We start from the raw sequence: 144,179 nt of genomic DNA on the forward strand, positions 1-144,179 counted from the left end.
TGAGGCAAGTGAGTGGTAGAATTTTCTATTGTAATTACTACATGTTGTTTTTAAGATTTTAGTGTTCTTTCACTCAGACAATGAAAAATTAGCTTCGTATTATTAATGCTCCCTGAACTATTCTGCTTATGCTCCTGAAGAGATATACTTTTCTATTTTTTGCTTCAAACAAGCTGGGAAAGTACTTTTCTCTGGATGTTAAAAAGAAATGCATGCTGCTTTTATGGGTAATCAAAATCCATATTTGAAGGTATAAATACTGTTTTACAAAAAGACAGTGTAGATTTGTACCTAGTCAGGCTGAGAGATGATCCAGCGAAATCGATGTGACATATCAGTTCATGATTTCAATGATTCTCTAAGCATGGCTAAATATAGATCCAATCTTATATTGTTCTCTATATCCTGGCAGTCTTCCAAATAGAAGGGAATAGATGCAGTTTAGGGTAGAACTGTTGCGTCCTTGGTGCGTTTTGCGCTTGGTTGTTTTCTTGCAAACGTTTCATTACCAAATTAGGTAACATCATCAGTGTGAGTGAATGTGGGATTTATTTCCTGTTTTATATACAGAGCTTACTCTGCCAGTGTTAATGGGTATATATGTGTGTTCTCTTTAGTAGTTCCTGATTAGGATATTGTTTTCTGTTTCATTATTTGTTTGATGATAATCCCTGCTTATCTGGATATTGGTTGCTGGAGAAGTGTTTGGTCTTTGCGTTTTTTTTCATAACTTTTTTATTATCTCTTTTGAATGCTGTGTAAATATGATTTATCTCTATGTGACTGATGGTGATCATTGACCCATAAATAATAATGATTTAGTTTAATAACTCAACTAAATATATTGAAATATAATTCAAAAGGTTAAATATGCAGTAAAAGAGAACAATAGGTCGTTCTCTAATAATGGTAATGTCATTCTATAGTGTCACTCTAATGCCAATATCCAATGTTTTCTATTCCTTTTTACCCAATAATCAATGGCAGACAGTCCACCAATTGCAAGAAGACAAAGTTGGATTAACAATGTAATGTTCCCTTTTTTTAAAAAAGTGAAAAAATATTCAAATATTCTGAATTTCCAGAAAATGTGCACATAGTAGACAGTGGAACTAAAACAACTCGTTAAGTTGGGATTAGTCTTTAATACTGATGGCCTATCCCTTCCACTTGAGCAGAACCAAGATGATGCCACCAATTAATTCAACATTAATTAATGGAGTACACTGGCAGATGCTACACCTTGATATGATAATATACAGTTCTCATCCATTAGCAAAATTCCTAACAGAAATGGGAATTTATTGCATAAAGGACAGTAAATGGCTGCCATTTATGAATGAAGCTTAGCAATGATCATACGTATGGCCAAAAGCACATTGGTTGCTGGCAGAAAATTTATTAATGGCTTTCTGAATCATGATAACTTAAATAATGAATCCTGATTGGGTTTCAAGAAATACAGTTGCATCAATATCAGGAAATTATTACAACTTATAAAAATGTCCCCCTTTTTGCCTATTCTGTCCAATTCCTCGACACTTTCAAAAGAAAATGATAATGTTCAGCATGTGCTTGCAAAATCTGTGGTTACAAGATTACAACCTAACCTAACACAACTGGAAAAAAAAGTTCAACTGTGGCGCATGTTGTACACATTACATTGCTATCAGGTTGTATCAGCTTCACCTTCATCCAAGCTGTAGTTGAGTTTTATGATTGTGCTGATAAACTCGCCGAGTTCTACAAAGTCTGCGGTGACAATGTTGATGCCACTTTCACCTGGTGTCTGAGCCTGGACCCACTGCATCATGGCAGGGAGAGCTCTGAAAAGAAAACGCGTAATCATTATTATCAAGCAAAGCAAAGTCCTGGACTCTATAATAAACAAAACCAAAAACATCAGCTGCTATACATTTCCACCTCTTCTATTCACATCTTTTAATTCTCATAAATTGGGTATGTCCAGTCTAGTGAAAAGAAGGACTGACTAGGGGCAGTGGTGGGATTCAGAATTTTTTACTATACCGGTTCTGTGGGCGTGGCACGGCTTGGTGGCCGTGGTAGGGGAAGGATACTGTAAAATCTCCATTTCCTCCCGATCAGCTGGGACTCAGGAGGCAGTGAATAGATAGGGTGGGGCCAGTCAGAGGTGGTATTTACCAGTTCTCCGAACTACTCAACATTTCTGCTACCAGTTCTCCAGAATGGATGGAATCTAATCAATGAGAGAAACAACCCAGAACTAAGGAGAAATGTCCTAACAGTAAGAACAGCTAACCAGTGGAATGGCTTGTGGGTGCTCCATCACAAGAGGCTTTAAGAAGAGACTAGACAGTCACTTGTCTGAAATGGCGTAGGGCAGGGGTGGGTTCCTGCCAGTTCTAACCTCTTCTATAGAAGAGGTTCCACAAATCTACAGTGCCGTTTAGAACCAGTTCCAGCTCCCTCCCCTTGCCTGTCCACACATCATCAAGATGATGAGCGAGAGGAGGAATTCTGGGAGTTGAAGTCCACAAGTCTTAAAGCTGTCAAGTTTGAACACCCCTGGGTGGTTTTTTCTAAAGAGTAAGGGGTCCAAGGGTCTTGTAACTTGACAGCTTTAAGACTTGCACGCTTCAAATGCCAGAGTTCCTGAGCCAACATTTTGGTTGCTAAGCAAGAGCTTTGTTAAGTGAGTTTCACCACATTTTACGAGTTGGTCATGCCCACCCAGTCACATGGCTGGCAAGCCACTCCCACCCAGTCACATGGCCGGCAAGCCACTCCCTGCTTGAGCAAGGGGTTAGACTAGAAGACCTCCAATTTTCCAACTCTGTTATTCTGCTATGAAGCTAACATCAACCTTCATTAATATTTAAGTGGAATGAAATTAATTTTCAGCACAAATACAGTTACTTTCAAACATATCTATACTGGATAAAATTGATTACAAAACACATTCACAAAAATGTACTAAGAACCCAGCATTTTTATAGAGTGACATTTAAAAATAACTGCAATTTGATGTTGACCTAAGTTAAGATAAGAAATATGCGGAAATGAGTTTTGTTTAATTTTAAAAGCAAATAAAACAAGAATGAATGAAGTATGTCTTGGCTTGTTGTCCACTTGTCATGAATTAAATGAATCATCCTTTGGGCTGGATTACTAAGCAAGCTGCAGGAAATCTAAATCAGAGCCAAAAAAATTGCAATCTTTAGTTGTGCTGGAGGATGATGGAGACAAAACCACACCAGAATTTCCAAGTATACTTTTCAGACAATTCAAGAGCATTGCACAAATATGCAAACCACTATAGCCTTTTGTTTACTACTTTATATACAAAATTCTCATAATTGGCCCCAAATGATAATAGTAATTGAGTCACGAGATATAGTAGAAAAGTTAAAGCAGAAAATCCATCTTTCACTGCATAAAAGTCAATTACATTGCATGCCTAATATATTCTTCATTTAACAAGAGAAAGTTCACAGCAAAGAATATAACATAATAAAACATCAGGCTAAAACCCAGGGTCCATGAATTCTGGTCTCACCTTAGCCACCTGATGACCTTGGGCCAATCACTCTTTCTCAGTCCAACCCACCTCACAGGGTTGTTGTGGGGAAGATAGAAGGAGGAAAATGTTCTGAAGGGTGATGGAGGGAAACAGGACTGAGGCAACATGGATCTAATGCAACTTGGTTTATTAACGTAACGAGTAACAACAACAGCAGCTCTGAACCGGCAACAAAGTGCCGCCCGTTTGACAGCTCTTTTATACCCCAGCTGTCAAACGGGCAGCCAATGAACTGTCTTTATTTTCCCGCTCCGGCTGACACGCCTCTAGCCAATCACCACGGCTTGCTGCGTCACATCTTCAGAGCCTAGATACAACACCCTTTTCTCCCCGGATGGTGCATGTGTAGTCCTGGAGATATGCTGGTCTCCTGTGCACTCTGCCAGATGTTTGCAGAGCAGGCAGATCAGGACTCGGAGAGGAATGTTGCAGCCGTGCCAGAGGAACTCCCCATGACCAGGCCCACTGGAACGCCGTCATCTGGATGTTGGCCCATGTTCCCAGGTGAGTTCGGCCATGGGCAAGAGCAACAGGGTGCTAGGCTGGTGCAATCAGGAGTGCCTGCGGTGGGAATGGTGCAATACATTGGCCACAATGGGGGCTGCATGGCTTGAGGTGCTAACAGTGGTGTGGTGTGGCATCGTCGGAGCTGATTAACGTGCGGCGCCACACTCAGCCATCATCTAGCTGCACCCTGTAAAAGCAGGGGCCAGTTACTTGCAATATGAGTCCTGATAGCCACCGCAGATCACCCCCATAGCTCCTGGCGTATACTGAGTCCCCTACTGCAAACTCTTGCAGGCCTTCGGTAGAAGGTGGGGGCCAGTCAGCCTCGTAGCTGGGGTGCAGTCTATCTAAATCTGTCCACAGGCGGTGGTCCATCAATAATTCGGCCGGGCTTTGGTTAGTGACAGGACAAGGCATAGTATGTTGTGAGAGAAGGTATTTGGCTACCCGTTCTGTCCAATTGAGGGGACCTACACTGGCTAGAGCTTCTTTTACAGACCTAACCGTCCGTTCAGCCATGCCATTACTGGCAGGGTGGAATGGAGCAATTTGTTCATGGCAAATGCCATGGCTCGCTAAGAACACCTGAAACCGGGCTGAAGTAAATTATGGGCCATTATCAGAGACAATAGTAGTAGGAAGTCCATGGATGGCAAAAAGGCTTTGCAAAACCCGGACCACCACCTCAAACATGGTTGATGCCATGACAGTCACTTCCACCCATTTAGAGTAGGACTAACAACGTGCATTCCAGGAACAGGCCAGCAAAATCCACTCGGATTTGCGACCATGGGCCCTGGGGATCTCCCACTCCCTCACGGGGGCTAAAGGGGAAGGGGGCCGTGAGAGTTGGCATTGCTGACAGGCAGCAACCCAGTCAATAATTTCCTGGTCAAGTCGTGGCCACCACACATAACTCCTGCCTAAAGCCTTCATCCTGACAATGCCAGGATGGCCATCATGAAGGCAAGTCAGGACATGGTGCCATAACTGTGGGGGAACAATCACCCAGGTTCCCCATAACAGGCAGCCTCTTTACACTGAAAGTTCCAGTTGCCTTGTAGCAAAAGGACAGAATTCCCCTGGCAAAGGCCCTTGCAGCCATCTCCTTTTCACCCAATCTAAAACTTGGGACAGGGTACTATCTTTAGCAGAATAGGCTGCAATGTCAGTGGCAGAGAGAAGGACTGGGAGGTCCTCCACAAGCATGGCAGAAGCTGAAGGGGTGGGGTCAGTGATTGGCAAAGGAAGGGAACAGCAACTAACAGCATCAGCATGCCCCAAATCTTTGCCAGGCCGGTAGACAAGGCAGTAATTGTAGGCAGCTAGAAATTCTGCCCAGCGGGACATTCTAGGAGAGAGAATCAATGAAGTTTGCTTATCCCCAGCCAACAATCCCAACAAAGGTTTGTGGTCAGAGACAAGCTCAAAATAGCGACCATATAAATAATCGTGGAAGCGCTTTACACCAACCACTGGAGCCATGGCCTCCTTATCAATGTGGACGTAATTATGTTCTGTAGAGGACAACATGCAAGAGTAATAGGCAAGAGGTGCTTCAGACCCATTGGGCAGCCTATGGCTAAGCACAGCTCCAATGCCATATGGAGAAGCATCGCACGCAAGGACAAGAGGCAGGGAGTCGCTATACTGAACCAATACAGAACCCGACGTTAACAAGGACTTGACAGCTGCAAAAGCATGGGCTTCTGCCTTGCCCCATTTCCATCCTGCTTTCTTGTCAAGGAGATGGTGGAGAGCGTCAGCAACCGAAGCTTTATGTTGCAAGAAAGCAGCGTAGAAATTTAGAAGACCCAAAAAAAGATTGGAGCACCACTTTATTTTTAGGAGTAGGGGCATGATGGATGGCCTCTAACTTAGAAGGAGTGGGGTGGATGCCAGACCTATCTACAAGGTACCCCAGAAATTCTACTTGTAGGACCCCAATTTTGCATTTAGATTTTTTTAAGCGCAACCCAACATTGCGGAATCTGGTGAGTACAGTGCGTAAGGTGGCAATGAGAGTGTGCTGGTCACTAGCTCTGACCAGCATGTCATCAAAATAGGGAACAACCCCAGGCATACATTGGAGCAGGCGCTCCATCAGACTTTGAAAGATCCTTGGGGCTGTACTAACCCCAAACTGCAGGCGGTGACAGCGGAAGACTCCCCTGTGGATCACGATTGTCTGAGCATCAGCAGTGACAGGGAGCTACTGAAACGCCTGTGCTAGGTCGAGCTTTGCAAAAATTGACCCCTGTCCCAGGGAATGAAGCAGATGTTGTACCACTGGGACAGTGTAAGAGTTACCCTGCAATGCTCTATTCAACATTACTTTGTAATCAGTGCACACCCTTATAGACCCATCTGGCTTAATTGGATAACGATTGGTGTTTCCCAATGTGCATGATCCACAGGTTCTAACACCCCCTGGCTAATCAATTTATCCAATTCAGCATCTAGCTTAGGGTGGAGCACTAATGGAATCCTTCTAGCCTTAAGGTGAATTGTAGCTACCTGGGGATCTAAGTTAAATGATATTGGGGTGCCTGTATATTTACCTAAACCATCTTTGAACACATCTGCAAACTCGGTGGTTAAGGACTGAAAATCTTCAGATGCCGTGGCATGGATGCTGATGACATCAAGCCCCAATGCCTGGAACCTGTCGAGACCCAGCAATGTAGGAAGGGGGTCTTGGACCACAATGAGCGGAAGGCAGCCAGTAAAACGCTTGGTGGCTACTTAAAGAGGCCGCTGCCTAAGACTAGGATTAACTATCCTTGATAGTCGCGCAGACAGACGGCACAGGCATAAAGATAATTCTTCACTATGGAGGGCACTAAACGCTTCAAGGTGCTCCAAGAAATGAGGGAGATGAATACCCAGTGTCCACCTCCATTTGACAGGGTGCTCCTTCAATGTGGACACTGAGAAAGATTTTTTCGTGTTTTTTTCTTTAGCATGATTGATAGACAGCTCTACATCGTCACTATCATTAGCGATAGCATAACAGTCCTCCCTCAGCCTGGTTGGACATCTGGGCAGCTTCGCACTAGCTGGCTTACTTGGGTGGCGCTCTCGCACAGGGGATGGAGCCCGACAGACCTTAGCTAGGTTGCCTTTTCGGCCGCAACGGCGGCACACAAAAGTTTTAAACCTGCACGTTTCTCTGGCATGATTGCCTCCGCAGCCAGCACAAGAGGTGGAGAGGACATCCCTATGCCCAGTGTGCCTCTTGACAGGGGTTGTTTGCAGATGACTGACATTATCTTCCTCCTTGGAGATGTCATTCCCCTCTTCTTCTTCATCGTGATGGACAGCAGCTGCTCGCGAGGTGGAGGGAGGAGCATTTTGATATCTTTGGATTTCTGCAGAGGATTTCTCGGCCATCTCAGAAGCCCTTGCTTCATCCAAGGCGGTTTTGAGAGTCAGCTCTAAGCGCGCTATCAGGAGACGCTGTAGTTTCAGATCACTGATCCCACAAACCAATTGATCTAGCAAGTTCTCTTCTAGGTCAGTGAAGTCACAATAGAGGCCAGCTGACCGGAGAGCTGCTATATACTGGTTAATTGACTCTCCCTCTAGTTGAAATCTTTGCCTGAAAGTGCATCTTCAGGAGATTTTGGACGGTGCGGGGGCGTAGTATGCCCTCAGTTTCTCAATTAAGACATCCCATGGGATGGAATGTACAGGCTGAGGGATGCAAAGTGCCCTGGCTGTTCCGAACACCTCTGGTCTGCAGGCATTTAGAAAACACGATCTTTTTCAGCTGCCAGAAAACCTGGTAAGGTCGTGAGCTTCTAGGAAGCATTCAAATCGCTCTATAAAAGCTTCCCAAGACTCTGTTGCCGGACAGAAAGCTGCGAATGAGGCTAAGGTGGCCATCCTGAAAAGGACGACGACTCAGGTTACCTCAGGAAAGAGAGGGGGGAAAACACCTTTTCGTTCCTTCTTTATGACGTTCCGTTCAAACGCCTCAGCTCTTTCTGACTCAGTGACTCAGCCGATCCGTTGCTCAATCCTGAGATCCCATCCTCGTCGCCAGTGTTCTGAAGGGTGACGGAGAGAAACAGGACTGAGGTAACACGGATCTGATGCAACTTGGTTTATTAACGTAACGAGTAACAACAACAGCAGCTCTGAACCGGCAACAACGTGCTGCCCATTTGACAGCTCTTTTATATCCCAGCTGTCAAACGGGCAGCCAATGAACTGTCTTTATTTTCCCGCTCCAGTTGACACGCCTCCAGCCAATCACCATGGCTTGCGGCGACACATCTTCGGAGCCTGGACACAACAGAAGCTATATGTTGGATATGTTCCCAGTCTTCAGTTACAGTATTCGTAAAAATAATAATAAAAAAAAATATTTTGAAAATAAAAAATAAAAAAATTATTAAAATAATAATAATAAAGGCAGGATACAAACAAACAATAACTATTTTTCTTGAATAACAGATCATAAGGAAATTATCCAGTGGTGGCATTCAAAAAAAAATTACTACTGGTTCTGTAGGCGTGGCGTGGCTTGGTGGGTGTGGCAGGCGAAGGATAGTGTAAAATCTCCATTCCCACCCCACTCCAGGGTAAGGTTACTGCAAAATCCCCATTCCCTCCCAAACAGCTGAGACTCAGAAGGCAGAGACTAGATGGGGGCGGGGCCAGCCAGAGGTAGTATTTACCAGTTCGTTGAACTACTCAAAATTTCCACTACCGGTTCTCCAGAACTGGTCAGAACCTGCTGAATACCACCTCTGAAATACTCCCTTTAATGATGTCAGTGATGGAAGAAGCCAGATATGGCATTTTCCCTCTGGAGGAAAGTGCCTTTTTGGTGGCCAAAGAACAGTTGTTTATCCTTCCTTATAATTTCCAATCTCTGCATGCCTCAGTCCTTGTAATGGCCCTCATTAAGTATTTCAGTCAGGAAAACAGAGGCCACGCTGTGTAGCAGCTACCCACGTGGTTGAATGCTCTCGGAAAGTTAGAACAGCTGTATTCTGAATCCTAACATTCACAAATATCTTCTGGTTTCCAAATATAAATTAAGTAAAGTGGGTGTGAGATGTAGTTGATAAGCTTGGCTAATCGTGTTTTTCTGAACAAAGAGACCAGACCAAAAAGTTTAGATACTTAGTATTTACAGGTAGTCCTCGACTTACAATAGTTCATTTAGTGACCTTTCAAAGTTACAACAGCACTGGAAAAAAAAGATTCATGACCTGTTTTTCACATTTACGACCGTTGCAACATTCCCATGGTGACATGATCAAAATTTCAGACGCTTGGCAACTGACCCATATTTATGACAGTTACAGGGTCCTAGAGTCATGTGATCACCTTTTGGGACTTTCTGATGAGCAAATTCACTTAACAACCATGATACCAACCTAATAACTGCAGTGATTCACTTAACAACTGTGGCAAGAAACGTCATAACACGGGGTAAAATTCACTTAACAGCTGTTTTCACTTAGCAACAGAAATGTTGGGCTCAATTGGTAAGGTTCTACATTTAGGCAACAAAAACGAAATGCACAGGTACAGTATAGGTGGTACCTTGCTCAATAGTAGTAACTTGGAGTACTAGTGGACAACCATTTAAATATGAGCCAACCGTGTGCAGCAGCTGCCAAAAAAGCCAACACAGTTCTAGGCTACATGAACTGAGGGATAGAATCAAGATCACCTGAAGTGTTAATACCACTTTATAATGCCTTGGTAAGGCCACACTTGGAATACGGCATCCAGTTTTGGTCACCACGATGTAGAAAAGATGTGGAGACTCTAGAAAGAGTGCAGAGAAGAGCAACAAAGAGGATTAGGGGACTGGAGACTAAAACATATGAAGAATGGTTACAGGAACTGGGTATGTCTAGTTTAATAGAAAGAAGGACTAGGGGAGACATGATAGCAGTGTTCCAATATCTCAGGGGTTGCCACAAAGAAGAGAGAGTCAAACTATTCTCCAAGGCACCTGAGGGTAGAACAAGAAGCAATGGTGGAGACTAATCAAGGAGAGAAGCAACTTAGAACTGAGGAGAAACTTCCTGACAGTTAGAACAATTAATCAGTGGAACAGCTTGCCTCCAGAAGTTGTGAGTGGCCCAACACTGGAAGTCTTTAAGAAGATGTTGGATAGCCATTTGTCTGAAACGGTATAGGGTTTCCTGCCTAGGCAGGGGGTTGGACTAGAAGACCTCCAAGGTCCCTTCCAACTCTGCTATTGTATTGTATAATTGTGGTTGTAAGTTGAGAACTACCTGTAGTCTCCCAAAAGTAGAAAGAGTTGTGATGAAGAAAGAGTGGGGATCAAATCCAAGAGGTTGAACTTGATTTCAAGTCACTCTTAAGAGTCTGACTGATTTACCTCACAAAGAGGTAAGAGAGGTGTAAACATTGGACAAGAGTTGAGAGCTAAAAGAGTTTCTGTTAGATCAGTTGAATGGATGAGACAGACTCGGGCTTAGTGACAAACAACAGCTCTTTATTAGAACCACTATGTACAATCCAGCGCCGTTCCGTTTGACAACTAGCCCTTTTATAGAGAGCTGCCAAACGGATCGACCAATCGGCTTCAAGTATTTTCCCGCCAGATTGGAGGACCTTGGTGGAACCTACCATACTGGCTGTCAGTATGTAACAGCTTCTATATCAAATCAGATACAATTCCTAACTCCTAATTAGCTACTCTGTGCTCAATCCTATAGTGAGCTTCCGGTTTTAGTTATAATTAAAACATTTGTTTCCTCTCAAAAAATTAAACTGCACCATCTGATTGAACGTGCTTCCAAATTTTATCCAGCAATTGTAAAGTGTTGAATTATAGATAAGCCCTTCTGGACCATCAATCTCCTCGTTGCTAATCTGGGGAAAGCTTCATGCTGCCAATGCGAAAACAGGATTTTGTGACCAAGAAGCTACAGCTCCCTTACCACAACTGATAGGTCGGGCTACCAGTAGGGCCTAGTAGAAGGAAACACAATCTGCAATATGGCAAGTACGGCATTGTGAGTTTTTATGCAGACCGCACACACATGCATAAAAGAGGGGGGCTTGTTATTATGACCGAGCACTTGATGTGTTGCAGGATTTTTTTTACCTCTTCCCCCTCTGCAGACACTTCTGCAGGCTACAGAAAATTGAAAAGAGAAGGAAAACCATTCTAAAGGCTCTAATATAAGGACAGCTCCTCAGGTTTCTTGCTTCCTTTAGCAGTTTCCATTCCAGTTGAACCTGGTGAGAACTCCATCCCGTCCCGTCCCATCCCGTCCTATTCCCATCCCATCCCATTCACTGCCAAAAGGTCCCAAAGCCTAGGGTAAATGATTATCAACTTGAAGAACTAATGCCTAAAACAGCCGTCCCTTCCCTCTTCATCCATTTTCTTCATGCCTTAAATTGGAAGCTAGCAGGCAGGAACTGCCTATATTTTAATGATTATCTTCCGGAACATCTCTAAATTGAGTGGAGTGGAGTGAGGCCCATTCCCTCAATATAATCTAATACCCAGAAGGCTCATGGACATTAGCCTTTCTGGCAACAGAAATGATTCATCACAGCTTTCTTCTGGGATGTCTTTTTGACTTCCCTGTTGAGTACATAAAGCTACATTTTCTTCACTCGGTGCTGTCTCATCCTAAAAACACCTTAGCTTGCTTCAATTTTTGAGATTTGCTGGATCATTTAAGTGTTGCTATGTAGTTAAACAAAAGACTGGAATAAAAATGGCTTTTCTAAGGAAGTATTTATTGGATTTATATCATGTCTTCTCATCCCAAGCTTAAGACAGTTTGTAGGAAAGCTTAGTTTGGTTTGGTTTATCCCAGGGGTCGGCAACCCACGACTCTGGAGCTGCTTGTGGCTCTTTCATCCCTCTGCTGCTGCCCTAGTTGGCTCTAGAATTGATAGGCTAGGACAGGTAAAGGAAAAAGGACACCATGCTAGGGGAAGACTCTATGGTGGAAGAAAAGAGTTCTGGTCGACTCCAGAATTGAACGGAAGGCTTCCAGTTAGGATCTTTGTGGCTCCCTGTGTTTGCTTTTCTGTGGGAAATGGGTCCAAATTACTCTTTGAGTGTTTAAGGTTGCCTACCCCCAGTTTATCCCCATAATAATAGTACAGGGAGTAGACTGGGCAAGGCACTCTTTCTTTGACCAAAGTCATCACATAACTTTCCTAGGTCCTTTGATGGGGCCTAGAAAACATGTGTTTTCTGTTGTAGCATCTGACCTCTGAGCACCATGGCCCCTGAGATCTACCTGACCCTGAATTGCCCTCCGCAATACCATCACCCTGAGATCCATCCAGCAGCTGATTTTGCTTTCTCAGAAAGCCTTAAAAACACACTTGTTTTCCTGCGGTGGGGAGGTTAATAGGCCCCCTGAGATGGAGATTATGTGTAATAATTGTTTTCCTTGACTGAACGTGTGTGTACCGAGTTTTAATTTTCTGTTAGCTGCCCAGAGTTGCCTTTGTGAGATGAGTAGTCATATAAACCAGCGTTTCCGAACTGCAGCAACTGGAAAACCTGTGAACTTCAATTCCCAGAATTTTATAGAACAGAATAACAGAGTTGGGAGAAACCTCAGCATTCAGAAATGCTGAGAGAAATTGCTAGAAATAAATAAATTATTATACCTCGCTGCCTCTCTGAATTTGATATTACCTTTCTGTGTACAGCTAAGTAAACATCTAGCAAAATTAAGAAACGTATCTTCCTCCTTCCTCAAAAGATAGGGAAATATTTGCATTGCATGGCTTTCAATAACACAAGACAAGATTTATAAAAAGTAGGCATTCTAAATTACCTTTTCTACTTATAAGTCCCTGAGTCTTTATTACACCATCTCCTCTTCCGCAATTCAAGCCCCTAAGATGGAATTTAATCAAAAGTTTACTGTTGTCTTCCATACAGTGTTATAGCTGCCCTATTTTTATACTATGTCATCAGTACAGAAATATATGGAACGTGGATTTTGGTCCCTTCTTACGTCTGTTTACATTCGTCTTGCCACGATCTCTCTCTCCGTGTCAATTTTTTTAAAAAAATGGAACACTTTTTCCTTTTAAAGCAACTTGCTTTGTAGAAATTAATTTTTCTTCCTTTACTTCTGAAGCAAACCTCCCCACCTGCTTTTATTTCTGTCCTCCAGAGAGAGATGTGGCAATTATATTCACTGTCAGATCATTTCTGACTTTTCTTTTAAAAAGCTTGTAGGAAGCTGCCTTGTACTACTGCTCAGACAACTGCTACATCTCCCTCAATACAAGCCACGAGGACGTCCAGGAGACCTGTAGACATTTCAAAGCATTTATTTAAAGCAGAAATTAATCCAAGGAACTTCTGCAAAGGAACTTCTACCACTGCACCACTGTAATTGATCGATCGATTTATTCCAGCTTTATAGCATTTACACACCTTTATTCATTTATTCACAGGTCTGCCAGCAGAGATTGCTTGCTGGGTGTCCCTCCTCCAGGTGAAGTGCTATGAAAAGAGATTCAAAGGCAAGCATTTTCTATAGGAGCTCCCATCCTGCGCAATGCCTTTCAACCCAAGCTAAGTTCTACACCCTCGGTCCAAGTACAGGTAGTTCTCAATTAACATGGCAACTAGGACTGGAATTAGCACTGCTAAGCAACACAATCATAAAGCACGACATCGCATCACTCTGCAGCTTAGGAAAGGCACTTCCAGCAGTGCTGGTTGCCTTCATCATGCAAGGACCTGACATGACCCCCAGCTTCTGACTTCCTGCCAGCTTCCCCACTGACTTTGCTTTCACATTGGAAATTGGTATCAGGTGATCCCACGGAGACAGGGCAACAACTGGCATTCTAAAGACTGTTGGTAGCTACTATTTGTTCAGCACCATCATAAGTCTAAAAGTGATTGCTGAACAAGTGATTATTAACCTGTATTCAGGAACCTTTTAGAAACACAGCCTGGGAGTAAGAATGGGAGATGTGCTCGAATTCATATGAATGACTGCTGAATTTCTCTCACAGCATGACTGAAGGCTCTTTAATAGCTGGGTGGGAGAATCTGTCTTTAAGGACAACTGTTGTTTCCCAGACACATTGATGGTGTCTTCTTTTACAATGTGCAGATGTATAGCAGCGGTGAAATTCAATTTTTTTTTACTTCTGGTTCTATGGGCATAGCTTGGTGTGTGTGTGGAAGGATACTGCAAAATCCCCCATTCCTTCCCCACTCTGGGGCCAGCCAGAGGTGGTATTTGCCAGTTCTCTGAACTACTCAAAATTTCCGCTACCAGTTCTCCAGAACCTGTCAGAACCTGCTGAATTTCACCCCTGATGTATAGTGTTATATTCCCTTTCCTCCCCGACTTACGACTGGGGATTCCCCTGTTGACAGCTATCAACAACCAAGCCGCCTCTTAGCCAATCAGGCACGGCTTGGCTGAAGGCGGGCTGTTCTGCCGTTCTGATTGGTTTCTCTGCTTGACAGCTCTTGTATAAATAGCTGTCAAGCAGAGGAACGGGTTTGATTCTCTCCTGTATATGTTACTGCTGTTTGTTGAATAAAATAGAGTTGGACATTCCTCAGCGTGTCAAGCCTCGTCTTTTCCCACTATTATTCATATAGTATCTACAGGAATTAATAGCAAACAACCCAAACTATTTAGCGGTGTTTCCAAACTTTCCAATTTTGAACTTTTTCTACTTTTCTCCTCAGACTATTTACTAGCCACTTCTTATTCCATTGCTTAGTCACCAAGTTCCACCCCTTCCCCTTCCGTGTTTCAGTAGGAGAGAAGGCTAAGAAGGGAAATGGCTGAGCTACTGTGAAATCTGCTTAAAGCTGTTCATCCTAGTATTTTGGACTTTCTCAGTAATGCCTTTATATTGACATTTCAGGAATCTGGGACGTCTTTCTGGTCTTCCAGTCTGGGGGCTCCTCTAAGAACTTCAGGCATTGCTCTGCAGGCAGCTACGTCTCTCTGTCCCCATCTATCTTTGCTTTTGGGTGAAGCACATCCTGTGGCTGAGTCTTCACTTCTCTTCTTATGGAGAAGTCTCCAATAAACATCTTCGTACTCTTCTCTCTCTGGGGCCAGGAAATGGTAACTATCCAGTGGTCAGATGTCTTCTCTCCAGACACCAACTTCCCATACAGTCTCTTCAAAAGCTCTCCTTCTCTTTTGATAACTCAAGCAACATAGATGTAGGAGATGACCAGGCTGAGCCTGAGGGAAGGGTCAAATGCATCATCAGTCTCCCTTCATGCCCACCAGAGATCTACCATATTTTTCAGAGTATAAGACGCACCAAGATTTTGAAGAGGCAAATTAAAAAAAAAGGTTTTTGCACTCAAAAATGGGCAATTTTTCATGAAAATGGGCCCATTTTTTAATCAAAAAAGGGCATAAATAGCCTTTAGGGGGCTGGGGGGCAAAAATGGGCAAACAAATGGCCCGTTTTTCACTCATTTCTGCCTTCCCCAGCCCCCAGGAGCATCTGGAATCCTCCTAAAGGCTATGCATGGCCATTTTGGTGAAGGGGTTGGGGTTTCAGGAGGCCAAAAATGCTGTAATCAGTGTATAATATGCACACAGATTTTCACCCTCTTTTTTGACGGGAAAAAGGTGCATCTTATACTCCGAAAAATACAGTAAGTCCAGTCCACTTTGTATTCCATTGACTCTTATCTTCTGCCAATTTGCTTTGACCATTAGTAATTCAGATTCTTGTGGAAGAGCATTAGCATACAATAAACCTATATTCATTTGAACTGCCTGGACTTCTGCTTTCCCGCACTTGGTTCAAACATGGTAATGGTAGTGTTATTCCCCCAATATACTGTTAGACCTGCCAGCATTTAAACCTCTAAATAGAAATTATCCTTGGTTCCATCTGTTAAGAAAGGTATAGTTTTATTAGAAATTGAGTGTATTGCAGTAATGCATAGCCAGAACTGACAACTGTGTGCCAAAATCCCTAAGTTCAACTTTTCCCTCCCTTAACTGTCTCCCATCATCGACTTCCCCTCCTCCATGATGAATCAGGTTCAAGCAAGATGTTTTTGGAATGAACACTTCAAACTTAGGTTGGTATGCAGCTATCTTTTTGTCCCAACTGGGTGACCTTGAAGCAGCATCTTGGGGAGATACAGAAATTACTTTCACTTTCCTCCAAGCATTCATCCTCCCATTTACCTCCTCAGACTGTCACCATATGGCAGCAAAGAACACAAACAAACATAAGGTGGTGGCAGCTCTCCCTTCCTCCCTCCCTCCCTCTCTCTCTCTCTCTCCACACACACACACACACACACACACACACACACAGTATTGCCTCCAGAAGCTCACCTCCTCAGGCTCAAAATCTCCAAACCTATATAGTAGGCTGGCCAATGAGAATATTGCTTCCATCTGCTCCACAAGAATCATGGCTAGCGGCCAGGGCAGCTCATCTCCCAAGACAGTAGAGGTTCAAGACCATATCTGAGCTTCCCCTCCCCATTTTTTCCTCACCTTCTGTTGACACACACCAGTACACCAGCCAGTCTGGCAATAAAACACATACACCATAAGATATCAGAAGATGTTATGAGTTCTAACATTATGATTATGTTAAATTTAAGTTGATTGTATTGATAATTAATACTGTCTTTGCAATCTTTTTATTCATTTTGCTCATTTGAATTATTTTAAGTAAAATCCATCTATGTGATTGCTAGCAGTCGACAATGACTTGATGGTACACAATCTTTAATCAATGGGGGTTTTTTGGCACACTTCCTCAAATTGCACCACCGAATTGACACAGAAACATTTGTAATAAAATAAAAACTATTCAGAAGTTCAGAAAGTTTATGTCTTCTTTGAAGAAAAAGTCTGTGTAGGGGGAAAAATCATTGAATTGCATCCTTTTTTAAAATTACATTTTCTCAGAGAAATGTATTTTGTCTTTTGTGTTCTTGGTTTGCTGGGTTACATTCTCATTTAATGGGACCGATAATTTTCCCTCAGCATCCTCCACAACTGAGCTTCAGCCTTCAAATGAGCTAGAATACAAATCAGTAAAATACCCCAAATTCAAGCCAACAGCTCTGCTGCTTGGTGATGATGGGAACTGGAGCTTAGCGCCCTATTGAGGAGAGCTGTTCTGCATTTTTGCTATTGGCTTTCTGCCTCTCCTGGAAAGTGTGATGATGAATAGCTGAAGGTGCTTGCTTTTGACATTGCCATGATTAATATTCTGTCACTCCGTCAGACCAGGATGACTCAAACACAAAACCTGCTGTTTACTTCAACGATATTCAATATCCCTTCAATGAAAGCAATGTTCCACATTTGCTTTGCTTTGGGTTCTTTTTTAAAAAAAAATGTTAATGAGGTTAGTATTCCCATTACTCTAATCCCAAGAACTGAATGGCACTAGATTCTCTTGAACTTGACATTGCTCACCGTTATTGTTTCAAAAAGGTTCCCCAGGGATGCTAAGGCATAGCGTATGTCAGCATTTTGAAAGGTTGCAGCATAGCACTTGGCCTTTAACAGTGCTAACACAGTTTTGATCCTTGACATTTTCTTATCTAACTCAACACAAACTCCTGCCTGATTTAAATAACCCATCTTACCATTTAGTTTGTCAATTGCTGTGGATCCAACTTTCTACAAAAGCAAGAAAGCTTTCCAATTGTGGCATCTCTTAAGAGCTGAGCCAGTAGTTCCATAACAGTCTGTTGGGCTTCATTGCACCTTATCTAGCTTTCTTCTCCCAGCAGAACTTAAACATGCAGGGATTTTCACTCTTATATGGGCGTTACTGAGCTGCAGTGGCACAGTGGTTAGAATGCAATATTACAGGCTACTTCTGCTGACTGCTGGCTGCCTGCAATTTGGCAGTTCGAATCTCACCAGGCTCAAGGTTGACTCACTCAGCCTTCCATCCTTCCGAGGTGGGTAAAATGAGGACCCAGATTGCTGGGGGCAATATGCTGACTCTGTAAACCGCTTAGAGCGGGCTGTAAAGCACTGTGAAGCGGAATATAAGTATAAATGCCATTGCACATTCACATCTGGACTTGGCTCTCGCCTAATTCCCCATAGGTCACCTTAGATGATTTTGAATTGGTAATGTGCAATGATGCATGGAGGTGGTATTAAAAAAAAACCTAACTTCCTGATATCTGAGGAAGAGAAATATTCCATAACTTCTCCAATGGTCAGTCAGACTGACCATTCCTATGTCAACAATTTGGAAAATAATTCTTTAATTACTTTTTTTATGGATGACAGTGGAAATCATAGTAACAGAAAACAAAGGGAAACTTATAAAGGTAAAGGTAACATTTCACTGTCAAAGGTGCTTTTTCAAGGGGCAACTGGACTTTCTGGTTTTTCTGTTTTCTGATAGACAGAGCTGAAGAAGCTTCATGGATAAGAAGCGAAATGTCTTCACAGGAAAACCAGAAAGTCCAGTTACCTCTTGAAAAAGCACATTTGGGACAACTATGACCTGGATAACTGGGAATCTCCAAAGACATTTCACTTTCAAATTTAATGTTAAACTGTATGAGAATTTAATTCTAGTCAATCCAAATGTAATACAAGAGTGAGTGTTCTCCTGTTTATTTCTTTTTTCAAATCATTAAAAAAAACCACTCTGATTACCTTGGAATTCACTGTCCACAGAACTGGGAAACAGTGAATGTATTTCTTCCAAATAAACAGGTTGCCAGTCACCTGCATTATTTCTCTGTTAAGTAAAAAAAAGGTAGATGGATACTAGGAAAGATGAAAGATAAATATTCTGAAAAGAAAACTGTTTGAGGGAGTCTACGTTGTAGATCTTCCCCTTCGGGTTACAGATCTTGCAATACTCTGTGTTACACAATCGCACAGAAGAAGAAAAAACATTAGTTTCTGCATAAGCCCAATATGTATCAATGGTTGAATGAGATTTGAAAGCTGCCTAGTCACCAAGAGCTGTTGTAATTCCTGGACATTTGGCAACAAAGGCTTTCTTTATGTGCTGTCAGGCAGCCTCAAAGGACATCAAGTAAGGGTGAGCATGTTGTTGGTTGCAAAGGCATGTCCAACTCATTGCGTCCCCCTGGACAATGTTCCTCCAGGCATTCCTGTCCTCTATCATCCTCTGGAGTCCATTTAAGCTTATGCCTACTGCTTCGGTAACTCCATCTAGCCACCTCATTCTCTGTCATCCCACTCTTCTTTGCCTACAATCATTCCCAGCATTACGCTCTTCTCCAGTGAGTCCTTCCTTCTCATTAGATGGCCAAAATATTTGAGTTTCATCTTCAGGATCTGGCCTTCTAAAGAGCAGTCAGGGTTGATCTCCCTCTAGGACTGATCAGTTTGATTGCCTTGCAGTCCAAGGGACTTGCAGGAGTCTTCTCCAGCACCATAGTTCAAAGGCCTCAATTCTTTGGCGCTCAGCCTTCCTTATGGTCCAACTTTCACAGCCATACATTGCAACTGGGAAAACCTGTGTGTTTCCTGTGTGAAAAGCTGTGTGAGCTTACTGAAATCTTTTCCTCTCTTTGAGATTCATAACCTTCTTAACTGACAAGAAAAATCCTCTGTTCCACCTTTCAAGGTCAGGGAAGTGAAGCACAAAAGCACTTGAAGGAAGATTCTGAATTTGCATGCCAAGTGTGAAAAAATCTACAGCTCCTATCAGTGCCAGGACCAGCAAGCAATCACACTTATCAGTGAGAAGTTCACGGTATGGTATCTTAGCGCTTGCTCTACTTGGTGTCAAGCCAGCCTCCCTCAGCAACCAAGAAAGAAATCACTTAACTCCATTTTGCAGAAATGAGAGTACTTTTACTGGTTATGAAAAGATAGCAGCTAAGCAAAGCAAGATCTGAGGCAAAAGCGCGCAAAATCATACATATCAATATGTGACCAAACCCCCTCCCCCTGGTAACCCTCATCCCAGTGTTCAATCTGCAAATCCCTTAGGTGTCATGTGAGTTCCATCTTCAAGGAGCATCATCAGGTTGGTATGCAGGACGGTTGGCCTTGACCGACACCAAGCACTAATCTCCAGCATGCACAGTAGACGGTGAGACCAAAACTCCCTTTTTACAATCTCTCCTGTACTTAAACTTCCCCTCCCAAATATCAGCCGCCCTCCCCGTTTTAACGGCAACCGAAAGCAAATAGTGAAATTTGGCTTGTTTGAATGAATCAGTCTTTGCTCCAGTAAAAATGCAATATAAGCCTCTTTGCTGGCTGTTTGTATTTAACATCATAAGAGGTGAAGATAAGGGCTAACTGGGATCATTTGCTGCTAGAGCTCATCAGGATTGGAAGAAGATTTGGAGATGCCTTTTGGATCTTACCCAAGAGGCAACATGACAGCCATTTTTGAAAACAGGTGCACTTGCTTTAAGGAGCCATGTTGTTATTGCAACTGTTAAAGTTGCTGCTCTTTTTTCTTTCAGACTTGAGCAGAAGCTTGAAAAAAGATGGGCTGCTTTAATAAACAGCAGAATAAAGTTGCACTTAATTTAGACATGAGACTTGTTTTATTTTTCAAATTATTTTTGAACTCTGCATAGCCTTACTGTTTCTCTGCATGCGACACAGTAATGAGAGGCAAGGATTCTCTTTCTTGTACTTATTTTGCCCAAAATAAGTATCATAGATGGAAATCGTCTTATTGGGATGGTAATAATGATCATTATTCTATTGCTTTGCATGTACCGATTCCTTGTGTGTCTAATCATACTTGACCAAATAAAGTATTTAATTCAATCAGGCTGTGTTTGCAATGGCATATTGGCTTGGTATCATCTGATCTGTGTTGGGTTCTCAGCAGTTGCCTAGGGAGACAACTATGGTTATATTAGCAATATTACAAACTTGATTTGCAATCTTAAGAAATTATAGTTGTAAAACATATATGAGAATTTTTTATTATCTCAGGGTATTCCTTAAGCTCCAGGTGAAATGTGGCCACCCATTCCATTTCTATCACTTCCTTTAGTCTTTGTTCTCTTTTTAACATTTTCTTCCATCTTTCCAAACCTGTTCTGGGAGGGAGGGAGGGAGGGAGGGAGGAACAAACAAACAAACAAACAAACAAACAAACAAACAAACTATTGCTGAACTTGAATAGGTGACTTGGAAAAGACTTTTAAATTGGATGGTGATTGCAAATTTCTCAGTTTCAGGATGGACAAAATAGATTAATGCAAAATATCAATCTATGAATCAGTGCTGTCCAGGAAATTTTCTTGCATTTTTTCCTATTGGTTCATTTCTTTTTTTAATGTTTTGAATTAAATTATTTCAAAGATGAAGAGAATTTTGGACTCGGATGTTGTAGATTGTTGTTGTGCTAGTTCAGTGGCAAGCTGACCAAGAAACACGTGTGTCTGATTTATACTTCATGAGTCTCCACATCTTTTCTACATCATGGCAACCAGAACTGAATGCAGTATTCCAAGTGTGGCCTTACCAAGGCATTATAAAGTGGTATTAACACTTCATGTGATCTTGGTTCTATCCCTCTGTTGATGCAGCCTAGAACTGTGTTGGCTTTTTTGGCAGCTGCTGCACACTGCTGGCTCATATTTAAATGTTCCCTCTAATTTTTTTTCAATGTGAGCAGAAAAGTATAGTGTTTGAGCGGCACATTTTCATGCCTGAGCACCTGCATTTTTTCACAGATGTCACCTAAGACAACAACGAAATCAGTATTATTTGAAACTCAAAGTTATGTTTCTTCAAGGTACCTGCTTAATTAAGTGTTATATAATATCAGTATCACTTAACAACGCTCCTGCTTAGCAACCAAAATGTTGGCTCAGAAACTCTGGCATTTGAAGCACGCAAGTCTTAAAGCTGTCAAGTTATAAGGCCCTTGCACCCCTAACCCTTTAGAAAAAAAACCCAGGGGTCTTCAAACCTGACAGCTTTAAGACTTGTGGACTTCAACTCCCAGAATTCCTCCTCCAGTCATGTTGCAGCGACGTCATCTGCGTGGATCTGCTCCATCTTTGCTTTCTTCATCGTGGGCAGGGCTGCTGCTGAAGATGCCAATGAGCTGCCACCAGAATAATTGCTGCTACCTCCTCCTCCTCCTCCAACAGCACCACCAAATTTGCACCTGAGCTCAGCGCCGCGTTACCCCTGCCCCCTCCTCCTCTGCCGTGCTTTTGAGGAGCCATGAGGCTTTTTCCCCCCTGCTCCCCCCCGCCTTCCTACTGGCTCCCCCAGCCTCATGGCTCCTCAAAAGCACAGAGGAGGAGGAGGAGGGGGCAGGGGTAATGCAGCGCTGAGCTCAGGTGCTCCGAGCGGAGGGGAGGAGGAGGTGGCAGCAGTTATCCCGGTGGCTGCGGGGGCTTTGGGGCTTCACAACTACCCTCAGTCGCCCCGTGCTCATCAAAGCAAGTCCGGGGAAGTCCTTTGCGGGCGGCCCGTTCTAGCTGCCTGCAAAGGACCTCCCCAGCTTCTGGAGCCTGTGGCAATAGAAATCACTGCGCGGCAGTTGAAAATTGTTGCGCGATGTTTTCTTGCCACGTGCACAGCCACGCAGCCGCGCACCTTAGAGGGAACATTGTTGTCCACTAGGACTGCAAGATCCCTCTCACAGTTACTACTATTGAGCAACCTTTCTGTATATAGCATTTGTTTCACATATGCCTTACTCACACAAAGCCATAATACAAGCAGAACACTTTCTATACTCTGAGAACTAGTAACACACTGAATTATCCCTGGGTGGTTGGATTCATTCCATTTGACAGGATATTTAATGAATAACTGAACTTAGGGGATAAAGTAATAGGGTTAACCACGCGGCAGTGAAATGGAATGCTGCTGTGGAAATTCAGGAAACTGAAATTTGATAGCTCAGAAACCAATGCAACATGTGTCACTGAGCGATGGAAAGATTCATAAAGGAGCAATAGAGGAAAAATGAGGAACCACATTTTGCGCAATTAAATTAGCCTCAGATGGAGATTTTATTCCATCACCACTGTAATAAACAATTCTTAACTATACTAGAACCTGTTGCTTCTCTCTTTCCCTCTCCCTCCCTCCCTCTCCCTCCCTCTCCCTCCCTCCCTGTTCCTCCCTCCCTCTCCCTCTCCCTCTCCCTCCCTCTCCCGTCTATATGGGGATTAGGGGTTACTGATGTCCAGTGTATATTTATGAAGAAAAATTCATCCACTTATTCTTGTTATATAGCTACACATGGACAGTTCAGTGTTTCAACCATATCAATAGGGCAAGCACAAAATAATTCAACCAAATTCTTATAAACAATATACTGTAAGATCATGCATGCCTTTAATTTCACTGGCCTGGCTGAATTTCATGAAGACCTACAGTACTGTCTTGCAGTATATTTTTAAAATCTATGTCGCAATTCAGATTTTACGGTGAATCATGATTTCTCTTGATTATGTTCGGTGTCCCTTGTCACTCCACTTTCATTGTCTTTAGAGAAACCCAACATTTATTTTATTTTATTTTATTTTTCAGGATTTATAGACCGCCCCCTCTCCCCGAAGGGACTCAGGGCGGTGTACAGGCGTCTCATTAAAACAAATACAAAAGATAAATATCCTATACCCTTAAAAACGAATTAAACCTAATACAGCTGTACAAAAAAGTAAAAATTAAAAACAACTAAAAAGCATACCCCTAAAAAACTTAAAAATGCAGGCTTGAGGGACTAAAATTGGGAATTAGGCCAGGCCAGCTAAATTGAACAGGTGGGTTTTTAGCTTCTTACGGAAGGAGCGGAGGTCGGTAGTCCTGATATCCGGGGGGAGGTCATTCCAGAGGGTCGGGCCCATCACAGAGAAGGCCCTACTCCTGGGCGTCGCCCGCTGGCATTGCCTAGTGGACGGCACCCAGAGGAGTCCCTCTCTGTGAGAGCGAATCGGCCGAAGGGATGTATGGGGCAGGATACGATCCCGCAGATAACTAGGTCCTGTGCCATAGACCGCTTTAAAGATGATAACCAACACCTTGAAACGCACCCGGAAAGCCACAGGTAGCCAGTGCAGCCCGCGCAGCAAAGGTGTTACGTGGGAGTATCTAGTGGCTCCCACAATTGTCCGCGCGGCCGCATTCTGAACCAGCTGCAGCCTTCGGGCGCATCTCAAGGGGAGCCCCATGTAGAGAGCATTACAGTAGTCCAGTCGAGACGTCACAAGCGCATGAGTGACTGTGCAGAGGGCGTTCCGGTCCAATAGGGGACGCAATTGGCGCACCAGGCGAACCTGGTGAAACGCCCCCCTTGCCACGGCTGTCACATGGTCCATTGACAGCCGGGCATCCAGGAGGACACCCAAATTGCGTGCCCGATCCACGGAGGCCAGCTGTTCGCCCCCAATGGCCAGTGATGGACGTAACTGGTTGAACCAGGGTGCCGGTAGCCACAGCCACTCCATCTTGGACGGGTTGAGTTTGAGTCTGTTACCTCCCATCCAGATCCGAACGGCTTCCAGACATCAGGACATCACTTCAACAGCATCGTTGGGGTGGTCCGGGGTAGAGATGTACAGCTGCATGTCATCAGCGTACAGATGGTAATCTACCCCGAACCCACGAATGATCTCGCCCAGTGGCTTCATGTATGTGTTGAACAGGAGAGGCGAGAAGACCGACCCTTGCGGCACCCCACAAGTGAGCGGCCTCAGGCTCGACCTCTGCCCCCCTGTCAACACACATTGTGTTCGACCAGAGAGGTAGGAGGAGAACAGTGCCCCTCACCCCCAGCCCCTCCAGGCGACGCAATAGGATACCATGGTCGATGGTATAGAAAGCCGCCGAGAGATCTAACAGGACCAAGATGGAGGAGCAACCCCCATCTCTGGCCCTCCAAAGATCATCTACCAACGCGACCAAAGCCGTCTCCGTGCTGTGACCGGGCCGGAAGCTGGACTGGCGCGGATACAGATAATCAATTTCCTCCAGGTGCCATGGGAACTGTTGCGCCACCACACTCTCTACAACCTTCGCCAAAAAGGAAAGGTTGGAGACGGGACGGTAATTAACTAAATTAGTTGGGTCCAGGGAAGGCTTCTTGAGTAGGGGCCTCACCACCGCCTCTTTCAAGATGGCCAGCAAGGACCCCTCTCTCAATGAAGCGTTCACTAGTTCCTGGAGCCAGCCTCGTGTGACCTCCCAGGATGCCAGTATAAGCCAGGAGGGACACGGGTCCAGTAAACATGTGGTGGCTCGCAGTCGTCCACGTAACCTGTCCATATCGTCGGAAGTAACAGAGTCAAACTCCTCCCAGGATGGCACATCAAGACCCACCTCCGACGTCTCTTCTAGACCGCTAACGGAGACCCATTCGCTGCGAATCTGAGCGATTTTGTCCTGCAGATATTCCCCAAATTCCTCTGCTCTACCCTGCAAGGGGGCTTCCCGCGGCCTCTGGGAAAGGAGGGAGCGGGTCACCCTAAACAGGGCGGCAGGGCGGTTATCTGCGGACGCAATAAGAGTGGCACAATATTGTCATTTGGCCACTCTTAATGCCACAAGGTAAGTCCGTAAATAGGCTCTTACCTGTGCTCGGTCAGACTCGGAGCGTGACGTTCTCCATCTGCTCTCTAGGCGTCTCTTGCGACGCTTCATCACCCCCAGCTCCTTGGTAAACCAAGGGGCCTGGGTGATTTGATGCCGCAAGAGAGGCCGCAAAGGTGCAACCCGGTCCAAGGCGCCGGCGGCCTCACTGTTCCATGCGGCCACTAGGTCCTCCGTCCGGGTGCGGGTCAGGGCTACAGGGAATGGCCCAAGCTCCGTCTGGAACCTAAAAGGTTCCATCAAGCGCCTGGGGCGGAACCATCTAGAGCATTCCGGTTCCGCCTCCCCACGATGGGGAACAGCGGTTGGAAAGTCGAGCCGGAGAAGTGAGTGATCTGACCATGACAGGGGCGTGACAACTAAATCCCCTACTCCCAGATCACTCCTCCACTGGCCAGATACAAAAATAAGGTCCAGTGTGTGACCTCCCTCGTGTGTGGGGCCCTGAATTACCTGGGTCAGGTCCATGGCTGTCATGGAAGCCATGAACTCCTGAGCCACCTCGGATGTTTCCCCTACCAATGGCAGGTTAAAGTCCCCCATGACTAACAGCCTAGGGGTCTCAACCGCCATCTCGGCGATCACCTCGAGGAGCTCGGGCAGGGCCGTAACTGAAAAATGACTACAATGACTACACACTTTTTCCAGTGCTGTTTTAACTTTGAATGGTCACTAAATGGACTCTTGTAAATCGAGGATGATCCATATCAAAAGTCCACTGTGAACTCATGGTGGTGGTTTCCAGCTTATGTTGTTTTGGATAGTGAAAGCTTTGCACTATACATTACTGTAATTGTGTTACAGGGGTGGAAGGCAAGGCCTCTGTCTTGGATTAAGCTCTAAGGCTTGGTAAACAAAAGAATTGGCCTGGCAGATCTCCAAGGCTCTAAATTGTTCTTCCCAATCAGTTTTGCTTCACTCCTTAAAGCCACTTTATCAAGCAGCAATATATTCTACATGACAGTTGCTTAGCTACCAGAACTCTTGTTTCGACAACTCTACAATGTTTAAATCTCACCAAGGGTCAAAGTCTATTGAATGATCCTTCGATCATTTTAAACCCATCCGTTGGTATACATCTTCATTATTCTACCAGGTCAATCAAGAAGATTGGAGAAGAGCATGTTACAATAATATTTCAGTCCAAGCATCAAGATGTCTGTCTGTCTGTCTGTCTGTATTGGCAAGATTATCACTGTCATTGTCTTGTCCAATACAATAAAGACAATAGAATACAGATAGCCCTCAACTTACAACAGTTTGCTTAGTGACTGTTCAAAGTTATAACGACAAAGAAAAAAGTGACTTACGACAATTGTTCACTCTTATGACCATTGCAGCAGCCCCATAGTTGCTTAATCAAAATTCAGACAATTAGCAAGTGACTTATATTTTTGGCGGTTGCCGTGATCCAGAGTCTTGTGGCTTACCCTTTGCATCTTTCTGACAATTCAAAGGGGAACACAGGTTCACTTGACAAATGTGTTACTAACTTAACATGTGCAATGATTCACTTAACAACTGTGGCAAGAAAGGTCATAAAATGGGGTAAAACTCACTTAACAACTTCCTCACTTTGCAACAGAATCTTTGGGCTCAATTGTAGGATATAAGTCGAGAACTACCCGTAACAAAACTAACAGCTTCTTAAAGAAATAACAAAAACCAATCAGAACAATAAGGAAGTTATTGGATTTCATGCTGCTGCTTGAAATAAAACAGTTTACAGTTTCTTTCCATGGAAGAAAAAATTAAACGGTGCTTTGGTTTCATTTGAATGGGTTTAGCCTTTCAAAACTTCAACGAGCCCTTATGTTATTTGTTTTTCATTGGAAGAAAAAAATGAAACCAGAACAACCAGGTCTGGAGATATCATGTCAGCAACTCTGTATAAGAGACACAAATGCAATGAAGCAAAGTTGGAAGATTATTTTAATAATATGCCTGCTGACATTAGGGCTGACATGACAATGGGAGGGATTATGATGGCCTGCGTATATTTATGGTTGATATTCTACCTGTAGTAGCATTGAATTTTGTGTGTGTTTAATGGAAGTCTACATGGATAAGACACTTACAGATCAATGCCCACTATGCTAGCTTTCTGGCTTTATACGAATTGGCATTAATTGCCTTGCCCATCCTTTGCTATTATTAAAGCTGTGTGCAAAGCTAAGATGCCCTAAATGTATGCGACTAGTTTCTTGAATATGATATAATTTTAGCCAAGTAACTTATGAAATTATCTTTAAATTAGCCAATTTCTGGCCTTGACAAGAAGCCTTGTTCAAACTTGAAGTCTACAGATTCTTAAGTGGGGAATGAGTTACAGCAGCACCTGGCTACCTATCACAGTATTCTTTTGAATTCCATTCTTCTGCTTTCCAGTCTCATGGAAATATGGATTTTTCAAGGCTTCCTTATACAGTGCCACCGATTCTCCATTTCTGTGATAAGCACTGTATATAATCCTGTATATAACTGTATATAACAGGTATAAAACTGTATATAACAAGACAATGATGAGATTCCCATACTATGCTAAGCCAAAATATTTTTGGGGGACATAGTTGTATGCTCTTAAACCATTCATTACAGTTTGTAGAATCATATGGTAGGTAGAGATCTTGGAGATCTTGTCCTACCCTCTGCCTAAGGCAAGAGTCCTTATACCAGCCTGGACAAGTGGATATCCAATATTTTCTTGGAAACCTCCAGCAATGGAACATCCACAACTCCGGAAGGCAAGCTGTTCCACTGAATAATGTTCTTACTGTCAGGGTTCCAAATAGCATCCAAAAGCAAGTCAGAGTTTGAAGGCAAAGTATTGCTCAAAGTTCCAATTTATTATGAGAGCCATGTTGGCACATGTGGGAAAACGCGAATCTGAAAGCTTCCCGGTTTTCCCCATGCAGTTGAAATTTCAAGATCTTGCCCACGCACCCACAAATCCATCGCATGGTCCAATCTCCCACTGCCATGCTGGCAGTTTCACCCATCCAGTTCCGGTCAGGTGTAGAGGTGCAGAGACAAAAGATGACCTTGGTTTTCTAGAAAGGATTTTGTTATGGCTACATAGTATACAACTCCTTACAATCCCCCCTCTCATTTTCCCACAATAGAAAATGCATAGCAGAATAATGGAAAGTGTGGCAGGCCAAAGATCCAAAAGAAAAGATGGCTGCAGGCCTGACACTTACTATCAGGAAATTCCTCCTTATTTCCAGTTTGAATCTCCCTCTGATCAGCTTCCACCCATTGGTTCTTGTCCTGCCTTCAGGTTCTTTGTAGAATAAATCAATGCTCTTTCCCCTGTGAGAGCCCTTCAAGTATTAAAAGACTGCTATGAATTCAGCCAACTGCATTTTATGCAACAAGTTATGGAATCTGTTAATTAAGCAATAGCACTTAGCCAAGGAAGATCATCAAAACCATTAAAAGGAGTAAGTTAGAATACTCTAGACATGTGATGCGACACCCGGGAAAATACACCATACTTTACTTAATCCTCCAGGGAAAGTTTGAAGGCAAAAGAGGTCCAGGCAGAAGAAGAACATCATGGCTTCAAAATCTAAGGGACTGGTTTAGACAAAACTCAGCATAAACTTTTTCATGCAGCTATCGATAAAAATGGGACCTCCAACATGATCGCCAACATCCAATGACAGATGTGGCACAAGAAGAAGAATAGCACTTAGACCTATATATCACTTCATAGTGCTTTACAGCCCTATCTAAGTGGTTTATAGAGTCAGCATATTGCCCTCAACAATCTGGGTCCTCATTTTACCAATCTTGGAAGGATGGAAGGCTGAGTCAACGTTGCATCGGTCAGGCAAGCCATGGTTTACTGCATTGTTTCAATCCAGTTTTTTCTAATGCTTAAGATTAAGATTTTTATATAGGCAATTCTCAAGTATTCCATCTTTAGGTAAGCTCATCAACCATGCCCTTGTCTTAGGACTCCAGTTTCACTTGAATGAAGTTGACTAACCAGTTTAAAGCATAGGGATCATAGGAGGCCTTGGAAACATTTGTACTGGCTAATTACTTACCAGACCCAACTCAAAATGTTAGTGTTGTTTTGACCTGACTATGTAAGATAATGTGTCTCCTATTGTGGACTTCTTTGGTGATGCAGTAAAGGTAAAGGTTCCCCTCACACATATGTGCTAGTCGTTCCCGCCTCTAGGGGGAGTGCTCATCTCCGTTTCAAAGCCGAAGAGCCAGCGCTGTCTAAAGATGTCTCCGTGGTTATGTGGCCGGCATGACTAGACATCAAAGGCACACGGAATGCTGTTACCTTCCCGCCAAAGACGGTCCCTATTTTTCTACTTTTTACATGTTTTCAAATTGCTAGGTTGGCAGAAGCTGGGACAAGTAACGGGAGCTCACTTCATTACACAGCACTAGGGATTCAAACCACCAAACTGCCAACCTTTCTGATTGAGAAGCTCAGCATCTTGCTATTTGGTATATGGGAAAGTGTCTTCTCCCGAGAGGCTTTCAAGCCATGAAATGCTTTGCCCAGAAAATCATGCTTGGTTACCATCCTCCAATAATTACACAAATGGCAAAAGGGGAAAAAAAAGAACCTTCATTCCTTTCCCATTTGCCAAACTTTTAACTGTTGAATGATTTGAAGAATACTTTAGTTGAATTCTGATTTATCTTGCATTGATTTTACTGTTATGTTTTAAGTTGTGCATTAATTGTAGCCTTGATGGCTTCATAAGCTGAAAGGCAGAGTACACATTAATGGCATTTAATTCATTTCAAGCAGTTAGCAGAAGCCTTTTTCTTAGGCCTTCATTTATTTCGAATAATTAGTAGGTGCCTTTCTTAATATTTTTTTGCCCTACTCCATAAATAATATATTATTTCTTGAATTAATACTGAGCTTTTATATTACACTGTACAACTCATAATTAGCTCAAGAATTGAAAATCTACATGTATCAGACCCTCCTGACCAATCATTTTTAAAATGAGCTTTTTTGTCTGAAATTTAAATGTTTTTGCTAATATTTCATAAAATATTGGACAAGAACACCAAGGTATTATGAAATTCTATATGTTTGTGAGATTTGGCCTGTTTTTAAAAAATGATGCTGTTATTTTTGAGTCCTGGGCTCATGTTTGTAGAGATGGGTTTCAAGGGTGGCAAACAGTGGTGGGATTCAGTGGTGGGTTCCGGGCGGTACGGGCGTACCGGTGGCAGCTGGGAACAGTGTCCACTGTACTGGAATGGTGTTTTCTGGGCCCACCTGCCCGCCCTCCTTACCTCTTTTTAAACCTACTGGGCCATTTGCGCATGCACACACATCATACGGCGCCTGTGCAACCTCCGCCGAGCAGCTGCAGCATTGCAGGGCACTGGGTGCGCATGCGTGCACAGCGCGCGTGCCCAAGGTGGATGTCCGGCCCCGTCGCAGTGTACCGGTTGCGACAGGATCTGGAACCCACCATGGGTGGGATTCCAAATCTTTTCCTACCAGTTCTATGAGAGGGTGCTTTGTGCTTGTGTGCAACACTCAAAGAGCGCCCTTGGTGTCAGCGCTGGTGAGCCAAGCTGTGTTTTAGCTCAGCTGAGGCCAGTGGTGGGTTCCAGATCCCGTTGCAACTGGTACGCTGCAACGGGGCCGGGTGTCCACCATGTGTACCTGCGCAGCACCCTGCAGTGCACGCATGCATACTTACCGCCCGTGACAGTCCAGCTGCTCGGTGGAGCATCGCACAGGCCCCGTATGCTCCGTGCACGTGGGTGAAAGCCCCAATCAGCTCAAATACAGGAGGGTGGGCAGCATGTGGGCCCTCCGGAGCACTGTACAGGAACAGTACCTGGTGCTCCCAACAGGCACCGGTACACCCATACTGGGGTGTACTAGTCGTATGCCACCACTGGCTGAGGCACAGCAATCTGCTCTGCCATGCGAATCAGCTGAGCGAAAAAGAAAAAGGGAATATAGGACAGGGAATGACAGTGAGAGGATGGAGTCAACCAGAGGTGGTATTTGCCAGTTCTCCAAATTACTCAAAATTTCCACTACTGATGGTCCAAATGACTGAATACCACTTCTGGTGGCAAAGCACCTTAAAGTACTGCATTATCAAATCTGTTAAGACTCATTTATCCATATTTGTTGTGGAAATTAAGAAAGGGAAGGGAAAATGCGGGTGCCTGTCTCAAACCCGCCAGTCATTTTTTGTCACTATTGAGATATACAATACAGGTAGTCCTCAACTTATAACCATTCATTTAGTATCCGTTTAAAGTTGCATAAGTGGTTTATAATTGGTTTGCACATTGACGACTGTTGCAACATCCCCCTGTCCTGTGATCAAAATTCAGACACTGGCATGCATTTATGACGGTTGCCCTGACCCAGGGGTCATGCAATCACCTTTTGGGGCCTTCCCAGTTGCTTTCTGACAAGTAAAGTCAATGGGGGGGAGGCCAAATTCGCTTAACAACCATATGATCCACTTAGCAACTGCAGTGATTCACTTAACAGCCATGACAAAAAATATGATAAATAGGGTGCAACTCACATAACAACAAGATTGGCCTCAGTTATGGCCATAAGTCAAGGATTGCCTGCATTAAGCTAGGATACCTTTAGAGATTTGGGATTTTGTGCATGACAACTGATATATTGATATCGCTTTTCCATCTTGAGATTGGAACCAATAACAGAACCCCGAAGTGGACATTACTGGTCCAGAGGAGATACAGTGTATTGGCCATTGAGCTGTATTATAGAAGAGTACGCTGAAAATTCACTTCCTTTTATCTGGATTACAGTGAGGTTCCTGCCTTGTACTTTTGCCGTGATACTCAAAGGGGTGAGGTGGGGGAAGAGCACATCCATTTTTCCTTCCAGCGAGAAAAGATGAACTGTGCCCTCCTATTTCCATCTGCATTAGAGAAACAGAGTTCTGGCAGGTGGGACCGTGCTTGTGCGTCAACACACAGCATCATCACACGAGGCTTTGTTATGAGCTTACGCTGCCTGACTAGGGAGAAAGCTGTCTGTAAAGATCTTAAGGCTGGCTGCCTGTATTTCTGCTCTCCAGAAGGACTGCCAGTTATCTAATTCAAATTAATGCAATATTAATGCATTTATGGACAATGAAAACTACTCAAGACAAATACAGTCCCTATTAGAACAATTGCCACTTAAAGAAATGGGTGCATTTTTATCATATCTAAGGTAATTAATGATTTCCTGCATTAAGGCCGCCCTTCTGTGCTCATTTACCTGCAAGTATCTCCAGTTATTTTATTTATTTATTTATTTATTTATTTATTTATTTATTTATTTATTTATTAACTATATGGGTATTCCTAGTAATTGCGTGTGTCTATCAATACATAAAAACATATCAACAATGCGAAAATAAAAACAGTAACTTGTCTCTATCCAAAAAAGCACAACAATTGAATGCAGGTAAGCAATGGAGTATGAGAGATACGATGCAATACGATGCAATCTTAATGCAATTGTTAAATCTGCGTAGATTTGCACCGGGGGTGGGTTCCGGCAGGCACTACTGTCGGTACGCTCGTTGGCATGCTGTGCACATTTGATGTGGGCAGTGCAGGCATGCACAATGCAATAAAAAATTGTTCTGCGCATGCGCAGAAGCGAAAAACAAGATGCCTCTGCCTTTCAGCAATTTGTCTCCTTGCAGCAAAACCAAGATTCAGTTCCCATTTCAGCACAAGCAACTGATTGTTGGTTGGATCGGCCTCCCCCTGATCAGCTGTTTCAGGCTGCAGGGATTGCCATAGCCTATTGCCACCTCCATGTGCCCTATCTTCCGCCTGTTCAGGGCAGCTGGAATTGGAAGGGGTGGAAAATGGGGCATGTGGAGACCAAAAACGGGATGCGCAGAGGCCAAAAATGGGATGCAGAGGCCAAAAATAGGGCACAGAGGCCGCAATAGGCTATGGCAATCCCTGCAGCCTGAAACAGCTGATGGTCTGGAGGCCGATCCAACCAACTATCAGCTGCTTGTGCTAAATAGGCTGTGCTGAAGCTAAAACTAAAATGGGCTATTTGCTGTTTGCTGCAAGGAGGCAAATTGCTGGGAGGCTAAAGGGTAGGGGCCGGCGGGTAGGCGGGACTACATTCAGTGTATAAGATGCACCCAAATTTTCACCCTCTTTTAGGGGGGGAAGTGTGTCTTATACTCCGAAAAATACGGTACTTATAAATAATAAAAGTGGAATAAAAATCTAATAAATAAATAGTATGCATAAAAAGAATGCTCTAAAATAGTGACTTTCTTCCTCCATCCTAATATTTTTTGTATCTGAAGGCTTAATAGGAAGAAGCTAGAAAGTAGCGACCAGAATAAGGTCCAAACCAGTCTACAATTGCACTTAACCTTGCAGAAGTTTCCTGCAGAAACATCCAATTCTACATTTCATTCAAAAGAAGGTTTCTAGGGAAGTCCTGTATTAATCAGATGGAGATTTCATATTTCAAGATTGCCTGGGGGGTGGGGGAGCAGACTTTTTTTTCCTAGTTCATATGTTTTAGAAACAATTTTAATTCATGAGATGTAGACATACAGGCAAGAGCCTGTTAGGTGTAGTGTTTAAGGCATTTGGTGGGAAACCAGGAGGCCTAGTCCTGTCTTAGGCACAAAGCCAGCTACATGACCTTCAGCTAGTCATCTTTCCGCAGTTAGGAATTGCAAATCACTTCTGAAAAACTTGTCAAGAAAACTGCAGGGACTTGTCCAGGCAATCTCTGAGAATTGAGGACACAGTTGAATAGAAGGAATTTAAAAAAAAAGATACACAAGCAATCTGCCTTCCTTCACTTGCATAATGGTAACTTTAGATTATTATTTAATAAAAGAAAACAGTTCACTATTGGACAATTGATCAGTTTGTTTCATTACTAAAATTTCTAGCGAATTCTAGGTTCCCAGTTAATTTTCTGTCCGTGAGGAATATAAGGCAAGACTTCCACATCCTTCCAAAGAACAGACCCACTGAGGTCTGTGTGACTTTAAGCACAGTGCCTGTGCTTTGAGAATGAGAATGTGTTAGTTCACCTATGAATACAATGCTAACTATAATTTACCATATTTTTGGAGTATAAGACGTACTTCCCCCCCTCCCACAGGTGGAAATGTCTGTGCGTCTTATACTCCAAATATTGCGGTGGTGAGAAGAGAGGTTATTGTGCCGCCAATCAGCTGTTCTAGAATGGGCAGTGGCGGCAAACAGGCTGCACCAAACGGACAGTGATAAATAGGAGGCGGTATATGGTCTGTGCTGAATGGGCGGTGGGGGTGAACAGGCAGTGGTGAATGGGCCATGGCAAATGGTCGGTGGCGCCAGCGGCGAATAGGCTGCTGTGAACGGGCCACAACAAATAGGCCAGCTGAATGTTGGGAGGCAGAGGCAGATTTTTTCCCCTTGTTTTCCTCCCCAACAGCTACGTGGGTCTTATAGTCCAGAACATCTTATAGTCTGAAAAATATGGTACATATAATTCTAAACCATATATAATTAATGATTGTGAACTCTTATATTAAGATGTAGTATTATGTAAGAATCTGACAATTATGGCTCATTTGACAAAGCATGAATAAACAAATCCTGGTTTAGTATTATGATAAGTCAGCAATAGTTATGAAGTTCACAGTTCCCCATACAGTCTTGCTGTCACACACCATTTCTCTTAATGAACTGGTCCAAATTCTACAGAAACCTAGTGTCATTTCAAAAAATAAATGTGAAAAAATAGAGTATATATGGTAATAAGGGCTGAGCAATATTATTAATTGTATTTGGTGAACACACATGCACTAAGAAGGCAGACACTTGATATAACAATTATAACTGAGCAGATCAAAGGTTTTCTGATGATTCATGTACAACCATTGTTCATATCTTCCATATGCAGAATGACTGTGGAAAGGCATCTTATCTCGCATCACAAAATGCCTGAGCCATTCCTGTCTATATTAAAACAGGGGTCCCCAATCCCCAGGCCATGAACCACTACCAGCCCATGGCCTCTTTACAACTGGGACATGCAAGTAGTGGGCCGGTGCCAGGCACGCACAGCTCAAGTTGTGTAAGTTGAGATGCATGTGCATACACATGTGTGCTGGCCTGCCACTCATGCAAGTTGAGCTGATCATGCATGTCAACCCACCACTCTGCCATGCGTGCAGCCTGATTCCCCTCCTCCCCTCCTGCCGGCCTGCCAAGCTGCATTAAAATGAGTATAAGTACCATTGTTCTCCTCAAGGAATTTTGAACGCTATATTTCTCTCTTATGGACCAGCATACTAACAGAAATCTTAATATCTTTGCTATTCGAAAGTTTGCAAGACTCTGTTTTTCCTCATGTACAAAGAATCCATGGCTGAGACACTATGACCTCTGCTTCTATTGCAATTAGTCCTCCTAATACTCCTCCATCAAGTGGAATCATCTTAAGCGTCTGAGAAACAATTTTTTTACCCAGTTTCTTCCAATCCAACACTAATCACAACTTTGGGGGCCCTCTTCATATTTACAGTTTACTCAGTTTACAAAAACTTGATATTGTCTTTCCATACAGGTGACAGAAAAATTAAATGCAAAGGGTCATACTGGCAGGTTGCAATGGAAACATAATATTTATACATATGCATAACTAGCAATATCCATGTTTGCATATTCCCAGACTACACATTCAGTAGAATGCAATACATTCAGAACAGAATAACAGTTGGAAGGGGATCTTGGAGGTCTTCTAGTCCAACCCCCTGCTCAGGCAGGAAACTCTACACCACTTCAGACAATGGTTGTCCAATCTCTTACTTTCTCTTATTTACACTGAAGGATTATGGAACTTGGCTAAAGATACCTTTCCTTTCTAAAATTTATTTTTCTGGCAAGGAAAAAGAAGGGAGAGCCAACTATTCAGTGGATCCGTTAAAGGCATCCTTAGAACAAATTGAGAGGATAGGAAAGAAGGAAGAAATTAAGGGAGGCAGGTGAAAACTCCCACCAATGGAAACCAATTCTCTATACATTTCCAGATGAAACCAAGTTGAGCCATTAATTAGCTGGTTCAACTTCCCAAGCCTCATAGTCATGTGAGGCCAATTTTGGTTGGTGGCAGCTTTCATAGGACATGGTCATAATACTTCCTTTGAGATGTAACATGAAAATGAAGGGAACTTGGCAAGGTGTTCCTCCTTCTATCCATTGTTAAAGGATTCAGAGTTGGAAGGCACTTAAGTATTGTTCTTTTGTTAAGATGAGGGCAGGGTTTCTGCGTGAATATTTTTAACATTTTTGCAATTATTAATAATAGTTGTTATACCTTTCCGAATAGGAGCTTACAGAAGTAAAAAGACAAATTGCCATCAGTCTGAGAATATATCAGTATTTGGGCGGGTACTTACCTTTCTGTGATTGTTTCTCTAAGACCACTGGTGACCCCCTTGACCACTGTGCTAGCCTTTGGAGTCAAGACCACCTGAGATATAAAAAAAGAGCCCTTCTTCCTTCGCTCAGTGATTGATGCCTGGAGAAACTGGATCAATTTTTCTGGATCGGTTGTGTTGGCCCACGGAGCTGGCATCATCTGTCCTGGCCATAGAAATGGGACCTCTAAAGCCACTGGACTGTGATAAAACACCAAAACTTGATAATCCTTCTCCCACAGGTATTGGAGAGAGACTTCATGGGCAAAGATGGCTGGGCACATTTTACTCCCAAATGTGTCTTTGAGCATTTGAACCAGTTTTTCATGGTGGCATTTCTGCATCCCGTAGAAGTGGTTGAAGTCCAACAAGACCACTTCTTTATGATGGTCAGTGAGAAAGGCACTGATCTCCTCCAGGCCCTCGTTGACTTTGGCACTGAATAAACCATGGGCAAAGTAGAGTTCATTGTCAGGGTCTCTGGGCTTTGTGGAGATCCGAAGGTCGAAATACCGTATCCCTGCTCCAAGCTGGCTTGTAAAATTCATTGTCTGTGTTGCAAGCCATTTTCTCATCAGCTTTTTAGCCACAGTTCCAAACACAGAGACGAAATTCTGGACAGTTTCTGGCTGCTCAGGTCCCACTGGAGAGGCCTCATCAATATAGAAGCTAAATGAATCATGGGACCCTAAAGATAATACAAAAGAATAATTTGAAACAAAATCAGCAAGATTTGAACACCCATAAGCGATATCATGTACTCATCAAGATCGCATAACTATTCCATGAAAATGTGCTGAAATTCAAATAACAGTTCAATTTACTTAACTGTTTCAAATTCAGGTAAATTGATGGGATAGTCTGTAATTCATACAGTTAATAAAAGAAATAAAAACAGCATTTGTGGTTAAAAGAAGATATGAATATTTTAAAAGACAGTTGTAATATATGTAACAATATTTTCTTGGAGTATATCAAACACAAATGGATGTGTAATGTACATATAAGACACTAGTAGTCTCTTTCCTTCCCACCCTCTCTCTCTCCCCCTTCCTCCATCTCTCCCTCCCTCCCCCTCCCTCCCTCCTCCCTGTCTCCCTCTCTCATTCTCTCTCTCTCTGTCTCCCTCTTCCTCCGTCCATCACTCCCTCACTCTCTTTCCCTCACTCCCTCTCTGTCTCCCTCTCTGTCTCTCCCCTTCCTCCCTCTCTCTCTCTGTCCCCTTCTCTATCTCCTTCTCTCTCTTTTTCTCTCTCTCTCTGTCTCCCTCCCTCTCTTTCGTTCTCCAGGGTTGTTATGAAAATAAGATTGAAAACGGTAATACTTCTATAACATCTTGAACTTTTAGACATGCATGCAATGAAGTAAGGAATAAACAAACCAATGAGGTAAATTACTTGGCACCGTATGAAAAATTTGCAGAACAAAGAGTGATATTAATAGAGAAGATTGACTAGATGAAAAAAGTGTCTGAATTGATTTCTTAGCTTGTTCTCAAATCATATCTGTGCAGAAACTCTCCTGGGTTCTGGCACAGACGATGACTCAGCAATGACAATTGTTTGGTTTTCATCCATAAATCCTAGGCAAGAATGTCTAGCTCTTGTCTGATCCATTAGTTATACAGGAAGTATATGGGACTGATACCCCGCAGTGTGAACAAGGAAAACAAATGATACACCAAAGTGCATAGGCCCAGCACTTGTTTAAAAGGAACTAATTATAAATGTCCAAGGCAACAGGTAGTTGTTCATTACAACATCTGAGCAATAGATGGCTTTGCTGAGATCCTAGATTAGTGCTGCAGGTGAACAGAAGGAATATACCACTGCTACCTCAGCCTCACAGAACGAGATCTATGAATAGTGTATAACATTGGTCCTATCCTGCAAATTATTATCTATCCTTTTACCCTGTTGTTCAGGATGAAGTAAGTGCTTGATAAATCTATCAAATCTGGACCATGCACAACATCTTAAGAACATACCATGATTATAAAGCTGTAGAGGGGCCTTAACCACCAAGTATGCTGGCTGGAAATGTTTAGAATTAGAGCTCAACACATTTAAATGTTAGCAGCTTGGTGAAGGCAACCTTACACCTATCATATAGGAAAACATACGCCCACAGCTCATTTAGCAGTAGATATACTAGCACACCATCTGAATATGAAAAAAATGAAATATCTCAATAGCGTGGCCAAATTAGGTCCTCTCCTGTTTTTGAAGGAGAGTATGCCAAAGAATGAGGGAGAGGTAGAATTATAAACCTACACTGAATATGGTAAAAAGCATTATTGAAGGTTCAACCACACTTATCTTTCCTGAGAACATCATGAGGATCTCCTCCTGTTCATTTTTCTTCTTTTCCTCCTCTTTGTGTTACCTCTTTGGTAATACAAAAGAGCATCTGTTTGCTAGTGCATCACAAACCAAAGGAAATAGAACAGGGATGTCAAACACAAGGTCCTTGGGCCGGATCCAGCCTGCAGGGTACTTAGATCTGGCCCGTGGGACCACCCTGGAAATAGGACTGGGGCCTCTGCCTGCAAAAATGGAGCTTGGGGGGTGCACCCCAGTGAAAACATAGCTCAGGGGCCATGCACACACACCCCGCCCCCAAGCTCTATTTTTGCTGGCAGAGGGCTAGCAAAACAAACTAAAAACAAAACAAAAGGAGAAATGCTTCCCATTTTGCATTTGAGCATGCAAGAAGGGACAGGAAAGGAGAAAGAGAAAGAGGAAATAAAAACAAGGAAAGAGAGCAAGGAAGGAAAAATAAGGAAATAGGGGAAGGAAGAAGAAAGGAGAATGAAGTGGGAAGGAAAAGGAAGGAAGGAAGGAAGGAAGGAAGGAAGGAAGGAAGGAAGGAAGGAAGGAAGGAAGGAAGGAAGGAAGGAAGTTTATAATGAAAGTGAGAGAGGATCTGAGGGAAGTCCTGCCTTAGCACTTGGCCACTATAGATGCCCCTGACATGAGTGACTTCCAGCTGGCCATGCTCATCCCGGCCCCTTAAGGTCAAACACAACTCTGATGCAGCCCTCAATGAAATTGAGTTTGACACCCCTGAAATTGAAAAAGGAGCAGTTTGGGGGTACTTAAATAACAGGGAGGGCATACTCTCGTAATATCTCTCATTGCTCTGCTCATAGCTCTATGCTTCATTTACTTCTATGCCGGGGAAGCTTCCATCCTTACTACCGATGTAAGTGCCTCAAGAGCTGAAGATAAGATCAAGAATAGTATTTCTACCAATAAAAAAGATTATGTCTTCTCCTTCTAAGGATTTCATTAGGAGTAGAGATGTGAACTCATTCTAGGTCGGGGGAACATTATCTAAATTAGGTAACCACTGAGCAGATAAGAAGAAGCATTCCTGAGCAGTGGGGGGCAGGGTCGGTGGGACCCCCATATCTGGGTTTAGCTTCCTATAGTCCCTTGGGGAAAGGCATTTCCCTTCCTCCTGCTTAGATGTTCAGGCGGGGAGAGTCAGCATTCCAGCATGTCCTCGACCCACAATTGTGGAGTGCATTATTAGATGCTTTTGTGAAGCCCTAGGTTGCCATTCCTTTCTCATTCTGTGTACATTTCTTGCCACACCCCACTGAAGGCCAAGCATGGAGGGAATCATTCTCTACAGACTGTCCGAGTGGATGTGAAAGATGCTAGATGGCTACTCTCATGTTTAAATCTTGGAGAACAAACAACAACTGGTTAGCAAAGACTAGACCCGTGATGGTGAACCTATGGCACGTGTGCCACAGGTGGCATGCGGAGCCATATTTGCTGGCACTGCAGCCCTCGGCAGCCCTCAGCTCCAGTTCAGATACGCATCCTGGCCAGCTGATTTTCGGCCTTCCGGAAGGCCGGGGGAGGCCATTTTTGCCCTCCCCAGACTTAAGGAAAGCCTCCGGAGCCTGAGGAAGGCAAAAATTCCCCCCCACATGCACACAAGGGAGTCACTTGCACATACTTGCTGTGGGGTCACTTGTGCATGCACAGGTGTGTGGGCACGCATGTGCGATACTGCACAGGCACACAGTTATGGCATACCTTTAGAAAATCACTGGACTAGACCAAACCAGACAAGCATCCATGCTATGTCACCAAACTTGAACTCCCAGCCCTCTTCATCACTGGGCTTACTGACCTAGGATGCTAGGAGTTTCTTCTTTCTCCATGAAAGCAACTTTCCTTAGTAGAAAGGTCTAAAAGCCTTTCTTTTGGTGAGGGCATCTAGCAGCAAATGCGGCTCTTGGACTGAAGAAAAGGTTGAATGACATTCTCTTAGAACTGAGCAAGGCCTGATCTGGGATTCTGAACACGTGCACAGACACTCATGCATACAAACATTGCTTTCCAGATCAAAAGTATATTTTCTGATCCACACTTGTCTGAAAACCACTTGAAATAATTTATGTTACGCAAGACTTTCAACAACAAAAGAAAATGGAACAGAGAATGGGCTATCTCTTTCCAACCATTATTCCACTTCGTTTTATGAAGTTATATGCAACCCATTCGACCTGATTATATTATTTCTATTTTACTCCACAAGAGCAAGCATTCCAAATATTGGGTACTGACAATATTTATAGGCTATCTCAATTCTAAGGACCTTTGGGCTGGAACAGCAAAGCAAACTGTAAATGTGAAAGACAGATGAAAGGAATTAAAACCCTATTATCATAGATGACCAAATCAAGCAGAGGCTGAAAGTATAATGGAATAATTGTGCTTTAACCTTGTGAAGGACAATCCATGGAATGGAAGCCACCATTGAGAAGTCTACTTGCCTCGTCTACTTCCCATGAACTATATAAGAGGGGCTACCAAGCCGGCTTTCTTAGCTGATTGGACAAGCAAATTCAATTCTGGCAATTCCTAATTCCTCAACAACTTGGATTTAGGTAGGATTTCTCTAAATCAGTGTCTTTCAAACTTTTTTCTCCAATTTTTTTATTTTTTTATTCTTTTACATACCATTGTAAGTATACATTCACATAATTTTTCTTTTTCTTTACATTTGTCATTCTTATACATTTGTTATTCCATTTAATATACAGTTAAAATATACAGTTTGGGTTGGTTTGTTTACCATTCCTTCCGCCTGTTGTAACACCGCCTTATTTTCCCTTTCTTTTCTCTCTTCCTCCCTTCTGTACTTTCTTCCATCATCGTCTCCTTCCCCTTCCTTCTTCCTTTACCTCTTCCCTACTCCTACTCTTCCTCTTCCCCTTCCTACCCTCTCTCCTTCTCTTTCCCTCCCTTCCACCCTCCTCTCCTTCCCTCTTTCTTCCTCCCCTCCTCTTGCTCTCATTCTCTCCTCCTCTCTCCCTTTCTTTTTCTGTTATAATAGGTATCTCTTTCAAATCTCAGTTTATGTTTTCTTGGGATGGTATTTCCACAAACACAAATATAATTTGATATCATTTCTTATTCCCAGTGTCTTTCAAACTTGACAACTTCAAGATGTATGGACTTCAATTCCCAGAATTCCCCAGCTTAAAAAACACTGCTCTAAATTAATGCTCTGTTGATTTTTCCTAGCATAAACTAAGGGGAAAAGATAAAAGGAAGACGACACAACCATGATCGGTAATCGTGTTTCTATGAACAGTAGTGATCTTATTCTACAATCCAAGTATTCCAGTTTCTCTTGAAGAAAAGTGATAAGTATGGAATCCTGTCATGTAGAACTCCTTGATCACATTGATCCGGAAGATTTCACGTTCGTGTCTGACATGAAGGACTAAATGTACCTTTACAATAAATCCAGTAACAAAACAGAGGGGGCTGTTTTAAATGGGGACCAATCCCATTTACGGCAACTTATTTTTATTTCTTTCAGTTGCTTTGTCCTCTTTTAAGTGATTCATGAGGATATATTCAAGACAAGACTTTTTATGGTGCAAATGGCATTTAAATTGAATCAGCTATCAGTCAAATGGAAGCATTTATTTAGATGGGTCTATTTGCTCAGCATAAAATGTTTTGCACTGCATCATCAAAACAAAAATAAATCCATGGTTAAAAGCTCATTATTTCTCCCAAATCACATATAAGAAAGAGCAGTGATCTACAGCTAAGCAGTTAATCTGTTTGGAGCTGCCAGTGTTGAGCTGTGGGGGGTTTAAAAAGTCATTTTTCAGGTAAAGAATGGAAGATCTTGAAAAAAATACCCTTTGATGGAAGTCATCCTTCCAGGACACATTAATTTGAAACTTCCAGGTAGCGATAAATTTATAATCCAAAATTTAGCACAAAAGTAGACTAGTTCCCAAACTCCTTAAACATAATTTCAAGTTTTGTGAGCTGGGGGAAAAAAATCAAGTACTGTACTGTCTCTTTAACCCCTTTAACCTATTCTCCTATGTGTTGAAAAGAAAATTAAACCAGAATTTCATTTCACTTTGGCAAAATGTGTTGACCCATCGCTCTCACTGGAATCCTGGATGTCTCCAATAGTTATTATAGCTCCAACCTATTCTCCAAGCAATCATATTATGTATATCTTGTATCTAAAATTGTCCAGTGCGTTCTGTGATATTGGGTCTTCAGCTGGTGCAGAATGTCACAGTAATCATGCTGGCTAGGCTCAATTATGCTAAATCAAGATAAGCAAAATGTATAAACCTTTGCGATCATATTATAAGCAACTGTGTCCTCTTCGCTGATGATGTAAAACTATTCAACACCACTGACAATGCAACTGCCCTACAAAGCAACTTTGACTATGTGTCTAAATGGTCAAACAATTGGCAACTCCAAATCTCAACTAACAAATGCTCCGTCTTACACTTTGGCGTCAAAAATCAGAACACCAAATTACAAGCTGGGCGGTTACAACCTCATAGACAACACTTACTCAGTCAAAGACCTAGGAGTACTCATCTCAAACTATCTAAGCCCCAGAGCTTACTGTAACAGCATTGTCAAAAAGGCATTAAGAGTTGTTAACCTAATTTTGCAAAGCTTCTTCTCCGGTAATATTGTATTGCTAACTAGGGCATATAAAACCTTTGCCAGACCAATTCTCGAATACAACTCATCTGCCTGGAATCCATACTGTATATCGGACATTAATACAATTGAATAAGTTCAGAGATATTTCATGAGAAGAGTACGTCACTCTTCTGCTCACAACAGAATACCTTATGCCACCAGGCTTGAAGTTTTTGGCTTGAACAACCTAGAACTACACCACCTATGGTTTGACCTAAGTGTAGTACACAAAATTGTCTGCTACAACGTCCTACCTGTCAATGACTTCTTCAGCTTCAATCTCAATAATACACAGGCAAACAATACCATGTTTTCCCGAAAATAAGGCAGGGTCTTATTTTCTTTTGTCACCCAAAATAAGCACTTGGCCTTATTTTGGGGGAGCTCTTATTATTTTTGAGCTGCAGGAGGCAGTCACCTCATGGCTGCTGCTATGTTGCAATATTTCTGGGGGAGGGCTTATTTTAGTGCATGCGCTCAAAACCCACTTGGGCTTATTATCCAGGAAGGTCTTATTTTGGGGGAAACAGGATAGATACAAACTCAAGGTAAACCGCTCCAAACTCGATTGCAGAAAATACAACTTCAGCAGCAGAATGGTCAACGCCTGGAATTTTCTACCTGACTCCATTGTTACATCCTCTAACCCCCACAGCTTCAACCTTAAACTGTCTACCATGGACTTCACTCCATTCCTAAGATGTCTGTAAAAGGGGGCATAAGCGCATCATCATGTCTATTGTCCCTGTCCTTACTGTTTCTATTTACTTGTACTCATTCCTTGTTCATGTCCATGTTTATACTTATACTTGTTGTCTAGTACATGTTCGACAAATTGAATAAATAAATAAATAAAATATTGTTATTTCCCTTTGAATAAGACCATGGCTAGATTCTCACAGCTTGCTGAAACACTACAAGAAGTATTAAGCAATGTAATGTTGGAACTATTCAATGACTTATTAAGAGAGGCAAAAATGTCAGAAACATGGACGGAGGCATATATAATGCTTATACTAAAAGAAGAGTCAGATCCACAACAACTAAAGAACTACAGACCTATTTCACTATTAAATGTGGATTATAAAAATTTTGCATCAATAATGGCAGAAAGAATGAAGAGACTTTTAAATGAATTTATACACATAGACCAAAATGGATTTCCTCCCAAGGGACAGATAAGAGACAATATGCAGATTGTATTGAGTATGCTAGAGTACTATGAAGCCCACCTAGAAAAACAAATGGCGTTGTTGTTTCTAGATGCTCAAAAGGCCTTTGATAATGTTTAACTGGCAATTCATGATAATGCAACTTCAAATGATGGGATTTGGTGAGGGATTTATAAATATGGTTAAAACTATATACAATAACCAATCGGCAAAGGTAATGGTAAATGGTGATATGGCAGGAAAGAGAACGATTATGAAGGGAACTAGACAGGATGCCCACTATCACCATAATTATTTATACTGACACTAGAGATTTTGAATAGAGAAATACGACAAAATAATGAGGTAAAAGGTATGAGGGTCAAGAAAGAAGAGTATAAATTACAAGCGTTTGTGGATGATTTGGTGTTTATTATGGAGGATCCAATAGAAACAGGGCCAAAACTAGTTAAAATAATAGAAGAATATGGAGAAGTAGCAGAAGATTGAAGATTAATAAAGATAAAACAAAAATTCCGATAAAAATATGACAGAAAAACAGAAAAAAGAGTTGATGGGGAAACTGGACATATAAGTGGTGAAAAAAGTGAAATTTTTGGGTATTCACTTGACATCAAGATGTGGAACTCTAAACCTATTATAAGGTGAGAAAACAAATAGAAATAGACTTGGAAAGATGGAAAAATCTACAATTATCAATGATGGGAAGAATAGCAGTAGTAAAGATGAATATATTACCAAGATTGTTATAACTATTCCAAACAATACCGATAAAACTAGAGAAAATTTTTTTTGAACATATGAACAAAATAGTGGGGAAGTATATATGGCAAGGGAAAAAAGCAAGAATTAACATAAAAGTGTTACAAAATGCAGGGATTCGAGGTGAATTTGGATTACCAAACTGGAAATTGTACTATCAAGCAGCGGATGAAAGAATGGATTTTACTGAGCTTGGATGAAAGAATGGATTTTACTGAGAAATACAAGATTATTGACACTGGAGGGGCATGATTTACAACTGGGTTGGCCTGCTTTTTTTGTGGTATGATAAAAGTAGGGCGCATGGCTATTTTCAAAGACATTATGTAAGGAATGGATTATTAACAATATGGGAAAGAGTGAAAGGGAAACATTATTTAGAAATACCAATGTGGATTTCAACAATGGAAGCATTGACACATCCAAACATTAGTAGCATGAAAAATATTATTAGATACAAAGATATCTTAACAGAAAGGGGGAACTAAAAAAAACAAGAATTAGAAAAACAAGGGAGTGACTTAGGTTGGTTTTTACAACTGCAAATACAATCAAGATATGAAAAAAATAAAAGGGAGTATGGTTTTAACCTAGGAAGTTCAGAGTTGGATAAGATACTTATGGGAACGGAGAAAGAATAATCAAGGAATTATACAGCTACCTATTAAGAACTATACTAGAAGAAGATGTGGTAAAAGATACAATGTTATCTTGGGCAAAGAATTTTGGCCATACAATTGAACTAGAAAAGTGGCAACAACTTTACCTTTATTTCGAACTATGGGAAAGGAGTTATAAATCAAGCATGTCAACAGATTACAAAGAAAACTTACACAAAATGTTTTACAGATGGCACATGGCACCGGGAAAACTAGCTAAGATGTTTAAAGACAAGTCAGCAAAATGTTGGAAATGTCAACAAGCAATAGGTTTATACTACCACATGTGGTGGACGTATGCAGAAGCAAGGAAATATTGGACTAAAATAAGAGTATGGTTAAAGAAAATGTTACAAGAAGAAATAGAATTTAAACCAGAGATATTTTTACTAGGTATTATCCCAGAGAAATTCAAGAAAGAGGATACTTATTTGATTATACATGCAACTACAGCAGCAAGAAATCTATTTGCCCAAAATTGGAAATTAAATAAGCTACCAACGTACAAAGAGATAATAAAAAACATATTAGATTGTGCAGAGATGAATAGGTTGACAATGAAAATAAAGGATAAAGAGGAATCAGAGTACTTCAAGACATGGGGAAGGTTCTATGATTGGCTAGAGAAAGCAAACTAGAAAAGAAAGTAGGGAGAAGATAAAGTACCCAGATGACGCACTATTAAATGGAAAACGGGGGGGAGAAGGGGAAAGCAGAAAAGAAAATATTAAACATATAAGTATATATTCAAGAACAAGATATAAAAAGAAGGAAACATATCTAGGGTAGACTAGTGAAGGTAAGGGAATAAGAAATGATACTAAATTACATCTGGGCTGACAGAAATACCATCACAAGGAAACATAAACTGAGTTTTGAAATATGCACCAACAATAATAGAAAAAGAAAAGGTGAGAGGAAGAGAGAAAGAAAGGAAGACAAGGGGAAGAAGAAAGAGATAAGGAGAGGAGGATGGGAGGAGGAGAAAGAGAAGGAGAGAGGGTAGGAAGGGGAAGAGGAAGAGCAGGAGTAGGACAAAGGGAAGAGAAGAAGGGAGGAGAAGGAGAGGAGGGAGGGAGAAAAGAAAGGGAAAACAAGGCGGTATTACAAAAGGAGGAAGGGATGGTAAATAAAGCAACCCAAATTGTACATTATAATTTATTAAATGAAATAATAAATGTATAAGAATAATAAATGTAAAGAAGAATACCAATTATGTGAATGTATACTTAAAATGGTCTGGTCTGTAAGAGAATAAAAAAAAATTCTTTGGAAAAAAACATGCTGAAACCATAGCAGTCAGCCCTGTTTTAGCCAAGATTGACGTTTGGTACAGAAACATGTTTCTCATGTACTCCTTTTCATTAAAGTTGGCACATAGGTATAAACTATACTTAAGGTTAGAAAAGAATAGCCAAATCCAGACCTCCCAAGAGTTTTATAGTCTTTCCCTGGAACTTGTTTCATTAGAGTTTGAAAATGTTGTAGGTATTCCACTAGAAGAAATTATATGTGGTTCAAGTTTGAACTGTAGGGTTCTTGGTAGTCTCTGAATTTGGTTGTTTTCTTATAGATGTTTCAATAATATGTTACCTGGCTTGGTGATGAAATGTTTACAGGAAACAACCAAGCTCAGACAGCATCAAGAACCCAGCTGTAAATGTTCTAAAGGAATGGATTTAGGAATGGATTTCTAAAGCATTAGGAGTCTGGTCCTTCAAAACAACTTTTCCATGGCCATTAATTAACTTTATAATACTGAAGCTTCACACACTTTTATTATCAGCTCAGTTCAGTGCTTTGCCTTCTGGTACTGTTGTCATATAGACATCAAAATGTTCCTGACTCATATATTTGTTCAACCATGTCCTTCTCCATTGTCCGCTTTATAGGAATGGTTATGCTTTACCTGTAGTACCCATTCTACAAGTTAATTCAAGGAGAAAGACTGAAATGTATGCATTGTATTTTCTAGGGCATCAGGATTTGAGTACTTCCAGAACTGTAGCTAACTTCTACTTTGTATTTTGACTGCTGATGGAGGATTATATGAAACATTGCTAAATATATTGGTTCTTAGAAAAATGTAACTGTGTATGCATATACATATATCGGTACATATACACATACAAAAAAACTTACATATGCATATGCATACATATATATTATGCTGGTCAGAAATGACTGTCATGCATTTTTATTTACTGTACATTAAAAGTAATTGCAGAGTAAAGAATTTCACTAATTATTTTTAAGTTTCTCCAATAAAACATTCTTCCTTTTTTCTAATGTAGAATGATATACAACAAAAACTTACTTATGTTCATGTCTATTAAGAGACTGAGCTATATCAGCATAGACAGATTTGGATGTTAATGGGTATGTGAAGTTTTTTTTTCTTTTTTAAAACTGAAAATCCATATTTTCCTACAAAATGGAGTGACCAGAGACTCAAAATAAGCAGAACAAAGGAGTGTAGCTTTAACTTCTAAGTGATGTGCCGGAGGCTACACTTCAAACGGTGTAGCCAACAGTGGCAAGTTAAAGAAGTGCCCAAGGGAAAATAAAAACTTTGCCTTCAAATTTAATTAATTAATCTGATTACCTCCCCATTTATTTAGTATTCCTTTTATTTTACCATATTAAAATATAAAGTTTGAAGACACCCAAGTGTCTATAGATATTTTCAATCATCTGAGTCATGGTTGATTCAATGGTGCTTTTTCGAAAGGCAACTGGACTATGTTTTCTTCCTTGAAAAAGATGTTTTGCTTCTCATCCAAGAATATTCTTCAGTTCTGATAGTTCCATCCACCCCCACCATCCAGTCAGAACCCAAGAAGCTTCCTGGATGAGAAGCGAAACATCTTCCTCAAGGAAAAAACATAGTCCAGTTGCCTTTCGAAAAAAGCACCTTTGAGACTACACTAGTGGTGGGATTCAAATTTTTTTACTTCTGGTTCTGTGTGAGTGGCTTGGTGAGCGTGGCATAGCTTGGTGGGTGCAGCAGGGGAAGGATACTGCAAAATCCCCATTTCCTCCCAATCAGCTGGGACTTGGGAGGCAGAGAATAGATGGGGGTGGGGCAGAGTTGGTATTTGCTGGTTCTCCGAACTACTCAAAATTTCCGCTACCGGTTCTCCAGAACTGGTCAGAACCTGCTGAATACCACTTCTGCACTATACCTAAGATTTGGGGATGGACAAGTTGTGCACAAAGCTAAACAAATATACTACTTTATAGTAGTATATTTATATATTACTAATAATCCATAAGTCAGGGGTGAAATTCAGCAGGTTCTGACAGCTTCTGGAGAAACGGTAGCGGACATTTTGAGTAGTTTGGAAAACTGGCAAATACCACCTCTGGCTGGCCCCAGAGTGGGGAGGGAATGGAGATTTTGCAATATCCTTCCCCCAGGAATGGGGAGGGAATAGGAATTTTGCAGTATGTTTCCCCTGCCATGCCCCCCAAGCCACACCCATAGAACTGGTAGTAAAAAAATTGAATTCCACCACTGCCATAAATCATATACTATCAAGCTCAAGCCAGAGATGACACTGCAAAATCCAATCAAGTCCAATCCTTCACTTACTTACACCTAATGTACAGAATCTTGTCCATTTTTGTTCTTCCTACTAGATATTCCATGACAGACTCTAAGACATGGCTACTCTGAACTTCTACTCCCCATCACCATTCTGCTTGGGGACTGTGCAGTCTCTTAACCCGGACTTCTCTTTGGGAAAGCCCCATGTTGCCAAAAACCTCCCCCTCTGTTCCCTCAGGTGCACATTCCCTCATATTAACATAACCTTTGAAACCAGGGGTGAAATTCAGCAGGTTCTGACAGGTTCTGGACAACCGGTAGTGGAAATTTTGAGTACTTTGGAGAACTGGTAGCGGACATTTTGAGTAGTTAGGAGAACCGGCAAATGCCACTTCTGACTGGCCCCAGAATGGGGAGGGAGTGGGTATTTTGCAATATCCTTCCCCTGGAGTGGAGTGGGAATGGAGATTTTGCAGTATCTTTCTCCTGCCATGCTCACCAAGCCTACAGAAAAATAAATAAATTTCATCACTGCTTGAAACATGAACCTTAGTCTTCAAAGAACCAATTACTTTAGCAATGGTTTGACCCATTAATTTAAAAGACCAACCCAATGTGTTTTTAAAACTACTGCTGAAAGTTTGAACTTTGGTTTGAGGATATTTGCTGGAGGAAATCATGCCTGAGCAAAATTACAGGCTGTTGGCTCACATTCTACCCTGCCAAAGATTGACCACACCTTTTAAAACTTTTTAATACCCACCCCAAAAACACTACTGGGCTTAGAGACATTAACAGAACTTGAGTGACCTGCAACTTGCTGTTCACAACTGGGTTTCCCCCCCCCCCCTTTTTTTTTTTTGCAATCATATTGAGCCGTTTATTGACAAAGCAACCTCTTTGACCATAAAAAGAGAAAAAAAATTCTATATCTATATATTCTACCAGTCTTGATAGCATTTCATTAAGTTAGCAAATGTGACCTTTTTCTAATTAAAAAGCAATGCATGTATGAGGTATCACTTACTTTTCTGTAAATATAATTAAATTTAATAGATTTTGGCAGCGGTGGTAGAAGAAGAAAAATCTTTGCAGAACAGTGCTCATGGTTACACAACTAATTTTAAAAAATGGTCTTCATAATAATTACTGGAGCTCATCCCCAAAGGAGGCCTTCTGGTTCTCTGGCTTCTTTCTTTTCCCTTTTCCTATTTTCTTCAGTACAATCTGTACTGTTCTTCCAAGGCAGATTTGGATGTATATTTTTAGACTGTCTGCAGAATTTAGACTGTCTGCAGAGTTTGTATGTCACTTTCCTCTGGTTTTTATGTGATAGCTTGGGTTAAAATTGGAAAGCATTCCATAGCCAGGACGGATGTTCTAAATTGAGAAGAACTTGAACCCCTTTTCTGAGGTCTTTTGTCAAAAGCATACCAACAGATCCACAAGTATGAAAAGAGGTTGGCATTTGTTTTGTTATAACAGTCTCTCAAGATGTTATTGCCAGATTTGGTCTTTCTTCTGGCATTCCTGGTCCAGAAAGCAAAAATGCCTTGCAAATATGGAGGAAGGGGAGACTTTATGGAGATTAAAGAAGATGGACTTGATGGAAATATGTAGGAACCATTACCTAGATCAGAGGAATCAAACTCAAGGCCTGCAGGCCGGTTCTGGCCTGTGGTGTGCTTAAATCTGGCGCACGGGACCAATCTGAAAATATCAAAGGACTGGCCTGTGGTGCCTCTGCCAGCCAAAATGGACCATTGGGGGGGGGGGATGTACAGCCCCTGCACAGCCTGTTTTCAGCCTCCAGGAGCACACTGCCTACCAAAAAATGGACCACACAGAAGCTCCACGAAGCCACCACCTGGCCCATTTTCACTGCCCCCCCATTCAGGCCGAAAACAGGGCAGAGGGCCTTCACCTGCCTCCTGTGCCCCGTTTTGGCTGGCAGGGTGCTGGAGGACTTTTGTAGGAGGCATCCATCCCATCCTCCCCGTCTCCCTGCCCCCTTGCCAGCCTGCAGAGAACTACAATGCTGATCTGGCCCTCGAAGACATCCAGTTTGACCCTCCTGACCTAGGTGAAGGTAGATAGCAATGAGCTGTAAGGAGGAGGAAGAAGAGAAAGAGGAGGAGGAGGAGGAAGAGAAGGAGTTACAGCACGAAAGATTTATTTCAATCCCACTCAGTAGACCAGACCAGACCAGGAAACCAATTCCTCAGGAAGACTAAAACTACATTTTTTTGGAGAATGGCTGTAATAACAGAATTTGATTGTGTTGTACCTTCTCCCTTTTAGAGTTCAGTGAGTTAGGGAAGTATCTGCTTAAGCTGCTTTCAAACATAATCTTGTTTTGTTTCAGTTCTTTTGCCTAGGCAGCAATTTCTCTAAGACTCTGTCAAGGGTATAGGAATTCATATTTCAGAAATGGGTTATATGAGGTGCTCAGTCTTCTGCAAATTTTCTTGGCTTCATCTCAACCTTCCCCAAGAAAATAGGCATCACATGTTTTGCTTATTTGTAATGTTTTATTCCAATATGAACCTGGGACAATAAGGGAAAGTAAGCATCCTATCAGGATCTAAGGACACTTCTTACTTTTTTAAAATTCTAAGCAGTTTTTTTTTCATTGTGGAAATAAATCAGGACTTGAAACAAACAATAAGAAATAAAGACTGTCCAGCATGATCATTTGTAGAGCACCAGGTTAGCCAAAGCTGCCAGATATCTTCCATAACCTCACTCTTCCTATTATAAATGACAAAGCAAAGGTATCACATGGCTGAGAATGGGTTTGAGCCAGTGGTGGGATTCAAATTTTTTTACTACCGGTTCTGTGGGTGTGGCTTTGTGGGCGTGGCAGGGGAAGGATACTGCAAAATCCTCATTCCCTCCACACCCCACTAACCTGCTTTCCAGCTCTGTTCTCCTGTTAGGGCAACAAAAGAAGATCAGCTGGGAGGCTAGGAAGCAGCAGGAGCGGGACCAGCCTATTTGCCGGTTCTCTGAACTACTCAAAATTTCCGCTACCGGTTCTCCAGCACCTACCAGAATTGGCTGAATAGCACCTCTGGTTTGAGAGATTACTAATCCTAATCATTTACATTCCAGAGTTTACTTTCCTGAAATTTAGCCTATTCTTACTTGGATAAATGGACAATGAAAACCTTGCTTCAATAAATTGGAAAGTCATCCATGATGCCCACACCCCATACAATATATTGAAGCAATTAAAACAGTGTTAACAAAGATCAGTAGCTTCACCACCACCCCATTCCCAATTGCCAAAGACTCCACCAAATGCTACACTAATCTAAGCCCCACCACCTAATGTAAAAACAAACTTCTTCAACTTCTTCTCTTCCTCCTCAAGTTTCTTTTTCTTCCTCCTCCTCTTCTTCTTCCTCTCCTCTTCCTCCTCTTCCTCCTCCTCCTCCACTTCTTCCTCCTCCTCCTCCTCCTCTTCTTCTTCTTCTTCTTCTTCTTCTTCTTCTTCCCCTTCCTCCTCCTCTTCTTCCTCCTCCTCCTTTTCTTCCTCCTCCTCTCCTTCTTCTTCTTCCTCCTCTTCCTCCTCCTCTTCTTCCTCCTCTTCTTCCTTCTCTCCTTTTCCTTCTTTTTCCTCTTCCTCTTCTTCTTCCTTCTCCTCCACTTCCTCCACTTCCTCCTCTTCCTCCTCCTCCTCTCCTTCTCCTTCTTCTTCCTCCTCCTTTTCTTCTGACATCCTTGAAAAATATAAATGCCTAATAGGCTCCATCTATAGCTGCAATAGATCAACTATTCAATGGTGTCCTGTAGGAAGCCTTTACATTCATGCATAGGCATTTATAATATGCACCTATAATACGTTACTAGAGAGACAAGACACATTAATGTCCTGCTCTGAGATTTATACTCCAACCGAAAGCCTACCAGGCAAGATAAATGCTGAAGAAGAATGACAATTGCCCAGGGTATCTCACACCAAAATGTATCCATCCAAAATCATGAAGACAAGGACCTACTAGGGATACAAGGACACTAATAAATGTTGATAATAGCTTCAGCATTTAGAGCTAGAATGGAGAATTTTCATTCAAACACTATATTCTCTGAAATATTAGAGACAGTTTGCTGTAGGAGGAAGAATATTCTTTTTTTCCCCTACTATTCAATCTCTAATCAAACTCTATCATATTCCTTAAACATTTCCCCTTCCTTTCCCTCTTCTTAGTATCCTTTCTGAGAGTTGGTGAGGGTGTGAACTTTCAGCAGTTCCAAAAAGGTTCCACACCCATTTGCACTATTCAAGTGATGCTGAGGACACAGGTTTAACCTCCAAGTGAACTCAATGATTCTCAGAAAGGGTGCTAATGATCAGATGACTGCAAGGAATATAAATCCTTCCATTCCCCATGATTCAGTCAGAACTGAAGAAGCTTCTTGGATGAGAAGTGAAAGGCCTTCAAAGAACAAATAAAGAAAGTCCAATTTCCTCTTGAAAAAGCACCTTTGGATCAACCATGACAGGGTTGACTGAGACTCTCCAATAAAGATAAAGGTTCCCCTCCCACATATGGGATAGTCATTCCTGGCCTAGGGAGCAGTGTTGATCGCCGTTTCAAAGCCAAAGAGCCAGCGCTGTCCAAAGACGTCTCCATGGTCATGTGGCCGGCATGACTAAATGCCGAAAGCACATGGAACGCTGTTACCTTCCCACCAAAGGTGGTTCCTATTTTTCTACTTGCATTTTTACACGCTTTCGAACTGCTAGGTTGGCAGAATCTGGGACAAGTAATGGGAGTTCACTCCGTTACGCGGCGCTAGGGATTCGAACCACTGAACTGCCGACCTTTCTGATCGACAAGCTTAGTGTCTTAGCCACTGAGCCATCGCATCCCTATTTCCATAGATTATACTAAACTTGTTCAAGTACACATAAAATACCATCATACTACCAGTGAAGTCTTGCTTCACCACTAGGAAAAACTAGTCCCTTCTTCATCTGTTCGTCTCTCCATGGTGCCTGGCAAGACTGTATCTGTTCAGGAATTACATACTAAAAGTTAAATTGATGGTTTTGATTGTTTGCCTTGGTATGTTCAAACTATCCACTCTGGTACATTAGCAGCTTCTCCACTCTTCCATGTACATATGATGATGAAAATCATACTTTCCTGTCACAACAAGTGTATCAGAGTTTTGCTCAGCAGTTATTCTAAAGTAGTGTGAATTAGGGGTAATTAAAGCATGCCAGCAACACAATGTACAAAATGTCTCCTTGCCAAGAGAGAAGGAAGACGAAAAAGACTTTGTACAGATTTTAATTTCTTATCACTGCACTGGGATTCTTCCCACCCCACCCTCTCTTATCAAATCTCATTTTACAGTTGAAAGATAATGAGAAAAACAAGAACTGCTTTCGTTTTTTGTTGTTGTTTATATCCTTTTATGTTCATTTGGAATGAAAGCTTTTGAAGCTTCAAAGAAGGAAAGTTGAATATTTATTTTTCAATATTTCCAATTAAATACACATGCTCTGTCCTGAGATGGAATAGAATATTGCACACCAGTTATATCTGTTGGAGTACACCAATTTAATAGAACTGTGTTTAGATCTGAGGAGTGGTGCAGTGGCCTAGAAGTGAAGCTCTCACCTCACAATCAGGAGGCTGTGAGTTCGATCCTAGGTAGCAGCAGATATTTGTCTCTCTGGACACAATGAGTAAAAAGGGCGTCTGGCCAATAAACATTCAGCTCCATTCAGTTGCCCCAACTCCATCCCAATTCAAGGGATTACAGATTACCCCACGGTGACGACGTGAGTTTGACACCCTGCTCTAAACACACAACATTCAGGAACTTTGGAAATATTTGATTGCACTGATTCTATAAAGGCAAAAAGTGAGAGGTTTTATTCCATTGTATTCAATGTAATCATCAGCAAAGACCTGCAGAAGTCAAATGGATCATCATGCTCCCACATAAAAAGAATTCAGAGGTAAGTATGACAATAATAATTACTATTTTCTCTGAAAGTATATTCATTGTCTGGAGTAGCTTCATTCACTTGGCATGCAGAATTTGATTTGCTAACAAATAGTCATAATTTTGTTATGCTGTGACTGGCTTCCATAGTCACTAAGATTACTGTGCTATAATTATCTAACTGCAGTGTTCTATCCAACTCAGCTTGCATATGCTCTTTACATTTATTAGGAAAGATGGATGAATATTTGCATAATGCAGTCTGCTTTTGCGCTATGTGAAATATGTTTATATGCCATAAATCCTTATGCCATATCTCCAGGTTCCCAGTAATGAATCCTATGTCCAGGATGCTCTCCCAGCCATTTTTCAGTATTTGAAGACAATGTTAATCATTAAAACTGGCTCACAAATTATCAAACAAAAGAAGGAAACAAACAGTAAGTAAAGGAACCAAAAAGTTAGACATTCTAAAGATTTCTAAACATTAAAGCATCTTCTATTTGCATCACTAGATCACTGCTTGATCACTGTAGCTTTCTGTTATTCTAAAACAGGGGTGTCAAACTCGATTTCATTGAGGGCTGCATCAGGGTTGTTTGTTTCACCTCAAAGGGGCAAGGTGGCTGAGGCCAGGTTGGCCATGGCCAGCTCAACGTTACTCGTGTCAGGGGCGTCTGTGGTGGCCAGAGCACTCTGCCAGCTAAAATGGGCTCCTGAGCTCCGTTTTCGGTTGTGACTGTCACTGCGTTAAATTGTTTGCTAGCCTGAACTGACGAATTGAAACTAAATAGTTAAACTGAAAGAGTTACTGCGCAGGTCATAAGGTCTTATCTGACAATGATGTACTGCGCATGCTTATCTTTTTTATTACTTCACACATTCCAGAGACTTCTCCTTCCCTTTTAATCTTTGTCCGTCTACCAGGAAGCTGGTAGACAGAATTGTTTTTTTCCAAAATGTAACGATTAGTTAGTTTTGTTTTATTTCCGTTTATTATTTTTGTATTAAAGTTTTGTTTTTCATTAGAATGTTTTCCGGGATTTTATTTCTTTTCTTCGCACCTTAAAGATAATGCTGTTTGGAAATGCCACGGTCTAAGCCTCATCTAGTTCAGGGTGAAATAATTCTTCCCCTTACAGTGACGGCCTCCTGCAATGCTCTGCCAGTGAAAGGGGAGCTTGTAAGGGCTGCATGTAGCCTTCCCGAGCTCCATTTTCACTGGCAGAGGCACCATGGGCAAGTCGTCTGCTGTTTCCAGGACAGATCTAAGCACCCCGCAGGCCAGATCCAGCCTGTGGATCTTGAGCTTGACACCCTTGTTCTAAAAGATGTCTTCCCAACTCAGACAAATGTATTAACAGTTTGGAAGAACCCTACAGCTTGCAAAAGCAAAACATGAAAGAACAAACAAACAGGTAGTAATATCTCCAGTTAGGGTAGTAAGAATATAAGTTCAGAAGCCATGGAATGCCGATGTACCATTGAGGGAGAATGGTGGGAAAGAGAAATGGATTGTGAACAGCTTCAGTCCATATTGTAACATTTGTAGGTTCTACGTGTCATAGTATGAGCACGTCTATCCTCTGCCATGTCTCTAAGCTCTTTTTCTAGGTGGAAAAAAGGGGAAAGGCCAAGATTCTGCACTATGACAAAATGTTGACTCTTCCTTTATTGCACAGTACAGCTTTCACTTCTATCCATCTCAGAACTGTGGCTGTACTCGACACAATATTTAAATTGTTTTGCTGTTCACCATAAAAATGACCATCAGAAAATTGGCTGTATACGCTGCTAGACTGAATGCTGCAGCACTAAGAACATGACACATGAATTGATGTGTTGGCTAGAAGATGTTAGCAATCTCTGTCTACTGAATTAAAGTACAAGCAGATTTGGCTGGATAACATGGTGTCTGTCCTTCTGTTTGAAAGTGGAGCAAAAGATACAAGGGTTCTTGCAGGATGTGGCCTGTTAGTATAAAATAGAACATATGTTAAATTCACTGTTTAGAAGCAAAGAGAATTGTTGTTACAGAATCAAAAAGCCAGAAAAATGCATGGTTTTCATGATCTACCCAAGCCTGGATATTTCATGTACAAGGATGTACAACTGGCTAAAAATGTACACTACAATTGTTATTCACAGTAGGCTTTACTGCACATGAGAATGGGACTAATGTGCTAACAGTGCGTGCATGTGCCCACACACATAATGCAATGTGTGTGCGATACCCCACCCCCATGTGGCCTGCCTCCTCTGTGCATGTGCATGTGACCCCCCCTGCACCCTCTTTGGGGCCTAGTAGGCCTCCCTGCAGCATTCTGGGACCCAAAATGGGCCATGGGGGCACCCCCACACTCCCTCCCCACTCCCACGCATGCGTGTGTGCACAAACCCCCATGCACGTGTGCAGAAACCCCTACCTGCACATGCGCACATGCCTTCCGCATGCAGGCTGAAAATCAGCTGGCTGATGGGAGACACGCGACCATGCGTGGCGGAGCTGAGATGGGTCAAAAGCTTACATGCCCACAGATAGGGCTCTGCCTGCCACCTGTGGCACGCCTGCCATACGTTCGCCATCACAGATCTATCTAATCTGGATTTCTAGGAAATCATTATCCCCTCTTTCCAAAATGAAGCAGAATTTAACCTTTCATAGAAGTCCAATACGTATGTGGAAATTTCACAGGTCTTCCAAAATGAGGTTCCAATTGAAAGTCAACACAGGAACTCATGGCCAAAACAGGCAGCAACCACTCCACCAGAACATAATGAAATGTAGGGAAAGTGGGTGTCATGCACCCTTCCCCTCGAAAGTAGAATCACCCAGACTCCCTTCTTGTGAGGGACCTGAATCTTTGAACTGTGAGTATGCAGCCAGGGTGAGTTAGGATGAATGGGGGAGAAAAATAATCCTATCTGCCTTGCAGATGAAGAACGGAAGCAAGCACCACTTGTAAATTACTTGATAGCTGAGCTTGGCCAGGCAGAATAGAGGAAAACAATGCTCTAATCAAATCACTCGCCTCGCCATGTAAAATGCTGAGATGTCCCAGGCAAGGGAACAGTCACTTTCCCCACTAACTGTTTGAAAACAGATAAAGCAGCATCCCAAGGACGGCATTTTTTAATCATCTTTCCTCCATCCCCTTTGCCCAGCAAGAGCTTTCAACCTGCCATGATTTGCAGCCTATTCCTCCTGTGGTGGTCTCCAAAGTGCCAGAGCATAAATTTGGCCTTTATGATCCTACTGATTGCCTGGTGGCAGTTGCCATTTCCCTCCTGTTGTTTTTTCATGATTGCAGGACAAATCCTTAGGAGGTCCTTTTGCTTTGCCAGTCTCCGTACAGTTAGCACTTTGTTCTTAATTCTTTCCACAATTTCAACGGAGTTCACACTTAGCCCTAAACCATGGTCTGCTGACCCAACAGCTAAAGAAAAAGACCAGAAGAATCAGCCTCAATTTTACTGACCAACCAACCCGACAAACTCTGAAGATCTACTATAAAAGAATAACTGAAAGCATGAATCATACCCTCTCAAAGTTTAGCCCAGATAAACCTGCATCTCTTAAGGCAGGGGTCAGCAAACTCTGGAGCTGCATGTGGCTCTTTCCTCCCTCTGCTGCGGCTCCGTCACCAGTCGGCGCCACAATTTTGAGAAGAGCTTCCGGTGGCGGGGGGAGAGAAGCACAGTGCGCCAGGAGAAGACTCTATATCAAGAGGAGGGTTTTCCAATTGTCTCCACAATTGATAGGGCTTTCAGTTATGACAGGTAGAGGAAAAAGTATACCACGCTAGGAGGAGACTCTATGGTGGGGGAACTGAACTTCCAGTCAGCTCCAGAATTGAACAGGGGGCTTCCGGTTAAGACCTTTGTGGTTCCCGGTGTTTTCTTTTCTGTGGGAAACGGGGCTAAATGGCTCTTTGAGTGTTTAAGTTTGCCGACCCTTGTCTTAAGGAAAGGCAAAGAGACCTATATATTCTAGGTGTGGAAGCTGGCTGATATGGCGCATTTCAGGGTAGCTTCCACTACTGAAGAAAAAAATCTTCTCCAATAGGCTGTTCTTGCCCCTCCGCAGCAAAAGAGTTCACAAGGAAAAAAACAGGAAGGGTTTTGTAATCCTATTGCAGCCTCTGACATTGGAAGAATTGCCTAACCATATTTCATGATGGGGCTGCTGGCCCCAAAGATTTTGCAAAAGGCCAGGGATGCCTGTCACACTTTGAGACTAAGGTCTTAAACCAGTGATGGCGAACATTTTTCTGCTCAGGTGCCAAAAGGGCACACGCACGTGAAATAACGTCCGTGTGCCCACACCCATAATGTAATGACCTCCCCTGCGCATGCATGCACAACCCCCCCTTCTCATGCTCCCCCAGCACATGCATGCAGGCCTCAGTGAAGCCTCTGGATTTCTGGTTTGCCCATTGGGCCATTTTTTGCCCTCCCCAGGCTTCAGGAAAGCCTCTGGAGCCTATGCATGGCGAAAAACAGGCCCAATGGGCCTACTGTTTGCCCATTGGGCCGTTTTTCACCCTCCCCGCACTTCAGAAAGCTTTCCTGAAGCCTTTCCTGAAGCAAAAACAGCCTTCCCCACCCACTGGAAGGCCGAAAATCATCTGGCCAGCCTGCACATGCACACTGGAGCTGACATAGGGCAACACCTTGCATGCCCTCAGATATGGCTCCACATGTCACCTGTGGCGCATGTGCCTATAGGCTCGCCATCACGGTCTTAAACCAGTCTGGTTTTATCTTGCAAAAATTCTCCCCATAACTATTTTTGTAACTGGCATATAGAGAAGAGGACTGAGTAACATTTTGAAATCCCAGGGGATGATACAATTTTAAATGATAAAATCATGGATCTCCATGCAGGCTTAAGATAAGAAGAGAATGAAGCAAATTTGTGAATAGTACAGTTGCTTGCATTGCAGGTCAGAAGTTTCCTTTTCAATTGCATTCAAAACGATACCCAAGATTTCGCCAACATGATTCTCTCCCCTGCTCCCTTCTGTACCATACCCAAATTCTGAAATATGCAATTTAATGAAAACTCTATAGAGGGACGCAGTTCCTCAGTAGCTAAGACACTGAGCTTTTCAATCAGAAGGTCGGTAGTTGGGCAGTTCGAATCCCTAGTGCTGGGTAACAGAGTGAGCTCCCGTTAATTGTCCCAGCTTCTGCCAACCTAGCAGTTCGAAAGCATGTAAAAATGCAAGTAGAAAACTAGAACCCCCTTTGGTGGGAAGGTAACAGCGTTCCGTGCACCTTCAGTATTTAGTCATGCTGGCCACATGACCACATCTTTGGACAGCACCGGCTCTTCGGCTTTGAGATGAGTACCACCCCTAGAGTTGGGAACAACTAGCACATATGTGCGAGGGGAACCTTTACCTTTACTTTATGGCAGCTACTTCTACCCACTTCTCTCCCAGACCTGTAATTCTTCCTTAGAATAACTATTAAAGCAATTTATATCCACAGTAGAGATGCACCTGAAATCCTACCTACCCTTCCATGAGAGTAAATCCTTCAGAATTCCAGAGGGTGAACTTCTGCCTGGACACACACAGGGATGCATTATAAATCCATGGTTTTGTGCATCCCTTCTGAATACAGCTCACCTCTCTGCTTCGGCTGCTAAAAATGTCTTCCTATCGCGAAGTTCAAAGAAAGCCCATTAAAGCTCATCCCTTTTGCAGGCTGGAGGGAGAAGGGTGTTGCATAACACAGCCTATATTGTGTGTGTGTGTGTGTGTGTGTGTGTGTGTGTGTGTGTGTGACAGAAACTATTTTCAAACACATCAATGTATTTATATCCATTCCCAAAAGTTTGCCTCATTAAAGTGTCTTAGCAATTGTACTAAAATTTATGCTTCTTGGCCTCAAGCCCCAAATTAGAATAAGCAGCTCATTTTAAAAAGACTGCTTGCATGAAACCAACTACCTTGGACAGAATGAGCACCAGAGTGGCTGCCCTTCTCTTTTCCAGGAGAAACTGTAGGTTCGGTTCATGCAGCTGGCTGTTTTGCCCTCCTCACTCTAATCAGGTTTGAACTGCTCTGTGATGCCAGCATGAGAAGCACACCTCCTGGAACTGACCCGGGCTCCTTCCAGGTAGCCATTACTGCAAGATAAACAAAACTGGAGGCAACTTCAGTTTGTCCCACTCTACCTTGCCATCAGGAAAAAAGGCAGCCAGGGAAGGAGGGAAGGCAATGTAGTAAGCCAAGCTCCCATCATACCTGGACAACTGGAGGAAAAGAGAATTACAGAATTGGGGTGACATCGATGGAAAGTTCCTTTTGCATCAACAAAACAAAGACTGCAATATGGTCTCCCTTTCTTCTGGAGGAGAAGACAAGCTGATTGAAAATGTATCAAAGTTTATCTTGTACTGTGCTAGGAAGAGTTGGAAGTCAATGCCCTCTTTTCTTTCTTTTTTTCTCTTTCCCCTTGTAGCTCACACCCTCTTTCCCCCACTCCCTTTCCCTCTCTTAATTTCCTATTTTTATTTTCTTCTTTGTATTTTATATAATACAAATTTTAAAAAATGATAAATGATGAAAAATTGTGGCAACTAGAATTTATTGACCGTCATGCCTATGCAATGGTCTCAAACTTTGCAGTATCACAACCTGCTAAAATAAGAAATCTCCTCTTGTGAATAAGGCTCATGGTTGTGCAGGTAGTCCTTGACTTACAACGGTTTATTTAGCGACCACTTGAAGTTACAAAGGCCTAGAAAAAGTGACTTGGGTCCATTTTTCACGCTGACAACCGTTGTGGCATGCCCATGATCATGTGATCAAAAGCCATACACTTGGCAACTGGACCTTGTTTATGAGAGTTGCCTTGTCCCAGGGTCATATGATCCCCTTTTGTGACCTTGTGACAAGTCAACGGGGAATCTAGATTCGCTTTACAACCATGTTACTAACTTTAACAACTTCCATGATTCACTTAACAACCGCATTTGAAAAGGTGTAAAATGGGGCAAAACTCATTTAACAACTGCTTCGCAACAGGAATTTGGAGCTCAATTCCGGTCGTATGTTGAGGGCCACCTGCATTGGGTAATTCTTCGAGAAATACATAAACTACAAATGAAGGCAAATGTTACAGGATCCAATCTCGATCCATCACCAGGACCAGAGATTTAGTCTTCCAAGCTTTTGGACTCATGCTGGAGTCCATGCTCGGGGAACTTCTCTCTACCAGATGTGTACTTTGGGCTCTCCTATGCATAATTGGTTGAATCTGGCTATTAAGTCATTAGCTGTTTTTTTCCTTGTGCTGCCAAGTCCTCAATTCCTAAGGACCACTCATTTTAACTGACAAGGAGGCAGTTTCCCAGGCTTCAATCATTTCCCTGGCTATCCTTGTACCTGCTCAGCCAACAATCTTAGTAGCTGCAAAATTGAATATAGGTCCTTGTTCATTGCAATTGTAGATAAATTTCTGGTCCTGGTGACCGATCCAGTTTGGATGTTGCAATACATATACCATTTATTGTTTATCAGCCCAATTTGAATAAAATGAACCTAATTTAAATTTTGCCAGGCATTTAAAAAATAATAGGCATGAGAAATCAATGATCCTCGTTCGTTATTTGCATTAATCTTTTCTCTAGTTCACACCAGGGGTGGATTCCTGCCAGTTCCACAAATCTACAGTGCCGTTTAGAACCGGTTCCAGCTCCCCCCCCCTTCCACACATTATTAAGATGAAGAGCGAGAGGAGGAATTCTGGGAGTTGAAGTCCACAGGTCTTAAAGCTGTCAAGTTTGAACACCCCTGAAGGTTTTTTTTCTAAAGGGTTAGGGGTGCAAGGGTCTGTACCTTGACAGCTTTAAGACTTGCACACTTTAATGCCAGACTTCCTGAGCCAACATGGCTGGAGGAGGAATTCTGGGAATTGAAGTCCACAAGTCTTAAAACTGTCAAGTTTGAACACTCCTGTGGGTTTTTTTTCTAAAGGGTTAGGGGTTCAAGGGTCTTGTAACTTGACAGCTTTAAGACTTGTGTGCTTCAAATGCCAGAGTTTTTGAGCCAACATTTTGGTTGCTAAGCAAGAGCGTTTTTAAGTGAGTTTCATCACATTTTACAAGTTGGCCATGCCCACCCAGTCACATGACTGCTAAGCCACTCCCATTCGGTCACATGGCTGAAAAGCCATTCCCACCCAGTCACATGATTGGCAAGCCACTCCCACAAAGCAGGCCACACCTACAGAAGAGGTTCTAAAAAATTTTGAAACCCACCACTGGTTCCCACCCACCTGAACACATCACTATTTTCATGCTACCTCAAGTAATCAGTAAAATAAATGCTTGCCTATCTAAGCTCCTGATCCACAAAATCATCCTCAATGAATGAACAAATCTGTTCTCCTTTAAATATACCCTGCTACTTTTCCCCACACTAAATCCATTGTAATTCTGCTAAGACAAGGGTAACAATTTCCCTGGGCTTGAGGAAATTCCTATTTTAAGAGGTAGAGTATTGACATAAGCCATCTCTAAACTCAGTCTTTAAAGCCTTCACATTACCCTAAGTCACACAATTTATTCCTTATTCCAAGGAAAATGGTGTGGACACATTGTGTGTTACCATGGGCTCTTCTTCTTTCTGTACTAAGAACTTTAGAATTACTTTCATAATTTTTAACTATGTTTGCTCTTCAAATCTACTGATTCATTAATTCTCAGACACGCCATTTGATGACATCTATTCCATATTCCAAGATTACCCAAGAGCATCAGCATTCTAATGCAAAGTCAATGAAGTTTGACTTACGAGCAGACTGTGAAATAAACAAATTAGTTTGCAGTTTATGAATTACTAAGCGTCTTTTATCTTTGAATCATCGCACAGTATGAAGACTTTTCCTTTGCCTAGAACTTCACTGAATCAGCACAAAATACAGGGAAAGGATGTGTGAAGAGAACCGTCTTGCTAAAGTGTCACATAATACAAGGCTTAGGATGTGGCACCTCTCTCTACGGAAAAACAAAAATAATCAAGTTTGCAGAAATGCATAGCGGAATCAAAATGACTCTAATTGCTCCACTTATTGGCTTCCCATTTTAAACAAACAAACAAATTAGCATTCAGGTTATAAGCAAATACAGATTTTTTAGCAGTCAGTGTGTTCCATTTCTGTCTTCCCTAAGATTGATAAATAAAAAAGGACAGATAACTAAAACTTTGGGGGTGGATGAGGGTCAGGAAAGAGACACTTCACTAATTAAAATAGGAAAACAAAACTCATTTTCCCCGCCTGCTGTGCTCTGAATAAATTAAAAGGCAAAACTGCTACTGGATGTGCAATCCAAGGAGAGGTAAACTACTTTTACTTTGGAATAAACGTCTTCTGTTTGCATAACCAGCATAGGAATAAGAACTACTTGTTTTGACCATTCTATGCAAGAAGATTTTAAAGCTTTTTACCCCTGTAGACCAGAACTTCACCACTAGTTAATAATGATGTCTTATTGAAGAATCCACCCAAATGTTCTTATAATGAGAACTTCTCATATATTTTTCTTTGATGTAAATCCCTCTGTGCATTATATGCATAAAATATGAAAGACGGTATCTGCAGTAAGCCAGAGTTCCCAATTAAATTCCTATTAAATCAATTTTAGTTTTGATGGTGCAATTTATTCTTCAGTGCAATGTCTCTACGTGGTACGATGAAAATGCAACAATTAGCACCTTCTTGTCTTCACTGGTGCATGATCACCGTCAAAATGGGACTAGATCCCAGGATCCATGAACAAAGTAGTTTTCATGAAACAACACTTTCATTTCCTATGAGTGCATGGGAAGATTGGATTTCCAGGGATTCTTTACCTATGGCCTCTCTCTGGATTCCAAAACTGATAAAGAAGAAATAGAAAACTGGCAGAAAATCACAGAATTCTGGGACTTTGTAAACCTTCACAAAAATTCTTCAAAGAAGGGAGCTTATCTTCCATGATAAAAGGGCTTTTCACATGACTATTATATTACTTTTTAATCTGTTCAAGAGCAGATTTCTGCTGAGATTATAGAAAAGGAACAAATGCAATAAAAGCTAATGGTTTTCTTTTTCAATGCAATAAACTTCAGTAATTAGCACAGGAAACATAATGTAAAAATAGCTGCTCCACGAAGATGTTAAAAGTTCTCTCTGTTCAGAGAAGAGGGACAACTTCCTTTGGCATTCGAAAAATAACACTTAGGAGCATTTAAAATATTGTGGTTTGGAAATGCCAGTACATTGGCCATCCGGCATTTTTTAATTTCTTCCAGTGTCTTTCGACCTGCTCCCAATGCCCATAGGACAAACCTTTAAGTTAAGTTAAGGTTGGAATGGAAACTGAAAACAGCACAGGACAATTTAGTCTTTAATTGCCAAATAAAACCCACTAATGGGTATATGAAGATGCATTGGTTGGAAGAAATTTGCAGGATTACTAGGAGCCAAGAACTACAAGGGAGGCTAAAGATATTCCTGGAAGAAGAACTTTAACCCTATAGAATATTATTGTACAATCCCATCAAGTATTTTACAACCATCATCATTATCAAGAATAATGTATATATGTGTATATCCTCTCATTTATGAAAAGAAAGAAAATGAATAGTATTAAAATAATGGTTTCAAATTCAGACAGATGCTAAAAATAAGTATAAAGGTTTCTATTGCTAGACATTTTAAGCAAGTTAGCTTACTCCCTATGGGACCCTTAGCTGCTCTCTACGGGTTTTTGGAAGTCATGTGAAAAGGACTTCTATGGATTATCAATCGCTTCTCATCCTTTGGATTGTAAAAGTTCAACTGAAGTATTTCTCCCTTTCTCCCTCCCTTTCTTTCTTTGCAAGCAAGGGACAATTTATTATAAGTTCTGGATATCATTATAGTGAAAGGAGGATAAAGAAATGTCCCTAAATGGTGGAGATTTTCAGAGAACTTTCCTGTTTGAGTTAATTCACAGACTCAAGTGACCTGCCTACATTCACTTGAAAACTGGTACCATCAAAGGTAAGATGTGAGGGTTTCACTCCATAGAGTCCCACACCAACACAGGGCATGTTCACCACAGGATGGATTTATTTATTTATTTTTATTGGATTTGTCAAACATGTACAAGATAACAGGTGTAAGTATAAACATAGCTATAAACAAAGGAAATGACTACAAATAAATGGAGATAGTAGGACAGGGATGGTAGGCATGCTGGTGCGCTTATGCACGCCCCCTTACAGACCTCTTAGGAATGGGGTGAGGTCCACAATAGACAGTTTGAGGTTGAAGCTGTGGGGGCTTGAGGATGTAACAATGGAGTCAGGTAGAGCATTCCAGGCGTTGACTACGCTGTTGCTAAAGTCGTATTTTCTGCAATCGAGTTTGAAGCGGTTTACCTTGATTGTGTATCTATTGTTTGCCCACATATTATTGAGGTTGAAGCTGAAGCTATGAAGGTATAAAGCAAGGATGGACAACACTCAAAACTTCAAAGGCATACAAAACTCTCCCAGTCTTGTAATCAAAACTGTAAATTTTAATCTGAAAAGAAGATGGGGGGGGGGTCATTAAATGCACGACTGGAGATCAATGTTATTGGTGAAATTTAATTTCAAATAAATATAAATTAAATTAAAATTATTGTTGTTCCACCCATAGTTTTTAAGAGCATGGCCCCTTGCTCGCCCCACAAAGACCTTGGAGGTGGAATGCTGAAAGCTGCAATCTAAAAATTAAGCAGGTTTATAACAAAATGCTAAATTTAATGGCAATGAAGTCTCTGTTGGCTTGTATTTGGGGATGGGGGGGCAAACGTTGCATCACTTAAAAAAGAAAAAAGATTGAGTGTAGAATCCCAGGCTCTGCATCTGCATAATTGTAGTTGTATGCATATGTACAAAAGTGCAATTCTTTGGATTCAATTTGGAGAAGAGCTTGGAACATAAGGGAGGGTGAGAGCAGTCCTTGTAGGCAGCTCAATAGGGAGAAGGAAGAAAGAGAACAGACAATAAAAATGTCATAAAAATAGGGAAGAAGAGTACTTTAGTAGCAATGCAGAAAACTCTTGTCATTTCAAAGAGTTTAGTGACGTGTTTTGATTTGTCCTTCATATTAAGAAAAGCCGATATGTTTATGGCTCATTCCAAGTTAGCCTGTTTGGATTTTTTTATTCCTGTATAAAGAAGAGGAGGGGAGTATCTTCACATAGCTTCAAACCTTTTCTCAGACTTTCAATTTCCATTTCAAAGTCATGTGTCTGCTAGCCAGTGAAAGTCAGGTTTTGCAGCCTCCTGATCATATCAGGGTTATGAAGCCATAATGCCAGGTTTTGATAATTTTAAAAAAAGCCTTGTGGTTGTTGTCATTTGTTGGGAGCTTCTGCATGGCCTTGAGTACTGTAGAAACTGTCTACCCTTGAAGCATCTCTGCTGTTATTATTAAGGAGCTCTTGAAAGCTTATAAGAGATCTGGGTACCATCTTGCTTTTTGTTTTATGCTTTAATCTCTTTGCTTGATCTAACAATAAAGCTTAAAATCCTCTTCTTTAATGGACATTCCATTGCCTCTGGATCTAATAGATCCAGTTATCTGGGCAACTCATCACTGTCCTGACAAGTACCCCCAGGACCAGTCAGTGCCATTCTATCCTTAACCAAAATAGTTGATCTGCCCATCTGCTACATCTGGGGTGTCAAACTGGCAGCCCGCCAGACAGATGCATCATGCACAGGCGACGCCCACTCCAGCTCCGTGAATGGGAAAAGTGTCGTGAAATGTCACATGATGGCAACATGATGCAGCAAGTTTGACACCCATGAGCTACATTATCTGGCCCATCTAATATTAACCTATTTATTGAAAAATCAATGACTGCTAAGAAAAGGATCAAGAGACAAATCTTTAGAAACCACATGTAGTCCCTGGGCCACAGGATGGGCACCCTGGCAGATAGTGTCCACAAGAAACAAGTGCTGTCTAGAAATCCTCCCTTTTGCTATGAGTAACCTGAAAGTTGGCAAGTTTATTGCCAACTTTATTCACATCATCTGAAGTCACCGGGCATGCATCTCTTTCTAAGGGAAAAAGAAGAAACCCAGACCAAGAAACATGGCCAGCTAAATCCTAATGAAGGTCATTGTTTGGAAACTGCCAGACAACTTAACTTAATGGATGCCTATAGGACAATTCAGGAATGCTTGTTCCTTTTCTGAGTGTGTCTTGCATGAATAGCAAATGAGATTTAAAAATCTATCCCTGCACATTAGTTTCAGCTTGATTAGCACCAAAAGGTGATTTTTTAAAATAGTTTTTCTCCATTAGTTCCATTTATATATACAAAGAGAGGGAGAGTGTGAAAGGGGTTTCTGGAAAGAAAATATACTCCTGAATTGGTTCTCCTCCTTGCCTGAGATTACACAAAGAGAAAACATACATGCCAAATTGTCACTGTCCCATTCTGTGGCTAATTCACTTGTGTAAAGTTTCCTTCTGTAAAATATGCAATGGCTGTCAATGTTATTGATATGATTTCCCCCAGGACTATGGAGATCAGGAGTGGGAGGCCCAGAGCTCCAGTAGTTTTCCTTTCTTCCCTGTGGTTGGATTTAGGGCAACTCTTGGAAACTTCACACAGTTTTGGTGTGGTGGGAACAAAATTGAGGCAGAAATCCCTGACATGAGGTTGTTTAAGGACTTGACATTCTTGTCCTTCATGTTTAACATTTACATGCAATCATTGGGTGAGGTAACCAGAGATTACCAGGGATTCAAAAATTGCAGCAATGGGTTTGCTGCCTGTTGCTGGGTGAGCGTGACCATGGTGGGTGTGGCCTAGTCAGCCTTCTGCACTATGGGGGGGAGGTGTTTTTCACCCTCCCCAAACCCCGGAGGCTTTCCTCGAGCCTCTGGGAGGGCAAAAACTGTTTCCTCTTGGCTCCGGTGAGTTCTGAAACCTCCTGTAGGCCCATTTCCCCCCCTCCTTGAGCCTCCACGGGGGTCCTACACTTACCTGGCATGATGAACAGGCTGTGTGGAGACTCCTGGGAGGGAGGGCAAGGTGGGCATGGCCAGCCAGGGGTGGAATTTTGGGGTTCACCAAACCGGGCATAATCCTAGCTAGAGGATAACCCGAATCCATGTGAACCCCCAGCAGCCAACCCCTGGAGATAAACCAGGGGTGGGTTCATTGGTTTATGGCCAGATATCATCAATTATACACCTTGGTCCAAGACCAACAAAATCAAATTCTTATCCCAGTACCTAGAAGCTTTTGGGATCTAGATGGGGAACAATTGGCTTAAATTCATCCCGGACATAACCAAGTGGTTATGTATCTTTCCAACTAGATCTGGAAAGATTCTATCCCTGGTCCTGAATAAAGATCCACTCCCCTCTTCAGAACTGGTGTTGTTTGTGAATCTTCTTGGACTCACAGCTCTTGTTTAAGAAGTAGGTAGCAGCTGTGGCCAGCAGGATTTTCACCCAAATTCATTGGTTGTGCCAAATGTGCCTACATCTAGTCCAGGAGACATGTAAGACAGTTGGTTATGCTCAGAGGTGAGATTCAAAAAAAATTACTACTAGTTTTTTGGGTGTGGCATGGCATGGTGGGCATGGCTTGGTGGGCATGGCAGGGGAAGGATAGTGTAAAATCTCCATTTTCACCCCACTCCAGGGGAAGATTATTGCAAAATCCCCATTCCCTCCCAATCAGCTGGGACTCAGGAAGCAGAGAATAGATGGGGGCAGGGACCAATCAGAGGTGGTATTTACCAGTTCTCTGAACTACTCAAAATTTCCTCTAACCAGAAATGGTTAAAACCTGCTGAATGCCACCTCTGGTTATGCTTTTCTCTCCTTGTGTCTGGAAAACTGCAAGGCCCTCTATATAAATCTGTTCTGTCCCCCCTTCCTCCTTTGCCCACACAGAACACGCTCCGGAACAGTACAAGGTAACAAGGTTTATTGCACAAACAAGCAAAAGGTTCTGTGGCAGTAAACCACCAAGACAAAACTCACAAAAACAAAACACGAAAGCAGCTATCCAGCTTGCTAGAATTCCAGACTAGAACTTCTGGCATAAGTCCTCTGTTGACTGCTGCAAAGGGCGTATGCACAGTCAACCCTTTTATAACCTGGAGAGGAGCCTCCTGATCAGCAGCTGAGAGCTCTTACCGCCGATAATTATGCCCACGCTCCTTGGGTCTATGGGCGAGGCAATAACGAGCGTCCAGGAACTCCCTGTTCAGCTCTGACTCACTGTCTCGTGACTCCTCCCCACTGCTCCAAGGCATGGCATTGCGAGCCCCCCCTCCTCTGGCTCTCACCGCTGCTCCATGTCTCAGGTGCCTCCTGGTGGCCGACCAGACTCTCCGATCCCTGCTCAGCGTCGGAACCCTGTCCAGGGTCCTCCACCTCCTCTTGAGCCAACTCATAGGGACCCTCACTCTCGGAGTCTGGTGGCAACGGCACCTGCTGGGCCACAATATAAATCTATCTTTGAAAGCCACTCAGAAGCTGCAGCTGATCTACAATGCAGTAGCATGAGCTGTTGTGAGCCTGCCATGGCATGTCTATGTAAAACCCTTGTCGTATTGATCCACACTGTTTGCGTGTCTGGTTCCCAATAGGCTTCCAGGTATAATTCAAAGGCCTAACAATCATCAGCAAAGTCCTTCATGGCACAGAGCCTGGTGCTGAGAGATCATCCTGCCCATCCTATATCATCCAGCAGAGTTAGCACACTCCAAATCACATCAATTAAGTAGGGTCACCTGACTAACCCAGGAAGCAGGCCATGTCTGTTGTAATGCCTGCCAAAGATTTGTATAGCCTCCAACCTCCCCACCTTATTTAAGCAAGCCCTTAGAAATTGGTTCTTCCCCAGGCTGCCTAAAGCAGAACCCCTATGGGAATGACTGGCTTTCTGCAAAGAGTGCTAGGTTTTCCAGATGTCTGCTTTTCTTTCACCTTAAAACAGTTTTATATTGTTTGTGTTATACTGTCATGAAGTTATAGTGTGCACTGCCTAGGATCCTAATGGAGTAGGCTGGCTTATAAAACCAACTAATAAATACCCAGCATGAGGGTTTAATTTAAAGCTACTTTATATGTGGATTCTTGGTCTATCACTATCTTACTTTTCAGTTGGCTCTTCTATATCCTTCTGAACTAAAATCCTTGTGGTAAGACTTTGCCTAGGCTTTGTATCAACCAAAGATAATCCAAAACCTTTATAACCTTGAGGAACTCTACACACCCCTGTCACGTTTTATCGAAATATGTTCTCAGCACATCACTATGTTTCAGTTTCCTGAAAGCACTCTAGAACTAGGAAGGTATAGGTAAATTAAAATAATTCACATGCCTTTTAGAAAAGCAGACCACAAAATGCCCAGCTCGATTAACTCGCCTCAATACATGACTCCACCAATAAACCGATGCTGGTACAATCTCTGTGTGTTTGTTACCATTTCACTCTACTTTATGGATCTTTTAGCAAGCTGTGAAGATTATTCAGAGTGCCAGATAACAGAAACGAGAAATCCTTGCACACATAAAATGTGAGGTTCCCACTGAAATGCATAATGTGTTTTAAATTAGCAAAGAATTGAGGAGAATAGTAGGGATGATACATCAAGGTAAGCTACCTGATGAAAAAAAATCAGGTATGGCATTCGTGGTTGAGATGGGTCTTCGTCATTCCCCACAAAAGCTGAAATTACCGTATGGAACTGCCAAAAGCAGAGGGATGAAGTAAAATAACCCGATAAAATAATGGCTCCCTACTACACGATAGTAGGTAGTATAGTATTAATACAAGAACCTCCGAAACCAGGTTTAAAAACGGAAAGAAAGCCTTCAGCAATGGAGAAATTATCTCATTAATTGCTGTTTAAGTGAGAGCAGCACCCCATCCAACCTCTGTTTTCTACATTAAAGCACAATGCATTTGTGTTGTCACTCTCAGTTAAACAATGGTCTCTAACTAAAAAGAAAATTACACATGAAGAACTCTTGCTTTGGAAGGATTTTGAAGAAGAAGGAGAAAAAAAACCCAGTCCCTGAAGAACAGTTTCTTTAAATATTGTCTCCCTGCCCCCACTTCCTCCTTCCCCCAGAATTTCATTCGGCACTAACAAAATTGTCAGCTGCAACACAGGGCCTGGATTTTTCAGAACTGCCTTGCCTCAGATCAGACAATGGAAAGAACTGAAACTCAATAATCAGTACATGCTTTGCATGCATAAGAGGCTGGACTCAGTCTGATATCCTCTCTTGAAATTGTCAGTCACAGGGGACTCAAGGACATCACTAGATGTGGCTAGGGAAATGGAATGGGGGGAAATAGTTATGGTTCTCTCAGCCTCCCCAATATCTATCTATCTATCTATCTATCTATCTATCTATCTATCTATCTATCTATCTAATCTCTCTCTCTATCTATCTATCTATCTATCTATCTATCTATCTATCTATCTATCTCTCCCTCTCTCCCTCCCTCTTTCTGTAATATTTGTTTTTTTCTGTCCCTGATTGCTGACCTTGTGTCCATAATAAAGCTTTGATTTAATAGCAAAGACAGAAAATGTGAGTTTTTTAGTAGCTCAGGCAAAAAGTGTATCAATTCTGCTCCAGATTATCCCACATGAACACGAGGCTGGACTGTCTCCTTTCCTATACAGTCCACCAACACATTTTTGCCACATTGTTTTGAACATTTTTGTTCAAAACAATACTTCCAATAAGGACAAAACAACTTCATGGATGCTATTCCTTACAATGCTTCTCCCACAGAAGGGAAAAAATGAGTATCTAAATGAACTGAATACACTTTACAACTTTTCATTAAAGGGGCTTTAAGAATTCCAGATGTCATCTTGATGTTAAAAACATAGTGCATACAATACACAGCTCCCATATTATTTCTTTCTAGCTTCATCCATTTCGTAGTCTGAATGATTATTATGGTTTGTTGCACAGTCAGCCAGATGTTTAGACTGGTTTTTAGCATTTTTAATTATTATTATTACTTCAAATCAAAGTTATGGGTGCTTTTTAACAAAATGGGCAAATCTGTTCTTACGTTGATGTTACTCTTTTGTCTGTTAGTTGTTTGATAGTTGCAGCTGCTTGAAATGCTAGCATTGGCTTATGTAGGATAAACAATGTTTCATATAAATATATTGATGTTAGAGACCCAATTGTGATCACTCTTTTTAGCTTTCTTCCAGCAACAGCTACTTGAATGTGTAACTAATTCAAGAGCTGTTTCTGCTGCAGTTCTTAAGAAGTGGACATCCTTCATTCTTGCCAATTTGCAAAACAATTTTAGTTTTGTTATTTATTGATTTTGTTTTGTTTTTTTGTCAGCCAACCCCCTGCTGAAGCAGAATCCCTATACCACTAGAGAAAAATGGTTGTCCAATCTCTTCTTTAAAACCTCCATTGTTGGAGCATCCACAACTTCTGGAGGCAAATTGTTCCATTGATAGCAATAGCAATAGCACTTAGACTTATATACTGCTTCACAGTGCTTTTTACAGCCCCTCTCTAAGCGGATTACAGAGTCAGCCTATGGCCCCAACAATCTGGCTCCTCATTTTACCCACCTCTGAAGGATGGAAGGCTGAGTCAACCTTGAGCCAGTGAGATTTGAACTGCCGAACTGCAGGTAGCAGTGAGCGTATGTAGCCTGCAGTGCTGCACACTCTAACCACTGTATCACCTCGGCTCTAATGTGATTAATTGTTCTCACTATCAGGAAATTTCTCCTTAGTTCTAGGTTGGTTCTCTCCTTAATTAATTTCATCCATTGCTTCTTGTACTTCCTTCAGGTGCCTTGGGGAACGGATTGACCTCTTCTTCTTTGTGGCAGTCCTTAAATATTGGAACACTGCTATTAAGTTACCCATAGTTCTTCTTTTCATTAAAATAGACGTACCCAGATCCTGCAACCTTTCTTCATATGTTTTAGCTTCCAGCCTCCTAATCATCTTTGTTGCTCTTCTATGCATTCTTTCTAGGATAGTCACAGGTGGACAAAATCTCCCATAGGTGAATTTCATTCTTTTTATTTAGCTTCATGAAGAAATATTTAATTGATTGTCTTAAACATGGAATGAAAATACAGTAACATTTTTTTTCCGCAGAGAATATATTTTTGTGCTAACTTTCCCCCCGATATTCATTATTTGGTAGGTAAGCAATCTGTTATACTTTGTTTTCTAATTTATGCAATTTGGTATAATGTGTACTTCTTATTCATTAGCAGATCTGTCACAAGTTGGAATAAGAACAAAACCCAAAAGAACTCTGAGATTTGGCTTCTATATGGATGTCAGTTTGGAGCATTTTTATTTTTAAAACAGAATGTTTTTATTTCTCACAAGAGAAATCACTTGAGAGAATGAGGTGTTCAAATCTTCAAAATAAATTCCTTCTCCACTTTTGATATATCTTTGAGGGAGAGTCAAAGCCCCTTGATACAATTGAACAACTCCACAATGGATAGCCATGCACCAGAGAATAACATTTGCTGCTTAATAATGGACTAATAGGATGTACACTAATTTACCAATTCTATTATTGCAGTGGTCTATACTAAAGGGTACTGAAGTAGAATCTCTATCATTATGATGATAGTAAATAATTATAATCATTAAGCTTGAGTCTCATAATTTGTGATTATAATGGTAGGCTCATTCTCATATATGTGTTTCGCTTTTAACTACTTTGTGCATTATGGGATAATATGTGGATCACATCAAAGCTTGTTTACCTATTTTGATTATTAGACATGAGAATGCTTTGTGAAAAACTAACACGTTTAAAGAAAGATTTAATTTAAAAGCATGTCCACCCTTCAGCTTGTTGCAAACAATCCCTTATTTTCTTCCCATAGCTGACTTTTCTTCCTGTCTGTTTCAGCAATAATATTGATTGAGAAATGTCAAAAGCCTAACAGTGTATAACAAGTTGATTTTTAATGTCATTTTATTTATGCATTAAATTGGTGGGCAATTTACTAATTGTCTTAACTTTTGGCAGAATAATATTACAGGTAGTCATCAACTTACCATTTGAAGTTACAACAGCAATGAAAAAAGTGGCATGAGTGTTTTTCAGACTTATGACTGATGCAGCATTCCCCAGGGTCATGTGATAAAAATTCAGATGCTTGACAACTGACTCATATTTATGACAGTTGCAGTGTCCCGGGGTCCTGAGATCACCGTTTGTGACCTTCTGACAAACGAAGTCAATGGAAAAGCCCAGTTCACTTAACAACTGTGGTAAGAAAGGTTGTAAAATGGGGCAAAACTCACTTAACAACTGTTTTGCTTTGCAACATAAATTTTGGGTTCAATTGTGGCCATAAATCGAAGACTACCTGTCGTTCAGGCAATAAAGTAACTCTTTGCCTGCTAGCTTATGTCTTCCATCAAGCCATCTTCCAGCAAGTACCACTCATTAATTTGTTTTATTGCACTTGCCCTTAAAGGATACGTTGCTGCATTCCCATTTTAAAGTGTAGCATCATTAAAGGCTTCAAATCTCTTGTTCATTTTTTAAGAAAAGAGCACTGGATTTATAAATTGCCCAAGGCACACACACAAAAATCAGCCCATGATTTTCATCAAGATGCCAAGAGCAGTTAATGGCAACCCAGTAATTCTCAATCAAGATGTCCCGTTTCTCATTCTAGCTCTAGGTTGTTTCAGAAAATCATATTACATGAATTATTCCATTGGCAGGATAGTTCCACTTCCTCTCTATCTCATTTTTTAAGAGCAGATTTTGTAATCCAATCAACCTCTTCAAAGCCTCTGCCTCCTTGGCAACAGCAGTCTGTGTCATACATCTTGGCTAATCTACAGAGGAACTGGCTCAAAACTGTCAGATATTTGGGACATCTTAGGCTGAAATAAACATAGTGGAAAACATTTTATGTTTTCCTAAGTGCCCAGCATTAGCCGAGGGGGGGGGGAAGGGTTAGGTGAGATAAAACAGCTTATAAAAACCAAATGGACAATTTGGAAAAATGCATAGCAGGGTAGCGATATTGAAAATATTTAAAGGATGAGTTTCCTGAAGTTAAGTCAATGTGATTCCTGATCTTGCATGGATGGGAAGCAGTAATTATCTGCAAACTCATGTGCCAACCTTTGATTTCAGCAAACTGCATGAAACTAAATCAGTGTGTACATTTTATCACTTAACAACATGTGAAAATTTAGGACACTTCTGGATTTCTCGGCAGCTAAAGGAAAGACACTGACTGGATGTACTTTTAAAAAACTTGATCTCCAGCACGTTATGAAAGCCTTAAAAAATCCATATTTGCTTCTATGAGAAGGTTAGGATTCTAAAAGAATTATGCAGTATATAAGGAATTGAAAGACCAATTAATCTTTAAATTTTAGCTCCTTTTTGGCAGAGAACAATGCCATCTTCTGATTGTTCATTCTTAGGTTCCAGGATTTGTGTAGTTAGAAAAATTTGCAAAAAATAGATCATCTGTCAGAAATATATATTAAATTGGGGGGGGGGGAATGAAATAGAAACAAATGACCATTTCAGAAGGGGAAAATCTTCTACTTTACAGCAAACCTTTCAGTAATGGTGACATTTTATTATTTTACCCTGGGGAGAAAAAAAGCAAGGAAGGAAAAACATATTTCTTTTTGGAAGTGTTTTTGTTTTCCCTCCCAGCTCAACCCCCTGCCCCTAAAAAATAAAATCCTAATTTCTAATTCTTCTAGCACTCCAAGATTAAATGTATTTCCTGTATCCCTGCGTTTTAAGGTTCTCTGAATTGGGGACAGTGTTGCAACATTTGAAGGAGTATGAGATCAGATGGATAATTATCTAGCCTTGAATTCCTCAAGCATCTCTATGGTAAAGTTAGGCATGCATACATATAAAATGAATTTATCTAATGAATTTTTTTAATGGCAGAGCAGAACAGGATGGCTATACCACTGACATCTTGTTCATAGAAAATAATATGGATTTACAGCACCATCAAAGAATTCCAATAAAGTTTCCAGCTATCAACTGGGAGGAAAAACTATAAATAAAGTTTGTACAGCCGACCAGCAGAGGTGTTGGCAGGCTGCATTGTTAATGTGAGAAGAATCATTATCACTCCAAGGTTAAGTTGCCAAGGTTAAAATGACTATAATCAAGCTGCCTTTGCAGTTGATATCTGCCTGCTTGAAAACAGAAAGATATTGTGAGCAAGACAACAGCTTTTAAGAGAGTGTGATGCTTTCTTTGACACTAGTGTGTCAGGGACAACATAACCCAAGATCTAAGCAGGAGCATCTTGAGGCCAAAAATTCAGTTGACCTTTGAATGGGATGCTGAGCACTGCCTTGTAGAATGGTGACAAAGCTGTATTTTCTTTAGTTTAATTTTCATTTGCATTTATTTAGAATCAAACCGAGTTAACTAAATGCCGCAAACAATAATATTGCCTTTGCTCAGTGAATCACCCAACATCCAATTTTGGAACCTGCAAAGTCCAGAGACAATAGATTGAAGACAATTCAGGGTACCAAATACCCATACAGTAGCAATCCATTTTATGAGATAACAGCAGAGCTGAAGTAACTATTGACTGCCTCCATTAAATATAGGAACAGCAACTCCTGATGGAAGATCCACTTGGAATTGCGCTGTAAGAATAATATCGGAGGATTTATTTCCTAATAGTTGTACACTGCCCCAATCCTACTCACTGATTACAAGTTACCAAAAAGATTTATTGCATTGTTGATAGCCTATGATTCTATCATTTGTCAGAGTGTTTCGATGATTTGTTCCCTGTTGATGCTTTCTTATGAGGCAATTTGTTGTGGAAAGCAAAAGGGTTGAAGAAAAAAGATGCTGGAAAAATGTCTTGACAAATCTATTTTTTTCTGAATGGTCAGAAAAAGAATATTAGCATAGAAATTATAACTAAAACTCATCCAACACTGATAGCCAAATTTGCTGAGATTAAGTATTAAGTAGCCTTGACTAGGGACGCAATGGCTCACTGGCTAAGATGCTGAACTTGTCGATCAGAAAGGTCAGCAGTTCGGCGGTTTGAATCCTTAGCACCACATAATAGAGTGAGCTCCCATTACTTGTCCCAGCTTCTGCCAACCTAGTAGTTCGAAAGCATGTAAAAATGCAAGTAGAAAAATAGGGGCCACCTTTGGTGGGAAGGTAAGAGTGTTCCGTGTGCCTTCGGTGTTTAGTCATGCCAGTCACATGACCACAGAGACATCTTCGGACAGCGCTGGCTCTTTGGCTTTGAAACGGTGATGAGCACCGCCCCCTAGAGTCAGGAACGACTAGCACATATGTGCGAGGGGAAACTTTACCTTTACCTCTTAGCCTTGACTATCCCTTCTTATCAGATCCCAGCATTCCATATGCCTTTTTAAATGGAGAAACAATCTCATATTACTTGGTAGAATAAGGACCAGTGAAGCGGTAGTCTTTAAGGTTCCAAATTGATTCCAAAGGCTTCCTTCCATTCACTGGAAACTCTCAGAAAGCTTCTGAATCCAACGGAAGCAATTGCTAGCCAAGAAAAATGCTACCAGTATGCTTCCAAGGCTCTGGACAATCCTAGCCTCAAGTCTAGCCAACTCTCATTTATTGTGCCCAATTTTCTCACTTCCTGCACCTGCTTTGATTAATATAATTATAGTGAATTGTTGCTACACCTTCAAGCTACAAAGGACCACAACAACTCACTTTTCTGGAATATCAGGGCTTATTTTGGGAAAAGGAGAAAAATGTATACAGAAGTTCTACCTAAGGGTATTTTTTCACCTAGATTTTCACCTCGCTGTTCTTCTTTTATAGCTGAATATAAGAAGAGACAAATCAGTTCAGGCCAAGCTCTATTTAATTTGACATTTTGTTCATCAAAGGGAGACCAAATGTTTTAGAAAGGCCGCAAAAAAAAGGATCTAGCAAATACTTTCATATATTTCGAATTCTGGATATTATTTTTATTTTTAATAATGACTTTTTATGGAGTCCTCTCTGAGCTTAATTGCTCTTCTGCAAACATTTCATTAACCAACTTCAGGACTTATTCAACCAAGTTGGTTAGTGAAATGTTTGCAAGAAGACAACCGAGCTTAGAGAGCATCAAGGATTCTATCTTTCAACCTTGTTCTACAGATAGTCTCTTCTATTAATGCCTTTTTAATAATGATTGTATATGTGTTTGTTGTTTTATGTGGTTTTTGCACACTGCCCGATTAAACTAATAAAATATGTGGCTCCTAGCAACTGACATTTAGAGTAGGAGAGTGGGGATAATATACAAAGAACAAGGAAGCAGAGATCAAGAAATACATTTTTCTTCTATGGATTTGCACAAAACCTTTTAAAGTTGTCATTGTTTTGTGATGAAATGAAATGGAGGGGTACATTCCAGAGAAGCATGAAGCAATGTATCTCAGATATGAGTGAGAAAAAGAGGGTGACAACAACCCCTCTCTAATAGTTCACAGAGTACCAGTATGTTGCAGGTGTGTATAGTAGAGTCTTTAGCCTGGCAAGATTCTGTCTATAGGTGTGAAACACTAAAGAATTCGGCTTGGAGGAACTGCCACATGCCATTCTTCGTTTTGGGATTGACAGCTGTATTGTCAAATCTGTGCATTTTCTAGTCAATGAAAATGCACATATTTTATTCATCCCAGATCTCTTACAGCATGACTGTGAGCTCTGATATTATGAGCAAAAAATAAAATGTTTGCCTCAATCGTTGTATTGACTCCAGTTATTTCCTGAGCATATTTTTAAAAAGATTTCTAGTATTAGCTAAGAAAAAAAAATAGCATGACCTTACATAAAAAGTTCACAACTTGTTTCTTTTAACCCTGGGAAGTATATTTCTCTGAGGAAATCAGATATCATGAATATACTGTAAGATGCATAGTATTTCCTTGAGGCAAGTTTTCTAGAAAAGGAAGACCACTTTCTTTATTTGTTGAGTTTCACAGCTGCCCAACTCTAAAACAATTCTGGGCATTTAAAATAATACTCATTCTCTGAGGGAAAACAGAACTTTCAAGTGTAATTTCAACTCAAAGGAGGTCTATGCAGCCATTGAATCCAATCTTCAGAAGTACACATTTTTAAAGTTTGATTAAAGGCAAACAAGCAACTCATGCATCTTTCTGGGGCTTGCTATTGTATAAGCCAGTGCTGTGACAGAAAAGAATCATGTGGCCGGCATGACTAAACATCGAAGGTGCCCAGAACGCTGTTACATTCCCACCAAAGGTGGTTCCTATTTTTCTACTTGCATTTTTTACGTTCTTTTGAACTGCTAGGTTGGAAGAAGCTAGGACAAGTAACAGGAGCTCACTCCATTACGCGAACCACCAAACTGCCGACCTTTCTGATCGACTAGCTCAGCGTCTTAGCCACTGACCCACCACGCCCCCATACTAAGGTATGAGACCTGCCAAACATGATAGATGGAGGTTGGAAGGTACCAGAAAAAAATGTTGATGCCTATAAACCAAGATTAGACCAACTAGGATATTACAAGCATGATTGTACACTTCTTCAAAGCAGCCTGTACAGTTACATAGTCTTTTTGTCATTAAGACAAAGTGACCAGGACCGATGCCATGCCCGATGTTGTAAAAGTATTCTTGCTTAACTTAACAGAAAATGCAGTTTTTGATTTTATTTTTTTCCATAAGGGATAATAGTTTGCCTGAAATGTCCTTTGGCTTTCTCATTGCTCTGAGGTTGGACAGTGCCTTGCCTTTCATTATGTCATTGTCTCGCCAGTTATTTGTAGCCTTCATGGCTTCTGTAGACATCATGAAAATATTCTTCCCTCGGGGCAGCCAGGAGAACTGTAGACTGATGAAAAGATGTGGAGGGGGGAGGGGGGAACCAGGAGTCGTACAACAAAAATTTAGAACTATCACTGAAAGAAATGTGAAAGAAATACATCCCTTTCCAGACTTTCTGGAAATTGAAAAAACAGATTTAAGTATGTTGTTTATCAGAGTCAGAAAAAGAGTACTGTCCAATCAGATTAGATTCACCTGAGCCATACAGTATGTATGCTGTTCTAAGATGAATTCTCCATTACCCAAAATATTCCTTGGAAGATCATCTGGAAAGGAGGGAAAATTCAGAGGTGATATTCAGCCAGTTCAGACAGATTCACCTGAATCAGTAGCGGAAATCGCGGGTGGACCCGCCCACTTGCTCCAGCTCTATGCCATCCTACTTAGGCACGTTTTTGAAGGTGGATGCATGAGCGAAAGGCGCACACGTGTGAGCAAAGTGCATGTGTGTTAGGCCGGGTGCATGGGGGAATGAGCAGGTGCGCATGCATGGTAAACCAGTGGTAACAAAATGTGAAACCCACCGCTGGGAAAATTGGCCCATAGTGTATATTTCTATATTTTTACTAGATTCATACCACGGGTACCATTTTATTTTCTGATAGGTTATCCTAGCTTGACAGAGATATTAAAAAATTGTGCATTCACATTATACACAAAACCCACAGAAATTCATGCATCCCATTTCTTTTTCGCTGTGCCAAGGAGGCTGAAAGTTTGGAAGGGTTTTTTTTTTTCAGTTTTCAGCTAACCCCAGTTTAGACAAACTGTGTTGATACCATTAGCTATAGTTTACCCAGCCAAAGCATGTTTGTGGAATTGACTTTGTTTCAAAAAGCCACTGTTAAGAATACTGTAATCAGAATAAAGTTATTTTCAAATATTCCTAACCATCGTTAAGAATAATCTGTTGCAAAATCCCTAGAGGTGCCCCTAGGTAACATGGGTAGCAAGCAAACAAACAAATTAAATCAAAATGTTTGTTGGATAACTGCACTAAAGAACTCTGGGAGAATACCTAAACCTCAGCGTCATTAAAGTAACAGTGAAACATTTCTTACAATCATTTCTAAAGCACACCATATTTGCTTAGGAATTTCAGTGCAGATGTTCTTAATCCAACATTGGTTCATTTTAACCATAGCAACTCCAGAAAAGACAATGGAAGAATCTGTTTAGGATGAGCTTAAAAAAAGGAAAAAGAATCCTAGATAAAAATCTTGGTGCAAATCAGTTTTGAAATTTTCAGTTATTGAAAATGAATATTTTTTCCTCCATGAGCATATTATAATAGGAAGCAATATTAAGCAGTGAAAAGATATAATTTCTACATGCTTCACTGGCCCCTGAATAGCTAAGCAGCTGTTCTTGAAACTTCCCCAGAAAAAAAATTATCTTGGCCAAATATAAGCTTATAAAATAATCAGCCTAAGAAGTAATATACAGCAGAAGAAGTAATATACAACAGAAATTTGAAGGTGTCAAAAGGAGAGTTAGAATTAAAATGTAATTAAAAAAGAAAGATAGAAAACAAGCAAGAACACTCCCAGTGTGATTTATAAGAAGAAAAGAACCCTTCGTAAAATTAATTCCATAGAAGGATGAAACAATAAATAAAAGAATTCAAATATAGAACATGTACAGCCGGGGTGTCAAACTTGATTTCATTGAGGGCCACATCAGGGTTGTTTCAGACCTCAGAGAGCTGGGGTGGGCATGGCCAGGGTGGGCATGGGCAGCTTGACAACACTCATGTCTAAAGCGCAGGCGGTGGTCTGAGTGTTTTGCCAAACAAAATAAGCTCCCAAGCTCCATTTTCTCTGGCAGAGGCATCACAGACCAGTCCTTTCCCTGTTTTCAGGGCGGCCCCGAGTGCCAGATCTAAGCACCCAGTGGGCCTAATCTGGGCATCGGGCCTTGAGTTTGACGCCTCTGAATGTTTTTACAGGACATCCTACTGAACAGTATTTACAGTATTTACAGGACATCCTACTGAATGCTGGGCCTACTCCTGGATAAGCCGATGATCTCTTTATGGATGGATTCAAACAAAGTAGAATGAATGTAAAGAAGACTATTCAGGGCTCAGCACATCAAATCGTTTCAAGAGGTTTTGAGAAAGGGATGTAATTGACTTTGAGTTAACAAACAACTGGGCACATTTTTTTCAACTACTGTGTCTGAAGAAGAATCGCACAGAAGAATGTTGACTTGTTCTCCATTATTCCAGAAAGTAGGATATTAAATTATATGAAGGCAGATATCAAGGGAATTTTTTTTTAAAAAAAACATAACAGTAAGAACAATTCAGTATCCAGATAGGCATTCCAAGTGCAGGCAGTCCTCGATTTATGACCACAATTGGAAGCAGAATTTCTGTTGTTAAGCAAGATGGTTGTTAATGGAATCACGTCCAACTTTTGGCCACATAAAATCCTCACTGGCTCAAGGTTGACTCAGCCTTCCATCTTTCCAAGGTGGGTAAAATGTGGACCCAGATTGTTGCGGGCAATAGGCTGTCTCTGTAAACCGCTTAGAAAGGGCTATAAAGCACTGTGAAGTGGTATATAAGTCTAAGTGCTATTGTTACTGCCAAGTATCTGAATTTTGGTGATGTGATCATGCTGCAAAGATTGTAAGTGCGAAGGGCAGGTCATAAGTCACTTTTTTAGTACTGTTGTAACTTCAAATGACCACTGAACAGTTGTAAATTGAGAGCTACCTGTATTCAAATGTAGGCTGGAAAGCCCTTTCTTCAGAATGTTTCAGACCGACTAAATAGAATGGATTATAAGAGCCGCGTGGCACAGTGGTTAGTGTTAGATATTAACATATATCGGGATAAGTCTTCCCTCTGGTCCGCTCCTACAGCGGGAAACAGGTATCCCTCTGATTGGTCGAGGGGCGTGCCAAATCCCTATAAAAGGGGGACCCTCCGACTACCAAACAAGCTGGATCACTATTACTACTAATAAAGAGCTGTTAAGTCACTTCGTGTCCGCAGTCTGTCTCTCGTTGCCCAGATTTAACATTGGCGACGAAGGTGGGATTGAGAGACAGATAGGACGAAGAACGCTACCTCCAGAATCTCCGGATTTGATCCAGCCCAGGAATTCGGCAGCAATTCCGACAGCCATCTCAGATCACCGCAGCGCGGCAAATTCAAACAGAGAAGATGGCGATGCATGCTCCCCCCGCTCCTTTCGACCCAGAAAACGACGAATGGGAAGCCTTCATGATTCGTTTCGAGTGTTTCCTCGAAGCGAACGAATACACGGGGATCACCGATGCGAGGAAGAAAAGCATCTTCCTCGGCTACTGCGGAAAAGAAGTCTTCAATACGGCCAGAGACCTCACCGCGCCTACTCCAATACAAGCAGTATCGTGGACAACGTTCCAACAGACTCTGCAAACCCATTACGCGCCAAAACCTTCCCGCCATGTCTGCCGCAAGGAATTCAACATGAGGACTCAGAAGGCGGGAGAATCCGTTAATCAATATGTTGCAGCCCTACGAAAAGCAGCAGCTCACTGCGAATACAGGGATCTGGAAGAACACATCTTAGAGCGGCTCATCTGTGGGATAAGAGACATTTCGTTGCAAAAGAAGCTGTTGGCAAACCCGAGTTTAACCCTACAGACAGCGTTAAACGAAGCAAGAGCGTCAGAATCAGCGGAGAAATCATCGGTGACCATACAACGAGGGGCCAGAGTAAACCAGCCAGCACCGAGGCAAACCAGAGTTCACTACGAGGACACAAGCCCCGACTACGAGAATCCCGAGTTCGAGGACAGTCACCTAATGCAGAGCAGTCACGTGAGGCCTGGGGGGAGACCCGGATCCCGTTTGCCGCCCTGCGCAAGCTGCGGAGGGAATCACCCCAGGTCTACTTGTAGGTTCAGGAACGTTGTTTGTTCGCATTGCAACAAACTTGGGCACATCGCACGAGTGTGCCGGAGCGGAGTCCCTGCCTCACGGCAGCCACCCATGTACCGCCAACAGAAGCCCAACCCAGGGGCTTGGCGAAATCAAAAAGGGCGCCCAGAGAGAAATCCACAAGTGTTTACCCAGAGAGAAAATTTCCAAAGAGCTGAACGAGCGTATTCCCAGAGAGACTACTCACAAGGAAGTGAGCGAGCGTATCCCCAGAGAGAATACACACAGAGAGCTGAAAGAGCGTTCTATCAAGACGCTCAACAAGAGTATTTTCAGGATGTTGACGATGAGATAGAGTTGACCCAGAGAGAGGAGTTGCGAACGTATCTCACCACGATACATCAGGTCCGCCCTAAGCGGCCCAAAAGGCTGAAAGTCACAGTCCTCTTGGAGGGCTCACCCTGCGAGCTAGAAGTTGACACAGGATCAACCCTGACGATCATTTCATGGGCATCCATGAAACAGGCTATCCCTAGCCTCAGAAAGAGCCAACTGCGTGCTCCAGACGTCCTGCTACGAGACTACCAGGGGAACCAAGTCCCCATCGTGGGCCAAGGCACATTCCGCATCCGTTTCAAGGACATCGTAGCCCAGCTGCCCGTGACCATCGCCAGCGCGCCATTGCAGAACCTTCTGGGGCTTGATTGGTTTGAAGCCCTGGGATTAGAAGTCACCGGAATCAACGCCGTGAGAAACAGCAGCGCTGAAAAGATTTTTAAGGAGTTCGAGGATGTGTTCAGCCCCGGTCTTGGTAAGTATGTGGGCAAACCAATATCATTTAATTTAGACCCAAATGTGGCGCCAATCCGACTTAAACCGAGACGAGTGCCTTTTGCACTCCGCCCAAAAATAGATAAGGAGATAGATAAGTTAGTGGAACAAGGGATCCTTGAGCCGGTAGATCACGCGCGCTGGGAAACACCTATCGTGACCCCAGTCAAACCAGACGGATCAGTCCGCGTCTGCGCGGACTATAAATGCACAATTAATGTCGCGCTACAACAGAGCGCATATCCTGTGCCCGTAGTACAGCACTTATTGCACTCGTTGGGGCCGGGAAAAGTTTTCGCTAAGTTAGACATGGCACAAGCTTACCAGCAACTGCCAGTTGATAGCGCCACAGCGGAGGCCCAGACTATAGTGACGCATAGGGGAGCTTTTAAATGCAACCGGCTACAATTCGGCGTGAGTATTGCCCCAGGATTGTTCCAGAGCGTCATGGAACGACTGTTGCAAGGGATACCGGGAGTCGTCCCATATTTTGACGACATCTTGGTGTCCGCTGCAAACGAGGAGCAACTAAACAAAAGAGTCAGATCTGTTTTGGCCAGAATCAGAGAAAAGGGTCTCCGCCTTAAAAAGGAAAAATGCCAAATTAACGTGCCTAGCGTAGAATTCCTGGGTTATAGAATTGATGGTCAGGGAATACACCCCACTTCAAAGAAAATTAAGGCGATCCAGGACGCCCCCACACCACGGAATCAGACCGAGTTGCAGGCTTTCCTCGGATTACTTAACTTCTACAGCGTTTTTCTGAGACAGAAGGCGACCGTTGCTGAGCCACTACACCGTCTACTCCAGAGGAACGCACCATGGAAATGGGGACGATCCGAAGCTGCAGCTTTCACCGGGGTAAAGCGCCTGCTCACCACTGACTCACTGCTTGTTCAATACAGTCAGACCCTACCGCTGGTTTTGACCTGCGACGCATCGCCTTTCGGAGTTGGAGCAGTCCTCAGCCACAGGATGCCCGACGGAAAAGAAGCACCCATCGCTTTCTACTCCAGAACTCTTTCATCGGCCGAAAGGAACTACAGCCAAATGGACAGAGAAGCGCTGGCTGCCGTAGCTGGTGTAAAACGTTTCCATGAATACCTCTACGGCCGCGATTTTGAACTGATTACAGATCACAAACCGCTGTTGGGACTTTTGGCGGGAAACCGCCCCACTCCGGTCTCCCTGTCTCCACGCATGACCAGGTGGACTGTTTTCCTGGCTGCGTACTCCTACAAGTTAATTCATCGACCGGGCTCCACTTTAGGACACGCAGACGCACTCAGCCGTTGCCCATTACCCGACATTCTGCCAGACCCCACTCCAGAAGTACTGGTATTGCGAAGGGAAATGTGGGCCCGGAATTCAAAATGTTTTGGTCAAAACGGGACGAACTCTCAGTACTACAGGGATGTTTGTTGTGGGGGGATCGAGTTGTTATTCCTTATGCTCTACGAAAAAATGTATTAGATGCTTTACATATGGGTCATCCGGGGATTGTGAGGATGAAGGCGTTAGCAAGAAGTTACGTGTGGTGGCCAAACATGGACAAAGAAATAGAGGAGTGGGTGGCCACTTGCGACCCATGCCAGGAGTCGAGACCCGCACCCCCGGAAGCGCCCACCACGGAATGGGAGAAACCCAAGGCACCCTGGTCGCGAATACACATCGATTTCGCAGGGCCATTCCAGGGTCAGACCTTCCTCATAGTTGTAGATGCTTATTCTAAATGGCTAGATGTAGTCCTAATGACTTCAACCACGGCAGAGGCAGTCATAAAGGTTCTACGGCGACTCTTCGCCACCCATGGCCTGCCAGATCTCCTCGTATCCGATAACGGGCCCCAATTCACGGCCATGCACTTTGAAACATTTTTAGCAGGGTTGGGAATCCGGCATGCCCTCATCGCGCCATTCCATCCAGCATCAAACGGACAGGCGGAGAGAATGGTGCGATTCGCAAAAGAGGCCCTCGCCAGGATGGGTCCAGGTGATTGGCAAACACGCATTGACCATTACCTCCTCATTCAACACATTACCCCGAGCGCAACGACGGGTAGGAGCCCCGCTGAACTACTCATGGGCCGTCGCCTACGGTCTCACCTGGACCGGCTCCACCCGAATTACTCCGCCACGGCTCCCCCAGACTCCACAAGTAAGATCCGGTCTTTCAGAGTAGGGGACTCAGTATACGCTCACAACTACACAGGGGGGACATTGTGGATGCCGGCAAAGGTCATTGGCATCACGGGTCCACGATCATACTTGCTGGAGCTAGAAGATGGGCGGAACTGGAAAAGGCACATCGATCAACTTCGGGGTCGCCTAGCACACTCCAACCTTCGAAATGAAGACGAAAGCTTCCTGTCTACAGAGAGTCAGCCACAAGAAAACTCCATCACAGGAAACAACGACACCGGCGAGCCAAGCGTGGAACAAGACAACACGCACGCAGCTGAGCAACCTCCAGGCAACGCAGCCGAACAAACTCCTGAACGCCCGAGCAGCGAAGACACAAGACCTCCAGAATGGGAAATAGAAAAAGCACCCGATCCTGCAACTACTTCGAACCAACCCACACCCAGTCCTGCAACCACTTCAACCCAACCCGAACTACGACGTTCCTCCCGAGCAAGACAAACACCCACCTACCTAAAGGACTACGTTACCTACCGTAACGTCCCATCTAGGAGGGGAGGGGTGTTAGATATTAACATATATCGGGATAAGTCTTCCCTCTGGTCCGCTCCTACAGCGGGAAACAGGTATCCCTCTGATTGGTCGAGGGGCGTGCCAAATCCCTATAAAAGGGGGACCCTCCGACTACCAAACAAGCTGGATCACTATTACTACTAATAAAGAGCTGTTAAGTCACTTCGTGTCCGCAGTCTGTCTCTCGTTGCCCAGATTTAACAGTTAGAATGCATGTACTGCAGGCTACTTCTGCTGACTGCTGGCTCCCTCCAATCTCAGCAGGCTCAAGGTTGACTCAGCCTTCCATCTTTCCGAGGTGGGTAAAATGAGGACCCAGATTGTTGGAGGCAATAGGCTAACTCTGTAAACCACTTAGAAAGGGTTGTAAGCACTGTGAAGTGGTATATAAGTCTACGTGCTATTGCTAATATCTTATTATGGCTTTCTTCTGGCACTTTAACTTAAGTTGAAACTGAGCTTAGCACTTAGTCTAAGTGCTATTGCTATTACACTCAATGCCTTAAATTATGGTTGTGTACCTAAGGCTTTGTGAAGATGTAGATGTTGATTTGGAGAAGAAAGAAAAAGAAAGTGCCACAATTATGTAATAGGAGTACGTTTCAGGCAGAAAAAAGCTTGGAATTGTTTAGAAAAAATAATTCCTTTTTGTTTAACATCCCCTTGCAATATAAGTTTCAAATATCATTCCCACCCATGTCCCAGACACGGGAAGTTGGTCTGAATATTCAAAAGTCCATCTGAAACTTGATTGGGGAATTACAATAAAAATGAACATAAGAAAGATGTTCCAAGAAGTTATTAATATTGCATAAATAATACTAGCAATTTGTACTAAATGCCAAACGTGAATCATGTTCCTGAATTTGTTTTCAGATAAAAGCTGGACTACTGTTTTAGAGATGAAAAGTGAATTCATTGAATATTTTCATTTATTTATTGGCATGGTGAGATGTATTTAAATAATCAGTTTCCCCCGATGTATAATGCATTTTATACTATTCTATCTTTTGCAATAACACTCCAAAATGGTACTCCATGCTCGTTTTTCTTTGGCAAATAAATATGTGGTATGTTCTATAATGAGTAATCAGTTCATCACATTAATTTAAAGTTTATTTTTCCTGATTAACCCATTTTTGAGTATGCATGCACTAGCTTAAAATATGTAGTTGTTCCTGTTGAAAAGAAGGCATTGTGTCTTAATCAAAGTTTTATCCTCTATTTTAATTCTTGCACTTACATTACACTCTTACAGGTGAGTATAATCCACATAGATAAGAATGCAACCATTTATAGATCTCAAAAAATCTATATGTTAGTGGTGGGTGAGGCTTTACATAACATTGGAGCTATAGTTAAAAATCAGGCAAGGACCACCCATTCTGTCTTTCTGGTATTCTCCCATTTTATCTCTTTCTCACATTATTTTCTTTTCCCCCACTCTCCATAGGATTCATATATTCTGTTGTACCATATCATTGTTTAACCATGGTTTATCGAATAAGCCACATCTGGAAAATTGGGCACATTTTCCTGGATCGAGAGCTACATTAGAGTTTCCAGTGAAATCTTGAGGGACACTGTTGAAAAAAATAGTGCTGAAAGGATAAAAATTAATTTCATTTACATTTTATTAAAATTAAGTAGAGGGAATTACTCTGCAGCTGTGTATTTAAACATATTTTCCTCCTGCTGCATTAAAAATTCCAATGTAATAATGACTTTTAGCACAGAGTCATTGACAGGGGTTCACAAAAATTAAAATGGCAGCCTCAACTCTACCATTCAAACCCAACTGCTTTGGTATTTGTGCTTAGTCATGGCCACCATTTTGACTTGTGAACACCTCTGCTTTTATTATCTCTAGGTGACCTGTGAGGGAGACCATGGGATCCCAGGTGGTACAACTCTGAAAACCGTAACTGCCAATATATACCCGGTTTGGTGCATTGTGCTAAGCTCAAAACAAACAAACTGAGCTACACAAGGTGAGAGGCTATAGCCTACATGAAATTAGTCTAATTAGAAATTAGCCTACTGAAATTACTGGAAATTGCTCTTGTGGTTGCTCAACCTTCTACAATTGGTTTTCTTTCTTTCTGGGCAACAGGTAGCAACTGCTTCATTTATCTGTCTCTCTCCTCTGTACTGTGTTGACTTTTTCACATCCTGCCACCTGTCTCTCTCTTTGCCATTTTTCGTTATCCAGCTTCTTGCAGACTGTAGAATGAAAAGCTGAGCTCTGACCTTGAGGACAACTGGTCCTTGTATTGTGTTAACTTTCATTGAGGATGTCATAATCACTGATCTTATTAGTTCCAGATGAAAGAAGGTTATTATTCAAAGGTCTGGGGCCAGGCTGATGTTGGGTTTATTAATTTTAATATCGAAATCTCTAGCAGATGATTTAACAAGGGCCAACCAGACAATTCTTCCCACAAAAACTCCCTATTAGCAACAAAACTAAACTGTTCGTGCTAAATCCTTGAAATGTGCATCAGTGGAGCAGATAATTAAGGGACTGGACATCATTGAAATGAATCAATTAGCAAACAATGGAAGCAGAAGGGAAATATGTGTTGGGGTCATCAATTGTCTTTGATGAGAAATGGGTGCATTTTATTGGGCACACCAAGGTAACCCCACAAATGTCTTTTCATAAAGAAAGGTTGAACTCAAAATCAGTATGGTATTTATAATTTTATAATAACTGTGCCAGCTTACCGAAGTTGCAGAGCTCTGGATGTGTTAAGGTTGAACTCAAAACCAGTGTGGTATTTATAATGATTTTGTGCCAGCTTACCCAAGTTGGAGAGTTCTGGCTGTGTTAAATTACATCCATATAATTTCAAGCCATAATTCCTTGAAAACAGCCCGTTAGATTAGATTAAAGGGGTACTTGTCCCCTTCAACCATATTGCTCACTCCAGGCATATTTTCTTCCCTATTCTACTTTATGGAATAATCGTGATGACTGATTAGAGCTAGAGGGAAGCAACCATTTCACTAATTTTTGCTTCCCGAAGGAAAGCAGGAATAAAAACAAGCTCATACACGGGTTTTGCACAATTGGCTACAAAATCTTACCCTGAAGTCTTATGGAAAATTGTATGTGTAATTCCTCGGCAGTCATTCTTCATCTTCTTAATATTTCATCTCCCCAAATTCAAACCCATATCTGATGTGGGGGTGAAGCTTATACAAAATGACTTGGGAGAGAAAAAAAATGTGTAACATTTCATTCCAAATAAATATGCACAGGTTTACTTCAGCTATAAATTGGGCTAAGTGAATTTATTCCTAAATAAGTGAGCACAATGTTTCAATCAAGAAGCTCAAAGCTTGTTTGTGTGGATATAAATTCTGACTTACATATCAAACTGTACGAGGGAGTAATGGGGCGGCAATGTTCTAAGGAAGCAGGCTGGACTCAATGTTTTCATATTATGAAAATAGATTGTATTTCCCAAGGCTTTTAAAAGGCTTTGCAATTAGATACCAAGAACAGCAGAGAGTCATCTGGAAAAGCACCTTTTCCTTGAATGGTAACAGCCCAATCACACTTATCCAGGGGTGAAATCCAGCAGATTCTGACAGGTTCTAGAGAACTGGTAGCAGAAATTTTGAGTAATTCGAAGAACTGGCAAATGCCACCTCTGGCTAGCTCCAGAGTGGGGTGGGAATGGAGATTTTGCAATATCCTTCCCCTGGAGTGGGGTGGGAATGGAAATTTTGCAGTATCCTTCCCCTGCCATGTCCATCAAGCCACGCCCACCAAGCCACACCATGCCCATCAAACTACACCCACAGAACCGGTAGTAAAAAAAAATGAATTTCACCACTGAACCTATCTAGAAATAGAACCTATTCATCTCCCTTGTAATGAAGGACTGCTGTTGGATTGCTGAGCATTAGACAGAACTGCAGCTAGTACTCTGAACTAATCTTGTTAAAACTTTGCATTGGTATGATTCACAAGCCCACCTGTGGATAACAGTCGGAAAAGCTTGCTATATTTCAAGTTTCTGAAACATGTTATACTTTAACCAACCCACATTAAACTGCAGGACTGATGAGTGTAGTGTGTTAAGCATGGTATATTTTTCCTAGTCACCTCCATCCATTCCAAGAAGAGAAACAGATGGCAGCAGATCTTATTATTTATTTATTTATTTCATTTATAGACTGCTTTTCCTCTGGGGTTCATGGAGTGGCTTTTCTTTCATTTCATCTCCACAGAAAGAACCCTTTGAGGCAAATAGGACTGAGAAAGAGGAACTGATACAATTCTATGAGCTTTGTAATTCAGTCAAGACTTGAATCTTGGTTTCACTATTGTAGTCTGATACTTAAATCCCCTGAATGGTCAATTGGCCATCCTGCAAACAATCCCCTATTCTTTGAGTGTACAAACTTGTAAAGAATACTAACTTTGCAGGATCTTACATCATTCTGTTTGGTTACTGTCTTGTCTATTTTGACCAGCAATGTGCAAAGATTTGGAGAGAGCAATTTCTAAGCATTTAGAAGACAAATTACGTTACTGGGACAAGGTTGATTTTGGTCTTGTTTTGTTTATTTATTGACATTAAGTTTACAGTTTTATATTAAGGATGAGCAGCAGAGCAGAGAGAGGATTCCTAATTGTATTTCCATTTTTAACCTTCACCACTCAACATACCAAAAAATGCCCCACCCCCCAAATCACCACCCCAATATCTGAAGCTATCTTCAGATTGGGGATAGAGGCTGAAGTGCTTTCTTCTCAGAAGCTACCACTGCCATTCTGAAGCCTGCTGACAATGGGGTGCCATCACCTTCTGTAGTAGAAGCCCAACTCTGACTACGTAGTCAACATGTGTCTGTCAGCCCTGGAGGCCATCTTTTTCTTTGGATCTTCAGGGCTGGGAAACGGGAGGGGGTTGGATGGAAACAGGGTGAGATATATAGCCTTAACAACATTCTTTCTGCTGGGAGTCAAGAACGATCAGCCTGCACCTGGAGAGGTGTGACTGGGAAGCCCATCCAGTCGGGACAGGAACATGATTGGGCCATCTGAAGGACAAGTGGGTGCAGGGGAAGGGACTTAGAATTTATTTTGGATGGGGAAAACCCAGCGGGCTTTCAGATTTGGGTTTTCCCAGATGTACCAATAATACATCTCTAATAAAATTGAACTTTGAGGAAAATGCCTGTCTCTGAGTTTTGCTTCTGTTGGGGGACCTGGAACCCTGACAGAGGTCCACACCTGAATTTTATGTAAGGCAATCAAGCCAGTTCTATTGACAAGTTGTTTGCTCCCCATGTGTAAAATTTGATTCCCAGACATTTCCAGACAACACAGCCATGCTGAAAATTCTTTAGGTCGAAATTCTCTCATCTGGAAGTTTGAAATAAGTGGTCATTTATTTGACAGCAAAACCAGCAATGCAAGTAGTCCTCGGCTTATAACCACAACTGATCCCAAACTTTCTGTTGCTAAGTAAGAGAGTTGTCAGTTAAGTTTTGCCCCATTTTATGACTTTTCTTGCCACAATGGTTAAGCGAATCACTGCAGTTGTTAAGTTAGTAACACGGTTGCTAAGTGAATTTAGCTTTCCCACTGCTTGTCAGAAGGTCACATGACCCTGGGACACTGCATCCCTCATAAATATGAAACTATTCCCAAGTGTCCAAATTTTGATCATGTTACCATGGCGATTCTGCAATGGCCATAATTGTGAAAAACAGTCATAAATCACTTTTTTTCTGTGCCTTTGTAATTTATCAGATTAACAGAGTTGGAGGGGACCTTACAGGCCATCTAGTCCAGCCCCCTGCCCAAGCAGGAGACCCTACACCATTTCTGACAAATGGCAGTCCAAACTCTTCTTGAAAGCCTCCAGGGATGAAGCCACCACAACTTCCGAAGGCAAGCTGTTCCATTGGTTGATTGTTCTCACTGTCAGAAAGTTCCTCCTTATTTCTAGGTTGAATCTCCACTAAAAGAATGGTTGTAAGTCAAGGACAATCTGTATTCAAATGCCAAATTTCAGTCTTCCAGAATCTTAAAGTTGTTACCCTTGTATCAAGCTGTCAAATGTTTCTACTCTTTCTCTTGGGACTTGATCAAAAACTGTTTTTTTTTCATGTAACATTTGCATTCATCAGCTTCCTATAAGTGCAAGAATAATAATCTGATAGACAACAACTGTTTGCATATATGTGTTATCTGTAGATAATAATCATTGTCCATTTCCTCAGCATTTCATTTCCCTCTATAATTTTGCCAACCCATTATTCAATCTGGACAGCATCTCAAAATATCCCTTTGTATATTCAGCAAAGCAGTTGTGTTTTATAAAACAGTTGCAAGTAAATGTCATGATTTTACATGGCGGGGTGGTGGATGGTGCAAAATAAAGGGGAAAAAACTCACTCATAATGCATCTTCTTTTTTAATGATAAATATATTACAGCTTTGAGACATCCAGACTACTCCTTGCTAGGTGCAATCTACCTTTAGAGTGTGGATTGGATAAATATAGGCTTTGGTGCACTGCTAATCACTGCTGCTAAAAGCCATGCCCTCTTTTTAATTCCAAGGCCAAAGAACAAGCAGTATTCATAACTGCAGTGAATTATCAGGAACCAACTGTATTTTATTACCCTGAAGCATCTTAAATATTGAATCAGTCAAGAGAAATCCATTAGCGCTGTAGATATAACTTGTCCTATGTACATTAGTCTTCTTGTAACAACAGATGCAGATAATGTTCAAAGCTAGAATTCAATTCTTGCTATGTAAATCTTGAGATCAACATCTTTCCTGATGTAACAACACATTTAACATCTGCCACAGGAATATATTGATTTCAGTGAAGATGAATAAGAACAAGCTATAAAAGGATGTATCCACGATTGGGGTGAATTGGTCTAGCATATCTGGATTGCCATATTAATCTATTAATGTAGGCTTATCATCAGAGTTATTATCCTGGAGTAGCATAAAATGCTGCTAAACTCCTAATAATAACTTAGATTTATATACCGCTTCACAGTGCTTTACATTGCTCTCTAAGCAGTTTACAGAGTCAGCCTATTGCCCCCAACAATTTGGCTCCTCATTTTACTCCCCTTGGAAGGATGCAAGGCTGAGTCAACTTTGAGCCTGGTATGAATCGAACTGCCAAATTGCAGGGAGCCGGCAGTCAGCAGAAATAGCCTGCGGTACTGCATTCTAACCACTGTGCCACCACAGCTCTTAAAAAGCAGTACTAAGTGAAATAAAAATGGTGTACATGCAGCCATATGCTAAGGCAGAGAAGACTATCTAAAAATATTTAATTTAGTTGAGTTTCCACTATGACTGGACTACAAATTGTGCCCTTTGTAAATATAGTCTGATTGGTCTTGGTATGATTTTGTCTCTAAGATGTAGATCAGACCAAGAAATCCATCTCATTTTAAGATTAAAACTACTTTTATTGATATTGACTGTAGTAACAGAATCTTTCATTCCTGATTATGTTTCACCTCTTCCCTCTCTTATACTCAGGTGAATTAGGGAGTGGGGAGAGTGTCTGTCTGAGCTGTTTACACATACCTTCATTGTTTGAGCTCAAGCGATGTTTTCCTCCTCATTGCTATGGCAACAGATCTCCCCTCTCTCCCTCAAGGCCATCCTCTTTGCTCTCTACACTCTATGAATGATCACTATATTAAATGTGCTAAAAGGGGGGGAAAGTATAACAAGAAAGCATTAGCAAGATTAGATAGCACAATGGATCACAGGAGTACCCAATTTCCTCACAATTGAGCAGACTACAATTCCTGTCATTCCCCAGTCAAGGGGGACCCCTAAATCGATGTATCAATGAGCAGCGAGACTAATGAGTGCCATGCTAAGCAGGTATGATAAGAAATCTAAAGCAATACATGTGGAAATTCCTAAACTTGCAAAGATCTTTCTGTATGTGTGTAACTTGCACAGATATCCTTAACTGCAGTTATCATCTACTTAAATAAAAATGCAGAATATAAAATTTTAAAGTGAGCCAAATAGAATCAAAGCACAGCTGTTGCAATAAACCCATGAAGTATGGTGTGCAGAAAGAACCTAAGATGAGGAATAGGGTACATTTCTCAGGTTGCACACTGATTTACAAGGAACTATCAAACAAAGGGATGTGGTGGCTCAGTGGCTAAGATGCTGAGCAAGTCGATTAGAAGGTCGGCAGTTCAGCAGTTCAAATCCATAGCACCATGTAATGGAGTGAGCTCCTGTTACTTGTCCCAGCCAACCTAGCAGTTCGAAAGCACGTAGAAATGCAAGTAGAAAAATAGGAACGACCTTTGTTGGGAAGGTAACAGTGTTCCGTGCGCCTTCGGTATTTAGTCATGCTAGCCACATGACCTTGGAGACATCTTTGGACAGCGCTGGCCCTTCGGCTTTGAAACGGAGATGAGCACCGCCCCCTAGAGTCAGGAATGACTAGCACATATGTGAGAGATGAACCTTTACCTTTATCAAACTGAAAGAGAATGTCCGGTTGGGGTAGTGATTAAGACTCTGGACTACAAACCAGGTGACTGTGATTTCTAGTCCTGTTTTAGGCACAAGGCCAGCTGATGATCTTGGGCCAATCCCTCTCTGTCTCAGCCCTAGAAAGCAGGCAAGGGCAGAAAATCTGAAAATCTTGTCAGGAAAACTGCCAGGGCTTGTCTTAAAGGTGCTTTTTCAAAAGGCAATTGGACTGAGTTACTTCCCTGAGGAAAAAGGAGACAATGGTTCGCTTCTCATCCAAGGCGCTGGATCATCCAAGAAGACATTTCGCTTCTCCTCCAAGATGAGAAGCAAAATGTCATCTTCTTCCTCCTCAGGAAAAAACAATCCAATTTCCTTTTGACAATACACCTTTAAGAGAACTATGACTTGGATGACTGAGAATCTCCACAGAGGAGCAAGAACTTGTCCAAGCAGTGTTCAGAAATCAATACCAACTCAAATACACACACACAAATAATAATCAAATAATAATCAAACAATATGTCAGACTTTATATCTCTATAGGTAGATATAGACAGTGGTTTAAAGAAGTAAACCACTAAGCAAGTCTTATAGAACATATCTACCTTCCCTAACTGAACACTTTCTAGATGTTATGGGACATTAAATCCAAGAATTTCCAGCATGGCCAAAGCCTGCAAATTCAGAAGTTGGAGGGCAACACATGCAGGGGGCAGGGGAAACAGACAGAAAGGCTGATTTGCACACTACTGAATATTTTCTTGCACAAAAAAATATTACTTTACTTTATTAGAAGACTTACTTAAAGGACAGAGTAACTAGCCATCAAGATACGATAGGGGGCTAAAACTATGCTTAATATTAGACTCAGCATTATATGAATTCATTCTCTCTCTCTCTCTCTCTCTCTCTCTCTCTCTCTCTCTCTCTCTCTCTCTCTCTCTCTCTCTCTCTCTCTCTCTCTCTCTCTCTCTTTGTGTCTCTCTGTGTGTGTCTATATGTGTGTATGGATTCATTGAATCTCCTCAAATATCATTCATGAAAGTAAAACTAGGAATAAGTAACCAACTTCAGCATCTTCTTGCCGGGAATATTCTCTCTAAATTTAAAGTTAAAAGTGATCAGTATATTAACTGATCAATTAAAATATATGTGGGGGAAAGTTAGACAGATATTTAATGAAAACAATCTCCACACACACAAACAGACCCATGAACATCACAATTTAAGTAGAGGTAGTCCTAAACTTACCACTGAATTGAGCCTGGCAATTATGGTCATAAGTCGTAATGGAAATAAAAAGGGTAATCCACAGTAACTGACCTGATTTTACAACCTTTGTGGTGGTTCTGAATGCAGTGGCCATTAAGCAAACCCATGAACTATTTAAAGTAAATGTTAATTTTCAGCAAAAATGTCATAGATTGCATGCGACAGCAGGATCCTGCAAAAGGCCATAAATGGGGACTAGTTCCTGACACTCAAAATGTAATTATTTGACTGTGGGAACCGGCCATCAGAACTGGGTCAGAATTGGATCATAAGTACGTTTTAAATAATTAACTATGCAATCATTGGGTCAAGTCTAGTTATCCTGTTTAAATTCAGAAGACTTAATCCCAAATTGTGTTTGTATATCTTGGTCTGTCAGAAGACTCTTTCAGTATAGTTCCATAAATGTTAAGTAAATGTTATCATATCCACTCACATTCATAGGAACTTACTCCAAGGTTAGTACAGGTAGAATGCATTGATACATCAAGCTCTTTTTCTCAGGTCTCCTCCTGCTTTTAATAACCTCAGTTTGACACACACACTCCCTGGGGGACCTCAGAATGCTTGCAAGTGCCATAAGAAAAAGGGAATTATCTTTTGCTACCCTCAATGAAAGAGAACTAAAAGGTGCTATTGATATTGCCAAGGTCAATTCAAATAAGCGTTTAGGAATGAAATCCCAAAAGTGGCTTTGCAACGAAGTCACTTTTCTCAGTCACTTTCAGATCACTTCTATGGTCCAAGAGCCTCTCTGATAAGAAGTGTACTATGGTCCAACATGTTTCAAATTATCATATCTCAAGACCTAAGATGGACACCTAACATCAAAAAAGTCATCAAAAAAGCAGAACAAAGAATGTTCTTTCTGAGCCAACTCAGGAAGCTCAAACTGCCCAAGGAGCTGCTGATTCTGTTCTACAGAGGAATTATTGAGTCTGTTATCTGCACCTCTATAACTGTCTGGTTTGGTTCTGCAGCCCAACAAGACAGACACAGACTTCAGAGGAGAATCAGAACTGCAGAAAAAACTATTGCTACCAACCTCCTGTCCATTGAGGATCTGTATACTGCATGAGTCAAAAAGAGGGCTGTGAAAATATTTATGGACCTCTCTCATCCTGGACATAAATTGTTTCAACTCCTACCCTCAAAATGACACTATAGAGCACTGCACACCAAGACAACTAAACACAAGGACAGTTTTTTTCCTGAATGCCATCACTCTGCTAAACAAATAATTCCCTCACCACTGTCAAACTATTCACTGAGGCTGCATTACTATTACTATTAAATCTTCTCATCATTCCTATCACCCATCTCCTCCCACTTATGACTGTAACTTTGTTGCTTGTACCCTTAGGATTTATATTGATATTGATTGTTTCCTGATTGCTTATTTGTACTCTATGACTATCATTAAGTGTTGTACCTTATCATTCTTGATGAATGTATTTCATTCTCCTTATGTACACTGAGAGAATGTGCACCAAAGACAAATTCCTCGTGTGTCCAATCACACTTGGCCAATAAAGAATTATATTCTATTAACTCTATTCTATTTAGAGAACAAAGTCAGAAAAAAAACTGAAGGAAATAAGGAAATACGTGCAACCAGTTCCAGACAGTGATATAATCAGTATTTGATTGGGGGGAAGGATTTTCAAACTAGCACTTCTTGTTTTGCACAGAGAACCAACCCAAAACGCAACAGAGTTATAAAAATATTCACTAATATATCCAATTTCTTCCAGTTACGATAGTTCCCTTGAACATACACACACCTTATACTTAGGAGTTCAGAGCCTAGTAGAACCATCAAAGGAAACAACATGAGTCTTTCTCAGATTCAAGCGATATTTTGCTGTTATCATTAAAAATTAAGAGTAATCTCATGTACTAGTTCCACCTGTTTCTTGTCCAGAGCAATCTACTCTGAAAGGACTTGCAAGGGGCTCCCAGTTTGATAGGAAATCTCTTGTTTTCTGAAAGTGTATCAAGCCTAGCTCCTCAGCATGGATTAAGCTGACGATTTCTTCAGCTACAGCTTTTCCCAGCCATACCTAGAGACATCAAGGAACAAAACTGGGATATTTAGCATGCAAAGCAGGTGCATTACAACTGAGCTATGACATGTCTGGAGTGTGTTCAACAGCAAGATTAAATGCCAACCACCCACAGATGGCCTCATCTTCTATTGTGAAATGCCGTTCATGCTGTACCATAAACTTACTCCTCACTGTAGTCCTGCCACCTGAATTACTCAGTGATCAAAAAAAGGTTATCTAACTGTAGTGCTTGAGATGGGTTTTTTTAAAACTTATTGTGATGGGAGGGGGGCATAAAAGAGAGGCAAATAATTGTATTTTGTTTTTAAATTTAACTAGCCAAATAAACACATCTCCAATCAGCAAGCTATCCACTTTCTATGTCACAGCAATTAACCTATTTGCATGCACTAGATTTCAATTAGCATATATTAGATTTCAATTAGCAATTAACAGAAAATTCCTTTGTACTACAGAATACAAAAGGTTTCTCTCACACCCTCCCCCTTTCTGTCAAAATGCTTTTTGTAAACAAATTCCTTTCAAATCAGGTAATCATTAAGAGAACATATTAAAATATATCCTTCCCCCAGAAGCCATCTAATTTTACTTCTCTTTTGTCTTCTTTTTGCCTTTACTAAGTAGAGGTAGCAAAAATGCATGGAAATATTTGAAGTATCATCTGTTTTCATAATTATGTACAATTTCCTTCTAACTGATCTGTATTGTTTTATTGATTACACCAAATAAGTAAGCATTGTTTTTAGCCTAAAGTCTACAAAATTTTTAAAAACACATCCTTTTTCCAGATCATATAGAACACAAGGCTGAAACTTACTGAAACCCCCCCCCCCCTCACACACATGAGTTCTTTAAGTACCTTTTTTATCCTCCGGTATTATTACAAATGTTGTGCACTGGGCATTTGGATCTAATATGCACCTAACATGTAGAGGTTTTCATAAAGGCAGCTTAAAAGGTATACCACAATTATTTATTATTTATGCAGATATAAAGCTGAAGTGGTTGGGATCCAGACCTGTATGCAGTATCTAGATATTCACAGAAAAAAAAAAAACTCAAGGTGATATAAATCAGGATATTTTTCAAGGCATTGATGAACAAGAAAGAACAATAAAACAAACTCAACAACAACAACAAAGTCTCAATTATTCAGATGACTATCCCCATCCTTTTCTGCATGTCTGTATGTGTTAAGAAAATTTACTATTTTTGGAAGCTGACTTTTTTGTGAAGAAAAAACGCTCACAGCACAATCATGGCAATAATTGCATTCTACTCCATTCTCTAAGAACATAATAAAATTTATAGTAATCTATCTCTACAACAATCCTGCCAGGTAAGTTAAAAATTAGACAAAACCTCCCTCAAGACCTTCAACGGAGAAATAAAATGTTGCTATTCAAAGTTCCCTGTCCCAGCATGGTTATCTCTTACAGGCTTTGTAGAGGTAAGTAATTTTGAAATGACAGCGGTGCCTGGCCATCTATTTTGAATACTAGCAGATTTTCCATGGTTTATGGTATGTAGCATACCATCGTATGTAGCATATCAGAGTAGCAATCTCAAAAGCCTTTGACAACCAGTTGTATTTTTCCACCGGATTGAACTGCTTGTTCCCCTACTTGGTACATACATATACATCCACCTTTTTAACATGCACATCCATTACTCAATCACTGCAGCGTCAAGCAAATGTGTGAACCTATCAACTTCATAGCAGAATGGTTATATCTTCATCTTAACTTCACGTGTCATAACATTAGCTGCCTGCTTGTTCAAATACAGAACTTCCCCAGTTGGGTAAACAGAGTGATGGGGTAGGATGCGGTCTGTGCATACTGATGTGTCCTGTTCAGGGCACACACAAAAAATGGTGAGATTTTGGATATCTAATCTGAATGAGAGTTGCTATCCTCACAGAACAGTAAGCAAGTGTAATGAATGGAAAATACAATACAATACAATACAATAGTAGAGTTGGAAGGGACCTTGGAGGCCTTCTAGTCCAACCCCCTGCCTAGGCAGCAATCCCTATACTGTTTCAGGCAAATGGCTATCCAACATCTTCTTAAAGACTTCCAGTGTTGGGGCATTCACAACTTCTGGAGGCAAGCTGTTCCACTGATAAATTGTTCTGTCAGGAAATTTCTCCTCAATTCTAAGTTGCTTCTTTCCTTGATTAGTTTCCACCCATTGCTTCTTGTTCTACCCTCAGGTGCCTTGGAGAATAGTTTGACTCCCTCTTCTTTGTGGCAACCTCTGAGATATTGGGACACTGCTATCATGTCTCCCCTAGTCCTTCTTTCTCTTAAGCTAGACATACCCAGTTCCTGCAACCGTTCCTCATATGTTTTAGTCTCCAGTCCCCTAATCATCTTTGTTGCTCTTCTCTGCACTCTTTCTAGAGTCTCCACATCTTTTTTACATCGTGGCGACCAGAACTGAATGCAGTATTCCAAGTGTGGCCTCACCAAGGCATTATAAAGTGGCATCAACACTTCACATGATCTTGATTCTATCCCTCTGTTGATGCAGCCTAGGACTGCGTTGGCTTTTTTGGCAGCTAAGAAAAGAAAACATACATTGTGTGGACAAACCAAAGATACACATCACTTTGTGGGACCCTTCAAGAGTGTTATGGATATATCGATCTATGCAGTCCTAAAAGTCCGGAAAAGACGGCTATAAATATATGGTTCCATGAGCCGTAACTTTCTTCTCTTGTTCTCGGAATACACGCCGGATCTCGGAGATCGGAGAATATTTCAGCACCATGGATAGCGATATGACTCCTATTTAAATCTCTAAGCAGAAGCAGAAGATCGGGATGTCTCGTAGAGACAGACCGTCATTATAAAACGGAGAGGTATGTCATGATCCCCAGTCCGCCATCACGTTCGTTGATCAATCCCCATCAGATAGCAGGCGCTGCACGGAGACAGCGTCCAATGTCACCTTTCCGAGAAGGCAAAGGCGCGATCAAGGCTCAGCCGTCTCTCAGCTTTCCACCAATGAAACCAAGCCAAACATCCAACAACCACCAAACAATGCCCCCTCCCTGTCTTCCCCTACGACCCCGGTTCTTACCTGGGATGGCCAGGTTTGCCAGCGGCACGCTGTGGATGCTTTCGGGCAAACTTGCCATCCAGTCGGCGAATTTCAACTCAACCTTGCCTTGCGACGAAGCCATACTCGGTGCCTGCCAAGGAAATCGCTCGCTCGCTCGCTTGCTCGCCTGGCTCAGCCGGTTAAGCAGCAGCAGCCGCGGCAGCCCCTCCTCCTTCTGCCGGCTCCTGGAAGCCCAGCCGCTTTGCTCGTCTCCAGCCCTCGCTTTGCTAGAGAGAGTTTTTACGCGCCACGCTGCGCCACGCCCACGGGTGGATGGCGCAGGCACGTGCGGACTCTACTTATTTATGCCAAACCCTCTCGGCTGCCGCTGAAGGGGGCTCGGCTGGGAAAGCGCCAGTCCGGGGAGCGCAGCTGCCGCCCCGCCACCTCCCTTGGTATTTCCGAGCGCATCTTCCGTCTGCTTAAAACTCCGCCGAAGGTTAAACGCGCGTCTCGGGCGCAACGGGGGCCTCGAGACGAACCCTAACCCTGGATCGCCTCCTGGGGAAGGTCAGGTCAACCGAGAATCAACAGCAGGCTCTTCTCCCCTGTGGTGCCACGGGGGTGGGGGGGACACATACGAGAAGGAGGCATTTTTCTCGGAGAAAATAAAAAGTGCGCGATCTAGAGGAAGCAACAGCTTCCTTTATCTTGAGCCATCATTTTAGCACCTTGGCTGGGAGGATCGTTAGGCGCAAAAAAAGGCGCGTTACTCGCATTCTTTCCCCTACTCCGACTCAAGCGTGCCCTGCCCTTAAAGTGGTTTGTGTGGGTTGGGTTTATGGAACGCAGCCCTCAAGTTTCAACCACACCGTTGGGGGTGACATCTTTGTCAGGGGAAAAAAACGCCTGATATCTGAGATCAATGGACCGTGGCTGATTCCCTTCTTTTGAGATATTGAGAAAAATAAAAGTCTTTAAAAGTATTCTAATTAATAAACAAACTTTAATAATAAAATAAAAAGTAAATGAAACAGAAATAACTAATGGTTACATTTTGATAATGAAAGCTACGTCTGCCAAGCTGGCAGCCGAACAAAGAAGAAAGGAATTTTGGAATGTGTGACGCATGCGCAATAAATCACTTTCAGATAAGAACTTTTATGACCTGCGCAATAAAGCTTTCTTAGTTTAACTCTTGAATGTCAGTTTAGGCAGTTCAGGCCTAGCAAACTTTTTAACATCGTGACACCCCTTCTTTTGCTAGTCTGGGCTGACGTCATCAAATCATCAATTAAGGCACATCTTCTTTCGCAGATATTCGTGTTGATTTGCAGCAAGTGGTTTGTTAAGCATGTCTGCAATCTGATCATGTGTAGAAACATATTGCAATTTAACAAAACCTTGCTTAACTAATTGCTTTGTGTTTTGATAACGAATGTCAATGTGTCTGGACCTAGAACCTGTAAAATGTGACTCAGAAATATAAACCACAGATACATTATCTTCCATCACGGTGATTGGTCGAATCGGACGTGTCCAGATATCTGTGATCAAAGCATCAAACCACGTTAGAGAATTACAAGCATCTGAAACACAAGCATATTCAGCTTCAGTAGATGAACATGAAACAAAACTCTGTTTTCTCACTTGCCAGTAAACAGGACAACCATTTAGGAACATCATGTAACCAGAAGTGCTTTTGCGTGACTTCTTGTTGCTCGCCCAGTCGGAATCAGAAAAACAAATCAACTTTGGTTGATCAGTGTGTGTTGGTTCTAGCAATAACTTCATGTGTTTAGTGTGTTTTAGGTATTTCAATAACTTCTTAATGCATGACCAATGAAATTGTGTTGCCTTACCTACGTGTCGTGATAAAAGATTAACACTAAGTGCGATGTCAGGTCTGGTCCAACTACTAATGTATAATAGTGAACCAATGACTGAACGATAAAGTGTTTGATCCTCGAACTCAGGACTTGGTTCATGTGTTAAGTTGTGAAAATCTGTTTGCATGGGTGTCTTTGTTGTGCTAGCATCTTTCATGTTGCAATGATGTAGAATGTGGTCAATTTTCTCTTCTTGTGAAAGACTAAACCCCTTCTGTGTCTTTTCAATTTGAACACCTAAATAAGTGCTAATGTGTCCTAAAGATTTTAGTGTGAAGTATCTCTGCAAACTTTTGGCAAAAATCTCACTCATTTTCTTATTTGGACCAATATAAACAATATCATCAACATAAACAAGAATGATCTCATATGCATTGTTAGATCTTTTTGTGAACACGCATTCATCAGTTTCGGACTTAATAAAGCCCATTGAATTTAGTTTGTCAGTAAGACATAAATACCACATTAAACCTGACTGTTTCAGACCATAAAGACTTTTGTTCAGGAACCAAGTATCCCCTTTTTGCTTTCGGAATCCTGGAGGGCTTCTCACGTAGATCTCTTCATCTAGGTCTGCATGTAGATAAGCTGTGTCCACATCAAATTGAAAAACTTCTAAACCAAGAATAGTTGCAGTGGTTAAAGCAATTTTTACACTTTCAGTTCTGACTGTTGGTGAGTAAGTGTTTGTGTAGTCCTCAGGATAACGTTGAGCGAAACCCTGAGCTACAAGTCTGGCTTTGTATAAAGACTCACCATTTGGTTTCTTCTTGATTCTGTAGACCCATCGGGTGCCAATGACTTTCTTGTTTGCTGGAGGTTTTGCAGGTGTGAATACATTAAGTTTCTTTAAACTATCCATTTCATCCTGCATTGCATCATACCACTTGTCTTGTTCTGAATCAGGAAGCTGTTTGATTTGTGTGAATGTCTCTGGAGGAAGAGTAACGTTGCAAATCAAAGGTAATGGTGACTTTGTCAGTTGCCATGAATAACGTTGTGGAGGGATTCCTTTTGTGGCTCTCTTGGAGCGTCTAGGAGCAACAGACCAGTCTTCTTCTTCATCATCATCATCATCCTCGTCCTCACGTTCGTCGCTAGCATCAGCATCCGTGGCTTGCGAAGACGGAACATCAGGTTGTGAAGAACTGGTAGAAGGAATATCTGCCTGCGAATTGCCATCAGGCTGCGTGGCATCTGGAACACCATCTCTAGGAAAATAAACTTCAGGATCATTGGAATGAATCCTGGACCAGTCAATGTCTTCCTCAAAATTAGCAGATTGTGAAATGACAATCACATGTTTAGTATCAATGAATTTGTACCATTTTGAATTATCATCAATACCCATAAATCTTAGTCTCTTTGCTACTATACCTCCCTTTCTTCTTTGACTTAAGGGAGTGTTCACCATAGCATATGAACCAAAAATATGGAGGTTCTTGAGATCGGGCTTGTAGCCATACAGCATGTAGAAAGGAGTTTGATTGATTACACTGCTCCAAGTACGGTTAACAATGTAATTTGCATATTTGATTGCTTCACCCCAGTATGCGTTACTGAGATTGGCATCTTCTAGAAGACAACGCATCATGGTTTGTAGAACCCCTTGTCTTCTTTCTACGACTCCGTTATGAGCCGGTGTATATGGAGCAGATGTCTGATGAAGAATTCCATTCTTACGCATCCAGTCCTGGAAACGCTGAGACATGAATTCTGCACCACGGTCACTCTGGATTCTGGCGATGCGAACTTGGTATTGTGTAGAAACAAACGCTGCAAAGTCTTTAAAGATCTGAAAGGTCTCAGATTTCTCTCTCATAGGATATACAAATCCATATCTAGAATGATTATCTACAATTGTTAAAAAATACTTTCTGCCACCAAGTGTTGGTGGGAAAGGACCCACTATGTCAGTGTGTACCAAATCAAAAATGCGTGTTGACTGGCGTGTAGCGTGTTTTGGAATTGCAGCCGCCTTGGATTTAGCCTTTTTGCAAACCGCACAATCCAAAAACACCTTACACCCCTTTAGATCCAAACCTTTTGCGAACTCCGGCATCTTTCTAAGAACACGGAAACTGGCATGCCCCAATCTTCTGTGCCACTTGTGAATACACCTGGAATGTAAAGGTTTACCAGTTAGTGAATTCTCAACATTAACAGTTTCATGAGGACCCTCAGGCTTGCTCTGAGCAACCTGTTTTTGTTTTCTCTGTTTGTTGGCTTTAGGAGCCTTTGGCACAGTAATGTTTTCTCTCTCTGGGACAACTCTCTCTGGGTTCGCGTTGTGCCTTTTTGGAGTTTGCATACTTGCCTGTGCTTGCCCTTTAGGCTTTGGCTTTAAGTAATAAACACCACCAATCAGCATGGTTTCAGCAACAATATCACCATCTTTAACTAAGTAACTTGCTTTTTCGAGGTGGTGAACCTGGAACTTTAAATCTCTAGACAAGTGACTTTGACTAAGCAAATTACTGGTTGCTGAAGGTATATAATAAACATCAGGGATGTGTGTATCGAGCTCTTCAATGTAAACAGTTCCTTTTCCCATAACCTTGCAAGTGTGGTTGGTGAAGGAATACAGTTCTCGATACTCGGGCTCTGGTTCGCCCATCTCTGTGAAAAGTTCCCTTCTGTGGGTAACGTGCACAGCTGCTCCACTATCTAAAGTCCACAAAAGACGTCTGTCGAAGTTTGGATCAGGTTGTGGAACGTTGGTTATGGCCAGTGTCACAAGTGGAGCTTGTGGATCACGCCTTGGACCACCACGACCTTGTCTTCCGCCTCTACCTCTGCCTCTGGAATCTGTTCCTCTGGGCTGGTACGTGGCGGGAGCTGGAACTCGTTGGGGACAATCCCGGGTGTCATGTCCCACACGGTTGCAGGTGTAGCATTTTGGCATCCTTGGAGCGTAGCCTCTTCCTCGGAAGGGACGTTTGGCTGGAGCCTTTGATGCTGGAGGTCGTTGCAGATGTGGTGTAGCTAACCTGATAGCTTCGTCTTCCACTAAAAGTCTGCAAACGTGGTTAACTGTGCGTTGAGCAATAGGCACGTAGTTAATCTTTGCAACAGCATCTTTCCATTCATAATTCAATGAGTTAATGATGATGCTAATCATTTGGATATCATCGATTACATGGCCATTTTGTCTCAATTCACTTCTCATTCTTTTCAGTTTGGTCAAATGTCCACCAATTTGTTCACCAGGTTTCAACTTCGAACCATGGAACTCAGACATGAGCAAACATGAAGATTCAATTGAAACGGGCCTGTAGCAATCTTCCAAAATAGCCCAAATTTCTTGGGCAGTTGCATCAGGTGGAAAGATACCCTGGATCTCAATTTCCATTGACATGAGCAAAGTCGTGATTGCTCTATTTTCCAAGTCTCTTATCGCAGGTGTCCACGGTGGAGGAGGAGGATTAAAAATCATGCAATGTGTGCCTTCTCTTCGAAGCAAGAGCGCAATTTCACTGACCCAGGCTTTATAATTCTCTCCTGACTCCTTTAATTTGGACTCACCAGTCAAGGGGGTGACTGTGAATACCTGCTGAGGAACAATTTGTTGCTCTGGTTGCAAATCTGGTTGTTGAACCAGGGGATGCTGGGGTTGCATCATTGGCCTTTGCGTGGCAACATCAAATTGGCTTCCTCGAATTCGCCTTTGGCTTTGCCTTTTTCCATCTAGGGAGGATTCGACACCGCCAGGGGGTGTTGAAGACTTAACCTTTGGAGGCAAAGTTTGGGCTTCTGTAAAACTCATAGACAGATCTCTAAAAATCTGGTGCAACTGCTTCATCTTTTGCTGTAATACTTTTTCTCTGCCAGCAGATGGCAGTGCAGCTTCACTTCTTGGCTGCAGCCCTCTATACATGGCCGGAAGTTCAATGGGCTCAAAGGGATCACGTGACCTCGGTGACGTGTACATATCTCTTTGTTCTAATTGACCAATGAACTCTGTGGGGTGTGTCTTAGGCTGTTGTTTTGAAGACAAGATGGCGTCCTCAGACATTTTGGGAGTGGGGGAGCTCCTCCTACTTCGCTTTATTTCGTTAAAGCACTCTCTCACGTCCCTAGCATATTTTTTGAAACGTTCTATTTGATCAAGATAGCTTTGCATTTCTTGCTCATCATCTGGGGAGATTTCATAAACTTTGCTTTCTGCGTGGGAGGATTTTTTCTCTGCCGGCAGTTGCCGTTTAGACTTTTGCCGTTCATTAATTGTATCTTGATAATGAGGGAGGTTTACTGACCTCAGTCCGTAGATCTTGCCTTCTGTAGCTCCTTCCCCCACATCTGGCTCGGCACCTGAAGAATCTTGCTCCTCTGTGTCTGAGGGAATGGATTCTTTCGAGCGCTTTCCATGTCCGTGTTTTTTTCTTTTCTTTCTCTTCTTTGACATGGCTAATTAGGCTTAGTCGGTTATCTTTAGATAGCATGAAGGGAAAATACAGCCATAAATTGTAGCCATCTCAGCTGGTAAGTTGTCGACCAACCTCTGCATACCAAGTTGTCAGGGGGAAAAAAAACGCCTGATATCTGAGATCAATGGACCGTGGCTGATTCCCTTCCGCATATTTTTTGAGATATTGAGAAAAATAAAAGTCTTTAAAAGTATTCTAATTAATAAACAAACTTTAATAATAAAATAAAAAGTAAATGAAACAGAAATAACTAATGGTTACATTTTGATAATGAAAGCTACGTCTGCCAAGCTGGCAGCCGAACAAAGAAGAAAGGAATTTTGGAATGTGTGACGCATGCGCAATAAATCACTTTCAGATAAGAACTTTTATGACCTGCGTAATAAAGCTTTCTTAGTTTAACTCTTGAATGTCAGTTTAGGCAGTTCAGGCCTAGCAAACTTTTTAACATCGTGACAATCTTGTCATACCCTGCTGCCTGGGAGAAAGTCCATTTTTAAGGCTGTAATGCAAACTGCCCCTTAGGCACTTGCCTGCAACGAGTACAAAAGGTTGCATTAAGTTGCATTGTGGCATCACCATGTACATTTTGTTGTGGTGGTTAGCTGCCAACAGTGGCCATGTTCTTTCTTTCACAGAGATAACTTAGCTACGGTCCTCCAAGCTCCAGTTGTAACAACGGCCATGTGCCCTATGGAGGTTTGCTTTGAAGACAACAGGAAAATTGCTGGTAATACTCAACATAGCTGCAAATCTTACGTAGAGCACCCTTTAAAGAGCACTTGTCACTGTTCCTCTAGAACTGTATGGGCTACCTACAGCTTAACAGGTGAACTTGAAAGATCTAGTAATGATGTTTAAATAGCATTAATGTTTAGTTTGTCCAAGAGCATATCCACAGAACATTCAGATCTGCATAAATGAATTTTCAGAGTGACCCTTGTGATTTATATTGATACTGATTGTTTCCTGATTGCTTATTTATACCCTATGACTATCATTAAGTGTTGTACCTTATGATTCTTGATAAATGTATCTTTCCATGTCTTTTTATGTACACTGAGAGCATATGCACCAAATTCCTTGTGTGTCCAATCACGCTTGGCCAATAAAGAATTCTATCCTATCCTATTCTGTTCTGTTCTGTTCTGTTCTGTTCTATTCTATTCTATTCTATATGTAAAAATTAGGGAGCATTGAGGGTCTTCTCTGTTGTGATACTCATTCTTTGAAATGATATTCTCCTTTTACTTCTGAGACTTCACACTCATTATGTTTCAAGGGATGTCTTATATTCCTTCTTCATTAATATTACATTTACTAGTTTATTGTTATTAGTGTACTATTTACTATTAATATGCCAGTTTGCTGTAGTGGTTAAAGCAGCAGGCTAGAAACCAGGAGACTGTGAGTTCTAGTCCCCACTTAGGCATGTAAGCTGGCTGGGTGACTTTGAGCCAATCACTCTCTTTCACTCCAACTCACTTCACAGGGTTGTTATGGGGAAAATAGGAGGAGAAAGGGGTATTAAGTATGTTAGCTGCCTTGAGTTATAAAAATAATAAATATGTAAAATATAAATAAAACATGTTTTACAGTACCTTTTCTGACAAATATATTACTTATTTTACTTGGTTTTATCATTGTTTTTGTGGATTGTAACCTTCCCCAAATTAATACACCCACAACAAAAAATCTGTTTTATGGTCACAACTGCTATTAATGCTGATAGGAGAAAGGGCTAGAGAAAAGAAATAGCTCACACAAAAGACTGAAAGAACAGAGAGTGGGGTTCCATTGTGAGATATACCATACTATTGGCCTATCAACAAAGGCAGACGTATTGTGTTCCATAAATCAATCTTTTAAATATGTGATTTATATAATGCTGCAATTGATCCCAAATATCCTTTCCACCATATCAATCATTGACCAGAGGTGAGCAAAGAGCCAAAAAGAGTGTTTTGCTAATACATCTAGATAGCTCAGCTTCATTCTTTTCATCGCATCACCCAAGAAGCAGAACATGCAAAGAAGTAAAGCAAAGACCCTCCACCTTTGTGGGCTGGTAGAAAGATTTGGAATCTTGAAAGTATGGCATAAGCAAAGAGTATCTGCCATCATTATCCATGCTGAGTCATAAAAAACCTATAGCAGGGGTGCCCAAACTTGGCAACTTTAAGACTTGTGGACTTCAACTCCCAGAATTCTCCAGCCAGCAAAGTTTGGCCACCCCTAGCCTATAGTATTCAGATCCAAAGCAGGAAAGCTGATTCAGATCTTGTATGAGCATGCCAACTATTGTTGTTGTTGTTGTTGTTGTTGTTTGGTTTCTTTGTTTTTGGCAACTTCAGGTCAGTCTTGAGTTTTGGCAACTGCCTGGGCTTGGTCTTGAAGTTTTCTTTTGAAGAGTTTAGAAGTGGTTTGCCATTGCCTCCTTCCTAAGGTTGAGAGAGAGAGAAAAAGAGAGATTGACCCAAGGTGGCTTTGTGCCTCAGGCAGGACTGGAAAATTAAGGTCTCTCAGATTCTAGCCCAAGCTCTTAACCACTAGCCCTGTGTCACTGCGTTTATTTGGTTTGCCAGCTGTGCCTACATTCTGAGTTATACGGCAGAATGAACTGTCTCTTATCAGCAATGATTTACTGCGCATGTCACACATTCCATACCTTCACTTTGCTTTCTTCCTTTGTCTGTATGCCAAGGCAGACAGGAACTCTCTGCCAAGATGTGATTATTAGCTTAGTAAGTTTGTATTTTTACTTTCTTTACAATAAAATGTTTTTCTTAGATTATGCCTCGGGTTTATTTTACTTATTTCAAAAGTATGCCAAGATCCATAACTCATTAATTCCAGGGCGGAATTCACACCCTGACACCCTGGGGTCTACAACCTTAAACACTCAAAGAGCCATTTGGACCCATTTCCCACAGAAAACAAAACACTGGGGGACACAAACCTGGGTGGGCGTGGCCAACTCAATGTCACTCCCACCCAGTCACATGACACACACACCCCAGCCACGCTTACCTGGGTTTTGTGGCTCAGGGTGTTTTATGTGGGAAATGGGTCTCTCTATCTCCCTCTCTTTTGTTTTTTTCTCTTTTTCCTCTCCCTCCCTCCCTCTCCTTCTTTCCTTTCTTTCTCTCCTTTCTTTCTTTCCTTTCTTTCTCTCCTCTTCTCTCTCTCATTTCCTTCTCTCATTCTTTCCGCTCAGCTCTCTCATTTATGTGTTCCTCTCCTCCCTCCACTCTCTCAAGTACAGTGGTGTCTCTATGCTGGACTGGATCATGGTTTTGCCCAACTCTAGAAGAAGGCAAAGGGGTCTTTATCATCTTTAGTTTTCCAGATTGCTGTTTCTCAGTTCAACTTCCTTTTGTCTTTTTTGTAGACAAATGGGATCTCTGCCAAAAAAAAAAAGCACTGGAGCCTTGTGCCCTTTCATTTTCCAAAAATTCTCTGGAAATTAGGATGTATTTAGGACACAGTATCCTTGGAAGTATCCTTGGAATGCAGATTATGTTACAGGCTGGTGCTCTGATTTGCAGTCGGCTAGTCTCCCATTTTTGTTCCTTTCCTTTCCTTTTCTAATTCAAAACACTATAAGCTGGAGTCTTACAAGTTCTGAGATAAGTGTCTGTGAACATATGGATGCCGTGCTGGAAACGAAGGAGCGGATGAGCAGAGGAAATGACAAGCATTTGCCTGCAGAGAGGATTGGAGCCAATGCAAATGAAAAAGAACTGATCTTCCAACTTCTATTTCTTGCTCATTCTTCCCAGGCACTGTGGCCAAATGGATGGTGCTCTGAAGAGAAAGGACCACTGTTTCAGCATGCTTGCCAGCCATTTCTGCAGCATCTCAGCTGAGCATGGAAGAAATAGACTTCTAACTCTCTTACTCATCATCTGGTTCTGCTTAGAGGAACATTTTTCCATGCTATAATAGTAAAAGAAAAGAACAATGGGCCCTATGCAACAACATGGAATTTAATGTGGATATAAGCAAGGTTTTACATGTTCAATCCTCACAATCAGGAGGCTGCGAGTTCGATCCTAGTTAGAGGCAGATATTTCTATCTCTGGGCACAATGAGAATATATCTGCTGAACAAAGCTCCGCATTGGCAACAGGAATGGCAGCTGGCCATTAAAACATTCTGCTAGCTCTATTCAGCTGCCCATACCCCACCCCGCAAGGGATTATGGGGTCATTAAATGATGATGTTAAACAAGTTTTTACACTTAGGCAGGAAAAACCAAAGGTACAAGTACAGATTAGGTGAAACCTGGCTCAAAAACAGTAGCTGTGAGAGCGGCTTTGGAATCTTAGTGGCCGATTACTTAAACATGAGCCAGTAATGTGTAGCGGCAGCCAAAAAAAGCTAATGCAATCCTTGGTTGTATAAACAGAGGCATAGAATCAAAATCATGTGACGTATTAGCACCAATTTATAAATCCTTAGTATAAGGATTTATAATACAATATAGATGTACAATGTAGAATACTACATCTAGTTTTGGTCACCACATTACAAAAAAAAGACTTTGGGGGAAAAGTGCAAAGAAGAGCAACTCATATTATTAAGGATCTGGAGACAAAAACATATGACGAAAAATTGCAGGAATTGGGTATGGCCAGTCTAGAGAAAAGAAGGACTAGGGGAGACATGATAGCAGTATTCTAATATTTGACGGGCTGCCACAAAGAAAAGGGAGTCAAGCTATTCTCCAAAGCACCAGAGGGCAAGACAAAAAACAATGGATGGAAACTAATCAAGGAGAAAACCAGCCTGGAAGTTAGGAGAACCTTCCTAACAGTGAGGACAATTGTCCAGTGGAACAGCTTGCCTTCAAAAGTTGTGGGTGCTACGTCACTGGAGGTTTTTAAGACGCATAACCTGTCTGAAATGGAATAGGGTCTCCTCCCTGAGCAGGGGGTTGGACTAGAAGACCTCCAAGGTCTCTTCCAGCTCTATTCTGATTGATAGAGAAACCTTTATGCAATGGTTTCCCAAATAGCAAGGTGGGAAAGTGATGCCACTGGCCTTGACTTAATGCTTAATGACCAAAGTCACAACAGAGTAAAAAAAAAAGTTACTTTCCTCCCATTCTTGAAGCTGCATCATTCCCATGGTCACACGATCACATGTCAGTCACTTGGCAACTGGCTCACGTTTATGTAACTTTTGTGCTGTTTTCCAGCGGAAAAATCACCCATTGCATTCAGACTTACAAACATGTGATTTTATTAACAACTGTGATGGCTGTTGTTCATGATGTAGAAACCAAAATTCCAGGCTCATTTAAATCAGGAACTACCTTTACAGCCTGGAATCTTCCAGTTGAACGCCAAGACGGCAACTGGGCATTGCAGCTCCAATCCGTTTGGAAGGCTGATCTAATAGGTTGCACATTCCCCTTCTCTCTCTCTCTACAATTCAAAGAGACAGAAACTTAACAAGAGCATGTAGCAAGGAAAACTGACTGACAGGAAGCAGCGTCCTGCTTCTTCGCCCTCTGCAAGAACAAGATGCACATTTTTATCTCCTTTCCTTGACTAAAACATTTATTTTCCATGTCTCTCTATAACATGCCTCTTATTAGTTTGGTGATATTCTTATGGTTGTCAGCATATCCTTCCCTTCTCAGATTAATTCTCTTTTTTTTTCCTTTCTGTCTCTGACCTAATTCTATTCAAACACTACAGACTCTTAGCTGTAAATACAGTTAAGTAATTCAGGTTTTCTTATTACTTTTGCATCTTAAGCAAAGCTTAATTTTCTTTCATGCAAACACCAATCTCAAGAATATTTTCTCCTAGAAGCTACACTCCTAACTTCAGTACTTTTCTCTAAACACAATCTTGTTTGAGCAAAAGCATCTACGGTACTAACAGTATCATTAAAAAAAACCATAGTGACAACCAGATGATGACACAAGTGTAATAGCAATAGCACTTAAATTTATATACCGCTTCACAGTGCTTTACAGCCCTCTCTAAGTGGTTTACAGAGTCAGCCTATTGCCCCCCAACAATCTGGGTCCTCATTTTACCCATCTCAGAAGGATGTCATCACACATGTGGTCATTTCTCCAATCTCACCGCTGACACCACTGCAATAGAGGTGGTATTCAGCAGGTTCTGACCAGCTCTGTAGAACCAGTAGTGGAAACTCTGAGTATTTCAAAGAACTGGTAAATGCCACCTCTGACTGGCCTCACCCCCATCTATTCTCTGCCTCCCGAGTCCCAGCTGATCGGGAGGAAATGGGGATTTTGCAGCAACCTTCCCCTGGAGTGGGAAGGGAATGGAGATTTTACAGTATCATTCCCCAGCCACACCCACAAAACCAGTAGTAAAATATTTTGAATCCAACAACTGCACTGCACCACCTCTGCATAAAGCATCCTTGGATCCAAAACTCTGATGAAGAACAAAATCTAGTTAATAAATGGTAGCCTCTCAAACATATCAACAACCTAACTCAAGGTTCCTGTTGGCTTGTTTAGTGGTTGATTAGATATTATTTTAAAAGTAATACGTAGTTTTTGGTTAACAATAAGCAAGGAATCTTCTCAAATGGGGCTGAATGCTGGTTTTGCTTCTCTCAACCATTCAGAAAAAGGACAGGAACTGGGAAATGCATGAAAGCCAGGCTCCATGTATGCTATTTTCTGATGCTAATAATACAAAGTCTTTCATTTACTCATTGGATTCATATCTTTTTTTGTCAAGTACTGAGGATTTAATAGCTGCCAGCTGATGTAAGGTTGTAAGCTGTAAACTGATGCAATAAGGATGATTCAGCAATTCAGTGTCTATAAATATAGGTGGCCACAGAGGGTATCTCATTTTCTCTCTTTGTATCCATAGCTGAGTGGCAAGGGATTTATCTATCATGTCTGTATACTATGTCTGTATATATGTATAAATAAACCACTATTAATTGTCTAAAGGCTCTGTGTGCTGTGTGCTCTGTTTTCCTCCTGGGTTTATCTCATAATAATAGTCACACTGCCAAAACTCTTGACATTTTTTTCTGGAATTTATGACAGGACAATATTCTCCTCCAATTGTATCCATACAGCAACATCCAATAGTGGCATAGGCTAAGAAATTCTGTCTCAATTCAAGCATACTACTAGGTCAGGATTTTTTTACCCATAGTATGTGAGAGAAGCCATATTGCTGTTTCATGCTAGTTTATAATGAGCAATTTTACCTATTACTAAGTCAAAAGCAAACTTGCCACAGCAGTGTAACATAGCTTTATGTGTTAAACAGACATGTACCCATGAGATTTCACGGCTGCACATGAATTTGAATCTCTGTTTTCCTGTTCCAGAAAGTCCAACTACATTATCGTGGTTCATCAAAGTTTAGTATTAGGATGGATGTAACTTTACATGGAGTAACAGTGGAACACACATATAGCAATTTAAGTATTGATACTGATGAAACAGTTACACATCAGTAGTGCATTTCTGATTCATGCATAGACTCGGTGGGACCAGACTATATAAGTGGAGAAAATGGAAATGATATTCAGTGAAGGACCAAGCCTCAAAATTCTAGGAGCTATTTTTCCTCTTATCGTATACAAAATCAGGGACAGAAATTCCGTTCTCTGTTATTCACATTACATAGATAAACTCTCTTACTGCAACAGCACAATCACAAAGCTATAAAACCCAGCAGTATACGTTGCACTTCAGAGTTAATAAACGATAGTACATTGGTGTGTTTGCTACCGGCTATTGCATAATATAAGCATGGAATATAAACACAATGATGCGCCATGCTGGGGGAAACAATCTTGTGAACAGAGAGCATTGCAATTGTTCAATATTTTACAACAATCCTAGGAATCATTGTTGATTCTTCTCTGGATTTTTAGGTTTCTGCAGTATTTAAATGAACGTGGCATAACTGAATCATTTTGCAAAGGTAAGTTTTAAAAAAGGGCTGTGGACAAAAAATGTGCTCAACAAACTCAATTTCTCCTATGCAGCATAAACAAAATATTTTTACAAAAGGATGCTGTTGCACATTATAGCTTGCCAAGAATAAATGTCAACTATGTGCCAACATCAGTGATATACAAGCAAAGTACTGGAATATATTGCTTTGGTTGGTCTACGCTTAGGATCAGTGTTTGCATTGCTTGTGTGTAGATAGTACATCTTCTTGGTCCCTGTTGATGTTGAAATTGAGGATTCCTTTATACAAACAGCAAGTATTTTCATCTTCAAAAAAACTTTGACAGTTCCACAAAATCAATAGGTCAAAAAAACCCAAACCCCATGCTCTAAATGCATGTTACACTTAAACTTAGGAAACTGTCATCAATGTAGTTGTTACCTTTTCTGAAAGTTGACAATGGCTTCCTTTGTTTCAGACTATTTTAGAATTTTTGACTTAAGCATCCATTCCTCATTTGGTTCCTGACAATGCATTTACTTGTGCTTTTTGATTTATGGAAATATATTTCAATTGTATATTTAAAAAAATCTATACTAGCTCTCTCTCTCTCTCTCTCTCTCTCCCTCTCTCTCTCTCTCTCTCTCTCTCTCTCTTGTTTGAACATGCAATTGGTTCAGTTAATGTGCCAACTTCACACTCATATTCCACTTTGTACTTCAAAGACACCATAATTAGGACATAGAACAGTTCTGAACTACCAAAGTCCTAAAAAACACCAGTTTTCACAAGGAGACAGAGTTATAAGCTGGACTGTGAAAATCAAAGGGGTGTGTGTGTGTGTGTGTGTGTGTGTGTGTGTGTGCGTGTGTCGCAAAAGAGGGCAATCTCAACCTTTCTCTATTGTTGAGTGTTTTTGCCAAGACACCTATAATGCTATGTGCAAAATAGTTGCATCCCCATAATTATGAGTAACGCATTTTTCAGGAAAGTTTGGTTACTCTTAGTGATGTTTGGGGTGGGGTGGGGGATGATGCAATAGAATATTTGGGGGAGCTGAAACTCAACTTCTATCGAGTGTTTGCTAAACTTTTAGGAGAGATATTGGGAAAGGGAAGGGAAGATGAGAAAGTCATCCAAGGTATCTTTGCAAGTCATGTATTTAGGCCTTTAGCAAAACCGATCTGCTATGCTCCTTCTCAGCAGTTGGCAATGAGCAGTGCCAGAGAAGGGTAATGGCTCAAATCAGAAGCAAATGGAGCATTAGAATGCAAGCCTTTGGAACATGAATGTAACTTTGATTCACAGAGAAATGGAGCAGTATATGCTTCACAGTGTTCTGCTTGCCATCTTGCCAATTTTCAAACACACACACACACACACCGCATGAATGCCACTACAACCTGCTATGTGAGAAGAAAAGAATATAGGACCGTGATGGCGAACTAATGTCACATGCCAGAGCTCTCTCTGTGGGCATGTGTGCTGTTGCCAGCTGCTCTTCTGGTTTCCAGCACATGCATGCGCAGCAGCCAGCTGGTCTTTGGGTTTCCGGCGCTCCGGCACGTGCGAAGAACAGCTAGCCAGTGTGCATGCAAGCACCAAAAACCAGAAGAGCAGCTGGCGACAGCACATGTGCCCACAGAGAGGGCTCTGCATGCCATCTCTGGCATGTGTGCCATAGGTTCTCCATCTCTCCGTGCTCATGAAGACCAGCTGGTCTTTGAGTTTCTGGCGCTCCAGCGCGCACGTTCCAGTTTGCACATTCAGTGCTGAAAAGGTTCGCCATCACTGGTATATTTAAAACAGGAAACAACGTGCACACTCACTTTTCACACTGGCCTTACACATCATTTATACATGATATTACTGTGCTTATATCATGTAAAGAAGTCTCTGCGGATTTTACTCCACTAGTCGTTGCCCACTCTAAAGGGCGGTGCTCATCTCCATTTTAAGGCCACTGAGCCGAAGTCATTTCCATGCTCATATGGCCAGCACGACGTCATGGAGCGCTATTACCTTCTTGCTAAAGTGGTACCTATTTATCTACTTGTATTTGCATGCTTTTGAACTGTTAGGTTGGCAGGAGCTGGCGCGAGGGTGGGAGTTCACCCCATTATATGGCACTCGGATCTTGAACCTGGGCTGCCAGCTTTCCAGCTGACAAGCCCAGGACCTTAACTGCTGAGCCACCACACTGCCCCTCCTTTTGTTATGTAACACACATAAAAAAGGCAGGGCTTCAACTGTACACAAACCCTCTTGACTTTCTTCCTCACAATGTCCTTGCCTGTAACAGAATATTCCAGGGGAAATTCAACCCTTGTGAGCGGGAAAAAAACTAAATTGCTATATTTTCAACAATATTAATGATAGATTAATCCAAAAGAAATATTATGAAATATTCAGAAAATCCCTTTATTAAAAAGGAAAGAAAATTGTTAAAAATGTACAATGGGTGTAAATTGTTTAGACTTTATACTTTCTTAGAGTTTCTTGGGAAGCCAAAGGAATTTTCTGAAAAACGCAGAGGTTTTCACCCAATAAGAACAAACATACAATGTTTTGAGATAAGTCATCTTCCATCATTTTCCCTCCCACTCTTTTTATTTCTATAATATCTATAAATCAGCAACAGAAAAACTGTAGTTCTCCCCATACTACTAATTACAGTGTAGGCATCTGTTACCATCAGCCATGTTTGCTGAATAGAGTGGGAGTTATAATGAGCAGTTCTTCATATTATAGACAGTTATTTATTTATTAATTAATTGCTTTATTTATTTGTTTGTTTATTTATTTACCATACTTAAAGGCTGTCAGCTCTAAATGTCCATGTCCACGGTTGTCCATCAGTGAAGAAGATCTAACTCCATTCAGGTTTTAATGAGCCAACAGGTGAGAGTTCCAGGTAGGACACCCATCAACAACATCCTAATGCACGGGTGTCAAACTCGCGGTGTCACGTTGCCTTCACATTTTTCCCATTTGTGGAGCTGGCGTGGGCGTGGCCTGCCTGTGATGCATCTGGCCCGCTGGCCATCATTTTGACACCCCTGTTCCAATGGATTCTACCACAGACTTTGTGCAATCTTGCAGATGACTTTCTCTGTCCAAGATACCAACAGGCTTTACCTCTGACTACAATACTTTGGGGTTGAACAATCTAGTTTGGGCAATTGTATAAATAGGGTTTAAATACTCTTGCTACAACTTAATCTGGAAAAGCCATTGTTTTTCCTTGTGATTTGGGCAAGTAAATTCTTGCTTTGAGATTAATAAGGAATGGGCAGGATTCTTTCTTTCAGCACCACTATTTTAGCCCTGCTAATAATGTATTTTTAACTCTGAATTGTCCTCTAGAACATGAAGGTGTTGTATAAACAAACAATGGGCGTAAGGGTGTGGGATGGAACACATTGGGGTTTTTCCCCCTGCGTTTCATATTTAATTGTGATACCAATAAAGCTGTAAAGAAAGAAGTGGGTGGGAACCAAAGCAATTTTTTTAATAGTTCACTTGCTTGGAGTAAAGTTCAAGATGTTTCAGCTTCGTGCAAATATGGAGAATTAGACAAAACAAGACATGGCATCGTTTTGGTGAGACGAAAAAAGGCAGAGAAGATTGAGATCACAGCCCATATGGAAGTGAAGTTCACCTTTTCTCATCAATGAAAAAATGTTCCTTTCTCAAGCTGTCTTGAATTTTTTTTAAAAAACTGGCAATTTCTTAAAAAGTAGCAAAGTATCCAGAACTGGCAATAATGAATATATTCTATTTTTAAAAAACCATTAAATTAAACTATGGCAATACAATTACACAATTTCTCTATATTAGTTTTTACCATGATCTTAAGCATGCTTTTTTAAAAAAATTCAACCCATTTGCTAGTAGTATACTTCAATAATCAGAGGTGATATTCAGCAGGTTCTGACCAGTTCTGGAGAATCAGTAGCAGAAATTTTGAGTAGTTCAGAGAACCGGCAAATACCACCTCTAAATGGCCCCACCTCCAGCTGATCGGGAGATGAAATGGAGATTTTGCAGTATCCTTCCCCTGCCATGCCCATCAAGCCATGCCCACCAAGCCATGCTACGCCCACCAAGCCACACCCACAGAACCAGTAGTAAAAAAAATTGAATCCCACTAGTGTCAATAATATATAGTTTACAGCATTCCTCTGTGATTACATGCATGAAAATTTGTTGGCAATATTACAGGCATGGTTTGCAAATGCCTTCTTCCTGAATATTTTCTCAATTTGTCAATTGCAGGGCTGTCAAACTTGCAACCCATGGGCTGGATGCATCACGCGTTGGCCATGCCCACACCCCATTTAACAAAGGGAGGAAAAGTCCCGACATATCACGTGATGCCACCGTGACAACGTGAGTTTGACCCCCCTGATCTGTTGAATATCCCTGAAATTCCCTTGAAGTCCCCCACCTGAATACTGACCAAGGTCACACCTGCTTAGCTTCTGAGAGCAGCCAGATGTTGCCATTTCCTGAGGCTTCTCACTGGAAACATGATACAGAGAGTAAAAATTGACTGTACTTGTAACTATAATTTTCTAGAGTCATGTGAAGTCCTTGAACCAATGTCAAAGCTGTACACAAGACATCATTCAGACTTCTGTTGCGAGCTCAAGGTCCCCTTGTGCAGCTGGTCACTTGGAAAGGAGAGGATATATTTAGAGATAAGAGGCAAAATAGAAGCATATTGAAGGGGAGGAAAAAAGCTACCTCTAAGACTGAATTGATACACCCACTTCCCAATCAGTGCTTTCTTTTGCCCTTCTTACTACAAGAAACATTTCATTTTTTAAATGCGCCACGCAACAAAGAGACGGCCCCACCAAAATTATCATCAAATGAAATTACATTTTCATTGGAAACTGATTACAGTCTACCCAGGTAGCTTCAATCAGATAAGCATCTATATCCTTCCATTAGGTTCATGAATTGTCAGAGTTGTGTTGGAAGAAAAATCCATCTGGTTCAATTCCAAGCCGGAAGAAAGACACTGGGGGAAAAATGGAGGCTGGAGGCTAATTGGAAACAAATTCCATAACCCAAACTTGATTAGAACAGCTCTAGAAGGTTGTTTCCTCAAGACTGACAGCTCATGCTTTCCTCCATCTGGGCAGAAGTACATGTCTCAGCCACCTAAAGCATCATGCCAGAATGACTTCATTGTAGTCTGTACAAGCCTACAACAAGTCCTCACCTTATGACCATTTGAAGTTATGATGGTACTGAATGAAGGGAATTATACTTGATCGTCAAAATTCCAGCTTGTCCCGGTATGCACTTATGCTGCTTGCCTAGCACCCTGTGAACAGGTGATCACCATTTGCAACCTTGCCTGCCAACTTCCCCATAAAATCAATGGGGAAACATACAGAGTAGATTGCAAGTTGCTGGTCAATCTTTCCTACGCATTCACATTCTCCCCAATTGGCATGGTGCTTCTCACACACACGTATGCTCCATCTCCCACCCAGAAGCTTGAGACTTGCAACTTCATTCTGGGGTTCTCTCCCCCCCCCCATTGACTATGGTTGTGGGAAGCTGGCAGGAAATTGCCTTGCCTAATGACCAAGGGATTCAGTTAAAAATAGCAATCAGGATTGCAGGTATTGCTGTCACTAAGTAATGTGGTCATGATTTATTATTACATTGCTTAGCAACAGAAATTCCGGTCCCAGTTGCCATTTTAAGTTGAAGACTACCTACATTACATGCTGCATGAGATTCCCATTGCTTAGCATTCAGTATGAAATGTTCCTGCTGATTGGAGTTGTGGGATTTAATCTAGATCCAACAACAGCAATTAAACTTTCCAGAATAAGATCTTCTAAACATGCCTTTCGTATCAGAGGCCTATCTTTTTGGCACATTCTGCCCATTTGAGAGTTCAACTGGCCCATCATTCATTCAGCATTTAGAAAATTTCTGTTTAAAAAAGAGTTCTCCTTTTACCAGATTTTTAACTGCTCATTATTTTTAGCATTAACTTTAGCTAATTTATATTAAAATCACTTTACTATATTTTAACTTTATATATCCTGTATATTCTGGGTGTTTTTATTTTATTTTATGTAAGCTGCTTTGAGTATACAACAGGCGGAAGACATGGCATCAAATGAACGAATGCATGATTAAACAAGGCTTTGGGGAGAAGGCTTCTTTATTAACAGATAAATTTCATACTTTTCCCCCCTTCTGACGAATCTAAGTTACACTACGAAATAATGCATTCTTCACCTTTTATAGGACAAGTTCATTTCATATATTAAAATACCAGTGGACTTTCCTAGAAGATATCCATTGCCATTCTTTGTAATTAACCTTAATTACAATTGAATACCATTTAGGCTGCAATTATTTATGCATTTCTGGTTTCTGAACAGTGGGATCATTAGAACCGCGATCCCAAACCTCCAAAGAGATCCTTTTATTATCCTGTGAAATTGAATGGGCGGTTTAACAAGATGGAATTTAATTCTGCTTTAATTCTGCTAATAAAGGACTCCTGACATGGGATTCACATCTACATCTACATACTAAATTAAGCAGGCTTAAAGACTACTTAATTAAAAACAAAATGGATTATTGCTTCTATTTGGTCTTTGGAGGGAAGGCTTCGGAGGAAAGATTTCTAAAAAAAGCTATTGCAGTACCAACATTTACTAAAAATAAATTCTACGTATTAAACCTATAGAGGCAGCTGCCATGCATCCTGAATTATAACTGGTAAGTTTTAGACGCCATTAGCAATTGCCACTAGGCTGAATATGCTTTATATACTTATAGATGAAAATAGATCAAAACATACCAGCCAGTGGTGAGATTCACTTACCTTCCCTACCTGTTCGCAAATGTGAGCTCACGCACTGCGCACACACATGTGCAGTGCTCGTGCATTATGTTGGGGCGGGTGGGCAGAGCCTCCCACAGCTGCCAAATCAGAGCGATCTGGCTGAATACCACCTCTGATACCAGCCAGTTTTATAGGATGAATTTCTGATGCTAGGAAGAACTCCTTCAGTTGCTACCTGGTCAATTTTAGAAAGTGCCAGCACAGTCATACTCCACTCAGTATCTAGGATGCAGCTTTAGAGGTGGTCAACAGTATTACGTATCGGGGGGCGCAGATCACTAACAATCTGAATTAGTCTCTCCACACGTCATCCTTAGTGAAGCGTGCAAACCAGCATCTGCATTTCCTGCATCATTGGATGATGAGAGCTTATCTTTCTTCTTCTGTCCTGGCCACTTTTTACAGAGGCATGATTGAGAATGTTTTAACAAACTACATCCCTTTTTGATTTGGTGGCAGCAGTGCCTCAAATAGAAAGTCCATACAGAGAGTAGTGAGGACAGCCGAGAAGATTATAAGAAACTTGCTTCCTGTTATTCAGGATATTGCTTATAAGTGCTTTGTGCTTAGAGCTCAAATATTGTTAGGGAGCCCACACACCCTTTCAGGGTCTGTTTCTGTTGCTCCCCGCTAGGAGGCGGTTCTAAAGTATTTCTAGGGGGACTACAAGATTCTGTAACAGTGTTTCTTCTCTATGCTATCCATCTGGTAAACTCGCAAGATTCATTTTTTTCACCATATACATCCAAACTAGACTGTGTTGTTTCTGTCTGTCATATCTCTCTGTTGTATAATATATGTGGGTATGTGGATATACAATATGATTTGTTTGTTTGTCATGTTTATGTAGTCTATGTTGGAGATGGTGAAATTTTATTTTAATGTATGCCAATTAGTGTACATTTAAAGTGACAATAAAGTTTTTCTAAGTACTTCCAGGGAATCACTGTAGTCAGAAGACTGGATTCACCCATCATATTAAACCACAATTTCTTAAACATGGTTTGCTACATAAACCATAAGCAAATGAGGTCAGGATTGTATTAATCCATAAACTGGGATGCATATTGTTGCAATAAGGTATGGTTTTAATTGGTTTTGACTTAGTATGACTTAGGTACAATAAATAGTCATTTAATCAATGTATATGGCCTCCTAACTTGCAAATTGCAAATGTTGGTCAATTAAACATACTTTATTCATATATTACATGAAGCTGGACACCTATGGCTTGCTCTGCCAATATAATTAACTATTTCATAGCCCGCTGTGATGTTGGTATATTATTATAAAGCAGAAAAAGGAAATCCTTCAAATATTGCTGTTGGAAAAACTCTCAGCATTTTTCACCGCTCAACAACCTTTGTGAGGCTGCACAGCAACATCTGGAAAACCAACAAGATCATAAAAGATAACAAATTATGAGCCAAAATGTTCTATAATTTTACTCGATTTGTTCCATGATGGCGAACTTAAGGCACAAGTGCCACAAGTGGCATACAGAGCCCTCTCTGTGGGCATGAGAGCTGTCATCCCAGCTCAGCTCTACCACAAATGCATGTGTGCCTCCCACCAGCCAAATGATTTTCCGGTCTATGTCACGCATGCACAGGGCACAGGGAGGAGCAGGGTCATGCAAGCATGCGCAAAGGCAGGGGGAGGGTGGGGGGGTCCGGCCTGTGGCCTGTTTTTGGTCCCAGGAGACTACATGGAGGCCTGCAGGCACAGAGGGGCATGGGGGGTTGGGGCGTGGGAGGGGTGATGCGTGCATTGCATTATGGGTGTGGGCGCGCTTTCGGCACACGACAGAAAGCTTAGCCATCACTGATCTAGTTTGTTCATATTTTATATATGTCCTGCAGGAGGCTTAAATATTTGAAGCACGTTACTGCTGATTTGAGGTCATACTATCTGTTATTTCCTTTTTTTTCTTTTTTACTTCTCCATTTAACATCTATTTCAATAAAGGAAAGAATATTATAAACAGACATCAGTCTTTAGCATTCCCTCCTCTAGAGGGAATTAAATTCTTCTTTGGACATTCTTACCCACAGGTATGTAGCTTTATAAATCTGCATATTCTGAGGATCATTAAACCACAAACAAGTTTTTTAAAGAGTTTGGGGAATTCAAAGGGTAACACTGTACAAATGTGAAAAAGTGATATTGAGATTTACAAGGTAGCGCCATAAAAAATTTTCAAGTTCTCTAAGGATTTGCTGATAGCCAATGAGCTCCTGTTGTTTGGATGTTGAAAAGAGTCATCCTCTTTTAAATAGTAATATAGCAGTTTCCACAGGTGTGAGGAGCCATGGAAGAAATGAATGACATTCTGTGAATATCACACAATCATTATGCTGGATTTGGTCCAAAGACTTGGGAAGGTTTTGATGCTTTCTTCATAAAGAGTCTCCAGTCACAAAGGCCTAATTGAGTTATTTCCACATGATTGTGATTTTCTGCACATCCCCATAACTTTACTGTGTTCTTCCTGTACATTTATTTATTTATTTATTTATTTATTTATTTATTTATTTATTTATTTATTTAGAAAATGTTATATGCTACCCACGAGCGGCATGGTGGCCTAGAGGTGAGGACGCTTGCCTCCCACTCGGAAGGTTGAGAGTTCAATTCTAGGCAGTGGCAGATGTTTCTCTCTCAGGGCACAAAGAGATAATATCTGCTGCAAACTCAGCATAGGAGTCAGGAAGGGCATCTGGCCAGTAAATTCTCAGCTCTATTCAGTTGCCCAGACTCCACCCCAAATCAAGAAACAAAATGTTGCCCACCTTAAATAAATAACTCTGGGTGGCTAATAAACACCACACAGAGAACCTTTTAGAAGGCAATGTAAAAGAAAGCAAAATACAATTAAAATGATAATAATTAAGGCTAGAAAGCAGGAGACCATGAGCTTTAGTCCCTCCTTAGCCATGAAAGCCAGCTAGGTGGTCTTGGGCCAGTCACTCTCTTTCAGCCCAACTCACCTCACAGGGTTGTTGCTGTCGAAAAAACAGGAGGAAGGCTTGCTGGATATAAGTCTGTAGAGATTCTCAGTCGTCCAGGTATGATTGTCTCAAAGGTGCTTGTTTTGGAGGCAACTGGACTTCCTTGTTTTTTCTTTTGAAGACGTATCGCTCAGCGGGATTCACTTACCTTCTCTACTGGTTTGCAAATGTGAACGCACACACCGCACCTGCACATGTGCACTGCCTTCTGTGCACGCGCACCTCTGACGCATTACATTGGGACGGGGGAGGGTGGAGCCTGCCACAGCCGCCGCTATCGTTTCGCCCGAAATGGAGAGACCCGGCTGACTACCACCTCTGGTATCGCTTCTCATCTAAGAAGCTGTTTCCGCTCTGACAGGATAGTGGGGAATCCTTCCATTCCCCACCATCCAGTCAGAGTTAAAGAAGCTTCTTGGATGAGAAGTGAAACTTTTTCAAAAGCAAAAACAAGAAAGTCCAGTTGCCTCCTTTGGGTTTGCTGGATATGTTTGCTGCCCTGAGTTATTTGTAGAAAATAATAAAGGCAGGATACAAATAAGTTAATCAAAGGATCTCATGATCAACTCGCAACACCAAACACACATATTTGGCTCCACTAATATCCTGGCCCTAATGCTTGGCACAAGAACCAGATCTTCATGGCCTTCCAGAAAGCCAACAGGGGCATCAAGTTCTCAGGGGCGAAAGGGGTGGAAATTGTTGCCTAGTTGTTCCATAGTTATATCACAACCTAAAAGATGGATTCAGTACTGGCTAGCATTTCTCTCTCTTATGATTATTGTTCGCTGGAGTTATTCAATAGAATTATATTCCATCGTTCAAGAAGATGCATGTTTATTTATATGGCATATTTATAGGGCCACCCGTTTCATATACATGGGTGGCTAATTATTTTTTTTAAAACAAGATAAAAACAGAATAAAGCTATCTGCATTTCAAAAAGACAATGCCCATGTCATAGAATGTTCTTGCAAAGAACATTCAATATCTCACACTCAAATAAATGTTTTGTTTTTTTATTTAGGGAATTTAGATTGCTGCCTATTCACATATGGCCATTCCAGGTGCCTTACAGAATATAAAACTCCATATAAAAACAATAAAAGAAATAAAAGAGGTCATGTAATAAATTAATATAGTAAAATTACACCAAAAAATAGGCTCAGCCATACTGCCAAAGTTGGTCAATGCCAAAACCACATTTTTAATATCTTACAAAAAAACCATCAGCCTGGTTGGCTACTGGGGGTTGTCAGGGGTTGGGGAGAACCTCTAGCTAAGATTCTGTGCAGAACCCCCAAATCCCACTCCTGGCTGGCCCTGCCCACCCCATCCCGACCCTCCCAGGAGTCCCCACACGGCCCCTTTTGGATGCAGGTAAGTGCAAGTGCAGGCTCTGGGCGGGTGAAAAATCGGCCTACTGGAAGTTCAGGAAGGCTGGAAACGGGCTCATTTCTGGCCTCCAGAGGGTCTCCGGAACCTGAGGAGGGCATTTTCACCTCCCAGAGGCTCGAGAAAAGCATCTGGAGCCCAGGGAGGGCAAAAACACCACCCTTACCATGGTGCAGGAGGCTGACTAGGCTATGCCCACCATGGCCACACCCACCCAGAAACCGGGCAGAGAATCCCTTGTTAAAATTTTTGAAGCCCACCCCTCCCACGGGTGGGGAAAGTCTAACGTTAAAGGAAATGATATTCCAGAGGGCAGGCACCACAGAAGGACAATTCTTTTCTTGGGTCCCACCAGATGGAAATCTCTAGCAGATGGGACCAAGAACAACTTTTCCATCAGAATCTCAAAGCAACATACTTAGAACGTCTGTACAGATCTTCAGATTTGAAAGGAAGCAGGTTTAAAACATGCAAGAATCCAAATGGCGCACCGAGTGCATGTTGAACTCCTCAAATCAGCTGGGGCTTTTCCAGGATCAGGCATCTGCTCTCCAAGCTGCCAGTTCTAAATCCCCCTTGTCAAGAGATTTTATTTTATTTTTATTTTAAAAAAAACAATTTTAAAAAGTTCTAAATGAAATGTAAGAAGTTGCCTACTTATTGAATGAAATGTAAGAAGTTGCCTACTTATTTCCATATGCTCTGAAGCACCTGTTTGCCTTCCAAACCAAAATGCTACACAGCTCTAATGCATCTTTTCCATCCTCTATAGAGAGATAGGGAAACCATGTTTCCAAACGAATTTCCTTAGCTAAAAGTAATGTGTTTGCCTGGTTCAAATCCAGTATGTTTATAACAATATTTGGAAGCTGTATAATAGGATAGTTCGTGGAGCCTAGATTAGCCCTTGGCCAATCTTCAGCTGACATTTATAATAAAATTTTGATTCTAGAAGGAGCAACCAAGGATTAAAAGAACCAGAAAACATGATCCTGCAGAGCATTGTAGGCAACTAGATCACCACAATCTATACTGAGCTCTCCATGGTCCTGATAGTGTTTAATTCTATGACGGTTTAAACCAATCTTTTCTATGTATTTACAACGGTGGCCTCAAACCTTTTGGGCACCAAGGACCAATTCCATGGACAGAGATTTTTCTATGGATCAGAGGGAGTGTGGTTTTGTGTGCTGCCTGCATCCTGAGAATAGGGCTTCACTGGTTTCCGCGGCCCAGTTTCTGGCATGCCGCAGATGGTGTTGCTTCATGGACCAGGAGTTGGGGAATCCTGATTTAAAGGCAGCCCTCAACTTATCACCACAAACAGGACCAGAATTTCCACTGCTAAGCATGGCAGCCAGGCCCAATTTTACAAACTTTTTGCCATTTATTAAGTGAATCTTGCAGTCATTAAGCATGTCCAGCCTCCAGGACTTTGCTTGTCAGATATCAGCTGGCAAGGTTGCAAATAGCAATCATGTGATCCTGGGAGTCTTCAGCCATTTTAAATACATATCAGTTGCCAAGCATCTGGATTTTGATCCTGTGACTGTGGGAATCCTGCAATGGTTGTAAGTGTAAGGGGTGATCATAAGTCAGTTTTTCCAGTGCTGTTGTAACTTTGAACAGTCACTAAATGAATGGTTATAAGTTGAGGACTATGTCTTGGTGAATATTTAGCCTCTGCTAGCTTCCCTGAGAGTCTTAGCAAGTTGTAACTCTGCAAGATGCCTTACCTTTCTACCATACATTCTGCGCCTGATCTATAGAATTTGCTTAATGATTTTCGCATAAGCACAGGACTTTGGTTATCAGTTTGCATAGCAGTTTGTGTGCCTGTCTAAGAGCTGTAGTGGCACAGTGGTTAGAATGCAGTATTGCAGGCTAATTCCCCCAAATATCAGCAGTTCAATTCTCACAGGCTCAAGGTTGACTCAGCCTTCCACCTTTCTGACGTTGGAAAATATGGACCCAGATTGTTGGGGGCAATATGATGACTCTGTCAACCACTTTGAGAGAGCTGTAAGGTTTGCATCATGACATTTGGCCATTTTTGATAAATAGAAACATGTGGCATTTAAAATTATATACAAGTTGTACCCACCACTTGAAGCTAAAATCAATTTCGGTAAATGCCTTTTCCCTAAGAGACTGAAGATGACTGAAGACCACCAAGAGTCTGAACACCTGTGCCAGGATGTCAACCAATATATATGTAGTCCTTTTTTGCCCTTAAAGCAGAATGAAATTAGGGTAATTAAAACTAACCATGTGCGCATACATGTTAGAATAACATCACACTTTGGAAACACATGCATTCACCAAACACCTAGGCTGTACTCTTGAGTGCAGAGGGGAAGAAAAATATCTGCAAGGCAGTTTCAAAAGCCAGCTGGCCTTTTTTTTATCAAGCAATAGAATGAGGTGGGCAAGCCTTGAAATGCAATTAGCTGGTAGTAATTGTTGTTTGCTTTACTGCACTTCCTAATATAGAAAAAAAACAGAAAAATTATTGTTGTACTGTGTCTTTCACCAAATCCTAAATTCTGTTTTTTGCCTTATATTAGCTGATTACTATAACTGGTTTGTCACATCAAGCCAAGATGTTTATTTTCATGTAAACCAAGACATTGTGATTTCAAAACTATATATTCAATAAACTACAAATCATGATTTTGCAAATAGTGTAAATCCAGCCAGTTGGTTTCTCATCTAGCTTCCTTCTACTATTATAAGAAGGAATTGCTTATTTTATAACAGAATTAAGGAGCCACTTTCCTGTCAAAATCCAATATGATCTTAATATTATCCAATATTATCTTATCTGTCAGTAATGTAATTTGAATCCAAAGTGGATGAGCCCAGAATTAAAACCAAGCAGAATTAAGGATTGGACTTTTTCCTGTATTCACTATATATCCAAACTCCTGTCAGGGTTCCAAATAGCCTGACAACTGCATCTGTTGGCTATCTTATTGTGTTCATCTGGATCTCTGCACCCAAATATGGTAAGTGTAATAGAGTAAATCAGTTTGTAGCATCTTCTCTGAACTGAACAGGTTTTCCTCCATCAACTTCCTAGTGGCTGGACAGGGCAATCGAATGCATGTTAATAACCTAGAGTAAGTCCAAAGAAGCTACATAATCAGGAAGAAATGACACTGGTCCTCAAAATACTCCAGAAACGTGGATTGAGGAACGAGAAAGGCTTCATTTGACTGGTGGACCAAAAGTCCTAGCCTTTTACAGCAGCAACTCTGCTTATTGAAGTTGCTTGTCCATCGTTACCCACTGGTAGTAATTGTTTTAGGAGCAAAGGTTTCAACATCAAGTGTTAGCCTATGAAAGATCAGAGAATTTCCATTTATCTTTTCCCTAGCCGGTACTAAAACATTATAAATCTCCCTTTATCACATAACTCTATGTAATTAACAGGCATCATTAATGCGATAAATTGGGTAACTATCAATGATGTTTCTTATATTAAAAGGTAGAGAGTTGTATGCAGCTGCTTCTCTTAGAGTCAATAAAACTGACTTTTACCAAGCTGATATTATGCCTCTTTAGATAAATGCATCCTTATTTAACCGATCAAATCAATAGATGTCTGTAACTGATTAATGTCATTGCTGTATTTGGAGTCTTCCCCTTTGAGACATTTTTAATGACAACCCACTGCATTATAACATCTTGTTTTATTAAGGAGAAAATTGAAAGCCAGTTCCATTTGTTCACAGATGCTGTTCGATCTACATCCATAAGGGTTTTGTATGTGTGTTGCTCTTTGGTTACTGAATAGCAGCATGGATCTATGCTTACCATAATTTGCTGGAATTGAAACACACATTATTTTCACTTTTTTAAAAAAAACCAGGGAGTCATTATAAGCAAATTATTTTCTCTTGGCCTTATCTGGAAACAGGGCAGCACAATCTACTTGCAGAATTGTAACATTATGAATTTCTTGTAGAAAATCAGAAATGTGCTGGCTTTCTGTTCCCATGTGTTTTGGTGGCTTCTTTCAAAGTATGTCCAGGACGTGGTTTGGAGATAAACAAAGGCTTCTTTATCTTGGCAGCTTTAAGATGTGTGGACTCTACCTCCCAGAAGTCCTGAGAAGACATACTGGCTGGGGAATTCGGGTAGTTTGAAAGCCACATATCAAAAAGTTGCCAAGGTTGAGAAATCGTGGCCTAAGGGGACATTGATAGCTGAACATTAATGCTATTCTAAAGAAATAAAAGATGAGGTTGAACCTCATCCTGTTAATATAGCTGCACACGCTTAAAATGTGATTCAAACTAAGTCCTTACAAAAGTACACTATTTCTTAAAAGCAGCCACATCTGTATTTTAAGAATCTTGGGGAAAAGGTATACACAAATGCTTTTAAGAGGTGCTGCATTTATATTGCCACAGGTTCCAAAATTCCTCTTCTGAATCACTACTAAAATGCATAATTAATATTTCTTAATGTGTCTTTAAATTTTATGTTGTTTTATTTGTTTCCTAGTATAATTTGATTACTTATGTGTAACCTATGACTATCACTAAGTGTTATATCTTATGATTCTTGATGAATGCATTCTATTTTATTTTTCTTTATGTACACTGAGAGCTTATGCACCAAAGACAAATTCCTTGTGTGTCCAATTACACTTGGCCAATAAAGAATTCCATTCCATTCTATTCTATTCTATTCTATTCCATATTCTATTATTCCATTCTATTCTATTCTATTCTATTCTATTCCATTCTACTCTACTCTATTCTTACACAGGTGGATAAAAAAAGGCTTGTCTGTTTGGCAGAGGGAACTATGACTCTCTCCACATACACACAATCCTGGATTCTGTTTGTAATTTTATCATGAATGTAGGAATGAACACATAAATGAATAAGCAAAAGTGAGGTCTTCTACAGATAAAGGTTTTGGCTTACACCCATCTCCCTTCATAAGATGACTCTGGGTAACTTATAATAAAGGAATCCTTTGAAATGATTACTCTAGCTTGTTTGCCTCTTGCCATTCTTTCAAGCTTTGGGTTTAAAATGAAATAATCATAGTTAGCTTGTCTTTTGCTGTTTGAAAGAGGTTGGAGGGGGGGTCAGATATTTGCCATTCTTTTGAGTCATTTCAAATTTCTCTCCAAACAATTCTCTGTATCTTGATGACTGTGGTAAATAACTGGAGGCTATCCATTTTAGTCAAATGTTTCACAGAGCATTTTGCATTAAGAAAGGAACAGAGGGCTCTTTTCATACAGTGCCACAAAAGACATGATCTTTTATATTTCTAATAATGATATAGGAGAGAAACAGCACCCAGTTGACTGAAGAGACTTGCAGAATTGTGGAGGAGTGAAGAGGGAAAGGGAAAAAAAAGAAACCAGATGATTTAAAGTTGTAAATATGACTCCAGTCAAGGATTCAAATTCAGAGGTGACGTACTGTCCAGTCAAATCCAGTCAAGGATTCAAATTCAGAGGTGATCGACTGTATTAGGAGGGGGGGGCAAAAAGTATGCAGACAAGAACTTGGAAGACTGAATGCTTGAACCAAAATCATGGTTTCTATATGTTCAGTAAGATGGTTGGTTGTGAATAAGGTTTCCAGTTGTCTTTAACACAGTCTGGGTCCTTTTATGCACTGGGTGTTCAAAACCCTTGTGGATACAGTTGGTGCTAAATCACACTTGGCTGGTTTTCATTTACACTCAAAGAACCTGGCTTTGTCCCTTTCTATTTGATGACCCTGTCTGTTGCACTGTCATAGGGCTGTTGATGGTTTGACTAGGGATGCTTTTGAAATCCACACAACCACTTCTGTATTGTCATAGTTTCCAGGACTCATATTTGTCTTCTTTCTATTCCCTAGTTTTTTTCCCCAACTTTCAAATTTTGCATGTCAAAAGATGAATGGTAGAAGACTCCTGCAAGTCCCTTGGACTGCAAGCCAATCAAACCGGTCAGTCCTAGAAGAGGTCAACCCTCTAGGGTTGACTGTTGACTGTTAACTGTTGACTGTTCTTTAGAAGGCCAGATCCTGAAGATGAAACTCAAATACTTTGGCCACCTAACGAGAAGGAAGGACTCACTGGAAAAGAGCCTAATAATGGGAAAGACTGAAGGCAAAAGAAGAAGGGGACAACAGAGAATGAGGTGGCTGGATGGAGTCACCGAAGCAATCAGTGTAAGCTTAAATGGACTCCAGAGGATAGTAGAGGACAGGAAGGCCTGGAGAAATGTAGTATTTTTGCAAAAGAATGAGCAAAACGTCTTATAACTGATCTGGGAATAATATTAAAGAATTCCATCTTTTAGACCAAACTTTACCCAGTTTTTTTTAAAGAAACAACATTTTTTTCAGCAGCCTTTTGCTTTCATTTAATTTGCATAGAAGTGTCTTAGACGTTATTGGTTCGTTTGATTCACTTGTGTGCTGCTAGGTTTGCTAATGCCAGAAGTCAAGTAATAATTTTCTATTGTCTTGCAATTTAAGTGCTAGATTTACAACATTTTACTCAGTTGTGTAAATTACTGTGATGAATAGGAATATGTACATCCCTCTGGCATACTCAGCTTAGTCTTGATTTCACTTATCTGACAAATAGAGTAATTAATTTAACAGATGATTAATCTGTCCTTCCCCAAGCTATCTAGTGAGGGAATCTGTTGAGACAGCAACTTCGGTAACTTGCAAATTCCCTATCAACAATTCCAACACATCTGGTGCACTTCAAGTTAGAGAATCTGGTATTAATTTATAATGGTATATATGGGAATGACCTTGGGAGACAGGACAAAGAGCTGCAGACTAAAGTATCATTATACAGAAGTCTGTGGAAACAGAGAGGGCATGGGAAGCATTTAGAAAAGTGCCTCCCTACTTTTCAGGAGAGTAAAAGGAAAGGAGGGGAGGAATACTTTCTAGACTGGCAAAATTCTGCTGATGTAGCCTTACAATAAGAATAGCACAACAATGTTGTGCTTCTTGTCTGGATTATCTCAAAGAGCTATCATAATCCGTTAAAGACCAATATTTCTCTGCAGATTCTTTGTTGCTGTTGTTAGTTGTTGGTTGCTAATTCATGTCCGATCCATGGTAACCCAATGGACAATGTCCCTCCAGGCCTTCTTGTCCTCTACCATCCCCCAGAGTCCATTTAAGCTCACGCCTACTACTTCAGTGACTCCATCCAGCCACCTCATTCTCTGTCGTCCCCTTCTTCTTTTGCCCTCCATCATTCCCAGCATTAGGCTCTTCTCCAGTGAGTCCTTGCATTAGGTGGCCAAAGTATTTGAGTTTCCTCTTCAGGATCTGGCCTTCTAAAGAGCAGTCAGGGTTGATCTCCTCTAGGACTGACCAGTTTGATCACCTTGCAGTCTAAGGGACTCACAGGAGTCTTCTCCAGCACCATAGTTCAAAGGCCTCAATTCTTTGGCACTCAGCTTTCCTTATGGTCCAACTTTCACAGCCATTTATTGCAACTGGGAAAACCATAGACTTGAGTGTACACACTTTTGTTGGCAGGGTGATATCTGCATATTCTTTAGTTTAAGCTAAATGAAAGCTTAAGATGAAGGAAGGCTTCAGTTCAAGTTTACCCAAATGACTGTGAGGTACTCTTTCAATCTAGACTACTTCATAGTCTAGCCTTCTAGGGGATACCACCGTTAGCTCCTAAAGGAAGTCTGAGACAGACATCTAACAAATATATCAACATATGCTGTTGCTTGCAGTGTTTCTATTTGTGAGTCAGTAAACTTTTTGCAAGACTCAGCCAATGAAATGCCCAATTTAATCCAGTCTGAATTTAAGCATTTGGTTTATTTGGCTTCTATTCAGCTGATTCACAGTAATATCATTTCCTTCTCATTAAATTATTTATACATGCTATTCTTTCCCTATTTATATTACCTTCATACAATACATGAATGCCAAAGAACCCTACATCTGATTTTTTCAGAGGAAACAGGAATAAGTTAATTCACCAGCAATCTAAACATCATACACAAAAACACACGCAAGCCTTCACCTTTGTTCTTCGTTTGTTTATATGAAATAGCAGCCCAGGAAGTTTGCAAAAATAGGCACCGCAATCCCTAAATGGACATTTTGTGTTCAATGACTTCAAGAAGAAATAGCATGAAAAGTATTAGAATTTAGAGTAGGTTCTAAAACCACTGTTTCATGACATATGCTAAAAAAGATAAGTTACATGCTTGCTTTAAAAAAAACATCTTCGATTCACAAGTTCATAGTTTGACCTTTCCAAAAATAAAGCCCATTGATAATCAAGGAGCAGGTTCAGCTGTTATTGTGGAATTTTGAAAGTGAAAAAAGTACCTTTTTTTTCTTTTTAGATAATGCTATTCTTTTAGGAGGGGGTTGTTACTTATTTATAGAAAAATGTGATCCGTGTCTTTTCTCTTCTAGTCAAAGTAGTAGAAGATAGGCTAAAGATACAGAAGGATCTTGACAAACTTGAACATTGGGCACTATCTAATAAAATGAAATTCAATGGTGAAAAGAGTAAGGTTCTACATTTAGGCAACAAAAATGAAATGCACAGGTACAGTATAGGTGGTACCTTGCTCAACAGTAGTAACTGTGAAAGGGATCTTGGAGTCCTAGTGGACAACCATTTAAATATGAGCCAGCAATGTGCAGCAGCTGCCAAAAAAACCAACACAGTTCTAGGCTGCGTAAACAGAGGGATAGAATCAAGATCACGTGAAGTGTTAATACCACTTTATAATGCCTTGGTAAGGCCACACTTGGAATACTGCATTCAGTTCTGGTCGCCACGATGTAAAAAAGATATGGAGACTCTAGAAAGAGTGCAGAGAAGAGCAACTTAGAACTGAGGAGAAACTTCCTGACAGTTAGAACAATTAATCAGTGGAACAGCTTGCCTCCAGAAGTTGTGAATGCCCGAACACTGGAAGTCTTTAAGAAGATGTTGGATAGCCATTTGTTTGAAATGGTATAGGGTTTCCTGCCTAGGCAGGGAGTTGGACTAGAAGACCTCCAAGGTCCCTTCCAACTTTGCTATTGTATTGCATTGTACAGTTTACATAATATGATCAACAACAATCCATTGTTAAAATACAATTTGCCTTATAAAACACAATCAAAAACTTGTTTCCAATGCAATAGCCTGCCGTTAGAGCACCAGTGGATAATATGATTGTAAGGTCAAAGGGCTCAGTGGCTAAGTTGGGAGCTTGTCGATCAGAAAGGTTGGCAGTTCGGCGGTTCAAATCCCTAGCGCCACGTAATGGAGTGAGCTCCCATTACTTGTCCCAGCTTCTGCCAACCTAGAAGTTTGAAAGCACGTAAAAATGCAAATAGAAAAATAGGGACCACCTTTGGTGGGAAGGTAACAGTATTCTGTGCCCCTTCGGCATTTAGTCATGCCAGCCACATGACTACAGAGACATCTGTGAACAGCACTGGATGAGCACTGCCTGCTAGAGTCGGGAACGACTAGCACATATGTGGAAGGGAAACGTTTACCTTTTAAGGTCATAGTGCAGGGAATTTCTACTTATTTCCATGTGCCATACTGTCATATGGACAGGTCTCCAATAAATAGCCAAGTGCACATTAGCAGCACAGGTAATGAAGCCGCTGGGTGAGATCATCCGTGGTTTTGGGGTCGGATACCATCTGTACGCTGATGACACGCAGCTGTACATCTCCACCCCAAACCACCCCAACGAGGCCGTCGAAATGATGTCCCGGTGCCTGGAAGCCGTTCGGGTCTGGATGGGGGACAACAGACTCAGGCTCAACCCTTCCAAGACAGAATGGCTGTGGCTACCAGCGCCCCGGTTCAACCAGTGGACTCCATCGCTGACCATAGGGGGCGAACAACTGCCCCCCGTGGAGCGGGCGCGCAATTTGGGCGTCCTCCTTGATGCCCGGCTGTGGATGGATGACCATGTGGCAGCCGTGGCGAGGGGGGCGTTCCACCAGGTTCACCTGGTGCACCAATTGCGCCCCCTATTGGACCGGGATGCCTTACGCACAGTCACTCATGCGCTGGTGACGTCTCGTCTGGACTACTGCAACGGTCTCTACATGGGGCTCCCCTTGAGATGCACCCGAGGACTACAGCTAGTTCAGAATGCGGCCGCGCGGGCTATCATGGGGAGGACCAGATACTCCCATATAACACCACTCCTGCGCGAGCTGCACTGGCTGCCTGTGGTTTTTCGGGTGCGTTTCAAAGTGTTGGTTACCATCTTCAAAGAGCTTCATGGCACGGGACCTAGTTATCTGCGGGATCGCATCTCACCTCATACATCCCTGCGACCAATTCGCTCCCACAGGGAGGGACTCCTCCGGGTGCCGTCCACTAAGCAGTGTCAACAGGCGGCGCCCAGGAGTAGAGCCTTCTCTGTGATGGGCCCAACCCTCTGGAATGACCTCCCCCCTAATATCAGAACTACTACCGACCTCCGCTCCTTCCGACAGAAACTTAAGACCCACCTGTTCCAATTAGCTGGCCTAGCTGATTTATAGTCCCACTTTCAACCTCCTGGCAAGCATCTTATTTTGGGGTAGTTTTTAAGGGTAATTTTTAATTTTTATTCGAATTTTAATCCATTATTGTACAGTGTATATCCTACCTCCTCCGTCTATCTATGTATATCTATATTTTTGTATCCACATTGTTTTTAATATGACTGTACACCGCCCCGAGTCCTGTCCAGGAAAGGGCGCGGTCTATAAATTAAAGTATTATTATTATTATTATTATTATTATTATTATTATTATTATTATTATTATTATTATTATTATTATTATTATTATTATTATTATTATTATTATTATGTAACCTTCAACTTACAACAGTGACCATTCAAAGTTACAACAGCCACTGAAAAAAATGACTTATAACCATTTTTCACACTTATGACTGTTGCAGCATCCTCATGGTCATACACTATGATCAAATTTCAGATATTTGGCATCTGGTTCATATTTATGATGATTGCAGTGTAATGGGGTCATGTGATCAGTTTTTGCAAACTTCTACAAACAAAGTTAGTGGGAAAGATAGCTTCACTTAACAACTGTGTTATTAGCAATTGAAATAATTCACTTAACTGTTGAAAAGTTGTAAAATGGGGCAAAACTCACATAACAAATATTTCACTTAGCAACATAAATTCTGGACTTAATCGTGGTCTTAAGTCAGGCATTTCCTTCAGCAGCTGAAGACTCTCCTGCTAAATTGGGAAGTAATGTGACTTTCTTTAAGGTGGCTCTTTTATAATTGCCAAATCCAAAATCCAGAGAGGCACATTTCTAAGAGGGAAACCTCTCCTTCTTCACCCAACCAGGATGCACAAACAACACTTATCAAGTCTGCTCTTTCATCCAAGATTGAATCATCTTGGTTGAATCATCTTGGATGAATGATTTATCCAAGAGTGAGTCAGATTTATTATAGGCAGACTTGGCATTCATCAACAAAAGTCAGAAACAAAGGATTTCATATACCTGATGACCTAGTTCCTTGGATACCAGAAGTGGGAATTAATCTCAAATAACCAATCCCCTGTTCCCAAGAGTGGCCATCCTCTTGCCTCCCACTGTATTTTCATTACCGCCTTGTCCTGCATTTTTTCTGCATCTTAGGTTTCAGTATCTGCAACCTCTGTTCCTGCTTATAGTAGGTATCATCATCTTATATTCATGTCCTTACTTCCTCTATCCTCAGTCATCCTCACAATCTCCAGGACTTCCCACTGCTCACCTCTGGGTTTACTTTGCAGAATCACTAGTTGTCCCTAGCCCCATGAAAAAGGAATGGGCAAAGTTAAGGTTTTATTCAGACACCTACATCCCATGTTTTCAGCAGCATTAGATCTAAGCCAAAAACCTCACAACTGTCCCACTCTGTACAGATATGGCAGCTCTCATCCCTGCCAAATTGAAAAGAAACATTGCAACACAATCTTAGTAGAGCTTAGCTATAGCATGCTTAACAAGTTTACATGCAGCAGAAGACTCTCTGTTTGCTTATCTATCATCTATCTATCTATCTATCTATCTATCTATCTATCTATCTATCCATCTATCTATCCATCCATCCATCCATCCATCCATCATCCATCATCTATCAATCTATTTCAGAGTTGAACTGTGAAGTTCTCGGTGTTCTTTGAGCCTGCAGACATTTCATTATCCAACTAGGGAACATCACAAGTATTAGTGAGGGTAAAATTTGCCCTGTTATCACCACCACTGATGATGTTACCTAGTTGGGTAATGAAGGGCCTGCAATCTCAGAGAGCACCAAGGACTCCAACGTTTATATGAAATGAAGCCAATTGACTAAAGAACATTCATGGATGTGCATTCCAAATTCTCTCGTTGGAGGGTCTATAAACACCAACATACTAAGTCCATAGACTAAGTCAAGGTTGTCTTCTGAGGAATGGGTGACTCTTAGGAAAAGAGTATAAAATCCCAAAATTTAGAATTTATTGTGAAATGGAAGTCACTTATATTGCATATTTTATTTATTTATAAAATAAATAAATTTCATATTTCTTGACAGCCCCACTCCCTGGGTGGTGTATATTAGCATCTTACTTTATTTCAGGAATTAAAAGATATCTAATGCATGCATCCATTCCCCTTTCTCAGCCCCCCTCCCAATTTTCCAGTCTCTACCTGTTCCTTTTTCTCACTCTTAAATTCTCCTTACTGTTTACTTGCACTCTTAAGTGTGAAGAGGAGAGAATAAAACTTGGATTATAAATACAAATCTTGTTATTTCTCCAAATTGAGAAAATAGGGGAGAGGAAAAAAAAGTCAAGTGGTAACAAAATAAGCACTTTTCTCATTTTGGAGATGGGATGACACATCCAGTAAACAAAATGACTAATATTTTTCTTTTGCAGCAAGAGGACTTTCACTTTGTATAAGAGCAACCTTTAAAAAAGGTGATATACAAGGCAGGGGGAGATAACTATGAGGAGAGTGATTTCTCAAGCATATTAGCAATCATCCCCTTGAAGTAGGGCAAGTAAGAAACAGATGTGGCAGGAATTTCAGGAATATTTTTATTGCATAAGGTAAAATTATAGTCTTAAAAGTCCATTCAAGTTTCTATGTGTCCCATCTTACACTCAATAACAGCAACCTCCCTCCCTCCAGAAACTAGACTGGGCTCCATTCTTTTGGAAAGCCCTAGAGGCGTGGTTCTGCCAGCAGGTCTGGGGAACCCAGAGTGGGGTGGAACCCTTAAATGGCTGGGGTGTGAGTGTGTGTTGTCATCGGTGTAGAGGGATGCGGGGTTATTATATTATTTTTTAAATATTTTTTATATTGAGTTTTTATTTCCTATAAGCTGCCTTGAGTCACCGTGAGCTAGTAGATGGCAATATAAATTTTCATAAATGAATGAATGATAGATAGATGATGATGATGATGAAGATAGATAGACAGACAGACAGACAGACAGACAGACAGACAGATGATAGATAGATAGATAGATAGATAGATAGATAGATAGATAGATAGATAGACAGACAGACAGACAGACAGACAGACAGACAACCTATTTCCTGAAAATAAGACAGGGTCTTATTTTCTTTTGACCCCTGAAATAAGCACTTGGCCTTATTTTTGGGAAGGTCTTATTATTTTTGAGGTGCAGGAGGCGGCAAGTGTGGTCACCTCATGGCTGCTGCTGTGTTGCAATATTTTCAGGGAGGGCTTTATTTTCAGGGGTGGGCTTATTTTACTGCATGCGCTCAAAAGCCCAGTTGGGCTTATTATCTCGGGAGGTCTTATTTTCGAGGAAACAGGATAGAGGGAGGGAGGGGGAGGGAGGGAGAGGGAGAGGGAGAGGGAGAGGGAGAGGGAGAGGGAGAGGGAGAGGGAGAGAGAGAGAGAGAGAGAGAGAGAGAGAGAGAGAGAGGGAGAGAGAGAGAGAGAGATATCCTGTTGATAGAAAGATTTGGTTTGGTGGCCTTGATCTGTTGAGCCTAGATCAACGGCTGGCTTGATATGGGTGGCTCCTAGCATGAGTTGTTAAAAAATTATTTCATCAAAGCACAGAGAAGTTGACTGGGAGGATTTTAACATAAATTCTGTTGGGGTGGGAGTGGAAATGAAGTCCTTGTAGAAAGTACTTTGGATAAAGAGCTGTGCGGTGTGGAAAGTGACTGTGCACTGAAATAAACCATG

General features: G+C 41.4%; 1 protein-coding gene across 2 annotated transcripts; it reads right to left on the minus strand.

Moving 5' to 3' along the window:
• Positions 1–1,293: 1,293 nt before the first annotated feature.
• Positions 1,294–104,591, minus strand: PLCXD3 (phosphatidylinositol specific phospholipase C X domain containing 3). Of its 2 annotated transcripts, XM_081945016.1 has the most exons (4): positions 104,469–104,591; positions 37,053–37,761; positions 18,718–18,802; positions 1,727–1,826 (listed from the first exon to the last, which is right to left on the minus strand). In XM_081945016.1, the coding sequence occupies exons 1-4, from the start codon at positions 104,569–104,571 to the stop codon at positions 1,779–1,781; spliced, it is 945 nt and encodes a 314-aa protein (XP_081801142.1). In that variant the 5' UTR covers positions 104,572–104,591; the 3' UTR covers positions 1,727–1,778. The 2 variants fall into 2 exon arrangements, with proteins under 2 accessions (XP_081801141.1, XP_081801142.1); XM_081945015.1 differs by lacking the exon at positions 18,718–18,802 and having other exon boundaries at positions 1,294–1,826.
• Between the last annotated feature and the right edge of the window lie 39,588 nt (positions 104,592–144,179).

The sequence above is a fragment of the Natrix helvetica genome (genome assembly GCF_964273705.1).
Source record: "Natrix helvetica genome assembly, chromosome: 2".
Taxonomy (NCBI): Eukaryota; Metazoa; Chordata; class Lepidosauria; order Squamata; family Natricidae; genus Natrix; species Natrix helvetica.

Bases quoted from the DNA above. Each gene is read 5' to 3' on its own strand.
- PLCXD3 (XM_081945015.1), bottom strand. From the start codon at position 104,571: ATGGCTTCGTCGCAAGGCAAGGTTGAGTTGAAATTCGCCGACTGGATG. The intron at 37,762-104,468 runs GTAAGAACCGGG...TATTATCTTTAG, and splicing joins GGCAAACCTGGCCATCCCAG to GGTCCCATGATTCATTTAGC. The intron at 1,827-37,052 runs GTAAGTACCCGC...TTTTCTTTTCAG, and splicing joins AGAGAAACAATCACAGAAAG to AGCTCTCCCTGCCATGATGC.